The sequence below is a fragment of the Pempheris klunzingeri genome, chromosome 23 (genome assembly GCF_042242105.1).
Source record: "Pempheris klunzingeri isolate RE-2024b chromosome 23, fPemKlu1.hap1, whole genome shotgun sequence".
Taxonomy (NCBI): domain Eukaryota; kingdom Metazoa; phylum Chordata; class Actinopteri; order Acropomatiformes; family Pempheridae; genus Pempheris; species Pempheris klunzingeri.
In genome coordinates, this window is record NC_092034.1 from 17,532,353 (window position 1) to 17,668,610 (window position 136,258).

The 136,258-nt window shown below is 43.4% G+C and overlaps 8 protein-coding genes across 11 annotated transcripts; 4 read left to right on the top strand and 4 right to left on the bottom strand.

Annotated features, from left to right (window-relative positions):
• Window positions 1–5,451: 5,451 nt before the first annotated feature.
• cd99l2 (CD99 molecule-like 2) lies at window positions 5,452–15,175 on the bottom strand. The gene is made up of 10 exons (XM_070854328.1): window positions 15,049–15,175; window positions 12,340–12,402; window positions 11,892–11,945; window positions 11,541–11,681; window positions 10,330–10,410; window positions 8,036–8,104; window positions 7,872–7,925; window positions 7,541–7,660; window positions 6,780–6,845; window positions 5,452–5,535 (listed from the first exon to the last, which is right to left on the bottom strand). Exons 1-10 carry the CDS (start codon window positions 15,104–15,106, stop codon window positions 5,474–5,476), a joined length of 768 nt encoding a protein of 255 aa, XP_070710429.1. The 5' UTR covers window positions 15,107–15,175; the 3' UTR covers window positions 5,452–5,473.
• Window positions 15,176–24,536: 9,361 nt separating this feature from the next.
• Window positions 24,537–34,855, top strand: arrb2b (arrestin, beta 2b). 3 transcript variants are annotated; one of them, XM_070854327.1, is made up of 15 exons: window positions 24,537–24,581; window positions 28,722–28,752; window positions 28,834–28,894; window positions 29,441–29,485; window positions 29,581–29,777; window positions 30,293–30,420; window positions 31,057–31,192; window positions 31,275–31,359; window positions 31,476–31,548; window positions 31,996–32,133; window positions 32,256–32,339; window positions 32,571–32,647; window positions 32,743–32,797; window positions 33,516–34,233; window positions 34,778–34,855. In XM_070854327.1, exons 1-14 carry the CDS (start codon window positions 24,571–24,573, stop codon window positions 33,610–33,612), a joined length of 1,218 nt encoding a protein of 405 aa, XP_070710428.1. In that variant the 5' UTR covers window positions 24,537–24,570; the 3' UTR covers window positions 33,613–34,233; window positions 34,778–34,855. The 3 variants fall into 3 exon arrangements, with proteins under 3 accessions (XP_070710428.1, XP_070710425.1, XP_070710427.1); XM_070854324.1 differs by having other exon boundaries at window positions 28,722–28,894; XM_070854326.1 differs by having other exon boundaries at window positions 28,722–28,894; window positions 33,516–34,845.
• On the bottom strand, window positions 34,812–38,212 carry med11 (mediator complex subunit 11). Its single transcript, XM_070854329.1, has 3 exons — window positions 38,026–38,212; window positions 36,905–37,035; window positions 34,812–36,514 (listed from the first exon to the last, which is right to left on the bottom strand). Exons 1-3 carry the CDS (start codon window positions 38,093–38,095, stop codon window positions 36,335–36,337), a joined length of 381 nt encoding a protein of 126 aa, XP_070710430.1. The 5' UTR covers window positions 38,096–38,212; the 3' UTR covers window positions 34,812–36,334.
• A 74-nt stretch (window positions 38,213–38,286) lies between these two features.
• Window positions 38,287–54,933, top strand: pelp1 (proline, glutamate and leucine rich protein 1). The gene is made up of 19 exons (XM_070854322.1): window positions 38,287–38,433; window positions 38,630–38,694; window positions 39,773–39,878; window positions 40,024–40,173; window positions 40,718–40,789; window positions 40,969–41,028; window positions 41,200–41,356; window positions 42,882–43,014; window positions 43,756–43,843; window positions 44,061–44,149; window positions 44,319–44,432; window positions 44,749–44,899; window positions 45,108–45,261; window positions 45,367–45,422; window positions 45,716–45,849; window positions 46,313–46,415; window positions 49,287–50,930; window positions 52,777–53,091; window positions 54,403–54,933. The coding sequence occupies exons 1-19, from the start codon at window positions 38,293–38,295 to the stop codon at window positions 54,517–54,519; spliced, it is 3,849 nt and encodes a 1,282-aa protein (XP_070710423.1). The 5' UTR covers window positions 38,287–38,292; the 3' UTR covers window positions 54,520–54,933.
• Window positions 54,934–60,114: 5,181 nt separating this feature from the next.
• alox12 (arachidonate 12-lipoxygenase) lies at window positions 60,115–73,603 on the top strand. Its single transcript, XM_070854544.1, has 15 exons — window positions 60,115–60,217; window positions 63,065–63,211; window positions 63,469–63,670; window positions 64,354–64,435; window positions 64,517–64,639; window positions 64,759–64,865; window positions 66,098–66,270; window positions 66,355–66,498; window positions 66,813–67,016; window positions 67,435–67,521; window positions 67,993–68,162; window positions 69,883–70,004; window positions 72,115–72,215; window positions 72,390–72,560; window positions 73,358–73,603. Exons 2-15 carry the CDS (start codon window positions 63,065–63,067, stop codon window positions 73,535–73,537), a joined length of 2,013 nt encoding a protein of 670 aa, XP_070710645.1. The 5' UTR covers window positions 60,115–60,217; the 3' UTR covers window positions 73,538–73,603.
• A 4,315-nt stretch (window positions 73,604–77,918) lies between these two features.
• LOC139223185 (chromatin complexes subunit BAP18) lies at window positions 77,919–83,240 on the top strand. Of its 2 annotated transcripts, none has more exons than XM_070855156.1 (5): window positions 77,919–78,213; window positions 78,985–79,079; window positions 79,787–80,031; window positions 80,601–80,708; window positions 81,440–83,240. In XM_070855156.1, exons 1-5 carry the CDS (start codon window positions 78,193–78,195, stop codon window positions 81,502–81,504), a joined length of 534 nt encoding a protein of 177 aa, XP_070711257.1. In that variant the 5' UTR covers window positions 77,919–78,192; the 3' UTR covers window positions 81,505–83,240. The 2 variants fall into 2 exon arrangements, with proteins under 2 accessions (XP_070711257.1, XP_070711258.1); XM_070855157.1 differs by having other exon boundaries at window positions 79,805–80,031.
• A 14,944-nt stretch (window positions 83,241–98,184) lies between these two features.
• LOC139222939 (P2Y purinoceptor 3) lies at window positions 98,185–100,331 on the bottom strand. Its single transcript, XM_070854849.1, has one exon. It carries the CDS (start codon window positions 100,231–100,233, stop codon window positions 98,842–98,844), a length of 1,392 nt encoding a protein of 463 aa, XP_070710950.1. The 5' UTR covers window positions 100,234–100,331; the 3' UTR covers window positions 98,185–98,841.
• A 7,375-nt stretch (window positions 100,332–107,706) lies between these two features.
• LOC139223325 (schwannomin-interacting protein 1) lies at window positions 107,707–119,303 on the bottom strand. The gene is made up of 7 exons (XM_070855307.1): window positions 119,196–119,303; window positions 117,805–118,064; window positions 115,462–115,586; window positions 112,185–112,278; window positions 111,902–112,036; window positions 110,124–110,241; window positions 107,707–109,994 (listed from the first exon to the last, which is right to left on the bottom strand). The coding sequence occupies exons 2-7, from the start codon at window positions 118,060–118,062 to the stop codon at window positions 109,894–109,896; spliced, it is 831 nt and encodes a 276-aa protein (XP_070711408.1). The 5' UTR covers window positions 118,063–118,064; window positions 119,196–119,303; the 3' UTR covers window positions 107,707–109,893.
• Window positions 119,304–136,258: the final 16,955 nt, after the last annotated feature.

Here is a 136,258-nt window from a genome sequence, read left to right on the forward strand (position 1 = left end):
GCATCAAGTGCTTCCTCAGGTCGCCTCAAATCTGTCATTTCATATCTGTTCAAGTTATTTTTGGAAGAACTGCAGCTCTAAAGTCGGATGCATTGTTGTCCGGTACAGTTTGGATTTATTACAGTTATTTATTACAGTTAGGAATATTAGCTTTATTTATTATTTACCATTCTAAATATTCATACGTCAGGTTTCCACAAGTCAGGACGGCTGCTTTCATTTCCTCTTAGTCGTGTGTGATGACTGGACACATCTGGACTGTGTAGAAATCTCACTTTATGACCCCCCCCCCCAGCAGTCTGCAGCTATTCAGACACCTGACTATTTACAGGGGATGGACAACACGTCATACACTCCTCCCTCCGCGGTAACCTCACAATGTAAGCAGATCCCCCCCCCCCACACTGTCACCAGCTCCACACAGCCGTATGGGACGTGTTCCACACTGAGCCTTAAAGCAGCCAATAACCACTGCACCACGCACCCCTCCGTCTGAGCACCGTGTGTCCTAGTGAGCTGTACGGGTGCATTCGTCTTTTCGTGGATGTAAAAAAGTCGTCCCCCACTCTGTGAGGACGTGTGTGTCACATTCAGATTCAAGGCCAGATTCACTCATTACCATTATTTCCAAACTCAATTCTCACAAACACTCACAGTCCCAATACATAAAGGCAGAGTCCGTCTCCGTCAGCGCTACATCTTTGGTGACTTTGTGTTTTTGCTACAAGCCAAAAGGTTTTTTTTGCTACGTGTTCGATACATTCAGTAAACAGAAAGGTTTGTTAGTTTGGGTTTGATTTGTGTGATATTCAGCAGCCCCGAGCTCGACCGAGCACCCGCAGCCGTCAGCCCTCTGGGCACCATAACCGCCCCCCCGGCCCGCAGGAGCCGACAGCCGCGGGTGTTGCTCTCGCTCAGGTGCACTTACAGAGTGTTGGATGAATACTTTGGCGCGTCCCTGTGGGGCTGTGCAGGGTATAAGGCAAAGAGAGAAGCACCATTTGAACTACAGCTGACAGGGCTGAGATCAGTTCAGCGGGCGGCCGGGCTCACCGCTCCGTCCCTGAACACCAGGACGCTGGTCAGGTTCCAAGAGCAGCTCAAAGCTCCGCTGGACTGAGTTAAGAACATGTAGACGCCGACTTTACTTTGACTCTAGTTTCTCTAAACGGTCTCTTGTGTGGATGGTCGTTGTTGCTGCGACTAACAGAAGTCTGACTGGATGGAAGTCAATGAGAAAATGAGCCGACCTGATTTATCAGCTCGGAAAACATTTTCCTGATGAGTTCATGGTCTCAGTCGCTAGTTTACTTTTCCATTTAGTAGAATAAAATAGATAAAATGAATAGATAGAATCAAATAGAGCAGGAAGAGGGGAGGCTCTAGGGTGTGGCTACCCTCTGACTAACCAATCAGAGGTGGCTCACACCGAAGCCGACCCAATGAGAGGCAGGTCCTCGCAGAATATGTGGGGGGGAAAGAAAAATCAAGCACTCCTGCCGCCAAGAAACCAAAACAACAAGAGCCTGGAGGCTAAACTCAAGGCTTCACAATGGCAGTCCACAAACCGGAGGGGGGCCTCACGGTGGCTGCGTCCACTGCTTGGCACCAGTACCAGCCATGGGAGACTACAGATCGGCCCTGCTGCTGTCATCACTACAATCCCTTTAATCATATCGGTGACAGTTACATTGTTGTACAGTGCACAGGTTCTCCGCCGACACCGTGACCAACAGGCCACAGGTCGGACGTGGAACACTCCTTTTATAGGCCACCAACACTATTTACAGTTCACACAACACTTCCTCCCTCAGTATCTGAAGGGATATGCAATAGGAGAGTTGAAGCTCATTTAGGCTACCAGCCAGAATCCAAAATCCTTCATGCTTTCACCTCGCAGGTTTCTATTAGACACTGATCAGGTCATTAACCATGCATGATGGAAGGTGGTCATCAGTCACTGCTTTTGACAGTTTCATGTCCCGTGTTTGCCTCTACTGCCCTCTTTCTTCTTAACGTCTTAAAAACCCATCGCCTGTCTGCTCGGCAGTGTTTCCTTAGAGGCTCGGGGCACCACAGAGCGAAAAGCCAGTCATCAAGGAGCCAAGCGTGTAGTTAAAGCACGAGCTGAGACCACATACGTGTTACTGGGAGGGTTTCCAAAAGGGTGCATGGGAGTAAAGAACCATGCAAAGGTTCCAGAGAAGATCCCACACGACACACGTGAACATGTTTCTGGCAGCAGACTAAATACCAGACAGAAACAGCGGATGGTTCTAGACGCAGCTCAGGTCTCCCAGATAAAAGCCTTCTTGTTCAGGAACAGGAAGGCGTCCAGCGGTAATTCATCGGCAGTACACAACAAGCTCGCTCACCAGGAAGCTCCAACTATTTACAAAAAGTTAAGCCAAGTTATTAGGAAAAGTCAAGTCAGGTATAAAGTGTAAAAGGAGCAGGTGAGGAGTGTAAACACACACACACACACACACACACACACACACACACACACTAAAGAGTATAGTTTGATATGAAGCAGAATAATAGTAATAATAGTACAAAGACACAACTACTCACAGTAAAATGTACAATCACAACGTTCCAAAAGCACTCGTTCTGACACTATTCAGGATCCTACAGCTACCTACTGCGGCTAAAGTCGCCTACACAGCTAACGCAGACCTCTACTTTTTTTTTTTAAATGCAGTTATCTCACCCAGAGGAAGTCCTCCCTGACCTCAACATCTTTTCATCTCCCACAAATACAAGTCAAGTCCCACGCCTGCTCTGCCTCTGATGTCTTTCCCCTCACCTAAACCTAACCTTTCGCAGAGACCCTTTGTCCGCCGTGACCGGGCGAACATCACTTCGCGCCCGCCGGCCGTTTACGACTCGACTTCGACATCGTAGGAAAAAAAAAAAAAAAAGTCTCACAATGGTAGAAATTCAAAATGGCCGCGGTGGGCTAACTAACCTCAGAGACCTCACACGCCGGTGCCTCGACGCTAACACAATAAAACATACTTCAAACAATATTGGCTCATATTTAGCAATTAGAAATTCAACTATAGTCACATTTCACACGTTTTCTGCAGGTCCATCACGGCCTGCTTCTCCCACAAAGTGCCAAGCGTTCTCTTTTTGAAATAGCGTTCCCACCGACGAAGATCTCTCTCATATTAGCGGAGAAAGAGAAGGTCACGCTGCGACTGCAGTGGAACCGATTTAGCGAGCATCATCTTCATGCTACATCGTGGCGAGTCCTTCTGGACGCTTCACATTCAGCTACAGTGAAGTGAAGTGAATGGTTTTTTACTTCTTTTTCTTTGTTAACTTCACTTCTAGCTTTTCCTTTTCAACAGCTCAGTCATTCAGAAAGGAGCTGACGGATGCTTCACTGGCACCATCACCATTTTGGAAAAATCAAGCTTCGTCAGGCCTCCTTCATTCAGCATTGTCCTTAGAAACAGAATCGGTGTTTATCATTACTATTTACACAAGTAGACAGAAAGGTTTAGACGCCTGGGCTTTTTTTCGTCATTGCAAAAAGATCCAAATCTGATTAAGGCAACTTTGTACGTGAAGTGAGAGCACGAGGAGAGCAGCATGTAGCAACTAATGATGCAGCGGTCACATGATGGAAGCAGAGGAACCTCGCTCACTAATGAGCTTTATTAGCCCGTGACAGGTCAACATGATTCTTTATTATAGTAATAACTGATTGTGAAAATCTATTCAATCAAATAGGAACAAGAGAAATAAATATTGTTCATCGGCATCATTATTATATGGTGTTACTTCAGGTTTATGACTAAGTGCTTCAAACAGAAGCCCTGAGAGGAAGTGAGGAAAGTCAAATGTGCTGCTCCAAAAGGAGTATTACAACAAACAAACAAAACGTTCCCACTTATCCTTCAGTCACAATCACAGGAGAGAAAACTATTCAGATCAGACTTCTTCTTCACCACGTGCCTTTCAGGGCTTCTGTAGATTTGATTTCTCACCTGACTTTCCTTATAAAATAGTGGCTTCTTTGATAATGAATGTGTAAACGGTACATTATCACTTCACATCGTGGATTACAACAACTCAAAGTGATTACATCAGGGGTGTCAAACATACGGCCCGCGGGCCAAAACCGGCCAGCCAGAGGGTCCAAAAGTGTAGAAATGACACATTTCAGGTCGTTCATGATGTTTTGTGAGAAGATAATTCATTAAGTGTGAACATTGTCAGAATGTACTTTACGTTATTTAAAGGTGATTATTTACTGGTCCGGCCCGCTGGAGATCAAACCGGGCTGCATGTGGCCCCTGAACTGAAATGAGTTTGACACCCCTGGACTACATGATCAGTTGCTACAAGGCTTTGAAGAGAAATCGGGGGAACATGGTTAGATGCAGGGAGTCGGACCTCAGACCTGTGGGTTCTGCTGTGTTGGGATGTCCAGCATTAACTAAAGTAACATCTATGGTTATGCATCAGACGAAAGAGTCTGAGAACTGCTGAATTCCAGGTCATGAAATCATACATTGCTGATTACTATTACACAATTTTCATTCACTTAGAAATAAAAAAAAAAAAGAAAGAACCCCCCCTGGGCGTGTCTCAGGGGAACTCCCTGGTTCACTTCAAGTTCAGCTCCATTAAAATTAAATCCCCAAAATGTTCAGTGAGCATCTTTGCCATCATCAGGATCTGCTTCTAAAACCACCACTGACTCATCAGAGTCCCAAAATCCAACCAGTCTGCGATCTAATCCGCCTGAAGTCCTGAAGCTCATTCTGAGACACAGCCGGAGATGCCAAGAGGAGTTTCTTTCTCCAACACATCAGAACGTTAGCTGCTTTTGAATTTTTTTTCCAGTATTCCAGCATCACTGTGTGTCTGGGGCTCAGCAGCTAAAGCCCCGGCTCACAGCAGACAAAGCTCAGGCTACATGCTGAAGGCTGGATAACCGGAGAGTTCAAACAGTAATCAATAAATGATACGTACACAAACGTTTGGCAGGGCGTGAGTGACTGTTGGCCGTGTTTACAGCAGAGAATCAAAAATCTGTTTTCACATTCAGCATAGAAGGACTACAAATCCCAACGTCTGCAGTACAGAGCTGCAGCATCAACGAGGACGTGCTACACAATAGACAGTCTATCCTGTAGCGTGTGTGTGTGTGTGTGTGTGTGTGTGTGTGTGTGTGGAGGAGGGACTAAGTGCAGGGTGTTTGGAAAAGGCCACATCTAGGTGGGAGACCTTTGTGTGTGTGTGTGTGTGTGTGTGTGTGTGTGTGTGTGTGGAGGAGGGACTAAGTGCAGGGTGTTTGGAAAAGGCCACATCTAGGTGGGAGACCTCTGTGTGTGTGTGTGTGTGTGTGTGTGTGTGAGAGTTGTGTGTGTTTGTGTGTGCACACGTGTGCCAGGGTGGGGAGGTGGGGGTGGGGAGGTGGGGGTGGGGTGTTTGGGAAAGAGTGTCATGTGTGTTACACGGCGTTCTCTTCAGTGGGGGGTTCAGCGTTGGCCGGCTTCAGGAGAGTCTGTTGGGCTACAGAAGTGAGAAACAAGAGGGGGGTGAGTGTCCAGTGTCATCATTATAAGAGTGCCTCTCTTTTAAGAAGAGTCCAAGCTAAGATCTTTTCTTCTTCGCTGGTTATGGTCACATGAAGCTTGGAGGACCACAGTCTGACGTCACTGAGATCTAAAGTGTGTTTAAAATGATTTTTACATCGACAGGTTTATTGTGAGAAATGCTCCTTTTCTTCGGAGCCGCCAGAACGTAGGATCTCCTGACTGCCTCAGTCACTAGTGACAGTCAGGAGCTAGGGGCAGGGGCAGGGGCAGGGGCAGGGGCAGGGGCAGGGGCAGGGGCAGGGGCAGGGGCAGGGGCAGGGCTGTTTACTGGATGAGATGGAGGCTTTATGTGTTCAGTGTGGAGCTCTTGGGCTGTGTAGCAGGCTGCTGTCTGGCTCAGTGTGACGCACACTGGCTGTACTGAATTCAGACGGACAGCTAACAGCAGTGACTGAAAAACACGGGGCATACGATCAAGAAACCGAACGACGGTTTCTGATTTTTTTTCGTCCATGCTGAACGCAGGACGAGGGATTTGCAGAGCAGACACGTTGCTGCAGCAAAAGAAATTTGATTTCAGTTGATTTCATTTTAGCCCTTTAATAGCCACCACAGAACAAGCCAGAGCACATCTTTACATGTTTACAGGCTGGAGTGCCATTTTTTGGAGCATATTTATTTGCTATACATCAATACAACCCTTATATCCCAAGTTTTAATAATATGTATAGACTTATGTCCAGACTAACTAAATAAATTGCTAAAAAGTGCAATAAACCATAAACAACTGAAAATCTATAGTCAGTCTGGATTATAACGTTTTTGCTGTGTGCGCTTTATACTGGATCTCTGCAAACACATTAGTGGAAGGAAACGGCGCTCTGGGACACGCTGAATGCGTGATATGAAAGTGTAACTCCTCAGGTTTTATATGCAAAAAGAATTATTGCTCTGTCTTGTTTGGTTGCAGTTCTACCGGCCTTGAAAAACAGATACACAATGGGTTAACAGTTTTTGCCCCCCCATCACTGATACTGAAAGCGTGTTAGGAATTCATATCTATTCAAGGCAGAAGACTATCAAGAGCAAAACCAGTCCCAATCAACATTTTAGCATCTGAAATCTCAAAAATTGTGAAACTATGCATTAATTTTCTACAAGACACTGTTTTCTATTAGTCCTTTGACAGTGCAGAACAGAGAGTGTGGATGTGTTTACCTTGTGGTTCTGTGGCCACCACAGCCTCAGGGTTCTCTGCCTTCACCGTGTCAGCGTTCAGGCTCTCTGTCACAACACAACGACACATTCAGTGAGCTTCTGATAGCCGTTACCACCGACCCCGCCACCACCCCCACTGCCTGCAGCTGCTCCCAACACTTTTACTACAGGATACGCTCTCAGAAATAAGGGTTCCATCAGGGTTCTTTCTGAAGGCTTCCACCCAGAACCATCTCCTTCTGGAGGTTCACAGACAGGCTGGGAACAGCAGGAACACGAGACAAGCTGGAGTTCTTCTGTGATTCAGATCTCAGTGTTCTTCCCATCCACTGAGTCGTATGTACGACGGAACACTTTGAGAAGCAGATGAGAGAACGTCTGGAGATCCACATGAGACGTGAAGCAGTCATAATGCACATTAACCAATCCTGTGCCTGCCCCCCCCGCTCCTGAAAACATGCCAGGAACTGCTTAGAAAAAAGCTTCCTATGGGGCCCATCCCCCCAGAGAGGGTTCTGGGTGGAACAATTACACCATAAAAAGGTTCTCTGTGGATCCTCTCATAGGAGGAACCTTTCACAAATGGTTCTAGGTAGAACCCTTTTATTATTTATCGAATCCCCTGAAAGGATTCTAGGTGGAACTTTTAGAAAAGGTCTACGAGGAACCAAAAAGAGTTCTACAGGGACAAGCCAGAGATCTCTACATGGTTCTCCTGAGCATCTTGTCTAGAACACAGGCCTGGAGTGTGGAAGCCTTACGTTGTATACTGAAGCACAGCTTCTTCTTTTGGTAGGAGATGTAGCTGGTGACTGCACCCACCAACGCCATGGCAACCGCACTAACGATCCCTGCAATGGTGCCCACCTCTGCTGTGGTCTCTGTGAACACACACACACACACACACACACACACACACACACACACACACACACACACACACACACACACACACACACACACACACACACACACACACACACACACACACACACACACACACACACACACACACACACACACACACACACACACTGAGCACAGGCCCGGCCATGTATTTCTGAACAAACAGCACCAACAGAGAAAACCCACCACCAGCATCATCATACTGGTTGATCTGGTCGCTGTCGCCGCTCGGACGTCCACCTGTGGACACACACAGAAACACCCTTCACTGTGTGTCGGCTCTCACATGCAGCACGAACAACTCTGCAGCTACTGACTTCTACTTGTGAGGGTGCAGAAAGCTGGATTACCTTTGCCTTTGTCGGGTTTATAGGTGTCATCTTTACCAACATCCATCAGATCACTGTCAGAAAGTCCCCCTGCAAGAGGAGAAAGAGATCATCACCTCACCGGGGAGAAAGGAGGAGTCACCACATGATCAACTGTTACTCTGATGGAGCTGCTAAAAGGTGCAGTGACCTGATCATTGCTTCACTCGTCATTCAGTCATTTGGTGTTTGTGATACAGAAGCTGGTGAAAAGTCTTAATTCTGACTCAGAGCTCAGATCCATCTTTCACATGTGGCCCTTTTGCTTGTTCAGTCTCTCCACTTGGTCTGCAACGAGGCTGAACGAGGTGCAGCTGCTCATATCCAAGTCATCCATCTGGACTTTGATGAGTCTTCAGACTGAACTGTGGATGTTTTGTGTGTTTAAATGCTGTGCACAGTATATCTCATGTCCACCTGCATACTGTATGCATTACCATAGTCCTAAACCTGGGTTCCTATCAAAAGGTGTCTGTCTGCCTTCAGTGAAGAATTCATAGTCAATTTAGGCCGGGGGGTGCTGGACTTTTGAGGCCAATACTAATATTTTCCCTTTTATTACTAACAGGTTCGGAGAGTGAGGCAGTGGAGCATGAGACTCCGGTTCTAGATGAAGCACCTGTGGCACCAAGGCGAATACCACCAAGTCAGTATGAGGAGGTTAAGGTGCACAGCTCCTGCAGCAGGGCATAATTAGGGAAAGTATTCTAGTGTCTAGTGCGGAAAAAGGACGGTACTATAAGGCTCTGCGTTGTTTATCGGCAGTTCAATGCAAGAACTAGGAAAGATGTGTTTTCTCTTCCATGCATTGAGGAATCATTGGATGCTCTGCGTGGGGCCTGGTGGTTCTCCACCCTTGACCTGGCCAGTGGGTACCACCAGGTGGAAGAGGCTGAGAAAGACCGCTGGAGGACTGGCTTCTGTACACGAATGGCGCTCGGGCTCTGGAATGCCCAGAGTACTTTCCAGCAGCTGATGGAGCGGATTCTGGGAGATCAGAGGTTCCAGTCCTTCCTCCTGTATTTGGATGACATTGCCGTGTTTTCTTCCACTATTGATCAGCACATTGATCGTCTTGATTTGGTGCTTTCTCAGTTGCGACAGTTAACTCTTAAGGTTAAGTGTTCATTTTTTCCGTGCGGCAGAGTGGTGTAGACCACAGAATTAGGCGGAGTTAAAATTATTTTTAGGCTTTTGCAGTCCCTCTCTATGCTCTCTCTTCCCAACTGACCGTCAAAGGACATAACAAGCCTTCTCCTGCTCGATTTGGCCAGCTTTGGGACGCAACTTGTGATGATGCCTTTGAGGTTCATTTCTACTCTGGTGCTGGTGTGTGCTGGTGTAAGCCGTTCTTCCTGGAGATCGATGCCAGTCACTAGGGAGTGGGGGCTGTGCTGTCGAAAGAAGGCGATGGGCAACAGACGGCTGGTGGCCAGCCGTGGACTTGAGGCATCCAGCATGACAACTGACTACAAGGGCAAGTGCATTCCATAACAGTCCGGCACTCGTCCCCCACCCACTGTCCCCCTGCTCTCCAAGTGCCTCTAGGGGACGTATGCTGTACTACCCATCTCACTAGTCCTGCCCTCCTCCTCCTCCACCAAACATCCTCACCCACTTTTCTTCCTTTCCTCCCCCTGTGAGTGCCCCACCCATTTTTGTGTGAACATCACAGATAAAACTGTAAAGCTGCCTCATTAAAAAGTAACGTTATCTCAGGCACTGAATAAACAGGTCCTCATCTATTCTACAGGATCAGACTACCAGAGGAGTTCAAATTTAAACAGGACCGGTTAGTTCTCATTGAATCAAACACATTTTGAAAGAGAGGCAGCCCTAACACGATACATAATGTCCCTGGGAATAAAGGATCACTGTCTGCACCTCCACACTATACATTTTGGAGCTGTCTGGACAGAAATACATCCAGTTTCAAAAAGTAGTTGAGCTGAATTTTGTTGTGGGGGGGCTGGAGGACTTTAACGGAGACACAGGAGGCATGCAAGGAGTGGACAGGGTTAGGCGGCAGTATATTCATTATGAGGAGGAACGTGGCACCAACCATCACTGATAAACACATGTAATGACTCTATGACAGCCCCTGTGTGGACACAGCATTGACCTGCTGGGATGGGATGAGTGTTTGAAGTATCACTATTTGAAGCATTACTGTCTACCATCCATTCCACATGAACTCCTTATTAAGTCTTCTGACTTAATAAGTAATGAAACAAACAACTACGGGTGCTAATCCAGCGGGAGACACTCCCACCCACCTCCCTGCCCCTTGTTCTTATCCTTGCCACCAATGTCATTGTTGGGGTCCAAGGCATCAGCCAGGTCAAAGGCGTCACCGGCTGTAGAGGTCGCAAGGTCAGTGATCAATGTTCATGCAAAAGAAGAGCAAAGGCAGGAGTTAAAAAAACAGTGCAAACTGAGAGGGTAACAACAGGTGGAGAAAAACAAGGCAGCACAAAGCAAACAGGTCACTGACTGTCAACCCTGTGGCTGCCTGTGTAATCTGTCTCTGGCTAATCCCACAGATGCTCTATTTCCAGACCATCAACAGCCCGTTTTATTGTCCTATAATGTACATTTCCACTGCTTCTGCTTTGTCCGGTTGTCAGTGGCTGTTGAGCTACTGCCAGTAAAGCTCTGTTACTACAGAGACTGTGTGTGGAGCTCGCAGCCAAAACGTGTGCGACCCAAACTCAACACATCCTGTTTACACAGACGGCCACTAAAGCTGCTGCTGCTCTGCTGACACGCTGCTTTCGCCACATCGGCTGTGGGACCGTACTTGGAGCTGACATTAGCATTAGCAATCACAATGCGTTTGCACGGACTCTACTTTTCCAGCAGTAAATGGCAGTAAGAGCCCAATCAGAGTAAAAACACGTGACCAGAGGTGTAAACACCAGCTCTGGTCGTTTCTCTCTGGTTGGAGTAAATGTATTCTTTCTGTTTGTCTCTTCTTCTGTTACATTTCTAGCAGATTACATGTTTCATAGCGGGTGGATCCACTAATTCAGTGCTTTAGGGCGTGTAGACGAACAACACTTTATTCAGCGTCCACTTTCACAGTTCAGTCACACTGAAGAAATATTGACTGTGTAACCACAGCCAACGTCAAATCAACTCAACTTTGTTTCTATAGCCTAAAATCACTATTTGCCTCAAGGGAATCTTCAATCAGTACAGCGTGGGACGCCCTATCTAATCCTCCTTAGACCATCCATTTGGATCAGGACGGGGATGTCATACGTTTTGCCGATTCTGGATTTGGTCATAAAAGAGCTGGAAAAATAATATTCTGCCTCTGTTAAAGACCTGCTGCTGAGGAGCCGCCCTCAGGAGAGCTGCCTCTGTTAAAGACCTGCTGCTGAGGAGCCGCCCTCAGGAGAGCTGCCTCTGTTAAAGACCTGCTGCTGAGGAGCCGCCCTCAGGAGAGCTGCCTCTTCACACAGAGGACCATGTGTTCTCTCACCAGGCTTGGGTTTGGGCTTCACTGGGGCCTTGGTGCTTTTGGGGGCATCAGGCACAACCTTAGGTAGGGCTTTGGTGGTGGCGGCGGCGGTGGTGGTGGTGGTGGTGCCATCCACTTTAAAGAAATCCTCCAAATCCAGATCTGCAGAGAACATTGACGGCACGGATTCTGAGTACAGTTAGACAGACGGACTGACCTCGGGTTCAACGCGGGTCGATAAGGCCGGTCTAAAGCCACAGCAAACAACAATGTTCATTTATTTCTAACAGACATGTCAGTGTCTCTGAAGAGATGTGAAGACAGCTGACACTGGGAGACCAGCTGTACGACCAGATGCTGTGTGCTTCTTACCTCCTGCTCCATCTGCTGGAGCTGCTGGAGCTGCAGGCTTCGGTGGAGGGGTCGCTGTCGTGAAAGATGAATCGTGTGTTAGATTTCTAGAATCATGTGAAGGTAATTCAGGTACACGTTTGTACATCAGCACACTGCCCTCATCTAAAGTCTCTCAGTATTCTTTACAGCTGTCCAGAAGTCATGGGGGGGCAGGAAGAACTTCACTGACACATCATGTATACTTTACATTTTTGCTGCATGTTACACATATTTAGCTTTTCTATGATGATGTTTTCCACTCGTTTCCCTTTTCTATCATCAAGTAACACGGATGCAAATGAATTCTCACAATGTGGTTAATTGTAGGAAGGAACTCTTGGAATGACAGATTCAGATCTCATTATTTACAAGAATGATTTCTTCTCAGTACAAATGAGTTTCCACTGCAGAGTCTGAACATACTTACATGGTTTACTGTTATCATCATCACCCAGAGCATCGTTCAGGTCAAAGTCACCCTGAGTCAGGACTTCAGTCCGGAGAAGACAGAGGGACAGAGGGAGCAGACACGTTAGACTGGATCTGGTTCACGCCGCACAAAAGTCTCAAAGCACAAACTTTCCCTCTTTGATTTAAGCTTCCTGTACTGTGCAGAGGTTCGACTGTGTCAGGGACTACTTTTCCATGCTGCTGCTACCGTGTCACTCCGATACACACCCCCTTCTCTGCTGCCAAACCGGGCCTCCACGAGCACTAATTCTCTGCTTGTCATCTGCATTACAGGGCAGAGATCATTTACCAGGAAGGACACAAGAGCAGAAACAAACCAGCACAAGCTAACCTTAGTGGCCTCCACTCACTGACAAGCACATGGGGTGTGTGTGTGTGTGTGTGTGTGTGTGAGAGAGAGAGAGAAACATCCATATTTCACATTTCAAGGACGGGATTTAAACATTCGGATTGTTCTACCTACATATTTATCCTACAGCCTCTGCCTACAAATCAGAAGATGTGTTAGTATTTCCAGCAGCCATCCTCCCAGCTGGGTGTGGTCTGCTGGGCTTTTCTGCTCTATTGTGAAGTGCTGAGCTGCTCCGCGTGTGGACAGAACATTCTGTAACCACTAGGCGGCAGCGTACACTTTGTTAAACCTGGCTATAGTTGCTCTTCAGATGTAGACTTCAAAACTAAGAACCAAACCAGTTGCTATGTGTTGTCTGAGCAAGTGTACCAGATGAAAATGTGCCTGTTCCAAATGGGCAGAATTGCTGGTACGAACGGCGCACACCTTCCGACAGCGTCTCCTCGAAGGCCTTACAGATGTTGCCCTCAATTGTTCACAGAAAAAGTGGCAGCAGTAGTTGTGTGAAAAATGAGCACAGAGAGCCGGAGCGACTGCAGGTGGCCGAGCTGGTCAAACACCAATAAATGATCTATTTTACCCACTTGTGCTTTACATGGTCCTGTTCTGTTGCTATTGATTCATTTCATTTGCTTTGGGATACCATGTGTTAGCTGTGTGTGTGTGTGTGTCTGCAGCTAATCTCTCAAACTACTGGACCAACCAGCCTGAGATCTTCGGGCCACACTTCTGCCTGTGTGCTAAACGACCTCTTGTGGTTGATTCACTAATCTTGAACAACGTATTTTACTGACTGTTCTCTACGTCATCGCCACCTGACTCCTCATTCACTTCAAGCCTCACCTCGTCTGTTCAGACCACATCTGGGCCTTTGCTGTGGCTCAAACACTGACATGTCCAGAAAGCATGGAGCGTGTGCAGATTAATTCCTAACCCTATATGTTCTGATGATACAACATATAATAGAGGTTAAAAGAGGTTAACCGTAACCCCACTCTGCTCAAAGGGAAGCTCTTTTACAGAGGGAGATGGGGAGTACAGATGCATGCATGAAAAAAGTTGCATCAAGTGTCTCCAGAGGGAGCTGTGCTAAATCTGAAAAATAACCTCGAGTGGTGTCACTCGAGTCAGCGTCCGCTGGGGCCGAAGATAAAAGTTAGAAAAACTAAAGGATGCGTTTGTGTGGAGCACAGCCCTGCAGCATCTGGACAGCTGTTGCCGGTGAAGTTGGATTGTGGGTAATGTAGCCGCAAAGTTTTGACAAGGAAGAAGAATTAAATGAAATATATATATTTAAATATATATAGTACAATGTTAAATCAGTTGGGATCATTGCAGCTACACCTGGTGATTCCATTCAATAAAAATGCAGACATTAATTGTTGCTCTGTGACGGGAACTTCTACCTCTTTAGTCTTCTGATCCCCCCCCTCCCCACTCCACTCCACTCCACATTGCTGCATAATCATCATTTGTAGGCATACTGGGCTGTGGTCTGAATGCAGCCTTAGCAGAGCAATCCCTGGCCACAAGTCAGCTCCCAACATGTCCACTCTGATTTAAAATGTGGGGGGGGAAAGGGAGCACTGACAATGGATGTGCAGTCAGTACTGACAGACAGCAAGAGTCCAGTTGTCAGAAGCATTATCAGGAGAGAATCTGCATAATTTGCTGCTACACAGCCTTGATTTACAGCAGTCTGATAACTCATTTATTCAGTCAGTCCGCACTTTAAATCCAGAGGTTATAATCCAGAGCTCTGAAAGGAACAAATGGAAACCTGTTCACACAATAAAATGTGAGGAGGACGCCCCTGCACGTGGCAGGGTGGAGATCAGAGAGGTCTGAGGACAGGTGCAACAGTCAGACAGAATCAAACCATCTGCTTTTAAACCATCCACCTGCAAGTGACCACATTTCCATGTGCACCCCCACTGAGTGTGGCAGTGACATCATTGTGAGCCTGGCATGCACACAGACAGAGGTTACTGTGGGTGGTGCCACCCTTTCATCTGAAACAACTAGCACATCTCACTCTGCACAATCATTTAGATTACTCAGTCTGTTACAGCTGGTTAACATCGACATCAGGCACATCTGGACCCAGAGCAAAGGGGGCCACACTGACAGAATCCAGACCCAGCAGCAAAATCTCCACCATCAGCACAGCAGCTTGATTCTAACAGCTAGCCAGAGAGAGGACATGTGCTCTCTCTGCGCTCCTCGGCCTCGGCTCCCAGTGCGGCACAAAAGGCAGAACATGTGGATGCGCCGAGGTGTGCAGGACAAAGCCCGGCGCCGGGGGGGACCCACCTTCCAGCGGCAGCAGCAGCGCCAGCAGCAGGCACAGCGACCTCAGACGGTGGGCCATGGCTCCGGCCTCCACACACGCTCACACCCGGCACGACGAGCGAACACAGCGGGGAGATAAGGGGCCTGTCGCCGCTAGGTCGGTGCGAAGCCTGCCGTTCAGCTCCGGCTCTGGAAAGCCGCAGTCAGCAGAGGCGTTCACTACGGCACTCCCACACACCCCCACTTCCTGCCACGCCCTTCAAAATAAAATCCCCTACTCCCAAGTGACAGCTGCACTGAAAGTGACAACTTGAAGCTTCTGCTTTTTCAGAAACTTCAGCCTGATGTTCTGCATACAAGCATCCACCTGTGATGGACACAACCTGAACATGTAGCAGCCAGTAAGGTAATCAAATGTCTGAGCCAATAACGTAATAACATTTTGCCAATAATGTCATAAGTTATTACATTATAAGTTATTACGTTATTGGACTAGTATTAAAAAAAAATCCTTTGACAATGTAATAACTGCAGCCAATAATGTAATAATACATAAATAGGACTGCATTTCTTGGAAATAAAAGATTTTTGTTGCATCTTTTGTGCAGTTTGCTCATCAAAACTAAGTATAGTGGATGGCATAGTGGTCATATTCATACTCACTCACCTTTATCATGGTTGTAAGAGTCAATTTGAGAATTATTTGTTGTACAAAATCTTTATTTAGAGTTCTCCGTACCATCCCCAGAGCCAGGGTGAGGTGGCGAGAAGCTACCGTGTCCTAAGGGAACAAGTAATGCATGACTTAGTCCAATATCAAGAAGGAGGAGTGAACTGGGTTCAGCATTTGCCAGTTCACGCAAAGATAATGAATGAAGACCCAAAGGAAGTTTTGAGTTGATGTCTCCTTTTTGGATTTATTATGGAAGACAAAGTCATGCATTATCCAATCACTTAACTTGAAGAACACTGTCCACCAGGCAATAAAACACTGCCCACCCAAAAGCAGAGGCTTTTGTCTGAGGATGAACGAAATAGGAGCATACGCCGACTCAATGTGGGAATTTTAAAGTCCCTATGTATAGGTGATGATAATGATATGATAATGTGTTGGTCAGGGTCAAGAGTGGCCATCAGATAGTCTCACAGAAACAAGTTGTGATACCAGGTTTTGTTGTGGCAAGAAACCTTAAGTTGCACAAATACAAGGTTTCAAAATGTTTGAGTTTCAAATGCTAAATAGCCCCACTCTGTTCACACAGTTACATTTTTTACATTTGTAAATGAGTCTTCATGTTCTATGTTGTATTAGATGTATATCTATTGGAGTTAAGAGCCATTACAGTGCCAGTCCAGTTACTGAAATGCAGTTTTAAGTGAGGACTGAATCGTTTTAACAATTTCCTTGAGAAATGTTTGAAAAGGGTTTTAATAAAATGTTTTCCAAGAAAAAAATGCAACAATGTCAAATCCAACAGAGACACTGACATGAAATTATGAATTTACATATCTAAGCAAATGAACAATATTCTAAATAAAGATTTTGTACAACAAATAATTCTCAAATAATTACCATAAACCATAAGGAGAGTGAGCGCCACATGGCACGTATCCTTGAGGAATGAATATGACCACTATGCCATCCACTATAACTAGTTTTGATGAGCAAACTGCACAAAAACTGCAAAAAAATCTCTATATTATCCACAAATAGATATTATCCACAGCCAATCAGATTTCTCCCTCCATTTAGATTCAAAGATGGGATTTAATGTATCAGACTTTGAATTTGAATTTCTTTATTTACACAGTTACAATGTAGAAAGAGCATTAAAAAAAAGTACTATTTTCCTGCAGCAGTCCCTGGACAGATGTGTCAGATATTATCTGTTTAATGGGAACACATAGTTACACCTGTGCAGTGTGAAACTAAGGCCACGAGGATGGACTCAAACAGCCCTGAGGTCAGCCTCAACACACAGCGCCTGATTAAATGCAGGGTTAGTAACTTGTTTCAACAGTCCAGCAGCAGTTTAAGTGTGGATTCACAATTAAAGACACAAACTCTGGTGTCACAGAGCTGTACTGAGCCTGTGTAACCACTCAGCCTCTGCAGTCCTCAGCAGTGGTCAGGCTGCATGTGTTTGGGGGGAGTAGCTTTGGAGGGAGGCCTCAGGAGCATGGACTGTATATAAGAAGCAAGCCAGCCACCCAAACGCCCCCCACTGGTTTGTGGACTGCTGTATTCTAGCCTAGAGTTGGTAGCCTTGTTTTTTTTGGAGCCCGAAGTGACAATCACCTCTGATTGGTCGGTCAGCAAGTAGCCCCGCCCTAAAGCCCCCCTCTTCCTGGGGTATCTTCCTCTAAATGGACCATAATTGACTAAATGAACGTCCTGCTGTGCTGAAGAAGACTGTAAACTAGAGACTGAGAGCAGAAACTCATCAGGAAAATGTTCACTGAGCTGATAAATTAGGAGAGAAGTCGGCTAATTTTCTCATTGACTTCCATCCAATTAGACAACCACACTTGCTACCAGCAGAGGTGCTGGTTAATGCTTTATAAATGAAGCCAAATAAATACATTAAGGTGAAATAACACCTAAATGCTTTTCATTTCCTGTCAACAGTAAATAAATACACACTTTAAAGACGTCATAAACTACACAGGTCACAGACACCTGTTTTCCCTCACACTGGTAACAATACGAACATTTAAGTTAAGAAAATATGTTAACAAGTGTGATGTTTAAACACCAGCGAGCTCCCTCATGTGGCTCAAAAGTCTACTGCAGAAATAGACCTTTAAGACTGTGGGAGAAATTCTGGAAATGTATTTGCAGACACAAATAACATCTCCTGTGACCCACATGTGAGCCTCTGGGAATGAATAATAGATGACCTAGGATCAGTAGTCCACTCAGTTCACATCAATTGTCCAACAATTGGGACAGAATACAATCATGTGAACATCAATGGGACTTAAAAATGTATTTGTTAAGTATATAAGTATATATACACTATTTGTGTGTGTGTGTGTGTGTGTGTGTGTGTGTGTGTGTGTGTGTGTTGCTATGTTTTGGGCAGTAACATCTGACCCGTCTCTTTTTCTGGGGAGAGCTCAGCAAGCTCAAACACTCCTCCTGCCTAATGGCCTGGAGTTACACATACATAACTGTTATTGATGAATTATAAATGATCATTCATTAATACTCAGTCATTAGCATAGTCGTTGCATCAAAATGCAAAGTGAATCATTAACGAACATTGACTACTGATACACTGAACATGGAAACAGTGATTTTTTCCCGTATTGTGCAGTCAGTCTGATTCTGATCTTATTACCTGTCTTGTTGTCCAGGTATGTGTTTTGAAGCTTCACCCTTAAAACGAATCATTAGCCTAATGATTGTCCTTTAACTTTGTACCAAGATAACTAATGGATGGATTCACATGACGTCTTCTGTGGATACCCATGGTTCTTAGAAAATGAGCCCTGTTGTGGACTTTTGAATCTAATCCACTGCATTGTAGTTTTAACTCCATGTTTTGCAGCTTTATTTACAGTTTACTGTTCAGATAAGATTGATAGAAAAAAAGTTTCTAAAATACATTACTGAAGATTCAGCCAGTGATTCTGGACCTGCATCTGCATTGGGCTCATTGTCGTGTTTCACAAAGTCATGTTTCATGTGTGTTAGTTCTATCAGATAGTTTCTTTTAAACAGCTGGTAAACTGGTTATTTTACCAACCTGCTAGTTAGCATGTAAGCTCACAACAGGAACAAACTACCGGTTTACAGCCTCTACCGTGCAATAAGTCTGAAGAATATGAAACAGTAGCAGCAGTACTAACAGAACTAGTAACAGTACTAGTAATAACAGCACTAGTAGCAACAGTAGTAGTAGTAACAGTACTAGTAACATTGCTAGTAATAACAGTTGTAGTATTAATAGTATTAGTAACAGTAGTAGTAACAGTAATGATAACAGTACTAGTAACAGTAGTAGTAACAGTAATGATAACAGTACTAGTAACAGTAGTAGTAACAGTAATGATAACAGTACTAGTAACAGTAGTGGTAGTAACAGTAACAGTGACAGTAATGATAACAGTACTAGTAACAGTAGTAGTAACAGTAATGATAACAGTACTAGTAACAGTAGTAGTAGTAACAGTAGCAGTGACAGTAATGATAACAGTACTAGTAACAGTAGTAGTAACAGTAATGATAACAGTACTAGTAACAGTAGTAGTAGTAACAGTAGTAGTAACAGTAATGATAACAGTACTAGTAACAGTAGTAGTAGTAACAGTAGTAGTAACAGTAATGATAACAGTACTAGTAACAGTAGTAGTAGTAACAGTAGTAGTGACAGTAATGATAACAGTACTAGTAACAGTAGTAGTAGTAACAGTAGCAGTGACAGTAATGATAACAGTACTAATGGTAAATGGTAAATGGTCTGTATTTGTATAGCGCCTTTCTAGTTATTTCAACAGATAGAAAATACCTTTCTAGTTATTTCAACTACTCAAAGCGCTTTACATGACATCCTCATTCACCCATTCACACATCATTCATACAGGAGGAATGTAATTTGGAGGAGGCTATTCTTTCATACTCATTCACACACTGAAGCCATGCTTCAGGAGCAAGTTGGGGTTCAGTGTCTTGCCCAAGGACACTTCGACATGTTGACCCTTAGGAGCTGGGGATCGAACCCCCAACCTTCTGATTGAGGGACGACCCACTCTACCACTGAGCCACAGCCGCCCGCAGTAGTAGTAGTAGTAACAGTAGCAGTAACAGTAATGATAACAGTACTAGTAACAGTAGTGGTATTAACAGTAGCAGTAACATTAGTGGTATTAACAGTATTAGTAACAGTAATAGTAATAACAGCAGAAACAGTAATTGTAGCAGTAGCAGTAACAGTAACAGTACTAGTAACAGTAATGATAACAGAACTAGTAACAGTACTAGTAAGAGTAATGATTGGCTTCTCCCAGAGTGTAAATGAACCAACTCACTGTTTTAACCACACTCTTGACCTTGTTTTGGCTTATGGTGTTGAAACTGAACAGTTAACAGTCTTTCCACATAACTCTATTTTATCAGACCATTACCTGATAACATTTCCTGTTACTGGACTATGCTCTGTATGACAGGGAGGTCCTCACTAGATGCTTATCTGATAGTGCTGTTGCCAAATTTAAGGAGGTGATTCCTTCAGTATTTCAGCCAGTGTGTCCCTGTGCTGTGGATGACCCCCATGCTAATCTTAGCCCCTCCCAAATTGATTATCTGGTCGATAGTGCTGCAGGTTCACTGCGAATGACACTAGACTCTATTGCCCCTCTAAAAAAGAAGAGAATTAAAGAAAAGAGACAAGCTCCCTGGTATAACTCCCAGACACGTGAGCTTAAGCAACACTCACGAAGGCTAGAAAGGACATGGCGGGCCACCAAAGTGGAAGAATCCCGTTTAATCTGGCAAGATAGTCTTAAAACCTATATAAAGGCCCTCTGTAATGCCAGAGCAGACTACTACTCCTCATTAATAGATGAAAATAAAAGCAACCCTAGATTCCTTTTTAGCACAATAGCTAGGCTGACAAGGAGCCAGAACTCTATTGATCCTTGTGTTCCCTTAGAGCTCAGCAGTAACGACTTCATGAGCTTCTTTAATGATAAAATTCTAACTATTAGGGACAAAATTCAACACCTCCTGCCCTCAACAGGGTCTGGTCCAACCTCAAACCTAGGAACCATAGAAACAGCTGTTACACCTGATGTGTACTTGGACTGTTTTTCTCCAATTGATCTTGCTGAATTGACCTCAATAATGTCCTCATCTAGATCGTCAACATGTCTCCTAGACCCCATTCCTACTGGACTCCTTAAAGAGGTCCTGCCCCTAATTAACACGTCCTTACTGGATATGACAAATCAGTCTTTACTAACAGGCTATGTACCGCAGTCCTTTAAAGTAGCAGTAATTAAACCTCTCCTGAAAAAGCCTACTCTTGATTCAGGTGTATTAGCTAACTATAGACCTTTATCCAACCTTCCCTTTCTCTCCAAGATCCTGGAGAAAGTTGTAGCTAATCAGCTGTGTAATTTTCTAAATTCTAATAGTCTATTTGAGGATTTTCAGTCAGGTTTTAGAGAAAAACCATAGCACAGAGACAGCACTGGTGAAGGTTACAAACGACCTCCTTATGGCATCAGACAGAGGACTCCTCTCTGTCCTGGTCTTGCTAGACCTGAGTGCTGCTTTCGACACCATTGACCATCACATCCTGTTACAGAGACTGGAACAGTTCATTGGTATAAAAGGAACTGCATTAAGCTGGTTTAAGTCCTATTTATTAGATCGATTTCAGTTTGTACATATTAATAACGAATCCTCTGTCCACACTAAAGTTAGACATGGAGTTCCACAAGGTTCAGTGCTTGGACCAATACTCTTTATCTTATATATGCTTCCTCTTGGTAATATTATCAGGAAGCACTCCATTCATTTCCACTGTTATGCAGATGATACACAATTATATTTATCAATAAAGCCAGATGAACCCAATCAGTTGGTTAAACTTCAAATCTGCCTTAAGGACATAAAGTCCTGGATGAGCAGCAACTTTCTGCTGCTAAATTCAGATAAAACTGAAGTTATTCTGCTTGGCCCCAGACACCTCAGAGACAGCTTTTCCACTACCTTAACTGCTCTGGACGGCATTAATCTGGCCTCCAGCTCCACTGTGAGGAATCTGGGAGTCTTATTTGATCAGGATTTGTCCTTTAACTCCCACATTAAACAGATTTCTAGAACTGCCTTTTTCCATCTACGTAATATTGCCAAAATCAGGCCCATCATATCCACTGATGATGCAGAAAAATTGGTCCATGCATTTGTCACTTCTAGGTTGGACTATTGTAACTCTTTATTATCAGGCTGCCCCAATAAGTCGTTAAAGACTCTCCAGTTGGTCCAGAACGCTGCTGCTCGTGTTCTGACGAGAACTAAAAGAAGAGACCACATTTCTCCTGTACTGGCTTCTCTTCATTGGCTTCCAGTAAAATCTAGAATAGAGTTTAAAATCCTTCTCCTCACCTACAAGGCTCTTAAGGGTCAGGCCCCATCATATCTTAAAGAGCTTATAGTACCGTACTACCCCACTAGAGCACTGTGCTCCCAGAATGCAGGTCTACTGGTGGTTCCCAAAGTCTCCAAAAGTAGTTCAGGAGGCAGAGCCTTCAGCTATCAGGCTCCTCTCCTGTGGAATCTCCTTCCAGTTTGGGTTCGGGGGGCAGACACCCTCTCTACATTTAAGAGTAGACTAAAAACCTACCTTTTTGACAAAGCATATATTTAAGGGCTGGATCAGGCCTTAGACCAGCCCCTAGTTATGCTGCTATAGGCTCTGACTGCCGGGGGACTCCTATGGTGCACTGAGCTCCTCTGTTCTCTATCCTCCTCTTCCTCTCCATCGTTATGTCTCATATCAGCCAAATGTCTGCCTCTAACTTGCTATCTTCCCCGGAGCCTTTCTGTGCTCTCTCATCTCTCAGGTTCCTGTGGATCCTGTGGATCCTGGTCCTGGTCCTGCTGATGTGGTTCTCTGGTTCCTGTGGGTCCTGGTCCCGGTCCCGCTGATGTGGTTCTCTGGTTCCTGTGGATCCTGGTCCTGGCCCCGCTGATGTGGTTCTCCACCAGCCAATGGATGTGCGTCTGTCCAAGGCTACAGCCTGTCCGTCCTTGGGAGCTGGATCTCTCCTTCACTGTGGTGCTCCCGGAGGTTTCTCTTTTCCCACTGGGTTTTTTTGAGTTTTTCCTTCCCGAAGAAGGAGGGTCATAAAGGGCAAGTGATGCCTCGGACTGATCCATTGGCCTCATCGACTGCTGGACTCTTTATTAGATTGTTTGTTCACTTACACTTGTTTATTTCAGTGAACTCTGTAAAGCACTATGAGACACTCTGTTGTGATATTGGGCTATACAAATAAATTGAATTGAATTGAATTGAATTGAATTGAATTGAATTGAATTGAATTGAATTGAATTGAATTGAATTGAAAATTGAATTGAATTAATGATAACAGTACTAGTAACATTGCTAGTAATAACAGTTGTAGTATTAATAGTATTAGTAACAGTAGTAGTAATAACAGCAGTAGGTGTAACAGTACTAGTAACAGTAGTGGTATTAAGAGTATTAGTAACAGTAATGATAACAGAACTAGTAACAGTACTAGTAAGAGTACTAGTAACAGTAGCAGTAACAGTAATGGCAGCAGTAACTACTAGATAGATAGATAGATAGACAGATAGATAGACAGACAGACAGATAGACAGACAGACAGATAGATAGATAGACAGACAGCTAGATAGATAGATAGATAGACAGACAGACAGCTAGATAGATAGATAGATAGATAGATAGACAGACAGACAGACAGACAAACAGACAGATAGATAGATAGATGGATAGACAGACAGACAGACAGCTAGATAGATAGATAGACAGACAGACAGACAGACAGCTAGATAGATAGATAGATAGATAGATAGATAGATAGATAGATAGATAGACAGACAGACAGACAGCTAGATAGATAGATAGATAGATAGATAGATAGACAGACAGACAGACAGACAGACAGCTAGATAGATAGATAGATAGATAGATAGATAGATAGATAGATAGATAGATAGATAGACAGACAGACAGACAGCTAGATAGATAGATAGATAGATAGATAGATAGATAGATAGACAGACAGACAGCTAGATAGATAGATAGATAGATAGATAGATAGATAGATAGATAGATAGATAGATAGATAGACAGACAGACAGCTAGATAGATAGATAGATAGATAGATAGATAGATAGATAGACAGACAGACAGACAGACAGACAGACAGACAGACAGACAGATAGATAGATAGATAGATAGATAGATAGATAGATAGATAGATAGATAGATAGACAGACAGACAGACAGACAGACAGACAGACAGACAGCTAGATAGATAGATAGATAGATAGATAGATAGACAGACAGACAGACAGACAGACAGACAGATAGATAGATAGATAGATAGATAGATAGATAGATAGATAGATAGATAGATAACCTTTATTATCTGTCAGATGTGACAGAAATTCATGTTTGGCAGGCTCCGATATAAATAGATAAAAACCCAGAAGACACAGCACAAAGACAAACAGTATGTGATATATGATATATATATATGTCAGAGCAGTGTGTCTGGGCGGGAGTACTGGGGGGGAGAGTAACGGCACGGTGGGGCGGTGCTGGACTGTGCTGGACGGTGCTGTACTGTGCTGGACTGTGCTGGACTGTGCTGTACTGTGCTGTCCACTGGCCGGACACACGCTTCTTCTGCAGGCGGGGCTTTAGTCCGTAAAGTGCGGAAACAGGCTGAAGACTGAAGAGTCCCCGAGCTGGAGCAGCAGTACTGACCTCAGACCAGTCCGTCCGTCCGTCCGTCCGTCCACAGAGGGCTGGGAAGATGGGGACCAGGTAAGACAGTCGTCCCGGTGGTTCGGGTGTGTGTCAGAGAAAGAACAGGAGACTAACTGAACTTGTGGTGAGAACAGGGAGCCAGCTGTAGATGAGTTATCAGTAGTTCAGAACACACGGTCACTTCTTCTGGAAAGACCTGCTGACAGAGATGTGCTCAACTTTGGTCATGCTGCGTTCATTGACCTTCAAATGGACATTTTCCGACAGAAATCTGTTGTCTTAATCTACTTTGGCGTGGATGATGGTTAAACCAACACATGGAAGAGAAACTTTGTATCCTCTGTTTGGAGGAAAAGAATCTCCCCGATGTACTTTTTTCCGTTTTACCACCTGTACCTGAACTCAGCATCCCGATGACTGTACATCTAATGTGAGGAGGAGGATGGAGGAGAGGCAGAGAGAGGAGATGGAGGCGATATATATAGGTTTGGTGAAGGTGAACTGCTAAAGACAGACATCCTGAAATCACAGGGGCTTTAAAGGATAGTTCAACAATTCAGCAGTAGTATGAGTGGAATCAGACCAGACTGCAGGTTTGAAAACTCTGATATACTGTGTGTAAATATCCTGCACTTCAGCTTTAAAGTTGATCAAATGTGATTAAATATGAAGCAAACACAGACATCCTAAAACAGCCAAGGTTATTTTTGATCAAATTACAAAGTTGAAATGATCCACCATCTGCAGCGATTTCCCAGTCGACAAAAGCAGCAAATGAGAGTTGAGCCTTCATGAATTTGGCTAAATGTTTGGTGTCTCATCATAAAAAACAGGGTCAAGCCATCGATGGATAGATCTGTTAGATCTATTCAAAAAATGTAATACAGGAACTGCATGAGATCATCAGCAGTTACATGACAAACCAGATGGATGGTTTCTTTTGTAGACATCAAAACTGTCCCCACCCCACCAGGGGAAACTATACCCTGGGCCGTGTTTACATTCCCTGCAACTACCCAGCATGCCTTCTGGTCTATCAGACCACATTCCCCTGCTTCTCCTGCCAACATACACCCAGGTGACCAAACGGGTCAAAGCTCTCAGAAAAACAGTCGAACAGATGAAGCCACAGGAGCTCTACAGGACTGTGTGTTCAGAGGTGCTGCCACCCAGGAGAGCCGCAGCAGTCCTCACCAGTCAAGAAGACTTTGTGAAACAGTGACATCACACATCAGCCAATATGCTGATGATGTGGTTATCACCAAGACAATAAAATACTCTGCTGAGATGATGGAAGGAGTTTTCCTGTGATGAGATGTTGTTTCCCCCTGTAGGATAAAGGCCTGACAGGAAGGGGTCCACATGTCCTGTGCTAAGGAAGTAAAGGACTTTTTTTGTTGATAGTCAGGATGTGTATTTTGTTCTTGGGCTCTGTTATCTTTCCTCAGAGTGTAGAAGGCAGCACATTCCTGCACAGGGACATGCTAAATGTTCTCAAATGTGCAGCGGTGTGCATAAACTTGGCAAAGCTGACTCGGCCCAAATGTTCTCGATGACAGCTTTGTCTCTCTTCACTCTATTCTACATGAATGAATATGTCTTGTGCTGTTGTTGCCAAACGTGGACAGGGCTGATTAATCCCAGTACTTTACCAAATACTTACAGACAGATACACATTACTGGCACTCACTGGCCACATTTCCTGGAATACGCTTTCACTTTAACTTCCTGTTTAGCTGAGCTGCTTGTAATGGAACCACTGACGTTCACAGAGAGCCGTCACAAGTGTGAGAAGAGGATTTCATTGAGGTGGTGCTGGCAGACTGGAGTCTTTTGTCTCAGTACTCTACTCCGCACACTTCACTCTGACAGGGTCATCGGCGCTGCTTCTTAGTGACATATTTACGGTACTGAGACTGCTCTTGTCACGGCTTTAAATGATATTTCTTTAGATATTTAGTTTGCTGTAATCCCACTGCTGGTGTTCCAGGATCCTAGTGCCAGTGGTGGAAGAAGTATTCAGATTCTTTACTTCAGTATTAATACAGAAATGTACAGAATATAAAAATGCTGCATTCCAAGGGAAGTAAAAGTATTATCAAGGTGCCAAAGTCATTATCCAACTAAGATTCTAACTAAGATAAATATGAGGATGTAATAGAGTAGTTGAAATGACTAGAAAGGTGCTGTACAAACACAGAGCATTTACCATGTTATTTAATGAAGATATCTAGTTATTTATTAGTTATTAGAAAACTTAAATATTCTGTCAGTTGCATCTGCATGGATGAAAACACCAGCAAGATGGTGGTGATAATCTGGTCTTCATCTTCACATTAAAACATCTGGTAAACTAAACGGCTGTCATGCAGAGAAGGGGCCCCTATGTGTCTTCTATTATTACATAGGATAGTATTTAAGTACAAAGATCACCAGGATCAGTTCTCTGGAACTCCAGCACACATTTAGCTGCAGCTCGTGACCTTCCTGTCCCATAGTTCATTGCGCTGCCAGCCATCACAGCTACTTTCTAACTGCTCCCTTTTTGTTTACACCAAACTCGAGGATCGGTTTACTCCTGCAGTGTGTGTGTGTTTGTAAAAGACAGGAAATATGACGTGATTATACAGATTGGTGCGTATCGGCCTATAATCACATCCACACTTCCTACACTCCCAGTTTGCTGTCGTCTACCCTTGTTGCCTTGTTCCCTCTGAAACACAGGAAACACTACACAGTCAAATGTTTGTCCTAGTAATCATGTGACCAGCACGTTCAGATGAAGGCCTCAGGTCATCAGCATGAGTGAAGGGTTGGTAGTTTTTAGTGTAGGCTGTCGAGATGGCAATGTTAGTAGTGCTGATCAAATCGATATTGACTCAGGGCCATGTCTTTCTTTCTTTCAGCATCTGTAGGGTAAAAAGAAAAAGTTTTGTGGAAAGTTTGGTTCCAGCCTGACCAATTGTTGATTTTTTTGGCTGGAACAAATATCAGTAATGGAGAGTTAAAAATCAGTTGACATAGAAAATATTCTCACGTTGAATTCCTATAATGCAGTCAGACTCACGGTGGAAAGTTTTACAAAAACAAAAAAATCAGAATGGAAGCAGCAGTCTTTTTCTTCCCCACTGCAGCCCTGCACCTACATTACCCACAATGCAACATGACTGAGCAGAGGGTTACAGAGGTCTGGTGGGCTCACTTCTTTCTTACTCTCTGCATCCTGCATCCCACTCGAGGACATTTATCAGACAGCTCCCTCTGGAGACACTCTGTACTTTATGCCTGGCCCAGACCCAGACCGGTAGCGCTGACATTCATAGTGACCACTTGCATCGTGGTAGGAAACCTATGGAATGAGGTACAACATCTGTTAGATGCCAATTTCCACCTTAAAACACACTTTGATGTGTAGAATCCCCTTCAACATTTTTTCAACATGAGCACCCAATGTAGACATGTTTGCAAAGGATAACTTCAGTGTGGTTCTTAAAGAACTGTCATAAAGAACTGTACAGGGGGTAAAGAATAAACTCTCTGTGGGACAAACCCTGTAATGGAGACACCAATTACAGCAAACTTCTCTTTGACTTTTGTTACTGACTTTAATTGTTACGTGCTGTATTTGTAGGTGCAATACCACCAATACTCTTCTCATACTTCTTTAATTCTCCTTCTGTCTCAGCACATCCTGATTTAAGACATTAAAATATGTATTTCTCTCAGCTCCTGAGATAACAGTAAGACCCCAAAGAGACCTTGACTGGCTTCTAAATGAGCCTGCACACTGTCAGAAACTCAGATCAGGAGGAACAGGTCACAATTAAGTCATCTCCACACAAGAAAATCATTTACTTCTGATTAGAAAAAGAACATTATGAGCAGCAAAGTCTTCCCCTGGGGGGCTCAGTGACGTAACGTGAACACAGACAGGCCCAGTTAACATATGGCAAAGGTCTTTAATGCAGCTAAGGACTGCTCAGAGTAGGCTGCTGTGAGATCTGAAGATGGGATTCTGCGGTTGTGTGCAGCAGGATATTTCTCAGTGCGTCTGCATGAGAAGCTGCAGGCGCTGCTTGGATTGGTTGAATGTTGCCCAGGGATACTAACCTGATGCCAGGTTACTGGTACTGTATGAAGGCATTAATGTTCACATACATGCCTCCTGTTAACGACACATGCTCTCTTTCTCTATAGAGTCTTTAAGAAGTCCAGCCCCAACTGCAAGGTAGGATATGTTGGTGTGAGCAGGGGTTCATGTCACTGTTTCTTCCTTTCTCTAACATCTCCTGTCTCTTTCTTTCCACAGCTCACAGTTTATCTGGGGAAGCGTGACTTTGTTGATCACTTAGACCACGTAGATCCAGTAGGTGAGTCTAAACACACGGGCAGAGTCAGATCAGACTTGAGCTCAGAGACCATCTTTAGAAATACTTATTACACAAACGATAAAGATTCAAAGTCCTTGAATCCTTGAGTCACAGTCACAGTCACAGTCAAATCCAGGCCCAGACTGGCTATTTAGCGCAACATGGGTCACTACACAGTCCAGCTGGCCTCCAGTCAGGTGCTGAATCCCACACAGGCTGGGTCTTTATGGGATCTGGTGTCCTGGTTCAAACCTCAACGCTCTAGTAATCGAGGGAGTCTGACACACATTCAGGGTCCCTCTTTAAAAAATCTGAAACCTCAAAGGTTTCATGATTTAGAGTTTATATTAAGAGCTGTAACATTCCAACACACTGGGGAGCACTAGATTATGGGATGCTGAGGGCAGATAACCTAAAACCTAAAATAAGACCTTGTATGATGTGTTTGGTTGAAGAGTGTGACCTCTGAATTGGGGTGCAAGTATTACACACATTTCAGGAAATGTGTCATTTTCTCCAAACTGTGTGTGTGTGTGTGTCGTCTAGATGGAGTTCTCCTTGTAGATCCAGATTATCTGAAAGGTCGGAAAGGTAAGAAAACTTAAAGATAGACACAAAGTAAGAAGACAAAGAAGCCTGATTTGCTGACTGAATGAGTAACCGTCCGTGTCTTCGTCTGTCCTCAGTGTTTGTGACTCTGACCTGTGCGTTTCGTTATGGTCGGGAGGACCTGGACGTCCTGGGCCTTTCCTTCCGGAAGGATCTACACGTGAGCACAGTCCAGGCGTTCCCTGCTCTGCTGGAGGGAAAGAAGCCTCTGAGCCACCTGCAGGAGAGGCTGCTGAAGAAGCTGGGTCAGCACGCGTTCCCCTTCAGCTTCACTGTAAGACTGCTTCCCCCTGAAACTACCACCGCCCAGCATACCCAGCCCCCCCATCTCACAGGAATGTCATTAACTCCTCTGTAAGATGATGTTAGCCACTTAAGCTGTGTTCATACTAAACGCCTTGCATTACTTGGGCAAATAGAGCTGCTGGAGTGTTTTTTGTAGTAATATATAGCACCTCTAAAACAGAGATTACAAAGTAGTTTGACGGACAAACTGAAGACTCGGGGACCAATGTAACCTCAGAGAGCTGAACAATGAAGCCAAACAGGAGCAAGGATTAACATTAGAAGAATATAAATAGAAATTAATAGAAATTAACGAATAAGAGCAATAATAAAAACAATAGAAAAACAATAGAAAAAAGTTAGAAAACAATAAGTGAATAAGAGAATGCATGTGGGCTGTTTGCTATAAATATACACACATATATAGTGTATGGTATGCTCTGTAAGACGATGCACATCGAGCCAACTTTTAGATTTCCCCTTGCTTGTGTTTGGATGTGTCAGATCCCCCAGAACCTGCCTTGCTCAGTGACCCTCCAGCCAGGCCCAGAGGAGACTGGGAAGGCGTGCGGGGTGGACTTTGAGCTCCAAGCGTTCTGTGCCAAGACTGTGGAGGAGAGGATCCACCAAAGGTTCAACACAGCTAGACACCCAAGACTTACAACCAAACCAGTTCTCCTAGAGAGACAACGCCGTGTGCTTCTCTGCACTGGAGACACCGAGCAGCTTCTGCTTTTGCAGAAATATATAATGACATGATATAATAATAATTCTTTGAAGCTTATATTTTGTACCAGTTTGCCCTGAAGGCCTACTGAAGGCTTGTGGAGGGTGTAGACATACAGTACCAGTACATCTTCTCATTCAGTGGTTTGTCTTGATTTCTTCTTATTTTCTACATTGTTCATATTGAACATCAGAACTATGAAGGAACACATGTCGCTCTTGGCGTTCTCTCAGTCAGCTTCATGAGGTCACCTGGATGGTTTTCAGTTAACACATGTGCCTTGTCAAGAGTTTGTCAAGAATTTCTTGCCTTTTGAATGTCTTGCCTTTTGTTCAGTTGGTTTGTGCAGAGGTGATAAAACATTTTTTTATTGTTTGGTTTATAACACTTTTTGTTTACAACATAATTCCATGTGTTCCTTCATAGTTTTGATGTCTTTAATATTGATCTACAATGTAGAAAATGGTAAGAATAAAGAAAAACCACTGACTGGTTCTATATTACCCCATAATGAGCATGTATGAACCTCCTGTGTATGCAGGAACTCTGTGCATCTGGTAATAAGGAAGGTTCAGTATGCCCCAGAGAAACCAGGTCCACAGCCAATGGTGGAGACCAGTCGCAGCTTCCTGATGTCCGGTAGATCTCTGCACCTCGAGGCCTCACTGGATAAGGAGGTAACACACACACTTCCATGATGTGTTTGACTGGAGTGGACTTGATGACTGGAGTGTATGCTAAGTGTCTGCCTCTCTGTAGCTGTACTATCACGGGGAACCCATCGGTGTTAATGTGCAGGTCACCAACAACTCCACTAAGACTGTCAAGAGTGTGAAGATATCTGGTAATGCCACCTGCCCCCAACACACTCACATTCTGACTGAAATAAAAACATGTAGGACAACAATTAGAAGGAAGACAGATGAAGTAAGCACTAAGAGGATCCTTGTCTCCTTTCAGTTCGTCAGTATGCTGACATGTGTCTGTTCTCCACGGCTCAGTACAAGTGTTCAGTCGCTCAGGTTGAAACAGAGTGAGTTCTTCTGTACTGTTGTCCTCCTTTTCCTGCATGCCTAATTCCATTGCCAATTTCCTTGAAACTGTGTTTTTAGGCGAGGGAACCATGTAGATATATCATGAGAAGATGTCTAGCCATGGATTTTTGATGCAGATCCAGACATCAGTGTTTTAGAACTTAAGATAATGGTCATGTTCTCTTTACAACCAGCATTGATTAGGCCAATTGTCAACTGCATATCAATGCAGATGATATAGTTTTGTATGCAAATGCAGGCACTAGTAAACAGTGATTTAAGAACCATCGACATATCTTACCAACCTCCTGAAGTATCAAAAAGGATTAAATCCCATGTGTGCAGTCAAGAATGAACTTTCAAATCTCATTGCAAGCACTCAGTGTGTAGCAACAGAGAGAACTGATGGATCAATCTTAATCTGTCTCCTTTACGCCCACCTCCAGTCACCAGGTTTCTCCCAGCTCCACCTCCTGCCAGATCTACACTCTGACCCCCATACTGGGTCCCAACAGGGAAAAGAGAGGCCTGGCCCTGGACGGACAGCTAAAGCACGAAGACACCAATCTGGCCTCCAGCACTATGTACTCACAGATATATGCAAACATCTGCCAGAAAAGGCTTTTTTAAGCAAATAAGCACACACGTGCATGGATATGTATACTGACAAGCCTCTTGTCATACCTGCGTCCTGTGTGTGTTGCAGAATAAAAGAAGGGACCAACAAGGACATGATTGGCATCTTGGTTTCCTACAGGGTCAAAGTTAAACTGGTGGTGTGTCGTGGAGGGTAGGTGAACACAGCTGAGTGAATGTGCATGTGTGTCCGAGACTGTGTGGGTGAAATATGTTCTGTTCCTGAGTTTCTTTCTTAGATGGTGTTTCACTAAGTAAGATGTGGATAGAGAAACACTAGTTTTATTTGTAGGTTTCTGTGATTGATTTGCAAGATGGTGACAATGGTGATAAATACATTCTGTTTTCTTGACACTGATAAACAATTGTGTGTGTGTGTGTGTAGGGATGTAGCAGTGGAACTTCCTTTTGTCCTGATGCATCCCAAACCCACAGACCAGCCTAGCTCCCAACCACACTCAGGTAGGACACACACACACACACACACACACACACACACACACACACACACACACGCTTGAGTGTAATGTCATTACTTAACTGGTTCTTGTTTGTAGTTGCTGCAGAGGTTGACGTTCCTGTGGATGGAAACCTGATAGAGTTTGCCACGAAGTAAGTGTGTGAATGGAGAGAGATGATGTTAAACCATTTCTTCATCGTATTTCTCACCCTGTGTGTGTGGTTTGAGTCCTCTGATCGTATGTAGCAACATAATCAAACGACACATAGCGAACACAGAGAGCTGCTAGGGGAACCAGGTGATGCTATTTTAGGATCCATGGTTACATATTTTCTACAGTTTAACACAAAGTTAGATCTACTAGAAATGGCTTTTTTAGAAATCCATCTAGTTAACATGTATAGGTTAGGAGTTCATGGTCCAGCCACTGATTGGAAGTTGGTCACAAAGAAGCTGAAACCTATTGCCTAAAAGGTTAACTTTGGTTTTAAACCTGGACCCAAATTTTTTTAATACATATTTTGGATTCAAAATGACAGGTAGGTACAAAACGTTTTGGAACTGGTCCAATGGAAACTAGAAACAGGCTGAGATCAGGCTACAATGGCTCTAATGCACCTCATCAAAGTACTTCCACTAAAAGTGCTTGTTTTAGTCTCTGTAGGGATCCTTCCCTTACTGCTGTCACACAATTAGAATAACACTCTACAAGCTCTTTTAGTGGACCTACTGTGATCAGGTGCAGTTGTCCCAAAGGATCACGTTGCAGCCCGTTTGGTGGCTGCTGGCTGAGGTGATCTACTGGACCAGTTCCAACACTTTTACTACCTTTTGAAGCCATGTAGATGATACCATTCTCTCTCCTTTCAGCACTTCCTCTCAGGTTGACTTTGTCTTTGAAGACTTCGCTCGGCTGCAGTTAACAGGGATACAGGAAGATAAGGATGACAACCAACCCTTCTGTTAGCTCCTCCGAAGCATACTCTCATGGTTCCACTCCCCAACGTGTCTCTTATTAACAAGCTAAGAAAGGTGCTGGTTGTATGTTCGTGTGGAAACAGAAGCGATGGCCAGTGAATCAGGCAGCTAGACTGGAACTTAAGCTGGAGTTTAGCCAAGTGAGCTGATAGTAGGATGTTTGTGGTGGAAGTGATGCTGCTTGACTCTCAGTTTTCATTCTGCTGACATCAGTATTATGCATACTACTACAAATTATATGTTTATATTGATGAAAGGTCTTCAGGTCTCAGTAAAACTGTTAGCAGCAATAACAGAGGAACCGCTGTAGACAGGAATGATCTTATTTTTGTAGTTACTTTTTTTGCTAAATGATATTTTTCCTTCTCTTGGGGTTGATGGAACACACACCAGTGGGTTGAACTAACAGTGAACAAATTCCCCATCATACATGCTGATGAATCATTTCTTTGAGTTGTTTGGATGGCCAGAGTGCACCTATAAGAAATAAATCATTATTTAGTGGCAGCACTACATAGCTAGTGTGTTATCTCAGGTCCAAAGTGGACTTCATATGCAGTATACAGTCTAAAATGACTTACATTTTTACATTTTGAAGAGTGGTGTTACTGTACACTGTGAAAATAAATTGGTGGCAGAGGATCAACTAAGTGATACAATCAATACTGGTGTGACCAATGATACGTGTTGGCATTTTACAGTGTAAAAAGCAAAGTCAAATGTAACATTTCCTGACTTTTCCATGACCCTTGAATGTCACATGACATGCAGGAAACACTCCTAAGATTGGGGACTCATACCTGCACCACCTGATGTCATTAAGAAGTTAGAGGTTAGGTGACATATTTCAGGTGTTGTGTGCATGTTGGAACATAACCCAAAAATATTGGCTTGGTGAATTAACATGACACATTTTTTTCATAATGATGCATAAAATTCCCTGATTCTCCATGACTTGCCCACTAATGTATGAAATTCTGTTCCTGTCTGAAGTAGACTTTTCCTGAACCCTGGGCACCGTGGAACACAATAATGAAATGACTTCAAGGTTGCATTTAATTGCTTGTTACTTAATGGCCACTATATAAACCAGCAGTGACATGTCTGTATGTCTGTCCAGCCTGAGATTTATACACTTCTTAGAATATTACAAGGTGATATGAAGACTTGACAGCAGAAGAAAACATATTACAAGGTGATCTATGTTATTTTAATCAATAAAATGTACAAATAATCATCAAACGTTGTAAATCAAATGTTTTTTTGTGGCTCGAAACAGGAGGGCGACGGCTTTCACAGGCTTCTTGTTTCCACCTGTCAAAATGGAGGGTGATGGAAAACATGACCAAGGCTTTTGGAGCTGTGGAACAGCTGCACGGTGCATCGCTGAGCAAAGTATCGCAAATGAAGTGCAGCCTTTAGAGCACACAGGACACATAAAACAATGTTTTGAGTGGGAACCGTTTTAAGAATCGAACTGAGGTTTAGAAGACCCAGGAGACTTCAGAAGATGTGGGCATCCAACATGCCTTCACTCACTGCCCACTAAACATGAAGTCAGACCCCGTCCTCTGAGTAAAATTAGGCTTCTTCACTCAGCCCTGATCCAAGACGGTCACACAGGGTGTCAGGGTCCAGCATTTCCTGGAATATTAGTCACTCAGCAGCTCATAAAAATCATTACAGGAAGAATGTAAGAGGAGGCCACCAGATACATGACAGCTAAACATGAGAATAAAACTGGCCTGGTCTCCCTCCTGATCAGACAGATCTCCAGCAGACCTGACTCAGATCAGGCCAACCACAACTGTTTATCTCATACGGGGCGGGTTTGAATAAATACCATACACGGTTGAGGGATTTTCATGAACAACCAAGTTGGCTGCCTGTGATTTAGAGCGTTCTGCTGAATCTGCCGTCATGTCGGTATTAAACACTGGACAGTAGAATCTCTCTAAAAGAATCTGCACTGAACGCTTTTGTTGATGAGAAATATGTGTTAGATGTACTTCTGACAGGAGTGGCTGTAGGTCTGTCCCATTGGACAGAGGCTGGACTAAAACGTGTGTCACTGTAATATATCTCTAGCCCTGTCTGGGTCCACACTGACATCGCTGCCTTGTCTCCAAGTTTTTCTTTAATTCGAGCAAAGTAATGAATAAACAGAAGGAGGCAAACAGAATGCAGCAGGCCCTTTTCTGGCCACCTGTCAGCGGTGTGCCTGAGGGCAAAGCAGAACTCATTCGCTTGTGCCACGTCATGTCATTCAGCATTGCTGTCACTGATAATATTCCGAACAGCCGAGGTTCTACCAGTGGAGTAAACGGCTCCTCTGCTTCTGTTGCGTTGGATTTCTCCTTGTATAGTCGTCAGAGAGACGGAGCCGACAAGTGCTGATTGAGCTGAAACATTTAGCATCACCGCAGTTGTATTCGAGTATCTTAACAGCTGCTCTGCTCAGAAATAGGAAAAATGGGCCAAATAACAAAAAATATCCAGAAATGCAACACGTTGCTTACTAGAGAAAATCAGAGTTGTTGTATTGAACCAGAAACAGTGTTTGTAATAACAGTAATGAGGATCTATGGTAAGATTTTAAGGCTGTTGGTGGAGGTGGAGGTGGAGGTGGAGGATGAGGGCGGATTGAGTCCCGTCAGGCATCAGTGAGACGCTGCTGTGAGCCCAGCGACCACTGTTTCACCTCTGTGCTCTCATGTCGTCGTCTGCTGCTGCTGCTGCTGCTGCTGCTGCTGCTGCTGCTCCAGCATGACCTCACAGGTCCGTCCCAGTTCTCCCAGTTTGACCTTAGCGTACTCGGCTCTGTTCAGTGCCATCTGACAGTCTTTCCTGGCTGAATAAGTGGAACCCTCGTGTGGCTGACCGGTAGCTACCTGAGGAAAAGACAGAATAAGTGCTTTATTCTGCCACTCACAACAAGATGCACGTTGAATGATTAGATATTTATTGCAGTATTGGACAATAATGTGTTTTAGTACTGTATGATTTCTTTTAATTAGCAATAAAAGTTAATTAAGAGAAAATGAGAATAAATGAATACAAGAACTAGAAAACACTTGACGTTTAATTGTCAAGCAGTGCAAAGGTTTTGTTACCTTGAACCTACTGAGATGTTTCATATCAGCTTTCACACCAATATGGAAGGATGGATTTAGCAGTGAAAACTCATTACACTGCACTACATGTACAAGCTCTGTTGTTGCAGCAGCGGTCTTTGCGGTTCACAAAAAGTGAAACAAATATTCTGCCACTGTGTGCCTGACCTGTGTGAGGTAGCGGATCTGGGCACTCAGTTCGCTCTCCACTCGGTTGACGGAGCTCTGGAACTGGACCAGCTGTCTATCCAGGAGGCTGGCGTTGTGTTTGTCTTTGGAGAGTTCCAGAACTATGTTACCTGCCAGGGAAGCATTAAACATGTCAGCTTCAGGACCAGACATGACTAACCATGTCAAAAACTGGTTCCACACTAATATACAATTACGTTAAGCAAACCCACGGTATTTTTAACCCTATGCCCTGTATGTTCATATTTTGGTTTAGACGCCTTAGGCACACAACAACACCAACACACTGACTGATGGAGGCAGCAGCAGAGCAGCAGCTCCTGTGTGCTGTTCTCTAAAATCCCTGTTTTAGTGAATGTAGTCTGGTGTGTGTGCAGAAAGCGATAGAACGGCTGTTTGTGGTTAAACCAAAAGGATCTTCCAGGTCTCTCTCTGTAGGGATCCTTTCCATGATGCTGTCACACACTTAGAATAACACTCTGAGCCTGTCAGTGGATCAAACAAGCTCTTTTAGTGGACCTACTGTGATCAGGTGCAGGTGCATAACAATTATGATGTAACCCATCTCACAGCTGTAGGTTGAAGGGACCAACCCAACCAAACTACCACCCACTAGTCACTCTGAACCCAAAGTATATAAAAGTAAGGCCCAGATTTAAGTTAACCTTTAAATGTGCATTAGTTGTGTTTTTCTGCAAAACAAGCTCTGAACACAAAAAAAGACAAAGAGCAACATTAACATCCATCTCCGTCTCTCTCATTAATCAAATGCTCACTATTGTTTTAGCTCTGTTTGGCTCTCCACCAACTCCAGAGAAAAGTACCTGGCTCTCCAGCTGTTAGTGCTCCAGTAAATGCCTCACTAGCTAGTCTCCACCTTTGACCTCACATAGAGTCATTTGATCCACTGGTGATGTAAAGGACTGACCAGTCTGGAGCCCAGGTGTGATCCTGACTGGTGTAACATACAAGCAATGATTAAGCGAGATCAGTGAAGTCCTGCTACTGATGCAGGGCAGAGAGTCCACTGGGTGGGCCCGACCTGCAGAGTGTTGGCTGTTAGGGAGAAACCACGGCACGGCGGTGAAAGGTGTCCTCACCGGCACACTGCAGGATCATCGCTATCTCCTTCTCCACCTCCTCCAGAGCTCGGAGCCGCTCATTAGCCATGAGCGCGCGGGAGCAGAGCCAGTCCGGATCACGCGGGCGTACGCAGGCAGGAGGGAATCTGAATCTGCTCGACCCGATCCAGCTCTACGAGGCTGCGGGGTGAAGCGCGAGCGGCCGGAGCTCAGACAACAAAGAGCCCACGAAGACGACGTCACGCGCGTCGCACACTGGTGACGTTCGCTCGGCGGAGAGGCAAGATGGCTACATCAGCTTGGCTGCGTGCTCCGTCTGCTATGCGACTAACGGAGGGCTTGGTGTCGGTTCTAAAAGAACAGCGTCCAGAGTATCTGCCCGCTCTGTTGGCGAGCTACAGGGAACATGGCGTGTTCCCGACACAGGTAGAGTCCGGCCCAGAGAGGCACGTTAGCTTGGAGGCTAGTTACCTGTGCGGCTGTAGCCGCCGCAGCAGCTCCTGCCGCAGGCTTTGTCGTGGGCAGAGCTGACATGTGGAGATGCGGGACGGGCTGGTAGCGTCACTGTGGCTGGTAGAACTGTTCCACCTCCACTGTGTGTTAACGCTGTGCTTCTTTGTAGGGCGTCAGCGCCGTCGCGGGTCTCGTGGGGTTCAGCAATGCCAAACTGGCCGCGAGCAAGACCAGGTAAGAGGAGGCTGTGTGTCCGCAGCGAGCACCGGCAGCATGTCATTGTCCCCCCCGGTGCTGCCTGCCCGTCTCTATCCAGCTCTCCTTTGGGCCAAAGGGCTAAAGTATTTAATGTCAAGGACCCTGACAGGAGCATGTGTGGCCTCTGGAGGAGACACAGGTGAAGAACGAACCACTGCAGTCCTCCCACTGTCACGGTCCACACAGCAGGGTGTTCAGGAGCATGTAGTGTCTGTCATCATGTTTCCACAGGCTTTAATGTTCTGCTCAGGTAGAGCTGCTAGTTTTTCACCAGGACTAGGCAACTAGTTTGACAATCAACTAATGTTTTCAAGCTAAAACTACCAAAATGGGATTGTTCCAGATTATCACATGCTCTTTTCTTGGTCTTGCATCTTAATATAAAGAGTATTTGGGGTTTTGGACTATTTTCCAGGACATCTGATGAGGGCACCTTGGGCTCTAGGATATAGTGTGTTTTCCCACTGTTTTGTAATATTTCATAGACCAAACAATTCATTAATTACTCTTCACAGGTAAAATAGCAGATTAACCGTTGACAAAAGCGATCATGAGATGCAGCCCTACTTAGCGGTATCCCGTTTATGCATCTGGATCCTGCGGCATGTAAAGAGCTCATCTAGGTTGCTCATCACTAACCGCCACGGCGCCTGAATGTTCTCAATGTCCTGCAAAATCTTGACACTGACATACCAGAGACAAATTGTTAGTTTCGTCAGTGTCATGAACATTAATATATTATCAGGTGACTAAAAGATGTATAAGATATTATTAGAATCATCTCTCTTGAATATGACCAGACAAGGTTACACGGTTCATTTATTTGTCATTCTATAACACGGGTTATGAGGTGTGAGTGCTTCACACTCATATCCTGACTACCGTTTACAGCTTCAGACTAAACTCTGGTTCTTAATCACCATTTTAAAACCTGTGTTGTATCTTTAATACCATAGTGAGTTAGGCTAGTCCAAGCCTGGCTGTAGTCGACAGGACATTTCGGACTACTGCATGTACTGCAGTATAGTGTGTGTGTGTGTGTGTTTTTGCCCAGGTTTGAGGGGCTCTGCCTGCTCTCCATGCTGGTTAAGGACAGCTCCAGTGAGTTGTTCCAGCAGCACTGCCTCTCCTGGCTGCGCTCCCTGCAGCAGGTCATACAGGTATGATGCACACACACACATTCACACGCATACACACTGTTGTCTCAGCGTGCCACTTCTATAAAACCTGAATAATGACTAACTGGAAGAGCCCAGTGCCCTCCTTTTTATTCTCTCTCTCCTGTGTGTTGATGCCGTGCTGTAGTCTCAGGCTCCAGTTCAGACCGTCCAGCTGGCGGTGAACATTCTGAAGGACCTGCTGCAGTACTCGTCCCAGCTAGCAGAGCTGGCCAGGGAGGTGGGCCTCAACTCCATCCTGGGCATCCTTACGTCTCTGCTGGGCCTTAAGATAGAGGTGAGCAGACAGGACAGGACCTTTTAGGTAGCCAGGGCCACTTTATAAAATGACACACCAGGAATGCATTTAAAGCAATGTCTCCTGCCCCATGTGGGTTCTTGAAGCCATTTCAAGCCATTATTTGTGGTGTTCCTGCATTGGACTGTTGATGGAGGGGGCGGCAGTTGTCTGCTACAGGGTCTACAGGATGTTTTCACTGGGAGTGCCAACGTCAATCATTTTTAGTGACCTTAATTGATGACACTATTGACAACTGATCATGTAAATCACTTCTTGTATATCACAGTAATGTATAACAGTAATTGTGGGGTTCAGACAGTTCATCAGACAGATTCAGCATTCTAAAGAAAAGCGTCTTTGTTTTCTTTGTCTGACATTTAAATGACTAAATGATCAGTTGATTAAACAAAAGTCAAGGGATTGATTGACTCCAAAGAAAATGATCCGTTGTTGCAGGACTAATGCTAACCCGCTGAACCGCTGCTAACAGCCACCTTCTCTGTGTGTGTCTCCCCCCCCCCAACCCCCCGTGTGGTCTCAGTGTGAGCTGGCAGCCATGGAGGGGATGACCGCCTGTATGACTTACTACCCCCGAGCCTGTGGATCGCTCAGGGTACGGTACACTGATGGACAGATGAGACAAAGAAGACAGGAGTCAGAGAGTTGTTTCTCCATGTAGAACTTTGGCTTATGTTGGTTGTAAATAACTTTTGGATTATACATATTTCACTTCACTTCAGTTGTTTGAGTAGAAAACAACTGAAAAACCTGAGCTTTTTTTTTCCCTTACAGGACAAACTAGGGGCCTATTTCCTCTCCAAAATGGACAGCACAAACAAGAAAACGCAAGAGGTTTGTAATTTACTAAATTATCTCGAAATTATTTCAGAATATTTAGGGATGTCACTTTGGAGCCTGTTATGTTTTTTTTACTGGACCTGGTTTATGTGCAGAGCAAACATCAAATGTCAAGCTCCTGTTTTAACAGTCTTTATCCCACTCTGTCTCGTGTCATCCTGTCAGATGGCTTGTCAGTGTTATGGTCGCCTGCCCTGCCTGGGTGGCCTGTTGGACCGAGGGGTGGGTGCTGGCAGAGCTGAAGGCTGGACCAATCAGATTCACTGCCTACTGGCCTCAGCCAATGGCCTGCTGGCTCAAATCTACCAGGGCTCAGAAACAGGTACACTTTTCTGTCTGTGATGGTTCAATGTTTCTGTAGAGCTAGGGTTCAGTTTGTCCCAGAACTGGACTCAGAGGTGATCTCTTTCTCTCTCTACATATATTTTCAGAGAGGTGGAGTGGGTAAGCTGTGGTCCGCACAAACTGAAACTTAAGTTGTTGCTAAAACTAAACTAAACTTGCCATTTATTCCATTGTGGTTGTTTGCTAAATAAAAACGGCACACAGAACACTTGTCGGGCAGCAGGCACACTCAGAATCCATAGCACACACTAGTGACATTTGAATCCTCCAGTGGGACACACTCAACAGTGCGTCACAGATATCGAGCATGTATGATATGACGGGGACATGTGTTGTTAGTAATAGTAGACAGCCTTAATATTCCACCTAAGCCCAGGAGTAGTTTGGATTGTCAGATTTGGCTGTATGAGGTAACACGTTAGTTCAGGTCCGAAGTCGCACAAAAACACCAACAAACTAACCGACTGTGGCAATGGACCAGCTCCTGCCTGCTTCTCCAAACTGGGGGTGTGCCAAACGCCATCCACTCTAGGTAATACACTGACTATGGATAACTACTTCATACAATCTTGCTTCAAAAGAAATCCAAACTATCCCTTTAAGCCCGTCTGAGATCAGTCACCCGATGACATATTAGTTTAAATGGTCCAGTGATTAAGCATTGTACATCTGCAAAGTTGAGGGACTTCAAGAGAAAGATGAATAAAAGAGTGATTAAAACGGAAGCAGCAGAGGTAGAGATGGGTTCCATAGTGTGAGAGGAAATCCACTAACACTGCACACCAGTCTGAGCCCAAGCTGAGATAACAGCACTATGGCATCATCCCACACTTACCTAAGCTCCTGCAGAGCAAACAAAGAATAGGTTTTCACAGGTTTACATGACCTAACATTGACTTTTATGGATAAATTGATGGAGTGCCCCTTTTAACTTTGATTTACTAAGCCTGGTCCTAACAGCTAAGTTAGGACCACTGATCCACTGCCCTGTGGACAGCCTACAGACGGTGGCAACGCTGTGCTGTGTTGAAATAGATCTCTCATGCAGGTTTGAAATCTGCCGTCACTGTAAATGTCTAATTCGTTGCTTCTCTCTCTCATTGCTCTCTCCCATCTAAATCCCTGCTCCTTGTCTATATATGAGGCCTAAGACTTATGACTGGTCGTAGTTAGGGGGCGGGTTACGCCTGGATGATGCAACCAGCACCACTATTAGGTCAGACTTAGAACACCAAGACACAACGGGCTAGTTTAGGACCAGGCATTAGCCCTGCTGGTGTGACCGGCATACAGAGCAGCCTCATTAGCTACAAAGACAATGTTTGCTCCCTGAATAGGTTAGCCCATTCACTCAGCTGGCATGAATATGAGATGCTTTACTATTTGAAGATGCTGTCTGTAGTTATCAGCATCGCCTCAACATGTTGGCTTGGTTGAGCGTGATTGTACATGTGTATTGTACTCTGATGACGCAGTTTGTTAAGAAGCTCTTATTGTGACAGATGGAACGGTGCAATATGAAGGTCCAGGGGTGGAGCTGGCCTTTCCTCATCTCGACCAATCAGATCCTCTGCTGCTGCTGCAGCTCCAGCACAGATACACAGCTGTCTGCCTGGCACTCAAACACACACTCAGGTACAACTCTCACACACGACTTCAAAGGAAAATCCATCTTTTAAAGGGTTTACCCAAATCACACAAAAGTCCTTATCTCCTTAAAGTGGTCAGAGATGGACAGTATTTTAATGAAATGTATGTAAATGCATATTGTAAGTGACAGAAAAAATATCATTCGTAACAAAATATTTGAAGAGCTTATACTTGAGTATTTGAAACACTGAAAATATATTAAATTAAATATTGAATGTCATTTTCAAATAAGGCACATTTTTATCCCCAGGGTTAAACTGTAGCCTAATCAGTCTTTGGCTGAAGTGAATCAGGTGACCTGTCCTGTTGGGTCCAACATTGCTGTCCAAATACAGCTAAAAATCTATGTTGGTGAATAAGGTAAATGAGCCATGACGGCTCCAGACAGTGCCCCTCCCTGCAGTACTCCATAGTGGGGGCAGCCTTGCGCTGTGCAGTGTCAATTTAGGAATTGCACTGGAGTCTAAACAAGACGAAATATTGATGACATATTATTTCTTGTTCTCTTTACTTTTACAAGAGCTCACATTCCTTCAAGTCGTCTTAAGGACACTTTCTGAACCAAAGTACTGTATTTAGTTACAGTACATTTAATGACTTTTCCCCTTTGTAGCAAGCTCCGAAGGATCTAAACCAAAAATCCCCAAACAGAAGTGATAGCAGGTTTGTTCAGAAGACAGTTCCAGGATGACATTTATGTATTTAAACTGCCTCTCTGTTCATCAGGGTGGATCCCGCCTCAGCTGTCCGGCTGCCCGTCAGGCCAGTACTTAACCTCGTGTGCCGAGCCCTCGCTGTCAGCGCCAAGAGCATAGTGAGCACACACACACACACACACACTCACTCACTCACTCTCTCTCTCTCTCGGATGCGTTTTTTTTTTTTCCAAATCACATTTTGGACATACAGATGTTAAGAAGATGGAGGCGGTGCCACTAGTCAAGCAGCAAAATCCACCATGTAAGCTCCACTTTTTTCACATTAAAACAAACAATATTGATTGTGTGTGTATCTGTGTGTGTGTGTGTCAGAATTTAACAGGAGATGGAAGTGTGAGGTTGCTGGTCTTGCCCATCATACATACCAATACACTGGAGGTCTTATCAGCTGTCATCACAGCGTGAGTACTGACGTGCATGCATCACACAGGCATACTGACGGTGTTTTGAGTCCATGGACATGTGCAGTATATTATATTATCTATATATAATAGTTGAATGATACTGGAGACTACATGACATTACAGTTTAAACATGTTGATGGCTGTGTGGACACCGTGTGTGTTACAGTGTACGTAGCAGCATGGTTCAGTATGCTGCTGTGCTACAAAGGCTGTTCTCTCAAACCCTGTGCGCCTGGACGCCTCCTCCTGAAGTCGGCGTGGGACAACAGAGAGCTTACAGGTAACTGCAGGACTATCAACCTGCTCGGAGCACAGCTTTAAAGGCTGACAAGTCAAGCAGTAACATTCCTCTTATTAGCTGTTTAATAATTAGGTGACACCGAGATACAGTTCCTCATTAGGGTGTTTTTTAATTTTGTATGTATTTTTTGATACAGAGAATACAAACTCAGTTGTTAAGGGTCTGGAAGAAGGTTAAAGGTCTTTCTATGTCTATGGCCCAGCTTGTTTGAGAAATAAGCAGAGTATGGGAGGGAGCAGCAGCACTGTGGATGATGTGGTTAATGATTTTGACTTGTCTCTCCCTCCTCCCACAGCTCGGTGCGGGTATCGGTGTACAGAGCCTTAGAACTGTGGGTCCAGGTTGCTGGAGCCTCTGCTAGCATACTTCAGGGAAGCCCGGGCCACTCTGAGCTCCTATTTAGCCACCTGCTGGGTGACCTCACACCAGGGGCGGAGTCTGTCAAGGTTAGTTTGAGTTGCAGTCAGATTGAATGTACGTAAGCACCATGTATTCTTCTGTAAAAATGCCTAGTTTTATATTTGAAGCTCACAGGAACCCGTAGTTTGCAGGAGCAAGTGTCTTTAGTTTGTGCTTTCATCCTATGTCAATGCAGCAGCACATATGCATTGTCTCAAGCCCCCCTCTGTCCTTCTGTGTTGTCCTGTCCTCCAGCTCCGGGCGGGTCTGTCAGCAGATGTGGTTCCTGGAGGGAAGCCTGGCCCGAGGAGGACAAAGTCATTGATCATAGCAGACACAGTTGGGCCGTCACTCCAAAGAAAAGGAGATCTCCTGGCTAATCAGGACACTTGCCTTTCAGCCCTCAGGGGTGAGACACTGCTTCAGCTGGACTGTATCCTGTAGAACAGCCTTGTGGTTTTTTACTGGTCAGCTGGTCTTCTATAAGTTTGACAGATATTTTTCTTCTTCACAGCAATGAGACAGATCATACTAACCAGTGGGACACTGCTAAAGGATGACATACACAAGGTAAATGCAGCTGAAAACATGCAGTACCATAACATGGTACAGCATAGTACAGCAGCAGATGTCAGTGAACACACAGCAGAGAGTAGAACTAACCAGTTCAATTGGCCGCTGCAGTAACTGACTGGAATCAAAGCCTGTACACTGACTGGGATCATGTTGTTAGTTTCAAAGGTTTCCCATTGACAAAGTGTTCTTAGACAGAATGTTGAGACAAGATGATATCGCAGAATGGACATGTTCGTTGTCTTTTTTCAGTCACTGTGGCTTTCTGTTCTGTCCTGATTGTCTCACAGCGTCTCCACGATGTGGTGCTGCCGCTCTGCGTGCGTCTACAGCAGCAACAGTCCAGCAGCAGCATCTCATGTGAGCCTGCAGGGGGCATCAGTGGGCAGTACAGCAGTGCCCTCACCAGACGGGAACTGTACAGGTAGGGCTGCTCTCACGTCAAAGCTTTGTGGGTATTACTTTTAAAGCAATCAAAATAGTGTTTATTAAATCAGTTAGTTAGTTGATATGGTTAATAAAGTAAGGAAATTAAGTTTGTTTACATAATTAAGTTATTAACATACCAACCCTCATGTTTGTTTTCCAGTGCATTTGAGTGTATCTCTGCCATAGGTGAAACTTGTTCCAGCAAAACACAACAGAATGAAATCGTAATTGTTATTTCTCTAATTAAGTCACTGCTGACATCGTGCCAGAATTCAGCCGTTCCTTTCACATGATATGATTTTACTGTGCGCCGGTCTGCCAGCTGTGCATTAGATAATGTTTAGTGTGTAGTGTCATGTTTGACTTCAATGTTGAAGCAAAGATGAGAAAAATGAAGGCTGCTGTTTAGTGCTGTGCAAATGGCTTCATATTGGTGTTGTGTTTATGTGGATTTTCAGGACATTGCTGGCTCTGGTCCTGGTCCCGTCACCCTGCTGGCCTCCACCTCTGACCTGTGCCGTGTCCATCCTCAGCAACGGCCGCTCTGACCGCAACCTCAAGGTGACTGCTGTGGGAGGGAGGGATTGTGGAAAAGTGTAGGAGGGAGACGTTGCTGAGTGGTCCAGGTGTAGAATCCTGTCTATTAGAGGCTGCTGTGCAGAGTCTTGGTGTCTGATTCAGTTGCGATATCGTGATAAAAGATAAAGTAAGGTAAACATTACAGTTTTGCCGTTCACGTTACATTATGGGTCTTTGGGTCTTTTTCCCTTAATTTGCCAGCTATGAGATGTAACAAAGGTCCCTGGCTGTGACACTGAAGGTGTGGTCATGTGGTATGTGCCTTAACCATCAAGCTGCTAAGGTGCCAATGTGGTAGTAAAAGGCTGAGCCCTTTGTGTTTCCATCCCTATTGAGTCATTGTAGTGGTCTCAGTGAAATATATGATCAGGCAGGGTTTCTCCCACAGTGCTGTTTTCATGAGACATATTAAACTGCTGGTAACCATAGCAACAGCACTTCTCCTTCATTCTAAGGTTAACTGACGTAACCATGAGTTCAATTGACTACAACTAAAAATGGATGATGACTTTAACATAGTTGTGTTATAGTAGCAAGGGCTGAACAATTACTGGAAATATTGAAATCAGAATATGGTGCAATGTCATATAATAACTGTCAGGAGCTGCAGTGTTTTGATAAAGGTAAACTGTGACGACATACCTTTTATGAACAAAGCATTGTGGGGCTGCAGGGATGCCCCAGGCCCCACATTTTATTCTCCAGAAGTAAGGAACCACATTTGTGGGGTACAGACACATTATCATTGATTTTATATTTATATCAGTGAAAAATTATTGAAATGCAAAACTTAATATTCCTACTAAAATTGGAACTCATTATTAAAATATCTGTCACTGTTACAATAGTGTGCAAAATCTAATTATGGTTAATTTTTCCTTTATTCAAAATTAAGGATTGGAGAGAGACAGACAGACAATATGGTAACAGTGAAAAACATGACAATAGTTAATATATGAATAATAGCACGACTAATACTGGTAAAAAGTGGCGGTGGCTGATGAACTGAAAAGCACAGAAAGGTTCCGGGGAAGATACCAAGTTAGTCAGAAGCCAGTGAAGAGAAGCCAGTACAGGAGAAATATGGTCTCTTCTCTTAGTTCTCGTCAGAACAGGAGCAGCAGCATTCTGGTCCAGCTGGAGAGTCTTTAAGGACTTATTAAGGAGTTACAATAGTCCAACCTAGAAGTGACAAATGCATGGACTAATTTTTCTGTATCATCTATAGACAGGATGGGCCTGATTTTAGTAATATTACATAGATGGAAAAAGGCAGTTCTAGAAATCTGTTTAATGTGGGAGTTAAAGGACAAATCTTGATCTATGGTAACTCCCAGATTCCTCACAGTGGAGCTGGAGGCCAGAGTAATGCCATCCAGGGTATATATGTTGTTAGAAAAGGGGTGTTTGGGGCAGAGCAGAATAACTTCAGTTTTGTCTGAGTTTAGCAGCAGAAAGTTGCTGCTCATCCAGGACTTTATGTCCTTAAGGCAGACTTGGAGTTTAGTCAACTGATTGGATTCATCTGGCTTTATTGATAAGAATAATTGGGTATCATCTGCATAACAGTGGAAATTAATGGAGTGCTTCCTGATAATATTACCCAGAGGAAGCATATATAAGATAACTTCAGTTATGGACAGAGGATTCATTGTTAACGTGTACAAACTGAAATCGATCTGATAAATAGGACTTAAACCAGCTTAATGCAGTTCCTTTTATACCAATGAACTGTTCCAGTCTCTGTAACAGGATGTGATGGTCAATGGTGTCGAAAGCAGCACCAGGACAGAGAGAAGTCCTCTGTCTGATGCCATAAGGAGGTGGTTTGTAACCTTCACCAGTGCTGTCTCTGTGCTATGGTTCGCTCTAAAACCTGACTGAAAATCCTCAAATAGACTATTGGAATTTAGAAAATTACACAGCTGATTAGCTACGACTTTCTCCAGGATCTTGGAGAGAAAGGGAAGGTTGGATAAAGGCCTATAGTTAGCTAATACATCAAGAGTAGGTCGTTGCTACTGAGCTCTAAAGGATCACAAGGATCAGTGGAGTTCTGGCTCTTTGTCAGCCTGGCTAACGTGCTAGAAATCTAGGGCTGTTTTTAATTTTCTTCTGTTAATAAGGAGTAATAGGCTGCTCTGGCATTACAGAGGGCCTTTCTATAGGTTTTCAGACTGTCTTGCCAGATTAAGTGTGATTCTTCTAATTTGGTGGCATGCCAAGTTCTCATGAATTTTGCTTAAGTTTGCAGGTCTGGAAATTATACCAAGGAGCTTGTCTCTTTCCTTTAATTACACGATAAGCCAGAACAAGGTCAAGAATGTGGTTATAACAATGAGTGGGTTCATTTACACTCTGGGAGAAGCCAATTGAGTCCAAAAGCAGAGCTCAGACCATCATTATCATCGTCCACATGAATATTAAAGTCACCTACTATAATCACTTTGTCCACACTAAGGACTAAGTCTGACAGAAACTCTGAGAATTCAGTTAGGAACCCAGAGTACGGACCAGGAGGGCGGTACACTGTAACTAATAAGACTTTCAAATGAATTATAGTTGAGTTTAGGTCTGGGCTTGATTAATAAGCTAGAGTTGAAAACGGCTGCAGCTCCACCTCCTCGTCCAGAGTCTGGAGGAATATGAGTATTAATATAATATGGGAGGAGTGGCCTCATTAAGGCTAACATACTCCTCAGGACGTAGCCAGGTTTCAGTCAGACACAATGAATCAATATGATGCTCTGATATCAGATCATTTACTAAAACACCTTTGGATGGCAGAGAGCTGATGTTTGAAAGCTTTGGGACTAAAACTAGCCAACTGTCTGTGCTGTTCTTCCCCCTCAGGTCTCTACATTCTGCACTGAGGCTCTGACTATGTGTAACTCCTTACTCCACCCCCGCACTCCCTCCATCGCCCTACCCTTACCACCCCTCTCCCTGAAACCCACCTCCACTGCACCAGTCCTCCCCTCCTCCCAGGGACCTAACCCTGGACTCACTTTGCCAACCCTCCTAGGAGGCCCTGCTCCTGGCCCCCCCTTTTCCACCCGCCACTCCCTCGGCCTGGGCCCAGCTTCCCTTCTGGGTTCTCTGGAGAACCATCTCTCCCTGGTTCCAGGACTTCCGGGCCAGGCCCCCACCCCTGGAGACATGATCCTGTCTCCGCACACACACCACCAGCAGGACCCTGCTGGGCTGGGCCCCCCAGAGGGGCAGAGACCTGTGTTTGTCCGCTATGACAGAGAGGAAGCTGAGGATGTGGAGATCTCTTTGGCCAGCGACTCGGACGATAGCGTGGTTATTGTCCCCCCCGGGATGCTTAACATGGAGAACCCGCAAGATGAGACGGCAGCAGCAAACTCTCAGAATATGGCCTCTGCTACACCAGGGGGCACAGCAGCCACACTACCGGGGGGAGAGGCCGTCACCCTGGTTCCCACCACAGCGACAACCACTGCTTTAGATGGGGTCTCGCTCCCTAACGACCTCGCCACCTCCTCCCCCCTACTCACCACCTCCACCACTCCTATCAACTCCTTCCCTCCTTCCAGCGCCTCTGTGGTCTCCCTGGTTCCACCTCTGAACTCCAGCACACTCACAGCTCCATCTGGTGGTCTGGGGGACTCGATGCCAGGAAGGCCCCAGCTCCAGCAGATGCTGATGCAGCCCTCCACGCCGGGCCAGCCCAGCTCCATGGGTCTACCACTCCAGATGCATCAGCTGCAGAATCAGCTGAACCAGCAGGGACGGCACCTCCACCAGCACCAACCACCGCCTGCCAGCAACGAAGACTCTGGCGTCATCAACATCAACAGCACCGACGATGAGGAGGAAGAGGAGGAGGACATAGAGGATGATGAAGACCTGGAGGAGGAGGAGGAGGAAGGGATGGATGAGGAGGATGAGGAGGAGGAAGTCAGTGATTTTGCTGATGAAGAGTTTTATGATGGGGAGGAGTATGAGGATTATGATGAAGAGGAGGGGGAAGAGCTGGAGGAAGAGGAGGAGGAAGAAGAGGAGGAGGACGGGGATATACCTCCACTGGAGGGAGCGGAGGACAAGGCTGGGGAGGTAGGGATAGAGGAAGGGAAGGTGGTCCGAGCAACGGTGGATGAAGGCGGGATGGCTGGATTCAGTGTGGAGGGTGAAGCAGAAGGAGGGATAGAGGAGATCCAGACCAACAGAGCGCTGTTCGGAGAGGACAGGATGAAGGTTCAAGAAGTGGAGAGCATCGGAGTCCTGGAGGAGGCACGGCAGGGGCAGGGGGAGGAGGAGGAAAGCGAAAGGATGGATGACCCTACCATGCCACAGATCCTATGTGTCACCGGAGGAGCACTGGAAGAGAGGGAAGAGACTGAGGAGGAGGTGGAGGCGGGAGGAGGAGAGGCAGCAGGAGGGCTGCAGGAGGAGGCGAGCTTGTGGGAGCAAGGAGCCAATGAGATTGAACCGACGGCTGCCTCAGAAGAGTGCACCATCAAGAATCAACAGGTAGTTATCACAGCTTTAAAATGACTTCAGCTCAGGTTTCTGTTTTCTATGTCAGCAAACTTTACCACTCCAAACTAAAAAGAGTTGAAATGGTAGTTGGTATGAGTTCAGAACTGAGCTAAAAGTGCACTGAAAGAAGGTTTCAGTTTCAGTGTAAGCATTAACAAGGAGTCAGTGGATCAAATTTGAAATCTAAAATCTAAATCTGTATCTCTGTCTGTACGTTGACCATAAGGCCACTGTCAGCGTAGACGGCTGTCAGCACGTCCAACAGTGACAAAGCCCACTGTGCAACACCTCTGAGGCTCACTGGTTAACATGGTATATCCAGTTTGGTTCATATGTACAAGAACGGACGTGTCAGAAACAGCTGACTTTTCTAATGGAGGTTATGTGTGTGACTAATTCTTGGCCCTGAGCAGTTGACAGGCAACCAGAGCAGACTCCAGGAAGTGAAGTGCCAGTCTGGCACATAACACCCAATGTTCTGTTAAAAACTCTCCAGAGAGCACATTAGTGCATTTCTCAGGTTCTGGTGTACATTGAGTTTAGTGAAAAGGAGATGAAGCTTTAGTTGATGTCCGAGCAACTAAAAGGTGCTGGGGTGGGGGGGTTATATGAGCTGAAATAACAGTTCAGGTATAAACATGGAACGTGAAAGGAGCTGAACCTTGATATGACTGACTGGAGGATGAGTGTAAGCTGATCTGTAATCAGTGAATGGGGTGAAATGTGAGCAGTGGAAGCAGCTGGAACAAGCGTCTTCCAACAGGAATCTTGTTGTAGCTGAAATTAGTTGAAGGTTCACTTAGTAGAAGTAGATTTGTTACAAGTAGTTTGACAGGTAAGAAGTGAATAGGGGATGAAAATGGGATGGGAACAGAAGAGGGGGAAGAATGGAAGAAAGAAAGGAAAACAAAAGGATGGCATGAGGGAAAGAGAGGAAACGATGGAGGGTGGGCAGAAGGTCATCAGAATGATCAAGGACTCCTGTATCCATGGTTTAATGGAAATGGCCCAACCTGAAGGAAGTGGAAGCTTGATGAAGTCAGTCCCATCAGTCCCATTACTGCTCTGTGAAGGGTTGTGACTGGCTGACACACTGAGCCACAGGTTGGCAGGCACTTGTCATTCTTTCCTCCACATTCCTCACATTCCTGCTTCCACCACGGTCCATTTTCACCGCTGGACCTAACAGATGGTCTCTGTAGCGGCGCTGACGGACGCACTCTGTGTTCTCAGCACAGCTTTACCCTTTACAATGTTCAATTCTGCCCTCGCAGTTTGTATTAGAGGCACACCAGCATGTACAGCCGTCTGCAGATAGAAAATCTGACCTTCACAGGAAACTTGAGACTATTTTATCATCATACCAATCAATACTCGGGCTCCATAATAATTCTCCAGCTTTAAGAACAAGTATGTACAAGTGTAACTCTGCATTTTTGACATGTCAGATTTGTCGTCTGACTTTGCTGTGATAAAGATAAAGATGAAACTTTTTATTGATCCCTCAGTGAGGAAAGTTTGCGGAACAGAAGTAAACATGGAGACGATGCAGATGTAAACAGCAGTTGTGTTCAACAAATTGTGTTAGAATATAAACACAGCTGTCCGTTTACAGGAAAACTCCAGGATGTAGACAGTTTCTGGATTCCTCAGAAACCCTTCTGGGAGGACAGAGGAGTAAACAGCTTAATGTTCTCTAGCACCTAGAACGTCAGGAACAGTTCTTTATGTAACAGGGTGTGCAGCACCCCCCTCCAGGTTCTGTTTTTTTGTGACGCTGGTCGTCAGTATGAAAACTTGTCTCTCTGCCTAAAGAGGACTCTCTTCAACTCAACAGGACTCAGGAGCTGAACCTGCACAGGAAGCCAGTGTGAGTGACAGCCGGCCGTCCAGTTATCAGGAGGAGCAGCCGGCAGCTGTTGAAGAGGGAGACGCAGCAGCAGCAGATCATCCCGAGACGACACCGGGCTCAAACACAGAGGAGCAGGAGGAGACGGACACTGAGACAAAAGAACACGTGAAAGCGGTGCAGGAGGAGACGGAAGGAGGAGGAGGGGGAGAGAGTGATGGTGAGGAGGGGAAAGGAGTGAAGAGGAAGAGGGAGGAGGCGCACACAGAGGAAGAGGCGGGGCAAAGCACTGAGAAGAAAAAGGTAAGAATTCATTCTCTTGTTTCATAGTTCCAAAGCATTTAGGATTTAACCTGCAGTTACACACTAAACACTGAATAACAGCTCACATTCAGACTTATCTCATCCACCATAAAGTGCATGTGTGCTGCATGAGCTCTCCAGGCAGCGCTTACACCACAGGTCTGTCATTTCATTTAGTCAATTCGTAGGAGGGAAGACTTCCCAACAGGATGGGGACTCAACCAACCAGCTCGCTGGATGTGTAGCGCTGCTGAGATTCAGGAGATGGCTACTCTGAGCCCGTGGTCACCTGGAACACCCTTTCTTATCGCATTTCCTCAGATATAAACAAGAGGTCAAATGAACACGGTTCCAAATACAGTACTAAATATCAACTAAGCATCGTGTACCTTTTCATCATCTTAATAAGTTCTACAATAGAATGAATATATTTTCAGTAGGTTTCAACAAGTCCCAGGGCGTCAGTGCTGCAGCTGTATCATTCCTAACATTCCCAGGTCTTCAAACACTTACGCCCCAGGGTGCTTGTTGTGATGCAGTGTCCCCTGACCACTGGTTGTCATGGTTACAATAATAAACATGTGGTCAATGTTCTGAAACAGTCCCGCTTTGGTCAGGCACCTAACTAAACTCTGTGCTTATGGTCAGGAACGTGATAGTTTGCTTTAATATAAGAATGTCGCTCAGAGAAGTAACGTTTGAGTGAGGGGTCCACACAGGCCCCCGTCCCCAGGCCCCCGTCCACAGGCCCCCGTCCACAGGCCCCCGTCCACAGGCCCCCGTCCACAGGCCCCCGTCCACAGGCCCCCGTCCACATGCCCCCGTCCACAGGCCCCCGTCCACAGGCCCCCGTCCACAGGCCCCCGTCCACAGGCCCCTGTCCCCAGGCCCCCGTCCCCAGGCTCCAGGGTGAGAAAGAAAGACCTGCCTCAGATAAAGGCTGCTCTCTGAGAGTTTCTTTACAGAAGCAGAACTCCAGCTGACATGGGAGCAGGAAATACCTACTGATGCAGAGCAACACATCCAACAGATTCACAATTTTTAGTTTGGGGTTGTTAAAGCCATTAGGTGGTGAAATTGAAATGCTGTGACGTCAGTGTCAGTTAGAATAGGACCTAAAACATAAAGCAACAGAATAACATGACCGATGACATAATCAGATACAGACATGACACCGTGTGTTGGAGGAACCAGTTTTCAGTCTGAATACATTTTCCCTCCATTAGCATGAGACAGGACAGATCACAGCATGTCTCACCTCTGTCTCTGTCTCTCTCCCTCTCCCCCTCCCTCCCTCCCTCCCTCCCTCAGCTGGATGATGAATCCATGGCTTCCATGCTGGCTGATTTCGTGGCGTGTCCACCTGATGATGAAGACGGCGCCTCTGGATCAAACTGCTCAAACGTTTGCCAACCTGAACTGATGTGATTGAAGCTCCCGTGGATATAATGGATACAATCAGCAGCTCTGTTCATCCTGTCCATCGTACAGTGGTTCTCCAGTGATCACATCATACTGGTTCTTCACTGTGTGGGCCGTGGGGATATTTGTGGGAATGGAGGTCCGACTTTTTACTGTCACATCACCTATTTGTTATTGGCAAGACCTAGTTTTACATTAACGAAAAGCAGCAGTTTATTTTCTACAGTCCCAGGTACAGCTACCCAGTGGGAAGTGAAGCTCTTCATGTATTATTACCCTCGGCGCTAGCGGTTTCCTCGTATACAGGGCAGTAGTATCCTACAGTTAACATACACAGTGGTTTTCTTGGATTTACCTTTGGCTGTATCTCATGCTCTTCATGTTTTGTCATCACTGTCATGCTTTGTTATAATAATAAAAAAAAAAAAAGAAATCTAACAAGTTGCATATGACTTTTTTTTGTCTGAGATTTCAAGGGTTGATTCAGCCAATATTAGCATATGGATTATAAATTATTTTTGGAAAAACATTTTGCTGTTAAGTCTGTTGTGTTTTGAGCATCCACATCCACGGTGTTGTGGTGGCAGAAATCTCCCGGATATCAGAGAACATGCAGAAATAACAGCAACAATATCTGACTATTTGAATCTTTGTACTTGATCTGATGTGATCAAGTATGTCTAAGTTCTGCACTACACACCAACTCAATAGAGGAAGTTCTATTTACTAATTGCTTTGCAGTCAGTATAAAAAATATCCGCAAACTTGCTCCAACAATTTTAAGAAAATTGAAGCTATTCCCGATATTCAGATGTTCTAATTCAATAAGCTCAGTTCAGTCAAATGCAGGTTGTAGAGTTGAAGATGTGAAAGTTAGATCTGAACATCCAGGATACCGAGGACAAGCAGCTGAGCCTGGATCGAAGTGATCATAACCTGATGACTTTATTACCGCAGTAAGAAATGGTGCTGGAAGATTAGCACTCATTTAGAACTGCTCTTCCATAAAGTTGGAGGACTCAAAAGGTCTTTGCAGCAGAGGTCCAGATATTCTCGCGTTCCCTGGGGGGTCAAGCTTCAAAGACACAAGGTGCTGCTTTCCCCAAACTTCAACCAGCAGCATTTTTTTGTTCAGCTCTCATTTGCTGGTTAACACCAACATCCTTCCAACATCGCACCCCCAGTTTGGAACTCTTTTAAAGTTCTAGAGGTAACCCTACTGTGTCAATGTGACTTACTGCTTGCTGTTTTCGCACTAACTAGTACTAACCATGACTAATAAACCACCCTTTTGAGAAAGCAGAGTGATCATTTTCTTTTAGTTCCCTGTAAAATTGGTTTGTAGAAATAAAGTTTGTTTAGATGGATCCTTTGTTCAAACTTTCACACACCAACACAATGTTCAAAACTGTCCCACAGACCTGAACATCCTGTGCATCAGTTTATCTGTGTTTCTGGGCTCAATACTTCCTCATTATGAGTAAGAGATGATGTAACTCATCTCCAGACCTGATGACAGATGGCTCATGCTGTTTTGAGTTCAACCTGACATCCATTTATGATGGCTAGACATTTTTCTAATAGTTATACAGTTTACATATGAAGATGCTCCCACCAATTCCTAAAGAAAAGTCAAAAGTAGCTTATTTTCAGTTTTGGAAATGCTGTTGAGCTAATAAATGTAGAAGCTTAGTCTTTGCACATTATTTCCCTTCAGGTGTTTTACTACTCAAGTGAAAAATACACTTCACAATAATCTCCAATCTGATTTGATGAGAAGTCAGAACAACCCACTACTCAGAACAAGGAGTTGAGCATTGATTTTAGGAAAAAGGAGGTCAGAATGATCCAGAACAGCATTTCAGCAACTTAGTGTTGAATTGGTCTCTCCGGTTGTCCGGTTGTCCGGTTGTCCAGGATCATCCCAGGGATCATCCCGACATGCCTGCAGAGCTGGTCATATTATGGAGTTCCACAAGGTTCAGTGCTTGGACCGATACTATTTACCTTATATATGCTTCCTCTGGGTAATGGTAAATGGTCTGTATTTGTATGGTCTTTCTAGTTATTTCAACTACTCAAAGCGCTTTACATGACATCCTCATTCACCCATTCACACATCATTCATACAGGAGAAATGTAATTTGGAGCTGGGAGCTGGGGATCGAACCCCCGACCTTCTGATTGAGGGACGACCCACTCTACCACTGAGCCACAGCCGCCCCTATAATATATATAATATTATCAGGAAACACTCCATTAATTTCCACTGTTATGTAGATGATACCCAATTATACTTATAAATAAAGCCAGATGAATCCAATCAGTTGAGTAAACTCCAACTCTGCCTTAAGGACATAAAGTCCTGGATGAGCAGCAACTTTCTGCTGCTAAACTCAGACAAAACTGAAGTTATTGTGCTCTGCCCTAAACATCTTAGAGACACCTTTTCTAACAATATAGCTCCTCTGGATGGCATTACTCTGGCCTCCAGCTCCACTGTGAGGAATCTTTGTCCTTTAACTCCCGCATTAAACAGATTTCTTTAATATTGCTAAAATCAGGCCCATCCTGTCTATAGATGATGCAGAAAAATTAGTCCACACATTTGTCACTTCTAGGTTGGACTATTGCAACTCCTTATTATCAGGCTGCCCCAATAAGTCGTTAAAGACTCTCCAGCTGGTCCAGAATGCTGCTGCTCGTGTTCTGATGAGAACTAAGAGAAGAGACCATATTTCTCCTGTACTGGCTTCTCTTCATTGGCATCCAGTAAAATCTAGAAAAGAGTTTAAAATCCTTCTCCTCACCTACAAGGCTCTTAATGTTCAGGCTCCATCATATCTTAAAGAGCTCATAGTACCGTACTACCCCACTAGAGCACTGCGCTCCCAGACTGCAGGTCTACTGGTGGTTCCTAAAGTCCTCTAAAGTAGTGATGGAGCCAGAGCTTTCAGCTATCAGGCTCCTCTCCTGTGGAACCTCCTTCCAGTTTGGGTTCTGGGGGGGGGCAGACACCCTCTCTACATTTAAGAGTAGACTAAAAACTTTCCTTAGTGATAAAGCCTATAGTTTATAGAGCCTGGGTCTGTTCCAGGTTCCTTCCCGTTAAAGGGGAGTTCTTCCTCCACTGTTTCCTAATATAATATCTGATGCTGCTCATGTGGAGATTCTTGAATCCTTAATGTTGAATTCCTGAATCGTTGGGTCTCTCTCTAATTAAAGAGTTTGGTCTAGACCTGCTCTTTATGGAAAGAGTCTTGAGATGAATTGGCGCTCTATAAATACAGATTGATTGATGAGTTCATGTGAGCTAAACTGAAAGCATCTGTCTGTTTTTACATCATGTTTGATCCCTAGTAGGTCTAGTAGGGTTCCATCTGTTCCTTCCTTGTCAGAGGTTGTCCAGCTGTATGGAACTCAAATAGAACCATGAGCATCATTTTCATTCTCACCAACTATGAGCCAACAAGGCCTATACAGAACCATCTGCACTCATTACGTTTCTCCACTTCATCTTCAGATGTTTCCTTTTACTGCTACCTGTTTGTACTGGGGTTCATGCCAGCCTAACTGACACCTGCTATATCGTCCCCATATCTTCAGTAACCCTCTGGACTCACACTGCTGCTGCCAAAATTAAAAGACAAAAATGACCAGCAAAGTTCTATTTTTGCTTTACTTCATCCATCACACAACATCAAATGCAACAGAGGTGATGTCCGTCCCCTTCACAGTGATGGTTGTTGCATCAGTGGCACACATGGATGCAGACTGCCAGTCAAACAAAAAGAGGAACTTTCCTCAACAAATGCCATCAATAGGAGTCTAGACTGTGACTTTATTTTAAGTTGCTCAACTAATTTTCTGAATAATCATCAGAATATATCTGGACAGTTCTTATATTGACATTTTCATAACGAAACAAACTTTTTGTTGGAGGAGTGAGGGCATCTTCATATTTTCCAAACTCATTTTATAAAGGCTGTGTGTTACATAGAAGATTGTCTACTGCAACAATGTGTTCTACAAATTCCACTCTGCTTTCTCAAAAGGGTGGGTCTGAGGTTTAGTAGTCATGGTTAGTACTAGTTAGTGTGAAAACAGTAAGCAGTAAGTCACATTGACACATTAGGGTTACCGCTAGAACTTTAAAGAGTTCCAAACTTAACATCCAGCAAAACCCAAACACCTGACCGTACTCCTGCCCACCCCCCCACTCCTGTTTCTGACTCTTGCCTCACCCTGATCCCTGTGCCTTTTCCCTTGTATTTGCCTTGTATGGGACAAGTTGTGCACAAGCAAGGAGCAGCAAAACTGAATGACATTGTGAGAGAATAGAGAATACTTAGTTCAGTCAGTTTTCATCATGATTTCTTTATTTTTGTAAATCTTATAAAGTGCTTCATATTAGAAGTGTGTCTTATGTGTTATGTTATGGGATCATGAACAAGGGAACATAGTACCCTGGGAACATACATAGGGCTCTTTGTCATGTTCCCATTATGTGCTATATACATATGGGGAACATAGAACCTCGGGATTATAGAATTTGGGGAACATGGGACACTGGGATCATAGGACTCTTGGATCATAGGACCCTAGAAGCACAGGACCCTGGGAAGACAGGACCTTGGGATCATGGTACCATATAAACCTGGGGAACATAGAACCCTGGGAACATAGGTCTGTGGGAATATAGGACACTGGGGTCACAGGAACCTAGGATCATAGGACCCTAGGATAATAGGACCCTAGGATCATAGGACCCTGGGATCATAGGACCTTAAGATCATAGGACCCTAGGATCATAGGACCTTAAGATCATAGGACCTTAAGATCATAGGACCCTGGGATCATAGGACCCTGGGATCATAGGACCTTAAGATCATAGGACCCTCGGATCATAGGACCTTAAGATCATAGGACCCTGGGAACATATTAATGGAACAAACCACGAAATGGGGTCCTGGATATGGACCCATCTGCAATGACTGCACAAGGATGAAACTGGTAATGATGACAGGTTGCAAACTAATTTATTTCCCAAAATGTTATAGTGTTTCTTTCCATTTGTTTGACCAATGAGGACTTGAACCAGTAATGTACCATCAGTCAGTGGCTACTTCACACTCTCTCCGTTAAGCATTGTGTATTATGTTACTTCTTTATATTCTCTTTTTGAATCTGAAGCTTTTACAGCTGCTGCTGGTATGCTTCTCCTGTAGCACTAGTGTTATCTAACAATGTCCAGCCCAGACATTGACCCAACCTCCCTTTTGCAACTCCCCCCACCCCCCCATCCCCTGTTTCACTTCCTCAGTGTGTTTGTGTGTGTGTGTGTGTGTGTGTGTGTGTGAGTGTGTGAGTGTGTGAGCAAGGTGAGGTTACACAAAGGACTGAATTGAGGGCAGTGTAGGAGAGAAAGTCAGCCGAGCGGTGAAGTAAGCAGTGAGTGTTAGAGAAACCCCTGCTGGATGCAGCATGGTCGCAGAGACACAGAGGGGGGGGTTGTATTTTGAGATGCCACAATAATGAGGTCACTTACAGATCTGTGAGGACTTTTAAAAGAAAGAAGAAATCAGACACGAAGGAGAGACAACAAAGGAAGGACGTGTCAGAATACAAATACAGCCAAAAGAGATCTTCAGGAAGAGGAGGGGAGGGAAGTCGTTCTCAGCTGAGAACACAGTTCTGGACTAAGGTGAGTGGTTTTCTGTTGTTTGATGATGACAATGCAAGTTAATCAATAAAATTAAATACAAAAAGTGTGTTCTAATTGAACAGATACTTTGTTGGTTGGTCTTATCTCTAAAGCTCTGAAATTTCTCCCGTCATATTTATGCTCTGTTCGGTGTCCTGAAAAATTCCAGTGTGCTACATTTTCTGCAGAGCTTAACATTTGTACACTTCCTGTCAGAGCTGATGTAATGAAGATGATTCCTGAAAGTGCAAAGTGTGAGGACGTCGTTGTGAACAAGTGAATGAGAGAGACATTTTGGACACAGCCTCTTACTGTTTAAATGTAGATAAAGTGTGTTTCCATCCACCTATCTTTAATGCATTTTCAACTTGTTTGCACAAAAACACGTAAAAACCGTTTTTTATGAAAACCTGAGCAGAAATTCTGGAAGTCCAAAGAAAGAATTTCTAAATATCGCAAAAATTGTTCCTCACATCAAAGCTGGGCTAAGTAGTTTATTCATCAGAATATTGTAAATCGAGTGGCCTGAGAGAAAACCAGACTTCTGCACCTCCTCTTGGCTGCACTCAGGCTTTAGTGAGTCTGGCCTGTGACGGGAGGCTTTGGCCAATCACAGGTCTTCTCACAGATAGAGAGCGTTCCTATTGGCTGCTCTACAAACACAGACTCACATACACGTCCCTCCAGTCAAACAAAGGAAGATGGACTCATCAGACAGAGTCCAACAGAGAGGACAGTCCTTATTATCATCATTATTATCAGACCTCATTTAATACATCCCGATACATCCAGATGTTGTGGAAGCAGATGTTCCTAATATTTAATATATAATATTTAACCATAACATCAGTCAAAGGCCTGTGGCTGTATGTTGATTTAACGTTTATAACAATCCAAACTGGGGTGACTGAAGCTGCTAACTTCACTTTTCTGCATGTGTGAAGAGCGTGCAAGCCCATGCAGCCGGCCCATGCTCTTCAGGTGGAAGAGAACATTTCAAATCCATCTGCAGAGTGCAGTAGAGGGCTAATAGTTGAAATGAAAGGGAGAGATTTGAAGTACTGACCATACAAAGGGCAAAAATTAAATGTGACGTGGATAGATAAATAAATCAAACGACGTGTGTTTGAGTGCTTTATTGTTTTAGGAAAGTTAATGCCATAATAAAAATCCTCGGCCACATATTCTAAATATAAAACTGAGTGAGCAGCTTCACATTTTACAATCGTAGGCTATGAAAAGACTTGTATGTATCAGTGTCTAAAGAGAATTAATGGAGAATAAGTCCATGATTTACAGTCTTTGGGACATTGTGTGATGTCCATCTTGCAGAGGAGAAGTGATGTGTGTGATGTGTGTCTCAGGTCTCAGTGTGTGCTTGATTGTATCAACTTTTGTACCCAACAAAGTGTGCTGCAGTGTTCTCAGTGGTTCTTTGCAGCATTCATTTGATTAAACAGTGTGTCAGTGTCGCGGTTACTTGTTGGTTCAAAGGACACAAACAAAGAGGACACAGTAAAATATGGAAATGTCTGTCCAGGTGTTTTGAATGAATGTTTCTATGGGAATGTTCCATGTTTTTATGGGACAAATGGCATCACATTAACACCACTGCTTTTATTGTGAAGGACAGAGGCCCACTCATATTGTTTCCATGAATGCATGATGACTGAGTGCTCCTCCCATGTTTTTCCCTCTTACAGTTTATATCATTTATAAATGATATATTAATTCTATGCACTTTTCAACATGTTCACAAACATGTATTATTTTTCTCTGTTCTCATGAAATCAGAGAGTTAATGAAGCAGTTCTTAAATAATAACAAAGGGTACCATATCCTGTATGAGTACAAGGATAATAGTCCACCACCCACTTATATGTCATGACAAAATGTTCTATATGTGCTACAGTAATGAAATGACATCAGCGTGTCCTGTGTGGGCTGTTTCACACGACCTGTCTGCTGCTTCATCAGCTCATTTGCATCCGTGTGATTTACATATTTGGTTATTCTTGAAATGATATGCAAATTATTACCAGGAAATAATACTTACATAAGCATGTCAGCGCCTCACAGGACCTGTGACAACAACAGTTTATTCTTTTTTACTGAAGAGCTCGATTCCAACGTACAATGACAACGTAGTAACGAGCAGCAGCAGCTTAACGTGTAGATCATGAACGGTGTTTCTGACTAAAGAGTAGCAGACTATCATCCAAACTGAGCATTTCCTGCAGAAATATGTGACCCTCCTTAGATACATCAACATGATGAGCTTATCTCAACACTAATGCTTGACTGCTGACAGTCTTGTTGTGGTTGTGGTGGTTTCTAAAGTATCTCAGTTATGTGAACCCACTGAGCAGAGTAAACCTAGAGTCAGAGCACACACAGTCAGCTGATAACCATCGTTGTCTCAGGGTGAAAAGACTGGGCTCCCAGTTCATCCCAAACGTGTTGGATGGGGTTTAGGGCAGGCGGGATGATACACAGCAAACCTCCACACCAAACTGGGAAAACAATGTCCTTATGAAAGTGGCTTTGTGGATGGAGGCATTACTGTGTTGACAGAGGAAAGACACAAACCAAACTGACACAGAACTGTACCATCTCAGATTGCACTGTATGCTAACCAGATCAGAATTCCACCTCCACAAACGTTGCAGTTGGCAAGATGTATACAGGCAAGAATTGGGATGGGATTTTTCACTGCAATACCACAACACTGTGGACTGGCAAGGCTGAAATGATCAATGTCTCATCTGTAAGGCCTTTAAGTAGCCACATGCTGTCAGCTGAACCCTTGGTTTTCACCGTGTTCTGTGTGTGTGTCCCTGTCCCTAGATGGAAGTCTACACTGTAACAGTAGCAACTGGTACGTCAGAGTATTCAGGCACCAACAACTACATCTTTGTGACCCTGGTGGGGGAAAAAGGGGAGAGTGAACGCACCCTGCTGGACAACCCTGGACTGGACTTCTGCCGAGGAGCAGTAAGTGTGTGTTTAGAATGGTGGTGTGATCACTTACTGATAAGAAAGAGCAAGAACATCATCTTTGAACTGACTGAATGGAAGGAAATGCTGAATATAGCTTCTATGCAGTAGAGTAGTAGACTATCATCCAAACTGACCTTCCTTCATCATACATCAACATGATGAGCTCATCTCAACACTAATGCTTGACTGCTGACAGTCTTGTTGTGGTTTTTGTTTTTCTTTCTCTTTCTCCATCGATGCATGTCTGTCAGGTGGATCAGTACAAGGTAACCAGCCCCTCACCTTTAGGTGCCCTGCTACTGGTCCGACTGGAAAAGCAGAAGTACTGGGTGGAGGATAACTGGTTCTGTAGCTACATCAAAGTGGAGCCTCCAGGCGGAGACAAAGTGCTAACTTTCCCCTGTTACCGCTGGCTTATAGGAGACATCGGGCTGGAGATAAGAGAGGGAACAGGTGGGAGTCATCAACATTCAGAACTAGTTGTAAATTAATTGTTGAAGTGCCTTTGAGCAAGACAGCCGACTCCAAACTGATCCAGTGGAGCTGCTCAGTTGCAGACTAGTTATCTTGAGTAGCAGTTCTTGTACTGCACCCATAGGAAGCAGGAAGCAAATTTCAAATTTCTCTTGATAGCCAAGCATCAAAAACTGTGTTCTATTTTTGTGACATGCAAATTGAGTTTCTATGAGTCAGCATGTTGAAGTGTTCTGCAGTGCAAGACACTTGCTGCTGAGGCATGTGTGTGAAAGGACAGTCTCCTCCAACTTAGATTCCTCCTGAATGAATGCTGTGTGGGTGAGGATGTCATGGAAAAGAGCTTTGAGTGGTCGAAATGACTGACTGACTGAGATATAGTACAGTAAATATAAGTATCCACTTCAGCATGAGGTTGTCATTGATTGTAATCTTGGAACAAGGTAGGGATAAAGTTTTATAATGTCCAGTGCAAAAATCTGTGTATTTCATCCATGCCATGGGTGGGTGGGTGAAAGATGATGCTTGTGGTCACTAAACAAGGCTTCAGATTAGGCTTCCTAATATCTTTGAATCGAACATGCTCCTATTGGGGCACTAGCCGTGAGTCCGTGCAGGTTGCTAAGGGTGCCCTCCGGTGTCTCTCTCCTCTACCTCTGTAGCAAAGACACTGAAGGACGACTCCTTACCTCAGCTGTTGGCGCACAGGAAGACAGAGCTGCAGGAGAGACAGACAACTTACAGGTCCAAGGCAACACTACAACACCAACACCTGGCTGTGGTAGATTAACATCTGTAATCACACTGTGTGTTTCTGCCTTTCAGATGGGTCACATGGGCTCCGGGGATTCCCAGATGTATTGATGCTGAAACCGAAGCAGATTTACCCCAAGATGTCCGCTTTGATAATGAAAAGAGGAGCGACTTTGAACACTCCTTACACTATGCGTAGGTTGTGCGCGTGCACCCACTCACACACTGGCTTTGTCCTCCCGATGAGTTCTGACAATATACTGTATAATCAGCTTTCTATCCCTCACGTACACATGCCCCCTCCTTCTCATCAGCTTGCTGGAGTTGTCTCTGAAGAAGCTGGCCATCAGGTTTGGGAAATCCTGGAATGACCTGGACGACTTCAAACGGATCTTCTGGAAGCTGCGAAGCCCCATAGCTGGTAGGTGGAAACACACCCACTGACTCTAGCGGTCCAGTTTGACAAATATGACCTCCTTATGCACCAACTGACCAGGATCATGGAGGTGTGACATGGAGGGGGGGTTTGCACTCCTCACACACAGCTATAAACAACTGATGACAAGAGCATGAATGCCTTTGAGGAGACACTACCCAAGAGTGTATCCTGCTATCCTTACGTTGCTTTAAGATGTGTTCAGAGCAGGTCTTTGACTAGCTCGTCTGAAGCATACTGAAGCCTTTAGACCTGCTTTCTGAGACCAAAAGGCCTATGCTGACTCTAAAGTCAAAGCCAGGCTTTATCATCACACCAGGTTACAGCCAGGTGTATAGAACACATTCATCATAAGAAAAAACACACATCATGTAGTGCATCAGTTTAGACAGTACGTACAGTGTCTAGATGCAGAGATCACATGTGCAATTCAGGCTACTCATTTCTGTACAAACAAAAGGGACATTACATTTTTCTCCTCTGAGCAGGAACTCAGAATCTCCAGCCTGAAGGTAGGAGCTCAGACTCCCTCTGCAGGGGCTCATCAGGACTCAGGAATTCAGAGTTATAGAGTCCTGATAACATTACTTTAGACCACAATACAGACTCAATGAAACATCTATAGAACAAAGTTCTTACTGGAATGGACATCTTCTCTTTAGAAACTGCTTCCACATTTGGTTGGAAGCTCAGCCTGTTAACACATGGTACCAAAATATGTGATTTCCACCAGGCAGGAGTAAGGCAACACAGGGATTTAACCGAAGGGTTCAGGCAGAGTAGAGTGCAGTCTGTTTCAGAAGCCCAAACCAAAAAACAAGGCAGAGATATAAGTCAGGTAAACAGGCACAGGTCAAACCAGCAACAGGTGAGTGGCAGACTGAGCAGGCTGGCAGCTGATTGGTTGATAGACACGGGGAGTGGCAGTGGGTGTGGATGGTGTGTTGGTGGGGAGAGCTGGCAGGTGCTGACTGATGCATGAACAGAGGAGTGTGTGCAGGAAAAGCATAATGATAATATGTCCTTAATATGTGCTTGATTGCTGTTAATCCCTGTAGATTCACTGATAATTGATTGGTTGAGAGGATAAAACAAGAACAAGAACAGGAGTGTTTAAGAGGCATCTCTGCAATCAAACCCAGTACAGAGTACAGCTATCTTAACAATGACACAAGCCTCATCCAGTGTGTGTGTGTGTGTGTGTGTGTTTGCCTCAGAGTACTGTATGGAGCATTGGAGGGAGGACTGGTTCTTTGGCTACCAGTGTATGAATGGCTCTAACCCGAGGATGATTCAGAGGTGCAAGAAGCTGCCAGAGAACTTCCCGGTCGCTCCTGACATGGTGCAGAGCTCCATGGTTCCCACCACCAACCTGGACAAAGAGCTGGAGGTTTGCGAAATGCTCCACATCTGCCACGTCTGCTCCTTCCCCCGTCAACGTCCTTCTTAATGTTTGCACTTCTCTCCCGTCCAGGCAGGGAATATCTATCTGTTAGACTATGCCATCATGGACGGGATTCCCACCAACACGATCAGGGGTAAACCTCAGTACATCACCGCTCCGCTCTGTCTGCTGTACCAGCACCCAGATGAAGGACTCATACCTATTGCTATACAGGTATACATGTCGCTGATGCATCCTGAGGATACTGAACATGAGAATATTAAACTTGAAACTACTGAGTGTAAATCTGGAACAAGAGGAAATATAAAAGTGGAGAATAATAGTGCAAACCTGAGAAAACTTCATGAGAGTTTGTGAAAAGACCCACAAATACTGAACTAAACTTTTTTTTTAAATCTTAGAAGACAGCTAGAGGGGCTGATGGCTGAGCTTCATGTAGTCTGGGATGTTGTAGATATATGAAATTCAAGTCTGCTCTGTGTAATGGAAGAGGACCGCCTGTGACAGTTTCCCCTCCTTGTCTTCAGCTAGAGCAGACTCCAGGCCTTGACACGCCTATATTCCTTCCCAGAGACCCCCCCCTGGCCTGGCTACTGGCTAAGATGTGGGTGCGTCACTCTGAGTTCCAGGTGTTCCAGCTGCTGTCTCACCTGCTCAGGACTCACCTGGTGATAGAAGTGTTTTGTGTGGCTACTCTGAGACAGCTGCCTGCTGTGCACCCTGTATATAAGGTAACCACGCAGTATTCACAACTTTGGTTTTCAGTTGGACGATTTAATGTCAGCATTGTTGTACTGATGTAATTATTGCTGAGGAATTGTGCATTATACTGAATCTACCATGTGATCTACTAGAGGTAAGGATACCTGAGTAAGTTGTATTGACCAGTCACGCTGGAGCAAAAGGGACAGAACGCATTGACCAAATTTGCAATTTGGTCAATTCGTATGCAGATAACTGTTAACAGAGATTAGCAGAAGAATTCTCCCTAATGATCTGTCATCCACATATCTGCACAGGAAGCACCAAGATACTGGCTCTTGTCCCCAGAGGCTAACTCTCACTGATGGGTACAGTCTGGTAGAGAGACAAGCTGCAGGAAACAGTCATGTTGTACCCTGAACACTTTTCTATGTCTTCCTGCTGCAGCTCCTCACCCCCCACCTGCGCTACACTCTAGAGATCAACTGTAGGGGGCGCACTCAGCTCATCTCCCCCAATGGCATCTTCAAACGGGTGTGTCACTCTGAAACTGAACTTTTGATTGAGATGATCAGTGTTTGAACTTATTTATGACTTGATATATTTTGGGGGGCTGTTGTAGACCACAGACATAACGGACACATACATGATGACAGTGGCTTCTGGGGTGAAAGTCCTGTGTTTTATCCACCCAACCACCCCGACCTCCTCCCTATGCACACTTTTCTTGCTCGTGATACTATGTCTCCTGACTCTGATGGCACATAAAAACATTATGCTAGTGGGGCATGTCCAGAAATAATGCTAGGAGGGGTACCTCCTAGGAGTCTGAAGCTCTCAAGCTGTCTTACCTCACATGTTCTCAGTGAGAATGGGTTGGCACTTATTAATCTTTGATGTCTTGAATGAGAGAAATGAAAAACAAAGTCACTTGCTGTGCTGAACAATCTAACAATGACTGATGGTGGTGCTCGTCATGGCGCTGGTGGCTGTGTGTGGGTGTAGGTTGTGTCCACAGGTGGTGACGGCCTTTTGATTCTATCTCAGAGGGAGTACAAGCTACTGACCTACCGCTCCCTCCAGCCTCACTACGACTTCACTGACAGAGGAGTTTCCCAGCTCCCAAACTATTTCTACCGAGAACATGGCCTGATGCTGTGGGAGGCCATTCACAGGTACATCACACACACCGGGCTCCCACCAGCAGCTGGAAGGACACTACTGTTGGGTCTGCAGTATTCTGAAAAAGATCAGGGAATGTGGGATTCAAAGTAACAGTGAGAACATATTTTGCTGCATTCCAAATGACACACTTAAGACTAGAACCCAGAGTGAATCATACCCATTTTGCTACAAGCTTCAAATCCCACCAGAAGTGTAGCGGCGTGTTTCAGAAGCATCCCAGAAGCTGCTCAGCGCTCCGCTCTGCTAAGGACGTGTCTGGTCTATTTCTGACAGAAGCCACAGCCAAGCAGCATAGATGCTCATAGATATGAGCGGGTTAACTAATCAAGCAGACAAAGTGGAATTTAAAGCTTCGTAGAGGACGGAGCAAAACCAGATGGAGCACGACGGAGACGAGCCCAGTGGGTTTTTGGGGGGTTACACAATACTGTTGCACGCATTATGCATTCAATTGGGACGCACTACTTTGTCATACCATTGGGCCTTAACCTTCCACCCTCTTGCTCATCCGCTTCTTAAGTATTACTTAGTAGTACTGTGGGGCTCATAGAGCAAGTGCACTTAGTGTCTCGGGCAGCTCTTCTAGACTTTCAAAATGTTCCTGGACCAAATGGCCACGCTCTAAAATGAAACATGTTTATCTGTACATCATACGAGGACGGCGTGATACTTAATGAAAATATCTAAAACAAATGGCCACATTCCGTCATCTCTCAGGGTTTTATGACACGTCCCTGCGGCTTGGTCTGTGCTTTCTTGGCAGCTCAGTCAATGTGACGCATCTTCCACTGCGCAGAGGATTGTGGGTCATGATATCCAGAGAATCAAGCTGGCTCCCATACAGTAAAATGCAGCTGGATGTCGTAGGTCATCCTGGTATCCTAATACATCAGAGACCGTCCTGAAGGGTGTCTTGAAAGATGGGAAACTGACCTTTAGAAATGATAATGGTGTGTAATTCTAACCAAGTGCTAAATCTCTATTTGGTTTAGGTGGCATTGTATTAATAGATGAGTTATGTTTTTACGAAACAAACATCTGTTGAATATGGCTTGTCCAGTAGGCCCCCACATATAGACACAATTTCTGAAGTCTCCCATGAGTATTTTCTGACTTCCTCCTTTGCTCCTTTCATAATTACATAACTAAAGCCACTAGACTGCCTATAACACACCCTGGTTATTTGTTATTTGCCAATTCCACCTTTAACTTAATATAGTTGGACCATTTAGAGTCTTGGATTCTGCATTTCGATCCTAGGGGTCAATAAACACACAGAGAGAGGTTAGCCTCATCGCAGGGTGTCTGAAGTGTTAAGATCCCCCACAGAAGTTCACTTAATGCCACTGATAATGAAGTCTGTAATTTGAGGACACCACTGAGGGACAAATGTATTTGTGCCACTTGAGTTACAACCCCCGTTAACTCTCTTGGCGGCTGTGGTTCGGAGGTAGAGTGGGTCGACCATCAATCTGGAAGTCGGTGACTCGATCCCCGGCTCCTCTGAGTCAGCATGTCCAAGTGTCCTTGGGCAAGACACTGAACCCCAACTTGCTCCTGAAGCAGCTTCAGTGTGTGAAAGAACAGTCTCCTCCAGTTTAGATTGCTCCCGAGTGAATGATGTGTGAATGGGTGGATGAGGATGTGATGGAAAATGACTAGAAAGGTGCTGTACAGATACAGACCAGTTACCATTTACCATTCCCTCAGCTTTGTCTCAGGTATGGTGAGCCTGTACTACCAGTCAGACCGTGATGTGCAAGAGGACCTGGAGCTCCAATGCTGGATCAGAGACATATCACAGGAAGGCTTCACAGAGCTCCCCAACTTTGGTAAGTTAGTGATGTCCTGCATGTTCATCTGTGATACTTCTGTAAATACAACCAGGTTAAAAAGGACATTTCCAGACTTTATTTTACAGCTGGGGGAAAATGAAGGCCTCCATACAGCTGTGTTAAAGCTGCATTAAATTCAAATATTGGCTTTTACCAGATTTACTTTATAACTACATGTATAATTGATGTCTCTATATGTACAGTTTATACTTCGTACTTTACATCTCATAGTGTTGGGGTTGTTAGCTTAGCACCCTTTTGGTACAGTTGGGAATTTTTTGTCTTCATTTCCAAACACATAAATACTGAACAGTGGCTCATGGTCCATTATTCTTGCTGAGAAAATGAAGACACTCAAACGTTTGCATTTGAGATCAGAAGTTGTAGAGAATATGAATTAACATATCAATGAAGGGGTGAATATTATTCCAACTGCAGTCATTACAAACCCATACATACCTGGATAGTATGATCTCTGCCATAATGTCACGTGACTCAGGTTGAACAATGTGGACACAAAGTGTTCTGTCTAATCCAGTGTTGCTATAATTTACTGGAAAACCCATTTAATCCACTGTAAATAATCTGTCTGCTTGGTGCAAAGAAAAAGAGAAGGACCGGTTTGGAATGACTTGCATTTATATGAATTTGTATTAAAATACGTCCTGATCCTCTTCTGAGTTACAGTGAACAATCTGTTTGAACTAAAAACTAGACTCAATCTCTAAGTTTTTAAACTTTAGGGAGGCACTTTTAAAAACCATGGAGGTATTTTGAGACACCTCAGCTGATAATAACCACTCCTCGAAGGAAAGACCTCTCAGATCAACAATAATTCATAGAAAAGTTGAAAGGGTTACACAGTCATCTCCAAGACTTAAGATATTCATCCAACCACAGTCACACAAGATGTCTACGCATGGAGAGAACTATGGACTGCAAGCCTCCCTCGAAGTGGCCATAAGCCAAGATGACTGGGGGGGGGGGGCATGATGAAGAATGGAAGAATGTCATTGGAACAAAGTAACATCTCCGTTCATGAGTCCACCACTCTGACTTTGAGCAGGCGTGGTGTTCATGGCAGGACAACACGGTAGAAACCATTACATTGCTGCACACCTGAACTTTGCCAAAGAGCATCTGGACACTCCACAATACTACTGTGTTTGAGGACAGACGAGACTACGGTCAAGTTGTTTGGGAAGAAAACACAGCATATGGAGGTGGAGTGTAGAGCTTCATGATTCGGGGCTTCTTTGCTGCCTCAGGGTCTCGACACCTCGCAATCATTTAGGGGAGGATGTTCACCAAGACTTAGAAATAGATCTCATAAGAAAATGTCGGGGTAAATGGTAAATGCTCTGTATTTGTACAGCACCTTTGACTACTCAAAGCAGTTTTACATCACATCCTCATCCACCCATTCACACATCATTCATTCAGGAGGAATCTAAATTATCTAAGTGTGGGTTAGGGTCCAGCAGCTGAAGCTCTCTAGAGGTTTGGTGGTGCAGCAGTACAATGGAGCACCAAAGTAACTCATCCTCCAGCATTGGAGTGGCCCAGCGGTGAGCTCAACCAAATATCTGAGTCACTTCCTTTTCCGACCAGCAAAGTGACAGTTTATTGGATGTGCTCAATGAAGAATTATGAAAAATTATAATTGTGTCTGTTTTATTAATATAGGTCTATTGTAAGCAAGTCAGATAATACTTCCAAAGGGTTCACTCTCTTTTTTGGCACTGTATTTGTCTTCATCACACCCATGAGCTACGTAAGCTCTGCAAAACTGAGGAGCCTAATCTACAGTAGCTAACTAACACAAATCTCTCATCTGAATTTACATCCTGCGTGTGCAGAGATCCTGCCTGACAGAAGCTCAGCTTTTAGAAATCAGTGAAAAACTCAAGCTAGAGAGATGATGAGCAATTAGCATAAACATACTTCTACGTTGTTGAGAGCTCTTGTTTCAGATAGATGGAATCAGACTGCAATATTTGACAGTATTTCACAAACTGCAGAGGATTTATTCATATAGAGTGCTGTGAGAGGCAGAGGAATGACACATTATTTGCCTCCTAACACTTGATGGTGGGTGTGTGTTCAGGTCTGGCCGGTAAGCTCAGCACCAGAGAGGAAATGTCCACCCTGCTGACAGTGGCCATCTTCACCAGTACAGCCCAGCACGCTGCTACTAACAACGGACAGGTGCCCAGCACTCACACACAGACACACTGTGATGTTCATGCTGCTAAAGATCTCTCCGGCGAAGAGTTGAAGGGAAGACCTTTCAGCGCTGCCCCCGTTTTTTAACAGCACCACGAGGAGTCGGACCTCCTCCACAGAGTGGCTTTAACTCCCTCTCTGTTGATGTTTTTCCAGTTTGACTGGTGTGCCTGGGTCCCCAACACCCCCTGCACAATGAGACACCCACCACCAAAAGACAAGGATGCCGTTACCATGGAGATGATCATGGCCACCCTTCCCGATGTCAGTCAGTCCTGTGTGCAGATGGCCATCACATGGCATCTGGGGCGAGCACAACCAGATGCAGTGAGTCCGAACTGTCTATGAACTGTCTGGTTCATAGATTAAACCTCTAATGACTGTCCACGTTCTAATTTTAATAAGCTGAGTCTCACTTAAAAAGTTGAACTGCTTGATGTGAGCCGTCATCAACGTCATTAAACAGTCTGTTCTCTGTGTGCGTTAGCTGCAGGCTTCACGGATCACATCACGCCACATCACACTTGATTTGCTTCCAAACTGCTTGTGTCATCTTTAACACGTGAAATCGAATGTGCAGTAGATGAATGTGTGAGCAGTCTGCTAGTGTTAAATTCTGCACAGCTCATTCTAAACAGTGATGGTCAAACGTCCACATGAAGTAACAAAGAGCTAAATAAGTATTAGTGGACAAAGACTTGAAGGAAATGAAATAGATGGCGTGGAGAACGGTACAGGTTACCCTCAGTCTGACTCCTTTGGTTCATCAACCAGAGGTTTAATGGTACCAGTTGGCAGACAGACTCCACCCAGCATACCGACGTTAGAGCGAGAAACGTTTGTTTAAATGAGAATCATCAGAGAAAGAGACATTTCCTGTAATCTATGTCAGAATAACAGGAAAAATATCTTCCTACCAACATATCTAATATACAAAGACTACTGACGGGGGTCCACGGGGCGACAAAAACTGTAAGAGACAACCATCATAGCAAAATGTTAACTTCCTGCTCCAAACATGAATAGTCATGTAATTAAATGAACCTGACTGGCGACAGTGATCACGTAACATCACAGACATGAATTCCTGTCTCTTCAGCAGCTTTTTGTTTTCTCCTGCCCAGATTCCTTTGGGCAAATACACAGAGGAGCACTTCACTGAGGGGCGGGCCCGGGAGCTGATTGACGGATTCAGAACAGAGCTGAAAGAGATCGAAGGCCACATCCTAAAGCAGAATGAAGGACTGGAGCTTCAGTATCTTTTCCTCCTGCCCAGCCGCGTAGAAAACAGTATCACTATCTGACAGACGGCTGGACTGGTCCATGCAAACATTTCTCACATTTACTTTCACTTTGACATTAACTGATGTTTTTTCTGCTGATCACATAAAAAAAACATTATATACCTTTAATACCTTCTGTGTTATCCAAAAAAAGATCCAAAAAAGAAGAGAAAGACTTAGAAGAAGAAGAGAAATCTTGTTTGTCATCGGTGAGCTGATTAGTGATTTGAATGTTTTGATTGGACAGTTGAAGTCTGTGCTGCATAAAGAATGTCCACAGAAACAGTCTGGCTGTGCCACATCAACACTGTGTTTCAGCAGGTTTTTAGATATGCACAAATATCACAGCACCAACCCTCTAGACACAATTATTAGTGGTATATTCATTTTCATTAGCCATGTAAACAGCTTGTAGGACTGGGGACAAACGCAGAATGTTTTGTGCGTATAAATGTAGTCAATGGTAGTCAAGCACAGCTGTCTAACACTTTTCTGTACCAAACAGAAGCATAACGAAGCGTGACATGTACCTGTGAGCGGCATGCTGCAGGAATAGAATTGCTTCAGTCTCTGAAAGTGTGACAGCAGGTGATCGGCTGAGATGTGTTAAAGGTCATCAACTAGGAGGCGTTGGAAAGCTGGAGGACACCACAGATGATCCACCTTCCCAACTGTGGGACGCACTATTTTCACGTCGAGGTATTTAACACTTTGAAATGTAAGGAAGCTCTTATGTGCACACTGAAATATTTGAAATGCTTAAAGTGCAACAACTGGTGACACTGTTGCTGATTTATTTCAAATTAAAGGCACAGTGAACCAGCAGGGCTGCCACATGCCATCCCATCTGCTCTGAGCTTAGTGGTACTGTGTCTCAAACTGAAGATACTGAACCGATTCAATCAAATTCATCTTTTGCATGAAACTGAAACAAGGAATCGCCTTCGACAAATGTTTTTACTAATCTTATGTCAAAGTTGTTAGTTTTTGTATGTGGTTTTCAAAGATGTGAGCCTTGTGCGCTCAGACCATCAAAACCTTTGCAACAATAATTTTCTTTACACACAGACAGGTCTTACCAGAAAGCAGTCAGTAACTTATTTTATTCTTTTTCTTGTTTTAAAAATGGTGGAACCAAGTAGGCGTCAAACAAGTGACACATTTATTCTTAAATACTAATCCAAACTAGGATTGTATGACAATCTAGATTTGATTACATTAACCCTTTGAGGGTCTTCAGCACTTTCTAGTGTGTTATGATTTTTATTTTTAGCATATTTTATCAGTTTTTCATGCATATTGCTTATAATTTTGCAAGATGGTGAATTTTTCAGAGTTCTCAATTTTTTTCATGTATTTTTTGTGTATTTTAGACCATAAAATGATGCGCATCATGACAAAAACATGGCAATTTAAGGGTTAATTTTTTAAAAAACTAATTAAAATTTGATATGTATGATTAGGGCTGATGCTGGTCTAAAAAACTATTTTAAAAAAAAAAAAAGAAAGAAAGATTTTTAACATTTTTATGGCTTGTTTTTATGCATACACATTTATGTGTGTAAATGGTAAATGGTCTGTATTTGTATTAGAGCCTTTCTAGTTATTTCAACTACTCAAAGCGCTTTACATGACATCCTCATTCACCCATTCACACATCAATCATACAGGAGAAATGTAATTTGGAGGAGACTATTCTTTCATACTCATTCACACTCTGAAGCCATGCTTCAGGAGCAAGTTGGGGTTCAGTGTCTTGCTCAAGGACACTTCAACATGTTGACCCATAGGAGCTGGGGATCGAACCCCCGACCTTCTGATTGAGGGACGACCCACTCTACCACTGAGCCACAGCCACAGTAAGGATCTTTAACGTGATTATTTCTGAGGACCTTCAAGGGGTTAAATTGATTGGAACCTCGTTAAATGCAACATTTAAGAGGAACATACAGGCAGTGTACGGTTGCACTCCAAATGATTCAACCCCCATTTCAAATGAAGTGTATTGGCAAAATGTACAAACTTCCAGCTGTGTTCACTGAACAACTCAAACAAGAATAATTGAAACACAGCTAATATTCCAGGTGGTTTCTCCAAATTCATCACAATATGCCACTTTTACTGACTCCTGCAGTCTCTAAATGATTCAGCCCCTTCTTGACAAGCATCTCTAGTAGTTAGTAGAGCACCTGTAGCTGTTATGACCTGCTGCATGGCCAGACACCAGGTTCTGACAGTGTTCCTGAGGAATCAGCCCATTCCTCATGGACAACAGCCTCCAGCTCTCTAAAATTCTTGGCTTTGCTTGTTTCAAATGCTTTGCAAGTGTTTCAAGTATTTTTTTTTTACTTTTTGTGTCTTTGAGTTTCAAGAAAAGCTTTCTATAAATAAAATGTATCTAAAGATGAATCATGTTATTGGTGCTGCACATAGCATAGATACAGCCCTGTCTGTCCGGGGGGTCCACAGGTGGGGTACTGATTTCAGACTGGATCCTGACTGGGGTCATTTTAAGCTCAGACTGGATCAACAGCTTTTCATCATGGAGTCTTGAGTGATCTTGTTCTTCTAATGTTGTTTTCTTGTCTCATGGTTGGTGCTTTGTATGGTTCTGTCTGTATTTTCTTTTTGAGTTGTGAATTTAGTGTCTAATTATTGTCGGCTTTGTCTTTTGTACTGTCTCTTGTGCATTTATTGTTAAGTGTTTCCTATTTTAAAGGCACTGAAAATTAGCTAAGGCCCCACACAAATAAACAGATAAATCCCGTTTAGTTTACATCATATTTGCATCATTTTATGGCATTTTGTCTGTTCAGCAGCCTGCATTTATCAATCAGCTCACCAGTTTGAGACAGTTTGCAATGCTGTTGAATTCTTCTGTGATCTTTGTCAGAGGAAGCAGAAACTAAAGTGAAAAAGTCATTTGTTGGAACCTTGTTGCCTTTTCGGTTTAAGTAGAACTGAGCCATGAAAATATGTGACGGCCCAGAATAAGAAGGAAAAGATCAAACTCACTTAACGCTTTAGGTCCACAGACCAAACACAGCATGATTCAAGTGTTTTATTTGAAATCGGAGAGGAAAGGGAGCAGGAAGCTGGCCTGGGATCAGACTTCTGTCAGTCTGTCAGGTGACTGCTTACAGAAAGTAGGTTTCTGGGATGTTCATGGAGTTTGTTAGCTTTGAAAAGTTATATTACGGACTTAAACATCAAGTACTTCATTTAAATATGCCCATTCATGTATGATGGCTTTGAGCTGGACTAGTTTTCTGACCTGTGGTGGACTGAGAGCCTCTACAATCAGGAAACATAATGGCTTCTGTCACGTGACCTTCCTCGGTGGCCTTGCTGATGCTGCATTCAAGTACAGTCAACGAGTGTTCGTTGAGATAGATAGAGAGAGAGAGAGAGAGAGAGAGAGAGAGAGAGAGAGAGAGGACTGTCTGGATTGAGGGGCCCAGCTGTCTCAAAAAGAATCTTAACTCTTATGTAGAATTAGTTTTGATGTAATGCTGTCTACCATGTTTATCAGCTATTTATTATTTTTGGAACACTCCACACTCATAAGAAAACTGCAAGTTATTAAAGAATTCAAACAATATGGTACAATTTTATTTGACGTTGGAAACAAAAAAAGTTATTAACCAAATATACTGTGCTGTATTTAAGACAGACTTTGTGTATGAGCACGTGTACAATGGATTAATAAGAATAATAAACACCTTATGTTGTGGTGAGCGACACAACGGCCACCCGGGGGACAGTCCCGTCACCCTCTCTGGTCTCCAGCGGCTCCATCAGCAGGGGCAAGGAGGATGAGCTGCAACATCTAAGCCAGCCTGAAGCCTCACCAGTTTACACTGAGAGCCAACAGATGGTCATCCATCCTCGCTGCCCTCCACTCAGCCCCCACACACCTGCAAAATAACAGCTCCTACATCAGTTGGCTGGTTTCAGCTCAGTACAGCTCAGAAACTGGTTTACTGACCATCACTTTATTGTCTGTTACAAAGTCACACAAGGCTCAAAAATACACATCTAAAACTAAAACTGAGAAGAACGGTGTTACAGCAGAGGACAGTGCTCTTTTGTAGAATGACAGAATAATGAACCTTGATAAAAAGGTGAAATGCCTAATAAATGAAGACTCAAATAAGCCCCCAAAGCCTATTTAAAACCTACATGAATATAACTCAGCATGCATGCTGTGCAGAATAACACTTTCATTCTTTCTCACTGTGTTTCCTGTTTTTCTTACTCCTGGATGAATGTCACTGTTTTTTTAGTTAGTGTGGAATTACATTTGACCGTAATGTCAATCCCTCATAGACGGGGCATGATGAGATCGGAGATTACGAGGGGACATTGAAGGCAGCAGCAGCGCTCTTGTGTTCGTTGGTCTGGTCCGTCTGTCTATCTGTCTCTCTGTCTGTCTGTCTGTCCCGGTGCTCTGTTGTTCCCCGGAGGTCAAACTAAGAGCACTATGCAGCGGCAGGTGTCCATGGCGGACTTTTCCAGGCACTAAAGGTGCTGAAAGAGCGGCTGCTGTGCTCTGCCACACCAGGAAGCGCTCCGGAGGCTAGCTAGCTAACTGTTAGCATCTCCGCTGCTGTCCGGCCCCTTGCAGGCATCACTTGGTGCTGCACACAGTCCGTGGTGCTACAGAGAGCAGCAGAATGACCTCAGCCTCAACTAAAGTAAGTGATTTGCACAGGAACTACATGAACGCGCAGTTTGTTGCATCAGGATAAAGCTGTTCCGGTCTGAACGGCGTCCTGTTGTTTGGATACGCGCGCGAGCCTCACGTCTCCCGCTGCTGCTCGCGAGGTCAGCTGGGGGCTCCCGTCCTCCGGGGGCTCCTGTCCTCCCGGGGCTCCCGTCCTCCGGAGCTAACCCCGATCTGCCCCTCAGACCCCCAGTCCACATGTCCTTCTTAGATTTGTTCAAGGGAAGCTGCTCCAGGGAAAACAAAGCACTGATCTCCTGCACACACCGACATGAGACAGCAGTGCTTCTAGCTCTGAGACACACTAGTGCCCAACACCTTTGGGACAGAGCTGAGGGCAGCTGTGAGCCAGCCCTGATCGGTCCTGATCGGTCCTGATCAGCCCTGATCGGCCCTGATCAGCCAGTATCGGTGCCCTGATGCTCCACTGGTTGATTCAGAGCGGATCCCTGCAGGCAGGATCCAACATCTGGTGGGAAGAAAGCACAAGAGTGGAGGCAGCTCCAGCATCGGTGCCCCATGTCAGCCATGTCACAGGGCTGCACCTGTCAGTGTCTACATACTTTAGAACATGTTGTGAAAGTCTTACACTGCATAACTGTGCCCACGGTGTGGTGACTGACACTGTACTCTGTTATGTTCCATGGAATGAGGATTTCCTGTGTCTTTTATTTGAGTTTTAGTGTGTGTGAAGGTGAAACTGGCACCAGGTGCTGTTTTAATGACCGTTTGTGCTCCACAGGTAGGTGAGATCTTCTCTGCAGCCGGAGCTGCCTTCACCAAACTAGGAGAGCTCACCATGCAGCTTCACCCAGTGGCAGACTCCAGTCCTGCAGGGTAACACACACACACAAATACTCATACACATGAATACAGAGTGACATTTGAACAGAGAAATTTGAAGTTTGGCGACATTCCATGAGGTGAATTCTGCTTGAGCAGCTGCTGATGCTGCTGGTCAAACACCTTCACCAGCCGGTCAGCCGGTCAGCCCAACACGCTGACTGTATCTCTGGCAGCTGGTATCATGGTACCAAGTGTGTGGAAGTTTTTTGGAGCTCGCTGATTCACTGTTGGTCAGTTAGGCCTCTGCTCCATCAAGCACACGGCTCAGTGGAGCTCAGATACCTTGTTGGTTTTTATGTTATTTCCACAAAAAAGTACTTTCAGGAGCTGAAGGAGTGACGCTGTTTCTTATCTGTCATGTGCACATGAAATGGCATCATGTAAATGTGGCAGATTTAGCATCACAGGCTAATTCTATGTTCTACACAAGCATGAACAGAAAAACACTTAACAAATAGTAATCCAATGACCCGCTCACTGCTCCAGATTCTGAAGGCGTGTTTGATTCCAGGGGATGCAGCTGTTGGCCGTCGTAGCTCGGGTCAGACACACAGATTGGTATCAGTGTTGTGGTTGTGCCTGCAGCACAGATGGGCTGTGAATGTGTGTGTTAGTTTGGCACGTAGACTAGAAGTGATTCACTCTTCACAAGTGTCTTTGCTGCTGTTGAGCTGGTCTGAATACTAAAGTCAGTTCAGTTCCCATCTTCCCCCCAGCGGTCAGACCAAGAGCACAGTGAAGAGGAAGCTGTATGAAGACGGAGCTCTGCCCGCCCCCTCTGACGGCTCCAAGAAGGTCGTCAAGAAAGCTACCGCTGCTGTTGCCGTGGCAACGCAGAGCACTCCGACCGCCATCTCCGTGCCCGCGACTCATGTTGTTGTGGCATCGGGACTACAGGGTTCCCCCTCCATCCAGCCCCCCCTGAAGAAACAGAAGACTGCAGGCGAGTCAGACAGCTAAACCTGATGAAGAATATTATTCATGTCCACGCTATAATGAAACAGGACTACTGAGGGAATTTAATGTGGCGCCAGGTTTGGACATGTTTTGAACATTTGAACTGAGCTGAGAAGATGGACAGGTTCTGGATGTTCTCTCTCTCTCTCTCTCTCTCTCTCTCTTACTGCTGTAGTGTTTTTTATTGACTGCAGCAGAACAATGTTTTAATCAGTAATTTCTCTCCATCGGGCTCAAAATAATCCCACAAGCATCATACAAAGCACCGACATGTCTCAGCGACAGGTTTGGGCTTGTTTAACTGCCAGCTTGTGCTCTGGCCCAGATGTGTAAAATGTAAGATGCCATGCAAAGATAATTCCCTCCATTAAAGGAGAACGTACAACCATCCGTCATAACTGCTTGTCTTTCTTTTTCCTTTTGAAGCAATGCATGTGTTCAAATTCCTTGTCTCTGTAATCATTTCAGCTGAACTGTAACAGTAAGCTTAGTTTCTTAACAGTACTACTTGTTGTCATCTTTTTGGGTTGTGTGTGTGTGTGTGTGTGTGTGTAGATGTGACCCTCAGTGCTCTCAATGACTCAGATGTCAACAGTGATCTTGTGGACATCGAGGGATTGGGTGAAGGATCCAACTCCAAAAAACTCAACAACTTTGATCAAGGTGAAGCACACAGAGGGCTGGTATGTCTGTGTCTGGACTGAAACACAGGCGTCGCATCACCTCTAGTATTTAAACACCTTGAAAGATGCCCAGGTCGATGCTACTTAGCTGGTGACATTTGTTCAGATTTCCTGTCCTGTGTGTGAATGATTAGTTTCCCGATGGACGATGGTATGGATGAGGGTGAGTGGTTTTTGTAGCTGAAAGCACTTGAAGTGACTGAAAAAGGACTAGAAAGGTGCCATAAGAGGACAGTCCACTTGTTATACATCTCCCAGTGATGTGTTAAAGGAAAACGTGATCGCAACACTATCACTTTACTTTTTGTTTTACTTCCAGACAGATGATGTGTATATCACACACACACACACACACACACACTGTAGCTTATTTGGATTCAATGTTGCTGCTACAAATACTAACTTGAGGACCAAATGTGGCTGAAAATAGTCCCCAACAAAAGCACTACTTCCTCCTGTTTGAGTAATGTTCGGTAAGAACTACAGTGGGCGTCTGTTTTAGGAAATGACCGAGTCGTTTTAAAAAGCCAGGCGAGGAGCTTGGAGCCACAGGTAGAGCAGGGAAGGCAGGGAGTGTTGGTAGAGGGTTAGGGTTAGCCTTTATTAGCTTTGGTCTTTTAATTGGATTTGCTGACAATAACAAATATGTGGAATAAATCCCCACTTGTCCTTAAATGGAGCTGTACAAATGCTGTTCTTGTGTCTCCTTAGATAACCTGAACCTGGACTCGAGCCTTATCATGAATCCCAGTGACCTTCCTCTGCTCTCCCGCTGACCTTTACCTTCCTGCGGACTTCATAGAAACGATGGACAAACAATGGACAAGCCAGATGATGCTGACCACCCGCATTAGAGTTAATATAGTAGGACTGAATATTGTGTGGTGTCATGCAGGCCTCCCATCCGATCCAACAGATCCCACATGTCTATCAGACCGTTTCAAGTTTTTTTTATTTTTCAGTTAAAGACATTTTTATTTTTTCTCTTCCTCATTGACTTTTGCTTCGTAGGAACAATGGAATCCTAAAATGTAAAAGCCAGATGACAGCACTGAGGAATCTGTTCTAAGATTCATACTTCCTGTGTTTCTTTATAGAGAAGCCAGGAAAACAAACAATGCGGCACAGAAACTGGTCTGCAAGACAAGATGACACTGCCAGCCATCTTTGTTTCCCCATCCAGATGCCCCCGGACTGCAAAGGACAAGGATTCAATCTGCCACCATTTAGTCATTTACATTTATTTATAGATATTAACACAAGCCTTTTTTAGAACAACAAAGTCATTTTGGACTCATGTCTGACTAAATGGTTCCTGTTTTTTTTACGGAGTCCCAAAAGGTGACTTTTTTTTATTGTGTGTGAAAGTTAGTTATGATTATTGTCGCTGTCACATTACCATGAAAGCAGCATTCTAATGTAACTGTCAAGATGGAGCTCATTAGAACTAGTTTATATACTACACCCACCCACCCCCCTCCAGTGCGAGATCAATATTCATATTTTTCATATCGATGCATAATTATAAGTTAGAGTTACTTTTCAAAAGAATAGCTTGTCTGCACAAGAAACACCATCTTTTGGCCCTTTAGGGGTTCTATAGGTTTTCAGTGTGGATGGTCTAAATCTCTTTTTGCTCATCTTTTCTCTCCAGTTAAGGTGAAACTAAATAATAACAAGAGTAGAAAACAAGAGTAAAATAATAAGAGTAGTTCTAAGGATATCTTGAGTTAACATAATAATCATTTCCTTTTGCTGAAATAAAATATATTGTGGTGATAGCACATTCATTCAACACTGAGACATCAAAATGGCAGAACAACAGTGGGGAGTAAGCGTGGAAGCCAGTCATTTTGAAGTACATACTTCATTTAGAAAACAATATAAATATTAAAATAGTTAGCCTAACTTAGCACAAGGACTGGAATAGGGGAAAACAGCTGCCTTGGGCCAACACTGGTTAACAAACAAAAATGTAACAGAAATGTAAGAATTAGTGGTTTCAGTGGGAAATGTGTGCTGGAGCCATTTCTTTGTAAACTACAGCAGTGACTTCCAGGAGTCTTATTGTCAGGATCCTTCACAGAGGTGGTGTGCAGACTGATGAACTGTTGTCTGGTGTCTTTTTCCCACCCAAGTACATTTCTACTTCAGCTCTGGACTGTACACACAGACAGGAGACTCTTCTCAAAGCAGATTTCCTAAAATGTTGTAGTATTTCTGTACTAATTTGGAGATGATTATTGTGATTACAATTCATTTATCTCACTGTAAGGAGCCTAAGAAGTGCATTTGAGCACCAACAGTGTCAGCATTCAAGCTAAAGGTCTGCTTTTGGCTTCTGTATTTAAGAAATAAGCATATTCCTAAATACTTGCTGGTTATGAATCATGACATCAGTCAGTTAGATTGAACATCTCTCTGGTTGTGACTGTACTAGAGCTCCATGTGGAGGCTCTATAACAATAACCCATCTGTATGCCACGTGTGTATATAAAACGTCACTATGGAAGTTGGAAAATGCTATTAGTTTTTATTTCCTCTGTCAAAGCAATGTCTCTGGATAGGTCTAGATACTCACTATGGTTTCAGAAGCACCCCGTATATATGACTCATATCCAGCTCATCCAGGGAAATACTTCTGTGTTTTGCCAACAGGAAGTATCCCCAAGAGCTCAGTGACAACTGGGCAAATGACTATATCTAATGTGTGCTGGTGAAAGCCTTGAGATGTATGTGGAAGCCTTGGTAAAGCTAGTAAGCAACTATGAACTCTTATTTTATTAAGAAAAATGATACTGGTGAACCTCATTTGATGGGAATCTACAGAGCCCATCTCAAACAGGTGTTTAGCCTCGATTCATTTTCACTCGACTGAAATGAAGTAAGACCAGTGACTGTGGACAGTAGTAATAACCTACAGTGCTATGCTGTCTGCTATAGGAAGAGTTTTAAACAATAAAAACAGTGGTGTTGTCCTTTACAGGTGCACACTGCAGGAGGGAGGGACTGGAACAGATCAACATGCTTACTGAGGGGTTTGTAGATGGGACTGATGAATGAGCCCCCACTTTCCTATCAGACTACACTACTACTGGAGACCAAAATAACAACCATCCTTACTGGCATTTTGAAATCAAGTGGAGTTACCTCCTCCATGCCCCACATTTCCAAAGATAAGAAAAGTAATGTGGAAATCTAAGTGTTGGCAGCTAAACACTGCTGGCTCCGTGCCATGCACCTTTATTAAGTCTAACAGCTATAGTCTAAGGCTCTAAGGTAGAACATGAAAGGAGGACACGTTTGGGTTTTCAAACACCAGCCTTTTATTAATAGTGCAACAGCCAATATCCACACGTGTCAACATGATGAAGTAAGAGGTCGTCTTTAAGAAATGACACTGTACAGATTTGTTTTTTTTTTGTTTGGGTAAGAAGAAAAGTTATGTGTGGGAGGAAGATGATGCTGGAGGGGTGTGTGTGTCTGACGGGAGCAGCACATATCATACTGGCAATGCATAGAGAACTACCAGTAATGATGTGCTGCTACAGCCCGACACACTGCTTTCAAAAACACACACACACACACACACACACACACACACACACACACACACACACACACAAGAAAAATCAAATCATATCCAGACAAATGGACTTCCAGTGTTGTTGGCTTAAGGTGTCAACAACACCTCAGAGGCGTCACACTGTCTCTGACTGTCCAACGGCAATGAATTCTCAAATCATATCCAGTGAAAAGTGATGAGAAAATGATTTTGTTATTCTTACCTTCAAGATCAACGCATAGATTCATACATTGTCAAGAAAAGAATTTAGTTAATAACCAAATGTTCTCAGAAGAATGAATTTAAATGAAATTATGTGTTTTTTTACAATGAATGTGATGCATGAATGTATTATATTCATAATTCACAAACTGCAGTGTGTGTGTGTGTGTGTGTGTGTGTGTGTGTGAGAGGGAACAAGCTGAACTGTCAGTGAGAAGTACAAAGTAACACACGTCACACTTCCACTCAGTGAAAGTTCAGGAGATCAAACCTTTGACACTCACTTGTTTTCATAATATAATAGATATTCCATTTTTCAATGATATATATAGAGATAGATAGAAATACTTTATTGATCCCTGGGTGGAAATTCTGGTGCTACAGCAGTAAAGGAGTAAAAGTGACCACCACCATGAATACAGGCAAATAAAAAGATAAAAATGTGCAGATTAAAACCAAAGTGTGTGTGTATATATATATATATATATGTATATACATACATATGTGTATATATATATCTATATATCTATATACACACACACACACACACACACACACGTATATATATATACACGTGTGTGTGTGTGTGTGTGTGTGTGCGTATATATATATACACACACACACACACACACACACACACACACAGAATCAAATCAGGTTTTGAACTGTGCTCTCACTTTATCAATCCATGCTTACAGTTCAATCCATTCACAGACTTGTTCTCCAGGTCCACATGCCCTGCTGCATCATGATTGACTGATTGTCGGACAGGGAAAGTCCATTGATGAAAACTAGACACATTAAAGCAATAAACACTAACATCAGTGTCATTAAAAATGACCTTGGGCATGTTGGGTGATTTGATATCTGCAACCATTTGATTGTAGTGTGTCCCTACAGCAGGGAGTGATGTTCCAGGTCGGTGTGTGTTCTGGTCAGTTAGGGAGAATGTTAGCAACTGACCACCAGCAGTGCACCGTCACTGACTTACCTACAAATACTATAAATCCTATTAATATTGGTAGTTTGTCACATTTATTACATGTTCTGTTTTTAATCAGTCACGATACAGGACTTAGAGTACTGGCCAGCTTTGGCAGTGACATAACTGTGCAGAGTTTCCTTCTGATTTTGACAGATATATGTGGACATACTTTGCTTCATTATTTAAACAAGGGAGAACAAAGAAAAAATGATTTCATGACCAGCATTCTTTCAGCATGTTCAAATGGAACAATACTAAATTCATATTTGTGTGCAAATGATTCATTCTAGACCACAATGTAAGAAATTCACTAAGACTCATTCATTTGACGGATAAAACGGACCTCTGACCATGAGGATAAATGGGGTGGGGTGAACCCTGTCCTGTGTGCTGTGTGGCCCAGCTGAGCGGACTGTAAAGTCCTGTTCAGTAGGTACGGTATCATTTCTACTAGGAGAGGTACTCTGAGACCAGCTTTCATGTGATTCATTTGTTTTCCAGTTCACTGAAATCAACTTGGTTCATGAAGGCAGTAATATACAGGAGAGTCAGCTGAGCAGCATTTTAAATCAACTCACTAATTACAAACCAGTCAGAAATGTTTCAGGTTCCTCTGGCCTAACACTGAGTGAGGTGAAAAAGAGGCTTTCTTTTTTTTGTGATTCTAAATTATTATTATTTATTTACTTTTTTTACAATGATTTTTTTACACTCCATAAAAATGCCTGCCTTAACAAGAATTGTATGCTTCCAATACAAATGTACAATCTAATAATCTCAATGTAATGTGGCAAATTCTTATTAAAACGGCCCTACACCTGGGAGCTGTGGCACTGGGAATGCTGCACAAAGGATCACAGCTTGACCAGTTTGTCCAGTTTTCTCACTCACATACTCACAGTCCTGATGTTTCTGATGTGTCAGAACACACAGATGGAGCTGCCCCCCCCCACCCACACTCACATGGACAGAGGACATGTATCACCTCTGACCTTTAAGAGGACGAACCGTAGTGAGAGGAGTTACTGCAGTCACAAGTGGGAGACACGTGAGGCCTGGCTGGGAGCTGTTCCCAGGGTGCTTTGGGGAATCCAGGGCTCACGGTGGCAGCACATAATGATTTGGAGTGATTCAGCACATATCTGCAAAACATGATGTGCTGCTAGAGCGCACCCTGGACACACTGAGGCTGCCAGTCCAGCAGACTTAGTGCCTCAGACACTAAGAAAAACACATCAGTTTAACACCCAAAGTAATAATAGGGAATAACAGGGAAATTCACATGTCTAGCTTTTTTAATTATTTCATTAAATTAATTGATTAATTTAGCTCCCTATTACTAATGTGTTTCATTAATTAATCCAATTCATGTAAATGTAGAACACATGCATAGCATAAGTACACTGCTTTAAAAGGGGTTCTCTTTTAGCAGCACCGTGACAGAAGGAATCTAGTTTCTGAAAGGAAATCTGACACAAACAAAATGGATGAAAAAGACAAAATGGAGGGAAAAAAAGACGAAGGGTAAAAGTGAAGAGTACCTGAGAAACACTGCTTATTTGCTTTGGGAAAACTTTATAAAATCTGCATTTCTGTTCAGGTGTGTAAGAACACCGAGGTTGTGGAATACCATCATCTCACCGTCTCTTCCATGTTGTCTTGTTTTTTCATCACTTAGTGAGTAAAAAAATGTTTTGGTGTAGATTAACCTGCTCCTGTATTTTTTCAGAAACCATTTCACATATTACAAAATTCCTGTTAATTGCTTTTCAGAAGACACTGATTTACACTGATAACTGTGGAATGACATGAAACTACACAAATGTAGCTACATTTAGTGTGAAATCTCAGTTCTGCCTGAGATAAAGCAGCTGAACAGCATCTTACCTGCACGCCTGCAGAGGGTCACACATTAGCACTGGAAAAGGAAAAGATGCGTTAGTGGGAGGGGTGGGGGCCGTTGGCAGGTCATGTGTTGCTGATGTGGCCCTTGAGAAATAATGAAGACTCATGCCACATGCAGTAGTATAAAAAAGGATGGTTTAGCTCATTCTATCACTTGTCAGACTAAGCACATGCAGAGTGCTACTGGAGAAGGATACAACATGACAGACTAAAGGAACCATCCTAACCTGCTTGTGTCACGTTTTATTTAAGAATATGCAATAAATATGCACAGAAAGCTACAGCTGCACCTGACCATTATATTAATCATTGATTGATTAGTGCTTTATTAATGGTTAACTTTTAGTCTGCAAGAATTCAACTGTTTCCCACAGTGAGGTCTTTAAGCTGCTTATTTATTTTGATGAGAGATATTCAATTAACAGGTACATGAAACAGAGATAAAGCACCAAAACCTCCCACTAGACAAACTGACACCAGTTCAGAGCAATTGCAAATTATCAGAATTAACTAAATACAAGAAAAGCCTATTTAATATATAATTATATAATTGATTGGTTTTACAAGTGTTGTTGATAGTTCTGAAGCTAACTGATTCCATACCCATATCCAAGGCAGCCATATTAATGCCACATAACCAAAGGAAAGCAGCCAAAACAGCCAGATTTGAGCCCTGTGAGCAGCATGAAGCTAGTCCACAACATGGAGCGGGTTCTAACAGGAGCAGTGTCACAGCACAGACTCAGTGACTACACTTCAGTTAGTAGCAGTGTGTGAGCCGTTTTACACTGCCATCATCTGTTCAGCTCCCTGTTAGTACTCTCACTGTATCATCCTGTTTCTCCAGTGGAGCTGCTACATTAAAGCTCCCATATATTAGTGGAAATGAGTGATAAAGCTGCTGTCTTTGAAATGTAGAATGCACTGTATTATTCCCTGTTAGGGCTGGGTTACATGGGCAAAATCCTGTATCAGGGAATTTGTTATTTTTAGGCAATACCAACATATCGTGATAAGGTACATTTTCTGGAAGATCAATTGTTGTTAATGGATAAAATATCCCGAGGACTGTGTCCGTTTTGGGCTAATTTAGTGAATTAAACACCTGACAAATCAAGTCACTCTATTCCAATGACTATTGTTAATAACACTGTTATCATCAATCTGCCCTGAAAAAAATCAAAAGTCTGATTTTAAGGGTGGACACCTCAGTATAGACAATATGATGGTTTGTTTTATTTTTATATGGTTGACAAATGTCTCAAACTACAAACTACAGGCAAGGGTACTGCCGAGTGATAACTACAATGGAGCTACAATTATTAATAAAACATCTATCAATTTCTGAGTAATCATTTATTTGACAAAGTGTCAGAAAAAAAGTGTCCATCTTCAGATGGCTGTTTTAACCAACAGTCACAGGTGTGTTTCATATTTTGGACGTCAATAAATAATTGATGATCAACATTGTTGGCAGTGTATTTTCTGTTCGACAATCCCTCAATGAAATCATCATTTCAGCATTAAACTACACCATCAATAACAAGTACCTGCTAACTGTGAGTTGTACTGGATTGGGTTGCAACTAACAATTGCTTACATTTTTTCTTACTTATTCAATTAATTGTTTGGTTTCTTAAATGTCAGGAAATAATGAAAATTGTCAATTCCAGGTTCCCAAAGCCACATTTTCACATTTGTGTTTCAGGGAGGGAAAGTAGCACCAGCCACCAGCCAAATGCTGGTCAAAGTGGCTGCTAGACTTCAGATACAAATGAGTGATTTACTATTGGCTGCTGAATTTTCATTTGTTATCCAAACAGCAGTCCAAAACCCAGTCCTATTCCCCTTCTAATCATAAAAAACAGTGACAAGGCAACAAATCCTCACATCTGAGAAGCTGGAACCAGAGATTAATTTTGCCATTTTCCCTAAAATATGACTAATCAATTATCACAATTTTTTTCTGATTCATTTTCTGTCAATTAAATTACTATTGTTTCTCCTCTAAAATACAATATATACAGTATAAATATGGTGTAACTGCAAACCAATAATTATGCTGTCACTTTCTTTCTGTAAAGCTGAAAAAAGTCTGAGGGCAGGCAAGAGGAGGAAATCGTGGCCTGTAAGCACCACACCCAACTTCTAAGACTTTCACTTTTGGATTTCTATGATTTTAAAATGCCAATATTCATCAAATATTCTGCCATAAATGAAATATTGAAAAATCAAATACAACTTGCCCCCCCCTTCAAAAAATAAAAAAGGGGACAATTTTGAATGTAATGAGGTGGGAAAACAGTACAGGTCATGCTGAGCCTCCAGGACTGCTCACATGAAGCCTGACAGAGCCACACAGACACACAGTCCATCAGACAGAGCTCTGCTGATGGAAGGTGATTGGATTTGAAACAAGAGGTCATGTCAGCACGGGGAGCAGCAATAGACAAGCATTCAGCCCCAAACTCCCAACCTCATTCGAAGAAAAAAAAAAAAAAAAAAAATGAAACAGAGAGGGTGAGAGAGAGAGAGAGAGAGAGAGAGGTGGACAGAGGAGGGGGGTGAGAGAGGAGGGAAAAGGAGCGCAACTAAAATTGTGGTGGAGGGAAAGGAAAAAAGAGAGAAGCAACTTGGAGCTGAGAAAAGCTCCTCTCTGTGGCCTGCTGCTCTCTCCATTCACAGCTGCAGAGGCCATTTTAAATGCTTCAGAGAAAAAAAAAGATTCACTTACCGTCTGCTGCTGAGCTCATAACCCAGATGATGGAAGGACTAACTAGCCCTAACTACTGACTAACAACACTGCTAGTTTTCACTACATGGGCCCCCTTATTTTCTCTCCCTCAGTTTGTGTGGATGCTCTTACCAAAAGGCCAGTGTCACGAACCAGACACAGACTAGTCCAGAGTTAGAACTAGTCCAGAAAAAAAAGAAATAAATAATTAATAAAAAATAACAACAAAACAACCACACACAGCCACGCACACACACGAGCTGCATTTAGGCTACAGTATAACAAAGATGTTCAAATAACAATGAAAACGGGAAAAATGGCAGGCCTAAAAGCATCACAACAGCACACACACGCGCTCCACACAAACACATATAAATGGGAATATACCCAGTCTACTACAGTGACATGGAGAGAGCAGAAAAAAGGCCTGTTAGGGGTTTCTGGTTGCTCCTGCTTCTGTTCCTAGTAAGAGGGGGAGTGTCAGGGGGGTAGGGGGGGGTTTCTGGTCCCAGTCCAAAAAAATTGGCCCCCCAAAAAACTGGGTGTCCCCCCCTCATCCTTCCTTCCTGGCCCTTCACATCTTCACCTCCTAGCTATGTGAGTGTGTGTGTCCCAGTCCTCCTCAGTGCTGCCTGCTGCCTCGCTGGAGCCCCAGCTACGCACACTGAGACAGTGAGAAGGCTCAGTAGGCATAAAAACCTACAGGGCTGCAGCCTTTTTCCCTGGCCATCACTTTCTACAATACAAATCAACATTTTCAGGGGTGCCAAAAAATCTGAAAAAAAATAAGGTTGCCCCCGAGGGTGTGTGTGAGACAGATGTGAAAGAAGGGGTCTGGAGGAACTACCGTTCACAAGTAAAAAATTAATTTGTGGGAGGCGAGGGGGCTGCTGCGCTGTGCTGAGCGCTGAGCTGTAAGCCTGCCAAGCTGCTCGGCAGTCACACTGAAAGAAAAAGACTGAGGAGACAGGGAGGGAGGAGAGGGAGGGAAATAAAATGAAGAAAGTGTGGCTCAGAGAGGAAACTGTCTATGCTTTCATACACATACTCGAAGAAGTCTGCTTTCCAAGGTATAGTTGCAAAATAAAAACCATAAACCACAGCAAAGACATAAGGGAAGCGAGTGCGACTTTAGCACACCGAGGCACAGAAGGACAGGGCTGAACAGAGGCGCAGGTAGACCAGCATTAATGTGGAAATATGCTGTTAATTGCGGTGATGGCTAGGCTCAGTGTTTGCTTCACTCTCCTGTATTTTCATGTGTAATTTGGTCATGAGATGGGAGTCGTCGGGAAGGAGGCTGGCCCTCAGACTGCTGAAAGTGCTGCTCTCAAACTACACTGCTTTACCAGGAGGGCGGTGAGGCCCTGCCCATCCCCTGTCTGTTACGCGTGCATGCGTACACACACATTCACACACACAGAACAAGAAAACTCAGTGCACATTAAAAAAAAAAGACTAAGGCTCTGCTCTCAGTGTGTTGGTTGAATTCTGACTAAAGAAAAAAATCCATAACCAACCACAAAGGGGACTGAATCCTCTCAGTTTAACGTTCGGTACCACAGTGACATTTCCAGGGAGGCCCTAGCATTCTGATTTTCCTCTCATTCCGTTCATTAGAAATGACCTCAGGTACAGTTTGAAATAATGAACAGCAGGCCCCATCATTCCTGGGTGATAACAATTTAAGGCATGTCAATAAAACTGGTACTACACATGGTTACCTAAAATATCCATGTGGGACCTTAGAACTTTTTGAGCAACTCCTGAATTTTGACCATAAATTTGTACTAATAATAAACTGTCAACCTAAACGTTGCACTGAACTCCCTGGTCAAAGTCTCATCTTTTAATCAAATATTTCCTGATCTGAGACATTTGGTAATTATATTATATTTAGGTAAGCATCATGTATGTTGTGTTAACACAACATTAATAACTGGTGCAGTGGAAAGTTGGGTCTATCTGTAAAACAAAAAAGAAATAATAGGATGGGCAGAAAAACAGGTGTTTAATCAACGAAGTAAGTGACTTAAAAAAGTATGATTCTGTCACTGGTGTCTCAGTGTATCCAGCTCTAGTTTGGAGCCTGTAAAGATTAGAATTTGTTGATTAACCTTTTTAAAACTGATTAATTGATTGTGATAAGTAATTAATGATGCAAAAAAAAAAAAAGTCACCATCATCATCAGGTAGAAATGTGAGGATTTGTTTTAAATAAACATCAATCTGGGCTCTGGGAATCTGGGGTGGGAATTTTTCATTATTTACTGGAATTTCAGTGACTAGTAAATTTAACTGATAATGGAAAATTTTGGTAGTCAGATCTTAACTGCTCAGAATATTTCTTTGCTTAAAATGAAAAAGGCAGATTCATTTTATTACAAAGGCTCTGAAAGTTCTGCTCAGTTTATATTGAAACATGTTAGTACATTTAGGGAACATTCAGGGTCATAAATATGTTTAAAGTAGACAGTGTTTTAGGCGGCCTCTGGGACAGAGGAGTTCTGGACTATTTGAATGTCATATTTATTATGTTCAGTTCTCTATAGTCTAACGTTCAGTGCAGACTGTTTCCTCTGAGTCTAGTAAAAAAAAGAAATTGAGAATCCTCTCAGTGCTTTTGTTGTTAATTAATTTTATAGCCCACTCTTTATCACCTCATTATTCATTCATTTATTTCAGTGATTCGTTATATTCAGTTAGTTAATCAGTTGACATGAAGGAGACAATGTTTAACAATGTGCTGTAAAAATCCCACAAATTCAAATGTGACAAGTTTCTGCTTTTTCCGAATTTATCTCATTGTAAATTGCAGTTTGAGGGTTTTGGATTGTTATTTGAAGACATCACATTTGGCTTCTGTAAGTTGTGAAGGGCATTTGTGCTACCTTTTATTGATCAAATCTATCAAACAATAGTTATTTGTATAAATCTGATAATATCGGATAATAAAGATAATTAATAGGTGGCCCTTGAAAAGACACTTCACTTTATTTTTATGTCGAGGTAGAGCTGACTAGCTGACACACACTCTACATCTCATTAAATAATTCACAAAAAAGGGTTTAAACAATAAACCATAACTATTTAACTTGTAATTTCAACATTTTTCAAGACAGACTGGAGACACTGGTTCGCTACACTGTATGAGTGAAAACAAATGTAGGCTGAGCTATTAGTACAGTTTATCCAAAGCGGGGAGAAGCTCACAGAGCCTGTCTTAAAATAATTTCTCAACATAGGGAGGAATATGCGGGCTGCTTGAAGCACACACACATATCAGAGGCACATATTACTCCACTGGCACTATTATCCAGACGGAGGGGCATTGACTGTCTGCATTACTTTTAGACCTGCCTGCATGCTTAGGCTATTTTATGCATTATGTTGTTCGATTAGGTTGTACTAAATGCTGGTTGACTTAAACTATTAACTATTTTACATTTTGCTGAAAACCCCCACTAACCTTAACCTAACTAGCTCCTGTTTGGCTCAGTTTATATTCTAGCATGTTTGTAATGACCAAGTGTGGATCTATTTTTTCTTTAAAAACTAAATTCATGCAAGGGCCAGTTTTATTAGTAGAGCACTATTTTATTAGTAGAGCCCTGTCTGCTGTGCCAACCCTGGCAGAAACATCTGATTATAACACTTTAGTTACATTCAATAATTAATACGGGACGCTGAGTGCTTCAGAGGCACGAGCCTCCACGCAGATAGGTGCACCTGTAACTTGTCTGTGGGAGCGGGGCAGAATGTCGCCTGTCTGCTAGCAGTCCTGGCAGGATGACAGACAGACAGACAGACAGACAGGCAGGCAGACTGCTGACTCAGCAGCTTCACCGAACCAAGCCGAACAGCTCGTCTGAGCTCGTCTTTCAACAGAATCTAAAATGGATTAAGTTAGTTTGGCCTCAAGACTCAATAATAAAGTGGTCGCTTTTTTGGTTTTATACAGCTACGGTGGTTTTCCGAAGCGTGTTTGGTCGCAGCGGACGGCCGGGGTGGGCTGGGGTCTTTGGGGAGGAGGCTGTGACTGGGGGAGTGTCCGCTTCCCCAACATACTCAGTTATCTCCGAAAAGTCTTTTGTACTGAAATTTAAAACAATTTCTCCAATGTAAACGTTAGCCTATGTAGAGAAACGGTTTAGCTTCTTTTTTTTCTACCTGCCTCAGTGTAGAAAAGAATAAAGCAGCCGCTGTCCGACAGGCAGCCGGAGCGTTAGCTGAGTGTGGAACAGCAGCCTTTGTCTCAAACAGCACTTCATTACAGCCGAGCTAATCAGGAGGGAAGCCACACAATAGTAACGAGCAGTTCACCCAGAAGCAGCTCGCTTTGTTTCCCTGGAACTGTAACACGCCAAGAAGTATAAAACCTAACCACTGATAGAGATAAAAACATAAATGACTACGTATCTCACCTATAAAAGTGGATAAATCTGGAAGGACCAATTTGCTTACCTTCCGGAGAAAAAAACGGTCCAAAAGAGATATGGTGTAAAGATATTCCTCGACTTACAGTGATTATGAAAAAGACAAATGAAGTGGTGTGTAAATGTATTTGAAGCCGGACTCTCATTCTGTGTCAGTGGAGGATTTGAAAGTGGCGCCAACCGCTGCGCTCCCCGGCTCCCCACACACACCGCCGTCACACACACAAAAAATAAATAGAAAATCAAAGGCGCCCGCAGCAATATTTCACCGGTACCAAAATGTGCCTGTGGACCGACCTGACCGACCCCCGGCGGAATGTCTGAATAATATCACTCCTGTGATTTTTATTTATTTTTTATGTGAAATTAAAATAACCGTCAGAGGTTTCCCCAGGCCGCGGTGCAGGACGGGAGATTGCGCAGGGCGGTTGTGTTTTGAATTTCTAACCGGTGAGGGAGGGAAGGGGAGAGGGAGGGGGAGGGGGGGGGCACTGCATCCTCCTGCAGGGCTCCCTGTATACAGCTCTAAGTCACAGTCAGTCAGTGGTGGAAAGTAAGAGCACATTCTTGGGTATTTTTGATTTTCTCCACTCTACATCTCTTTGCTCCACCACATTTAACTGACAACACAAGTTACTTTGCACATTCAGATCAACAATACAGATAGAATCAATAGATCAGGCGTGTGTTATTATATGACAGCCACGTTTCAAAGTAGAAGTAACTACTTGAGAAAATATTCGCAGGCCTTTTTTACACTAAAAACATACATTTACGCAGGTTTCTGAATCTCCCACATCACCCAGAAGACCTGACCTCACAACGGATACCTATAGTCCTGACCGCAAAGTGCTAACTGTATGAACTGCCGATATACCAAAAAGACTAGTAGTATATTAATTACCTTGTGTTAACATCAAGGTTTCCATTACATGAATCAAACAAATACTTTACTGTATATTGGTGAGACATCTTGAATGTGATCTGGCGTAACCAACCTGCATCTGTGTTTTGAAATAATTGAAGTATGATCATCATCTCAGTCAAAGAGGGGTAATGTGAAAATGTCAAGAAAAGACACAGACCAAGAATGTCCCAGTTGATGAGGTTTTATAGTGTCGTGTACGGTGTCTTGTTATGTCAGTAAGGTGGTGGTTGAGGGTGCATTTGACTAAAATCTTTGACCAGAGAATGACCTCAAAACTAGAAGCATACTCTAAATATGCCCAGTGACAGCACGTGATGATATGTAGTGCAGAAGTAGTGACTGAGGAAGGCCTCACATCTGTTTGTGTAGTATACACATATGCTGGTTTAAGGGCTTGTTGCTCATTTTCTGATGCATTTTAAAGTAAGATTTGTGCTCCTGTACTGACAGATAAAGAGAGAATACAGGTTCCATTTTCACAGTCTGCCACAGTGACCTTTTTAACCTACCACCAGGTGGTGCCAAAAATAGAAACCACTGACAACAAACAAAGTGGCAAATTCAGTTTTCGGCAATGATCGAACTGGTTCCAGTAAGAGAAGATTTATCTTCAGCAGAATGTACATGTCTTGTAATTATTTCTGTCACAGCCGGTGGCTGCTAACGTGTGCAGAGAACAAGCAAGAAGGTTCTTGAGGGACCTGTTTTATTCTTGTGCATTAGAGAATATGTACATCCAACTTTCCCAAAAGGCTTCCTAAAGTCAGTGTTTAGTTTGAGTTACACAGAAGAGTATTAGGGCCAGGCAAAGGAAAAAAATTGTGGAGCATAGTGAACAGAATAGTGGCAAAATTTTGAGAATGTCAATATTAGCTCCTGACATTAGAAAAATCAAGGAGGGAGATATCAGGAGTAAAGTTGTAAAATCAAGAATAAAGTTGAGCATTTGAGAATAAACCAAACTACTAGTGTTAGTGCATATAAGTTTGACTTTCATTTAGTCTGGAAATGCAAAATGTTTCTCACATTTTAACTCATTTTCCCTCTCATGCCTAGCCCTAATAGAGGTATCAGGTCGAGGGGAGTTCAGTTCATAATGCAAACTGAACACAAATCTGCTCCGTCTGTAGACTGAAATCACGTCACACATTACACTATACTTACTGCAGATGTTCCCGATTTTGAGGTTGAATCCTCAATCCTATTAACAGGTCAAATTTAAATTTTCAATGCATCTGTTTAAATCAAGACAAGATTTATTTAAGTGCATTATCACACTGAGGTGTATCACATTCACCAAAAAATATTAGCACAAGTACTAACAATGTAAGCTGCATTAATAGAAAATTATGAGAAAATAAGCGCATGTGGAATTAGAGAGAGATGCAATAATAACATTGTAACAATGAAACCAATGCAGATTAACAATGGTTAGGTGCAGGGTGAAGGTTACAAACATGTCTCGAATCAGCCAAGTAGGAATATGTGTGTTGTGATGTTTTACAATTTATGTGGACTTTTTATTATTTTTCGAGTCTCTCCTTTAAAGTTTCCAAGGAAGAGTCCTCTGACATGGGATTATTTTTATGCCATCTGAAAAGTCATCCTGACAACTATGTACAGCTTTACATAGTGTAGAGACATCTGAGAGGCAGTCAGGTGAGTATTTTAACGTCAATAGATCAAGGTTAGCGCGATAGGATCAAATGTTCTGTATTGTGAGCAAGTTGCAGTTTTTTGACAGATGACCGGACAAGGCTGGACAAGAGAAAAAACTCTGATGATTAAAAAACAAAAGATGCATACTGGCTATGGTGCACAGGTGGTGAAGTTATAGGAAGTTACAATAACTGTGTGACACAGCCTAATTTTCACAGAAAGGTGTGAGAGAAAGGGATTTCTGAGGCAGTATGATGAACAGCCGTGCACTTTGTTTGACGCATGTATGGATCAAATGTCCATCCTGTATCATCATCTGGTCATGCCATCAAGGTGAAGAAACATCCGTGAGGAAATCTTTGGGTTTGACTGGTCCTATATGAATAGTTTGGTCTCTCAAAATAAATGGGGGAGTCTTTATTTTCAAGGTGAAAGTACCTTCAACAGTCTATTCTGTCTCTTACTACTAACTTCTAAATTGTTGGGCCGCTTGCTTGTTAAACACAATCTAATTTTACTTATAGACATATTTAATAGAAAAGATGCATTGTGTGGGTGTGTATGAATTTGAGCTGTTTAAAGGCACATTTGATGAACTTGGGTTGAGTAACAAAAGTAAAGTAACAAGTAATGCAAGACATTACTTTTGCTGCTGAGTATTTAGTAATGATATTACTTTTCCAGTATTTAATGGGTTATTGATGCAGTTACACTGCTGGTCAGATTGTCTAACAGCATCTGAGACGCCCTCCCCCAACTCCTTTTCGACAACCAGTCCACTAGAGGATATGGTGGGGGACACACGAGAGGATCGTTGTAACGATTTGCCTTCCCTATGTGGTCACAAGTAGGTATTAATTAATAAACATTACACTTTACACTCTTAAAGTTATGCATCAAAAGTACACATTGTAGTGGGTTACAATAAGTATATAAGTAACAGAATCACTTATGTCACATAAGTTACGTTAAAAGTAACGCTACATACATGGTCTAAGTTACATCACTCAAAATGACTCAACGTTGACTTTTCGTTTCACACAGGAAATGAACCCCAGTTTCCTGTTATCCTTTTATCCTTTGCTGCAGTCATTATCACCCCCTGCTGGTGCTGCACCTTCATACGTGTGTGTGCTTTACATGCTTCAGTGAGGCAAAACATGATAGTGACACGGTATCCTCTAGTGGATCAGTAGGTCTGTTTGGTCTTTGGCGTGATACTGAACCGTGACAATATTTCTGTCTTCCATAGAGAGACTGTCTGAAAGCATGTGTTAATATTACCATTTGAATGATTATTATATCTTGCCTTTAGATGGTGTTGGATGACATGTTGTCTGAACAACTTAATCTCAAGCATAACTGAACTTAAAATGAAATCTGTAACCCCAATGTAGAACTTTTAATCTATAACACATTATGAAAAAAATGTACACCCCATGAAACAAAGTAACAGATTATTACCATACTGAGGCATTCACATTGCATTTAACTCTTCAGGAAACATTTGAAGTATAACTTGTAGCAGACCAGTAATTAGAAATAATAGGCATATTAGGATTCATGCTTGGGTTTTCTTCAATCATTGCTTTTGCTACAGTGCTCATATTATATATTATATCATTTTTTTCACAAAAAAACAACCTACAGTGCATCTAAAATTCATTTAGTCACTCATTTCATTCAACTATATATCTGACTTTTGCTCTGTTCATGTATGATGGACTGTTTTGAAATGGTTTTTTTTCTTTATTGTCAATACCATCTTCAATTCCTCCCTCCTCTGCGCCCTCTTCTTTAGCCATCATCCTCAGTGGCAATAGAAGCCCACCATGTTGTTGGGTGGTGGTGTTAACTGCCTGGCAGCAGTGAGCTCCCCCCTTGTCTTTAGTCAGGAAGTATAGGAGGGCGTTGAGCCATGCATTGAATGACGCCAAAGGCCTCGTGACCTTATAGCACATGGAGACCATGGTCATGGTGTGACAGGGGACGCCCTTGGTCACTTTCAGCAGGAGGAAGATGGTTCGAGTGACATGAAAGGGGAAGAAACAAAGAGCAAACAGAAGGGTGATGGTGATGATGGTCTTGATAGATTTACGTCTGCGATTGGCGTAAGGGGAGTGCGCGCCAAGAAAAATGGAAATGCCTTCATCTCTTCTCAGAACCCTTGACATCCCATTGCTTCTCTGTCTTCCTTCATGTCCTCCCACTCTCTGACCTCTGTGGGATGAGGGTTGAGAATGCAGCGTCCTAAATATGGTCAGAACAACGTGAGAGTAACACCAGGCAATTATTGAAAAAGGCACAAAAAAGCCCAGCAAATGGAGTATGATGCCATAGGGTACGTAATCAGGAAACTCCTTATCAATGGCATCGTCCCAACAGTTCTGGTACGCTTCAATGACCCCTCCCAAGTTACCATAGCTGGGATATCCATTCATCAATGATACCTCATGGCTTGGGTTGTCAACACTGCTTGCATTGCCATCAAGCCCTGCCAGTCTTGTCACGTGACCAGTCTGAGCAAACCGGAATATGGGGCAGGTCAAAGCAAACACTACAATCCAAACTAAAACACAAGTGCACTTGACAGCCTTCTTAGTCTCCAGTGTGATGACTTTCATCGGGTGGCAGATACCGAGGTACCTGTGGACAGAGATGCAAGTGAGGAAGAAGATGGAGCAGTAGAGGTTAAAGTAGAAGAGAAAACGGACCAGACGGCACATGAAGTCCCCAAAAACCCAGCGGTCACGCATGACATAACTAGCCACAAGGAATGGCAGTGACAGGCCATACATGAAGTCTGTAGAGGCAAGGTTGACCATGTAGATCAGCGAAGCATTCCAGCGCTTGGTCCGGCGGAAGGAGCGATAGAGGATGACAGAATTGAGGGAAATGCTAAAGATGAACGTGAAAGAGTAACAGATGGGAAGGAAGATGTACTTGTAGGACTCGTCTATGCTGCAAGAAGGAGATGGAAGTGTGGTGGAGGGAGAAGGTGAGAAGGATCTGAGAAGGTCATGGAGTACCGAGGCACTGATGTTGGGTGGAACTCCACCTTTGGATGGCATTGTGTCGGATTACGGGATTTTCATGTGAGTGACAACTTAAACCAGGTTGTGGCTTGTGCGTTTAGGATCCTGTCAAGCTTATTCTCTGTCATCCTCACTGTACTGTTAAATGGTTTGATTTTGTACGATCCTGGACAGTGGATTTCCAGATGATTTCAGATGGTCACATCCAGGACTGGGAGTTCACCTAGAGATAAAAAGACAAATAAGTTATCCATTTGAAGTCATTTAGGATTTGTCTTCATCTTATACAGTAAATCTCATCTCAACAGTGTAATCAGTAATATTTTACTGGCTTTCTGGTAGTTTAATTTTTGTTTCAAATCAAGTCTAGAATGGATTATTTTAGCCCAATGCCTTTATTCATCTGAACTGTAAAGACAGCCAAACATTTATTAAACAGGGTTATATCAGAGACAGACCTTCATTCCACATTTTAGAATATTTCAAGAGGCCTGTGATTTTTATTTGCCAAATCAAAATTTAGTTACTAATCCCATGGGGAACATGGGAATGGCACGAATGACTTCGGTGGCCCAGGTCAAAGTTTCAGTTGTCCAGTACTTTGGTTTCTGATGATCAGCATCAGCTGTAAAGACTTTGTGTTCAGTGCTACATAGCTAGTATGTTAGCATGCTGATGTTAGCATTTGTTTAAAGCACCAATCAAAATAAAGCCTCTGTCCTCATGAAAAAATGTGCTGTATTTTGGCTCATATTGAGGGGGAGGAATGGAAAGAGGTAGTATCCCCCGCCACACCCCCCACCCCTTTCCTCTTTGACTGTTGACAAGGGCCTTTGCGCAATCTGTTTGACCTCCTGCTGTATGCTGCTGATTCTTAGTGCTTGTTTGCCTTCCTGTGTACAAGGGTATGCTGCTGATTCAGTTCTTCGTCTCACCCCATTAACTCAGCAATAAGTAACCACACTTCCCCTGGGCGTCTCCATGCACCCCTCTGTACAATGGTCTCCCACTCTACTGACTATATACTATAACTCTTCAGTGTGTCTTCATAATTCTAAAATGTCACATGTAGATCAGATCAGAAAAATCAACTCTGAGTCCAAAGCCTCCCCATCAGGTGCACCCCTGCATATGAGGATCAGCACACTGGCAGGTGCAACTGTGTGTGTTCGTGTAGGTGTTAAGTGAACCATCCACAGGTTATAGCACCACTTCACTATAGAGCTCAGGTAAATAAGGGTAATGTGTCAACCAGTAACATGATATATTAACAGTACAACACAAATAAGGTGTAAAAGGTCTCCACCCTATAACCTAAAGCAGTCTCATCAACATGCTGAAGTTTTCAGAACTAAAAACAAGAAAAATGTATTACATTTTAGAGCAGCTCCCTGGTGTGTTACTGATTTCATTGTTAATGAATCAACCTCCTATTAATGTAGTAAACCATTCAGATAATCGGGTTGATCGTTTAAATGACCATTTAAGTGTGTGTTTGCAAGCTTTTGTTCTTTCACTGTAAAAGCTGATTATTTATGAATACATGATACACATTTTTAGATTTTGGGTTGAACTTCAACTAGGAGACTCTTAAAAGTGGCTTGAGTTGTAGAACCCATTGCAGTGAACATTCTGCATCCGTTTTTCAACCATCGCATGCTGTGTTAGCTCTTCAAAATAATGTTACTTCGACAAAAATGTATGCGCAAATGATTTGATGTTCACTTGATGAGTTATGCAACTCAATTTTCAAGAGTCTGCGGACAGATTTTTATATTGTAGAAAAATGAAGGCAAATAAATGATTTGCATGTCTTAGCCCATTAACAATTAAGAAATTATCAACAAATAACGTCTCCTTTACCTTTGAGCTAACCATTTGGCAAACAGCAGTGCAGCGTCTTAGAATTGTGAATAAATGTTTTCTTCCATTCAAGGCCTCCATTCATTTTGATACGATATGAAAAACTGTTAGGACAGGCCCCAAAGTTTTGTGATTAGAGCATGAATATGTCTGAATTTTACTCATACATTCAGCAATGGGAACAATTATTGTTTAGACTGATGGAGACAACTTGACGCGTTTATCTGACCTTGAATAAAAGTATTTGGAAGACAAATATGCATTGCTGTGTTTAACGATATTTGCCGCTCTGCTGTCACACTGATGTATTCCCAGTATCAAATCTTTGTCACACACACTCACACAAGCAGATCAGAAACCTGGTTACATCTACACATGTATGAGCGTTCTCCTGGAGAAATCCATACATGACGTTTCAGAAAACATGCTAGTTAGTGAGGTGCATGAACGCAGTGATTGTCACTGTGATGGATGGTTTATACCACATAAAGATAAATGGAAATCAGTGGCTGCCTGAAAAGGTTAGGACACATTTACATCACCTCACAGTTGTGAGCCTGGTAAAAACATGATTCATGGTTCAGGAGCTAAAACTTGACACACTTGAACAGTAAAGGTCTAACATACAGACACAATACACATTTGCCATTCAGTGTGATAGGTTGGTCAGTATGAGAGTGAGAAAGTGTAGCTTGTATCAGATTCAACATCAAGTTTAGCATGAGGGTGGCTTTTATTTTCTAGGTGATCAAACCCTTCAGCTGCTGAGGTAATGCCAAAGGTGACCAAAAGGAATAAATATATATATGACATAGAACCTTATTGTTAAAATGAAGTCTTAAAGTCACTGCCATAGTTACTGTTTTGTTAAAAATCACTAGAATTGCACGTTTTTCTTTTCTGGACTGGATAGAGGCCAAATCAAAAGAGGCTGTTTTTTCAGGAGCAGCTAATAGTTTCTGAGAAAACCCAGGATACACACACTCCAGCCTGACGTATCATCTGCCACTGAATTCATATTCAGTCTCATTAGGAAATGTTCCAGGGCGCCTTCTTTTTGTCCTAAAAGAATTTCTTAAATCTGTGTTTAAAAACAAAACTGTTTTAGTGCTTAAGCAGAAAATAACCAAAAATAACCGCCGTGAAGTCTTGAGAGACGCATTAGGAGTTCAGTGTTTATGAAAACGGAACTGCATCAAACTCATAAATACCTGCATCACCACAATCTGCTGTTCGACAAAGAGCTTACCTGTGCCAGCAATGACTTTTACTCCATATGGCTCCTGTTCTGTCTGGCGCCCATCAGAATCTTCACAACAAAATCAGAAAATATCCAAAAGGCTTCAACTGCAGTGCAGCTAAACACCAGCAGCTTGAAAATACATCTTCTTTTGGTTGTCTGAAAAGTTCAGCAAACATCAGCTGGGAGCAGCGTTCAGTTGGCTGATCTTGACAGTTAGACCACTTCAGCTTTCACCTTTTTCTGCTGCTTCTCTGAACAGCCTGAGCAGTTTCTATGGTAATTCAGTCCCTCCCTCTGTCCCTCACTGTGTGTCATCCAATTCTTCTTCCCCGCTTCACCTTTGTGTGTGTGTGTGTGTGTGTGTGTGTGTGTGTGTGTGTGTTACTTCTGCTTTTCTCACCTGTTGAGCTGATGTTTTGCAGTGGAAGTTGATCATCCAAAGAACACACTAACAGATGAATGCACCCCACACACTAACTAGCAGGATATTTCATCTAACTATTGGGGCACGTGGTTCCTGAAAACACAAAACGTCAGTATAGAAGTAGTCAGTATATAAAAACAGCCCAGAGGTCTCCACCACTATTCATTTAACCATTTGTTAGAAAAACTAAATAGCATGTGTTTAACTGTGTTGTGGTGGGAGAGTAGCAGGGGTACACTGATATACAGTTGCACTCAAAATCATTCAACCCCTATTGCAAATTAGCTGTATTGGCAAAATGTACAAACTTTCAGCTCAACTCAAACAAGAACAATTGAAATAGCTCAACACAACTAATATTACAGGTGGTTTCTCCAAATTCAACACAAAATGCCACTTTTAATGACTACTGCTGTCTCTAAATGATTCAAGAGCACTCGTTTGCAAATCAGGTTTTGTTTCTAGCACAGCTGATACACCTAACCAAGGGCCTCATTAGTTGTAGTGATGTTTGGTTGCACGTTAGAAATATGGATAAGTCAAGAGAATTGTCCAAAAAGTTAAGAGAGGCGATCACTGCAGGAAAACAAGGAAAAGGGTACAGAAAGATAGCAAAAGCACTGAATGTTCCTGGATATACTGTTGGAAGCATAGCTCACAAGTTCAGAGCTAAAAGAACACTACGCTACCTGGACGTGGCAGAAAGAGCAAGCTATCAACAGCTGCCACCAGATTTCTGACTGCAAAAGACCTGCAGTAAGATTTGGTGGCAGCAGTGACTGAGGTTTCAGCTTCTACAGTGAGGAGCATACTAAACACTGAAGGCCTCCATGACCGAACTCCATGATGTTTACCACTGCTGAACCACAAGGACAAGACAAGCTGGCTCCAATATGCTTGAAACCATAGAAATAAGCCTCAGAAGTTTTGGGATTCTGTTCTGTGGAGCAGTGAAACAAAACTTTAAGGGGCGTAGGATCAGCGGAAGAATGAGGCATACGCTGAAAAGAACACCCTGCCTACAGTGAAGCATGGTGGTGATGCTCTGGGGCTGCTTTTCTTCTTCTGGCCCTGGAAACCTGCAGCGTTTGGAGGACAAGATGGATTCAATCAAGTATCAGGAAATCCAGGAGAAAACGTCATGCTGTCTGTGAGGAAGCTGAAGCTTTGGCGTCACTGGACCTTCCAACAGGACAATGATCCCAAACATACCTCACAGTCCACCAAGGCTTCAGAAAAAGTCCTGGAAGATACTAGAGTGGTCGTCACAGTCACCTGACCTGAATCCCATAGAAGATATCTGGTGGGATTTGAAGAAAGCTGTCGCAGCAAGCAAACCCAAGAATATTAGAGAACTGGAGGCTGTTGTCCATGAGGTATTCCTCTGGAACACTGTAAGAACTTGGTGTCTGGTTATGCTCTACTGAGTACTAAAGATGCTTTTCAAGAAGGGGCTGAATCATTTAGAGACTACAGTAGTCATTAAAAGTAGTGTGCTGAATTTGGAGAAACCACCTTTAATGTAAGTCGTGATGAGGGACTGAATACTTTTGGGCTCATTTTGAACTGTAGCTGCACATGGTTGGATAAATGAATCTCAAAATCTAGAATGGACTTCATGGTGTCATAGTACAGATAGAGGGCCCAATTTCTTTTCTTTTTTCTCCTACCTAACCAACTGTGGCCCCTGGACATGAGGCTTTCCTGTACATGAATCTATACCAGGCAGGGTACAGTCACCAGCTGTGGCTCCTGAGCAGCTTCAGCATTGTAATATTTTTGCCCCACTCCCAGATTCCAAATATTTAAACAGAACATGAATTAGATCTGATGGTGTTGCCTGAGACTAGTTGTCTAAATGTCATACAGATGGAGATTTCTCCACCTCAGTGATTTGTGGGCGCAGGAGTGCACAGACGGCCTTTCAGAAGAGCCACATCTAGTCAGAGGCCACGAGCCCCCCTGCTTGAACACCACCTGGGGTCTACATGTGCACGTGCCTGACAGTGAATAACCTGGTTACGACTGTCTCTCCTGTCTCATCCTGGGTCTCAGATCACCCTTGTTTTAAATCTGAAGTGACACTAACCTGTTCTCTGTGATGTTGGTGCTGATGTATTTACCACTTGCCACACCGCAGCCACACTGAGCCTGTCGTACCCTTTCTCGCCTCACCTCAGTCACGCCTCTCTCTACCAGAACAAGGCATCAAGAAGTCTTCAGCAGGCCTGCAGGAGACTGGAAAATGGTGTAAATCAAAGCTGCATGTATTCCACCTCTCATGGCATGAGTGTTAGCATATTTCTGACATTTATTACAATTAGTAACAGTTAACACAAGCCAAGATTTCTTTTGGACACTACCGCCAAGAGAAGAACAGCCGTCTGTTAGCTGCTCATCTGTTACAGCTCAGAATTCTTCCTGTGGTAAACAGGAACTGGCTACTACCTGCTTCCTCAGGACCCTTCCAGCTAAACATTTTAAGGCCATCTCTGGGTCCCACAAGACTGAATATTGTAAACTTATCAGTTAGGACTAGCACTGTCCTCACTAGCTTTAAAACTGCTGTGCTTAAAGCTCTATAGAAGAAACCACACCTTGATCCAGGGTCTCTGAATAACGACAGACCGGTGTCTAATCTTCCATTCTCTATAAATATACGAGAACAAACTGTCTCAGCATCTGCCCACATAATTAACATGTAGTTTCAATAGTTTCAATGCCAATCTGCTTATCGTTCCAGTGAAACTGCACTTACTAACCTGAATGATCCTCTAACTGTTGATTCAGATTCCAAACTCAGTTCTTCTGTTACTGGATCTTAGTGCAACACTTGACAACTTCTATAATAATAACTACAGATTAATATTCACCTATGTGAAATATTCAGTACCTCTGGGCTCTATTGTCCCACTTCTTTTCATTCTACACATTTCACCTCACCGCCAAATGAATTCATGTCTGCTTTTATGCTGATAACACTCAGCTGTTGGTGTTTGTAAAGGCAGACAATCATTCCCAAATTATGAATGCTTGTCTGCTGTGAAAAACCGGATGTCATGTCACCTCCTGCTCTGATGAAACAGAGTTGCTGGTCCTTGACCCTGCTCAACATAGACGCCAGTTTGATGAAGTCAGGTGAGTCATTTCTCAGATCGTTGCCCCTTCATATCAGCCTGATCTCTTTTTACTTCATTTACCATCCCCTGCTCTCTGAACAGAGCCTGTGTCTGTCCCCAGAGTTAAAAGGAAGTCAGTCTAAGGCCCTGCTTGCCCTACTGCTCTGTTTTTCTCTGGACTAGCCTCCCTGTCTGGCTCTGTCAAGGCCTTTACATTCACACTTAAAACTCATCATGTTGCCATTACTTCAGACCTCGCACCTGTTGCCATTATCCTCCTGGTGGGTTGATCTCAGTCTCAAACAATCGTTTAACCTGAGCACTTTTAGCCCAAATTGTGTTTTTTGTCCTCAGTAAAAGTGTAATGTTCAGATGTTGTCCTGTGTAAGGAGGCAGCCAACTTAACAATACAGCAACTGTATGTTTTTCATCAATGAGTAGCTTTGTTTGGGCAGCCAGAGAGCAGGAGCCAGACCTTCTTATGTTATTAAAGCAAGAACGGGAATGGGTTTTAAAACCTAAATGTAGCCCAAGTTAGCAAAAATAATATCAACTCTTCCCCTAAATCTAAATTTAGCTGCAATTATGATGAAATAAAGAACATATGAACAATTTAGCTAAACAGAAACATAACGTGTCCAGCCAGGGGGGCATTTAAGAATGAGATTATGCAAACAGAAGGGTCACTCCCTAGATATCAAAATATTTCTGAATTACTCTCTATTAGCATCATGAACTTCGGTCAACAGCAACTGATAGGACACAAAATCAAAACACACACACTAGTAACCCTGGTCAGAGACACAGACACACACACAGACAGTAGATCCGTGTGCAGGTCACACAGAGGGACTTCAGTGTGAGTTACAGGCAGATGACCATTTATTCATCCACTGACAAGTGCACTGCCACCAAACTGCTCACACAAGTTCTTCACAAAGGCACAATCTGTTGTCGAACGTAGAGAACATTGTCGACCCATCACCAAAATCAAAAACACATGATTGGAGTGTGAAATTAATCTCATATTTACTGACAGTTGTTTTCAGTACTCAGATAAATACCAGACAACTAAATCCAAATGACTGTTTTCTTCCCATCAGTTTGGAAATAAATCAAGGCATTTGACAGGGTAACGTGCTTATACATATATTTTAGCTAATCCAGATTAACAGGATGTTAGCCAGATGAAATGATTTCACATCCAGCTAAATTGGTTCTTTGATCGCAGGTTTGTTTAAACTTGTCAGACGATAACAGCACACATCAGTAGAAACCATGATCAGTACATATGTTAAAAAAGTGGGAATGTGGAGGCACTACTGGGTGCGACAACAAAATGAAGGTGTTAGGCTTCAGGGTTAGGGACTGTGGTCACAGCTCAGTTCAGAGCTGATAAATGCTGAACAACAGTTGTTTTTAATGCAACGTTGGAGGAAATGGTGAGTAAGACCATGAACTGACGAGGCAGACAGACGGGGAATTTTCCCTGCTCGTCAGACAGGGACCATCTGCTTACTAACTAAAATGTGCTTAATTTGTTGTACATATGATCACATTTAGTTCTTTACCACCTAAAAGACCTACACAGACACGTTATATCAAAAATCATGTTTTCAAAAGAGATCAGAGAAAATAACTACATTAAACCAAGTAGAAAACAAAGATCACAGATTGTTCAGTTGGCAGAATCAGCAGCTTCTATACAGGATGGTTAGAAATTGCGGGTTTTACTTTAAAAACGTTTCTGAACAACTCGTTTTAAGGCATATTAAGGCCTCCGTTTCTAGCTACCATTCTTCTTTTCTCTGCCTTTGCTGGCAGTGGAACCTGTGGAACAGCGTGACACTTCATCCTGCTGCCCTCATGCTCTGGTGCATCGATACAAACAGCTGCTCCACAGCACTAGTAGTGGTCAAAAACCCTTTCAGGAAGAGAGGCCGATCTGGAAAATGAATGGAATTTTCATCAACACCGGATGAATCCTTTCAGTGAACATTTGACCAATGAAACTAGTGTCTGTCTGAGATCGCTACTGCATAAGATTGTCTCTCCACATTTCTTGTCCATATCTTGCAGTGAATGATGCGAATCTAAAGCACAGGCTGACGTCAGTGCTGCCATGGCTGTAGAGTAATGCTAAGGGGCAGCCACACCATAGTAGGTCTGCTAAAAACACTGTTTTGTAAAGATCTTCCAGGTCTCTCTCTGTCGGGATCCTTTCCATAATGCTGTCACACACTTAGAATAACACTCTGAGCCTGTCAGTGGATCAAACAAGCTCTTTTAGTGGACCTACTGTGATCAGGTGCAGTTGTCCCAAAGGATCACGTTGCAGCCCGTTTGGTGGCTGCTGGCTGAGGTGATCTACTGGACCAGTTCCAACACTTTTACTGCCTACCAGTCATTTAGAATCCAAAATACACAAAATTGGGCCCAGCTTTAATAATACTGAAGTAAACTTTGGAGAAGAAACAAAAAAGAAAAGTACGTCTACAGCCGAAGCTTGGAGACTCCAATGCTGAGCAGATGTTCAAGGAGACACTTAAACAGAACAAACTGCACAAGTGTACATGTTTGACTTGGACTTGATGTGCAGCATTTCACAAAAATGTTTCGGTTTGTTTTGCATCGGATGGAACTTGCACTGATCCTCTAATGTGAATCAGAGTAAGAAGGTGAAACAGCACCAGCCACCACCCTCTGATGTGTCCAGCTCTGAACTGAATGGCTTTGACGCTCTGTCGGCTCTGTCACATGCAAGATTCAAACCACTGCTGGTGGACACCGTCCCTTAGTGAGACAAAGCTTCCCTTCTAAATATATAACACAGATAACAACATTAAAGATATGAAGCATCTGAATGAAAGTCCTTTGAGGGAGTGGCGCTCATCGTAGTGATTGGCTGTCAGACCAACAGCAGGAGGGGCCGACTGAGATGTTTCTGAAAGCCACTGTGCAGCATCCACAGACTGTGACACATGTTCAGAGGTTGACCCCTCCCGACTGCTTGACGGGTGAACTCCAGCTGGGAGTGACTGGCTGGCTCATAGTGATGTCAGGTCCTGGACCTCCAGCAGCATGGCATCCTGCTCCGTCCTCAGCTGGTCTCGGACCTGGAGGCGACCCACCAGTTCTGAGCTCAGGTCTGACGTGGACACATGGAAAATAAGTTCAACATTCAGTTTGGAGTTAGTTCTCAGAGAAATAGTGAGAAGGGTTGCAGTTAAGCTTGTTGCAGCTCCATGCAGTGTGCTGTCTGTGTGCAGGCGAGCACCTTGTATGGCCTGGCTGAGAGACGTGGACAGAGCGTTCAGCTCCTTAATACTGAAGTTCTCTAAATCAGGGCGCTCCACATGTCTTCTCTGGACCACAGGACCACTGCATGCTGCAGTCTGAAAGGAGAGAGGAGAGGAGAGGATGACGATCATGATAATGGTGATGATTAAGTCAGTGGAATTTCTTTCTTGCATCACAGCAGCAATTGTAACATCACAGAAACAAGAAGACAACAGACACAGTGATGTGCATGAATACACTAAAAGATCACAGTGAGTGAAGGTGCTCCTGTTTTTGGCAAATGCTAAACTGAACTCATTCGTTCACCAGGGTGGACATTAGTCTTCACCAGACACAAGCAACAACAGCATAAAACTGAGCACGTGGCCAAGTCGCATTACATATTTAAAAAACAGTTCATGTCAATTTCCGTGGCTTAGATCTCATCAGCCACCTGTTGAATTGAGGATATTCACACGTGGAATAAAGGACTTCTTAAATAGATTTTTATTCACCAGAGGGACTCTATAGCGCCTCCCGGAGAGCAACAGCTCAAACTGGCCAAAGAGCAGAAGAGAGCTGTCTGCCAGGATACTTTCTTCTTCGACCTCAGCTGAGTCAACGGCTTTTTTGACACAATCCTAGATAATGTATTCTTAGATCTACAGTTTAGGTGGCACCAGGCAGGAAGAGCACATAAGATACTCGGAACAGTAGTTTAATACACTATTTCTGAAGGCTGCTGACTATCACCAAGGCCACTGAGTTTCCTGAGAAGATTAAGTCAGAATGTCGACCACACAGGCAACAAATTTGAAAGAACTCATTGAGTTGTAGCGTCCAACCAGTCTTGGGAAATATCAGCGAGTGAGAAATCATTAACAAAGGGCGAGACCACAACAGCCTCAAGTATGAACATGAGCCAGTTCATTTATATCTGAGTGAGCTGAACTTGCTCTTGTGAAACGTGTACCTGCCCACAATCCTAAATATACACAGTCCTGTGCAAAGGTCTTAGGCTGCTGTGAAGAAATACTGTAAAGTAGGAACACTTTCAAAACTCTGCTACCAAGGTAAGGCTGTGGAAGACAGTTTGATGTCACAGGTCATGGCCACGGCCACCATGGCCAGACTGAAGTGGTCTTCATGGGAGAATAGCAGCCTAAAGCCAAACCTCCGACGTGGAAACATGGCTAAACTCAACTAAAACAGCCAATGTCATTAGGAACTATCTTCGGTGTACAGAAGAACAAAGAGTCCTGGAAGTGATGGTGTGCCCTCCCCCCCCCACAGAGCACTGATCTCACCATCATCCAGTCCGTCTGGGATCACATGAAGAGACAGAAGGATCTGAGGCAGCCTTCACCCTCAGAAGATCTGTGGTTAGTTCTCCAACATGTTTGGAACAACCTGCCTGCTGAGTTCCTTCAGAAACTGTGTGTAAGTGTTCCTGAAGAACTGATGCTGTTCTGAAGGCAAAGAGTGGTCGCACCAGATACTGATCCGATTTAGATTTTCCTTCTGTTCACTCACTTTGCATTTTGTAAATTGATAAGAATAAAAAATGAAGTTTTGTATTTTTGAGAGCATCTTTACTTTACAGCAGTTCTTCACACCTGCCTAAAACGTTTGCACAGTACTGTGTGTATTTAACATGACAGTATAATCACTTTGACCCTGTTGCATGGTGGAGTCACAGACCATATTGTTGGAGAGGAGAGGAGAGGAGAGGAGAGGAGAGGAGAGGAGAGGAGAGGAGGACATGTTTGCTTTCACCAGAGCTTTGTGGTCTGTCCTCAGCCGGTCTCGCAGGTTCCTCAGAGTGTTCCTGAAACCTCTGGATTTTGGTTTCTCTGGCTTGGCAGGGGGCTGAGGATTCTTTTGGACCTGAACTGTCCCTTTCTTCATCAGCTGGGACAGACAACAGTGTGGGAAGAACATGGAGAAGACATACATGAAATAAAATAACACCACTGTTTGCTGCTGCCAGAGATAATCCACTGTAACCTGTTCGATTCTATCTATTCTAACAGCAGGAGCTTGTGTTAGGGGGAGTTACCTGTGTGTTGCTGCTCTCTCCCTCCTTCTCCTCCTCCTCTTCACTTTCACTGTTGTTGATGAAGCACAGCTGAAGATTCATCTGAGTCTGCAGGCTGGAGGATAAACGCCAGTCAAACAGACTTCATGTGGTGGTTTCATGTCGGTCTGGTGCATGAGCTATCCACACAAACATTAGCTCACACAAACGGCATCGTTGTGTATGTGCACTGGGGACGTGAACCAGGCTACAAAGTGTTCACCAATGTGAGGATTAAAGCCCAGTACTCTCTAGAGACGAGCAAACTGTTTTAATGTGCAGTGAGCCGTCAGCTTTAAAGATGATTCATTTGTAGTGGTGGGTGGATCAAGCTTTCTTTCTGTTTGTGCCAAAAATGATTCAGAGGTTTGGGGCTTCAAACGCAGCACAGTGAGACTCACAGCAGCCCTTCTAGCCTGGAATGCATTTGTTCAGACCTACTGCATTTAATGTAGATGCTATTGATGCAATATGTTACAGTAAAATGAATATGAATCAAACTATCAATCTTTATTTATGTAGCGCCAATTCACAACACACTCTTTCCATAAAGAGCAGGTCTAGACCAAACTCTTTAATTAGAGAGAGACCCAACGATTCAGGAATTCAACATTAAGGATTCAAGAATCCCCACATGAGCAGCATCAGATATTATATTAGGACACAGAATGCATTGTCTCAGAAGTCTAGATCCAAATATTCTTGCTGTGAAATGTGAATGCATCTCGCTGGTGTAGTTCAGGCCCTGTGTCACTGTGGGGTCACGAACTTAAACTTCTAAACTATTTAACATTTCATGAGGTGCAATGTGATGAGGAAGATTAAATTAGCCTGTAACTGTAACACACTACTTGGTATCAAGTGGAAATGTTCTAGTACTTGATGATCTTTCTAGTGGGCGTGGCCATGCTTCTCAGTTAGGCTGGTTCTCTTCATTCAGACAACTTTAAGACCATTATGAATGCAATTCAAGGACCATAAGAAAGGTTCAGAGCACCTCAACTTCAATGTTGATGAATCCAAACACTGTCTGGAGGTGGGATGTTAGCATCACTAGCTGTGTGTGCTCCCAGCTGCCCAGCGTGCTTCAGCGGTTATTGGTTCCGTTTCCTTGTTTTGTCAGTGTGATCATTACAGGTTTTTCAAGTTATCGCAACTCTATGAAACCAACATTAACTTCATAATCTAATCAGTTTCCCAGATCAGCGTGTTGAAACTTCACAGGTGTGACACAATCGTTAAAGCGTGGCTGTCATCAGCCCATCTCTACTTCTTTATCCAAAAAATTTCCATTTTCCACTGATGTCGTTCAAAGGTTAGTCTCCCACAGCAACACTAGAGGGCCTACTCCACTGAGCCTCCACATCAATGTGCAGTTCATCCTCAACAGTTGAATCCACAGAGAGAAGCAGGGCTGGCTGCACCAAGACTATGCAACTCATTTTTTATGGTCCTTGAATTGCAAGCGACACAGCAGTGCTTACTGTAATCTGAATATAAAGATGATAAATGTGGAGAAAGAGAAAAAAAATGAGAGAAATGAGAATTGTGAATGTACTTAGTTACTTCCCCTAGCTTCGACCTTTGAACCGATCTTTGAAATAAAGAATTGTATTCTACTATTGGGACATGAATAGCAGGGGTTTTGCATGGTAGAGCATACAGCACACAGAACAAGCTAGCTGACTCACTTCAACTAAACTCAGCTCAGCTCGCTAGTTAGTACCTGACCTAATCTGAAAGTTAGTAGTTATGTTTAGTAGTTGTTCTCTTCTAGAAGATACTGTACTGTGCAAACGTTTTAGGCAGGTGTGAAGAAATGCTGTAAAGTAAAGATGCTCTCAAAAATACAAAACTTCATTTTTTATTCTTATCAATTTACAAAATGCAAAGTGAGTGAACAGCAGAAAAATCTAAATCAGATCAGTATCTGGTGCGACCACTCTTTGCCTTCAGAACAGCATCAGTTGTTCAGGAACACTTACACACAGTTTCTGAAGGAACTCAGCAGGCAGGTTGTTCCAAACATGTTGGAGAAGTAACCACAGATCTTCTGTGGATGAAGGCTGCCTCAGATCCTTCTGTCTCTTCATGTGGATGGACTCCAGATGGACTGGATGATGGTGAGATCAGTGCTCTGTGTGTGTGTGTGTGTGTGTGTGTGTGGAGGGGGGGGGCACACCATCACTTCCAGGACTCCTTGTTCTTCTGTACACTGAAGAAAGATCCTAATGACATTGGCTGTATGTTCTTCACCCTGGTTCCTATGTTTCTGTGCATAGTTGAGTCGGTTGGCCATGTTTGACTTCTCCGGACAGTAGATGGTGGACCTGGTCCCACTGGTTTCTTCTATTTCTGAGCTGATGGCTCTGCTGGACATCTTCAGATTTTGAAGGGAAGTGAGCATAATGTGTCTTTAATCTGCAGCACTACATTTCCTTGGCCGACCACTGCATTACAGTCCTCAACGTTGTCTGTTTCTTTGTTTTTCTTCAAAAGAGCTTGAACAGCACATGTTGAAACCCCAGTCTGCTCTGAAATGTTTGCCTGGAAGAGACCTTGCTGATGCAGTAGAACCACCTTGTTGCTGTGCTCAGTCTGAACATGATGACCTGTGACCTGGCTGTCTTCCACAGCCTCACCTTGGTAGCAGAGTTTGGCTGTTCCTCCCCCAGTTTTAATCCTGCTACAGCCGTTTCTGTTTCAGTTCATGACTGTGTTTCAACCTTCATATGAAACTGAGGATCATCAGCACCTGTTTGGTATAACTGGTGAATCACACACCTGAATATGATCCTACAAAGTCCCTGAAGTGTTCCTGAAGAACTGATGCTGTTTTAGGGCTAAGGGTGGTCACACCAGATACTGATTTGATTTAGACTTTTCTTCTGTTCGCTCACTTTGCATTTTGTAAATCAACAAAAATTAAATTCTATATTTTTGAAAGCATTCTTACTTTTTTTCATACATTCCTTCACTCCTGCCTAAGACTTTTGCACAGTACTGTACATCTTAACATGTTGCTATAGCTGATGAGAAAATACAGTTAGCGAAAGCTGTTGCCATGGTCACCACGCACACAGCGCCTGGCGTTTACTTGCAGAACGCTCGTCACTTAGCATCTAAAAAAACCTTTAGGCTGCGAGATGATGCACACCAAATCCAAAACATGACACCATGCTCATGAGTAACAGCACTCCTAGAGGAGGAGAGGTGTGTGTGTGTGTGTGTGTGTGTGTGTGTGTGTGTGTGTGTGTACCGGGAGGTGAGTGTCAGCATGTGGCTGTTACAGGAGTCGTCTCTGTCCTCCCAGCTCTCAGCTCTCCTCCCTCTGTCCTCCCTCCAGCTCACCGGAGCTCTGCCTCTCTCCAGAGAAACTCCACTCTGAAAAACACACCAGATGTGTGTCACATGAGAAATCCACAAACAGCCCACTGGGACAGTAAGAGCTTTTTTCCCCCCAATTGGTGTGACTGCAATTTGCTTATGTTCACAAAGTATACTTAGGTTAAACGAACCAGAACATGTTTTAGATTTTAGATTCTCTAACTTCTGCCTTGATGACACCTTTTCTCGCTCTATAATTCTCTCCATCAGCTTCATGAGGTCACCTGGATGGTTTGAAATGAACACGTGTGCCTTGTCAAGAGTTAAGTTGTGGAGTTTCTTACCTTCTTATTGTGTCTTAATACTGAACTAAGTAAAGAGAAGCAACAGTCCATCATTCCTTTAGGACACAGAAATGCTTCACAGAGTTCAAGAAACAGACACACCTCAACATCAGCTGAGGAAGAAGAGAATTGTTTGGGCCAAGAAACTCAAAGAATGGACTTTAGAACAGTGGACATCTGTACTTTGGTCTGATGAGTCCAAATTTGAAATTGAGTTTGGTTCCACCCCCCATGTCTCTGTGAGACACAGAAAAGGTGAGCGGATGCTTTCTACATGTGTGGTTCTCACTGTGAAGCATGGAGGAGGAGGTGTGATGGGGTGGGGGGGCTTTGCTGCTGATTTATTTCAGATTAAAGGCACACTGAACCAGCAGGGCTACCACAGCATTCTGCAGACACATGCCGTCCCATCTGGTCTGAGCTTAGTGGGACCATCATTTGTTTCCCAACAGGACAATGAGCCCAAACACTCCTCCAGGCTGTGTGACCAGGAAGGAGAGTGATGGAGGGCTGCGTCACATGACCTGGCCTCCACAACCACCTGACCTAAACCCAGCTGAGATGGTTTGGGAGGAGTTGGAACAGAGTGAAGGAGAAGCAGCCAACAAGTGCTCAGCACCTCTGGGAACTCTTTGTAGACTGTTGGAAAACCATGCAGGTGATCTCATGAAGCTGACTGAGAGAACGCCAAGAGCGAGCAAAGCTGTCATCAAAGCAGAAGTTAGAGAATCTAAAATATCAAACATGTTCTGGTTTCCTTCATAGTTTTAACGTCTTCAATATTATGCTCCAATGGTAAAAATGACACAATACAAATAAAGAAAAACCATTGAATGAGAAGGTGTGTCCAGACTTCTGACTGGTACTGTACTGTGTAGCCGTTAGCCGCCACAGCCAGTTAACAGAGCGTTTGCAGCAGCCAGTTCAGGCGATCTACTGGGACAACTCCTCTCAGGACCAACTCTCAAACAAGACGAGTCATTTCAAACCCAAAATATGTAAAAAATAGGGCTCAGGTTAAAAACCACAGAAGTTATCCGTTCAGAACTTTGTTATAAAGTGATCCATGTATCATACATGCAGTCTGGCGTACTGCATGTGCAACATGACTGTAAACTTTCCTGTCATTAATTGACCAACTCACACAGATCTGCATGAAAATCAGCTGATTTCTGATCATCTGATTTGTAAAGTGACATATGTGCACATTTCCAATAATGTATTGGAGGCTATTACATGTTTTCTGGTAACTTTTTCTAAATATTTGATTTTAAAATACAGCCAATGATACACACAGGCTCTTCCTCAATGTTTACCTCTGTGTTGTTGTAATAACTGTCGACTGTTTGTTGGACGTTCCAAGGCTACCACACTTTAAAAGACAAGCTTTTGCTTTGTCTTTTAAAACAGTGAATTGCAAAACAGCACTGATAGCTGGATTCATGAACCATGTCAGGTCCTGCATGGAGTTAAAAATTAACTGATGCATCCTCGCCCTCTAAGTCACACTGGGTTCAGACAGGTCAGCGTTGTGAAAGAAGTGCTGGTACATCATATGTTACATATGATAATGACCTGATGCTGATTAGCGACAAAGTATGCACCCTATGCGTTAAAGATCTGCCCTTCCACTGTATTTACTGTTTTTTAAATGATGTACTTGTGTAAGCATACTAACAAATGGCGGCGCCTTGGGGCACTTCCTCATCCTGTCTGATCCCACCATTAATTGTTCCATAGATCCTGTGAGGTCACCCCCAAGTGGGAGGCCCACTTAAGTTAGTAAGTGGGCTGGAGTTGAAGTGATCTCTGCTTCTGGACCAGAGACTCAGAGTAGCAGAACACACCCATGGAGTCCTGTGAGGTTCTGTTAGTGACACAACAAGCCCCAGACCCCCCCCCCCCCCCCCTCCCAGACTATGACTTCTGACCTTTGCCTTCTTCTCTTTCTTCTCCTCTTCTTGCTTCTCCAGCTCAGCGATGCGCAGGCTCAGCGCCTCCCAGTGCATGATGGGAAGGCCCAGGTTGTCCTCACCGTAGCCTTCCTGCCACACCAGCGCGGCACCCTCCGAACCTTCATCCTCCTCTTCTTCGATATCAGCATCGTCGTCACTCCTCCTCTCATCCTCTGCCTCGTTGCTTTCCTTCTCCTCTCGCTGCTGCCTCTGCCTCTCCTTCTCTCCCTCCATCTCTGGGGGGGGGGCAGAGAGCTCATTATACAACATGTTGTCCAAGCTAGATGCCTGGTCACATTTAGAATTCTTTGATCAGAGATTTCTCCTGTAATATCTACATTTGACCAGTTTTAGACAATATTTCATTTAAATAAAGTTCTTGCAGCTGCTTGTGATTAACATTTGAGAACGAGTTCTGTTAAATAACAACACAACTTAAAAGAAACACTCATTATTAAGGTTGGCTATCAAATAAAGTACTGCATCAGCCACAGAACAATATGTGACGCATTTCATTTCATTTAATATCCAGTCCTAAACAGAGCAATTAAAGGGATAGTTGGGATTTTCTAAAGTGCTGTTTGTATGAAATACTTATCCACAGTCAGTGGGCATGCCCCCCAGTGTGGAGTCCTGGCACAGACACTCAGCAAAGTGCTGCTGTGGATGCAGGCGGCAAGAAAATGGATTTCATCCACCTAAAAGAATCAGCATCGGTTGGAGTCCACGCTTCATTTAGCATATATTCATCGCTTTGCATTGGTGGCAGGCGGTTCTTCTCACCGGGGAGCTGAAGCTGCTGGTTCTCTCATCAAAGCCGACAGACTCCATTGACTAAAACAGCAGTTTCCAGGAGTACAGTCGTAGTCGCTGGACTAACACTGCCTCGACCTGCTGCTTTGTTTGAGCCGCTGTGTGACTTTGGTGTTTTAAAGGCTTCCTCCTGATCATTAACAACCTGCTAGTTGGATGAGCGGGTGGTGGCAGTGTGCCAGGTAAGATGTCAGTGGAGTCTGGCTGCTTTAAGAGAGCACACAGTGATAAAAGGGTTGAACTCCCAGGACAGTGAAAAGCGTCTGATGACACTTCAACTGATGCTGATGTTTTTTTTTAGGTGGATAAAATCCAAGTGTGCAGCAGCCTGAGCTGGGCCTGTGTGCTCCTCCACCTGCTGGGGGCACCCTCACTGTGGAGAAGGAGCTCACAGACCCACAGCCCAAGGTGGGGCTGCTGGCTGGGACTCTGGACCCGTGCCCTCCCCAGTCCGGCCCTGCCGAAACTCAACAGTTGGGGCAGCCAGCGGAGCTCAGAAAGCGCTGGAGCCCCCACACAGAGCGCCCCCCCCCCCCCCCCCCCCCCGGACTCACCGCCTGCCGCCTGCGGACCTCCGGTCAGAGAAGCAGCTCAGAGTTGTGCCACATACTTGTGAGAGCTCCTTCCTCCGCAGCTCCTCCCAGTTATCTTCCCTTCCTTCCCATCAGGACTTTCTCCCCCTCTGCCTTCTCTCCCCCCGACAGCCGAAACCAGCAGAAAATAAGTCCGCGAGAGCCTCTCACCCCTCTCCGCCTGTCTCCCCGCCGGCCTGTCTCCCTGACTCACGGCTCTGTCTCGCTGCGTGTCTCGGGCTGCTGTCCTGTCACACTTCCACTCACTTCTCTTCGGACCCACTCACGAACAAAAGAGTCCAGCCGGAGGAATTTCACCAGAGGAACAAGTTACAAAGTCCGCTGGGTCAACTTCCTGTCGGCGCCTTCAGAATAAAGGCAGAGAGAGACAGGCAGATAGACAGAGAGACAGGCAGACAGACTGTCAGATAGACAGAGAGACAGGCAGACAGACTGTCAGATAGACAGAGAGAGAGAGAGAGACAGGCAGGTAAGACAGACAGACAGATAGACAGACATGGAGACAGACAAAGAGACAGACAGGCAGACAGAGAGAGAAAGAGGCAGACAGACAGACTGACAGACAGACAGAGAGAGAGACAGATAGATAGACTGACAGACAGACAGACAGACAGACAGACAGACAGACTCAAATTGCCAAAAGCAAAGTTTCTGTGTCGACATTTTTCTGGTGCACAGAATATATTAGTGCTAAAATAGGTCGTGTGCTTATTGGTTTGGAAAGTAGTGACCAAATACAAACTGGTCATGTTTGATTGCTTAAGGTGGAATTAATGACATCTGTGGGCATCTTGTCAGGCTCCACTGTGTCTCGTACACTTTCTGTTAACTGTTGCTGCGCCTCAAAGTAAGACAACGTTTCCAAATCGGTATGTGTGCAAATGAGGAATAAAACAAAGATATAGAAGCCACATATTCATGACTGCACTGTTTTATTTCATTGTAAACAATGCCTTCATACTCCGTTTCTGCTCCTCCAGTCCTCTGTGGCTTCCAGTGAGAGCAGGCCTGAGCTGAGTCAGCTTGACACCGTCAGGAGAGGAGGCGGAGGTGGAGGTGTCTTATTTCACTCCCTTCTTCTACTCTCTCCACTTAAAAATGCGTTGATGCAACAGAAAGAACAGAAACGGTAGGAGGGCTGATCTGCAGGGAATGATGACAACCCTCCCCCCCCAATGTAAACACTGCTGTAGGCTGACAACCATTTAATACAGATATTCCAGAGCGTACCTGTCTAAGACAGAAGAGAGGGAAAGTGGGAACATTTCCACACTATTATCATGTTTCTTTTCCTCTTGAGTGAAGTGGTGTGGTATGTGACCAACAAGTTCTCACAGGCAAGAGAAATGTGCCCCCACCCCTAACCCAACACTCCACCCCTCCAGCGCCTGCCCTGTCTGTGTTGATCTGGTTTCACATAGATGAAGTAGAATCGTCAGTTAATCCAATAAAACACTGAGCTCGACTCTAAACGGCTGCATGTGGTCAGATTTAGTTTACAGGTGCAATTCATTCTCACACACATTTACATCACAGGGGTCCAAAGTGGGTGGCTGATGAGGTGGTGGTGGGGGTTCTACGTTTTCCTTCTCAATTCTACCTCCAAACCACTGGGCGCTTGGTCACAGCAGATTAGAATTTGTCCTTCTTTTAAACAAACTGGAAATGTTTTAGCACATCAGTGCAAATGAGTAAGTCTAATTATTGTTTGTTAGCACAATAAATGTGCAGGATAATGTGAGCTTCCACCATGGAAAAGTCAAAAGATGCCGATGGTGTTCCTGCCACCATATTCTCCATATCTGAATCCAGTGGAGGAACTCTTCTCTGCATAGCAATGGAAGTGGCAATTTATTTATTTAGCACAATTCATTACAGGTAAATTCAAAGTGCTTTACATTATGAGGCAAAAATGTTCAAATCTTAACAAAACCGTAAGCTATTAAATGTGGATGTGGTTGTGATGGACCTCAGCTCATCTCCAGAGAACAGGCCCACAGTAGCTAAAGGCTCCCTGGATCCTGGATCTAATTCTAGGTACAGCTCACACGAGGGGCCGTATCGGAAAATTACTGAGGAGCCAAACCACTGAGTGCTTTATAAAGTATTAGCTGAATTTTGAGGGTGATTTTGAGTCAGTGAAGTGATTTCAGTACCAGAGTAATATGTTGAGATTTGCGTGTACATGTAAGGACTCTGGCTGCTGCATTCTGGACGAGCTGGAGTTTGACAGTGACCAGTTTGACATCTAAGTTTTGATGTGTTTTTTTTAACTGACAACATGCTGCTCTGGTGAGATTGATGATATCAAAACTGAGATAAGTATCCAAAATGATTCCAAGGTTTCTGACTTGCTCACTGTATTTCAGAGGTAGTGATGCCAAGTGTGAACACGTTCTCTCTGTGACTTTGTGTTTCTATTGTGTTTCTTTATGACAATACCAAGCAGGAGCACGTATAAATTGAAGAGCAGTGGACCGAAGACTGACCCATGTGGAACCCCAGAGAAAAGTTTTGGCTCTGCAGATTTAAAACTACCCAAAGCTCCTGACTGTTAAGTAGGATGAAAGTCAGTTAAGAACTGGGCCAACTAGACCGACTGAAACCTGGAGCCTGGGAATTAAGATGCCGTGATCAACTGTGTCAAAGGCAGCAGTGAGATCAAGTGAGACTCATCAGTGAGACTTTGAGAAAGAAAGAAGAAAGAAAGAAAGACTTGAAATTGGTCTATAATTATTATAGACAGAAGGGTGTAGATACTCCGACAGAGGTGTGATTACAGCACATTTGAGAGGAGCAGGGGAAATGCTGGCCTGCAGGGAGCTGTTAATAATATTTTCTATGTGATTTATGAAACACTGAAAGACAGATTTGAGTTTGGTGGAGATGGAATGCCCTCCCAGACCACCTGAGGGCGCCTCAGACTGTGGACTCTTTCAAAAGACACTTAAAAACACATCTCTTTAAGAGGGCTTACCCCTAATTGAAGTGTTTCCCTGAAAACTGTACTCTGCTTTTATGTTAGTTTTTAGGCCGTGCTCTTAAATGTTGTTGCTTTTAAATGTCTTGTGTTTTCTTTTATCTGTAGATTTGTTTTCCAAATGTAAAATGCATTATAAATAAAATGTATGTGACAGTAAATCAGTACATGGGTGAGGTAGGGCTACATGTGTGAGATTGATATATTATTATATTATTATAATAGGAGGTAATTTTTCCTGATAAATTGCATGTGGTCATGGAGATAAATGATTTGTTAGTTGGAGTGAACAGAAATTCAGAATTATTCTGATTACTGTTGATCAAATGAGAAATGTTGGTCTGTGTAATAGATTTAGATTTTTTTTGTTGTAACAGTAAAAGTGCATTTTTATAGATCTAAAAATCAACTTGTAATTAGTTTTTTCTCCATTTCCGTTCAGTGCTCCGGCAATTTCATTTTGACATCCTTAGTTTTTCACTGCTCCTCCAAGGTGCTTTTGGTGGTCCACATATTTTTACAGTGTTGGTAGGAGCAACATGATAAATGATCTGAGAACGAACACTCAGAAAACTCAACTTTTCCACCGTGGCGTCACATGATGGCAGAGTGGGCAATGTAAACTTTGAAAATTCTTTAATAAATGCATCAGCTGTGTTGGCATTAATGCAACATTTCTTAATGGATCTGTTAGTTTTCTTAGCATCCGAATTGTTTTATCGAAGCTTGTGACCTCTGGTATGAGTGGACCAACTGACATATGGTTTGAAATCAAATGATTCTAGTACAGTAACAAATTGCTTTGTATCTGAGTATTGTATCTATCTTGTTTCTGTTATCAACATGAATATTGAGATCACCTGAGACCACAATGCTGTCAGAGTCAATTCTGATTTTTGATGAACAGACAGTAAGAGGAAGTACAGCAGGAGATATGGATTTAATAACTAGACCTAAATATTCAAAACTCAGGAAGTTGCCAAAAGATTTAGAGCGAAACAACAGCACCCCCTCCTTCTGTTCTACAGTGTACAGTGAACTGGAGTTAGCAGATGATTTTTCAGTCAGCTCCTTTTTACCAGTTTGATTGAGCCAGGTTTCTGTCAGCGAGGTATAGTCCAGTATGTGTGAGCAGTAATGATGTCATTAACAATGACAGTCTGACATTAAGCAGTGCTAGTTTCAGAGGATTTAGCAGGGTCAGGTTTTGATGGCTTGATTCGTACAACACAACTGGTAGATCTCTGGGATTTTCTTATGTGCTTGCTCCTAGGCTTTGGTCTATTGTTAATTACTACTTTAATATTAGATGTTAGTGTGGGACACAGGGTGAAGGCTTTGCAGGCATGCAGTGTGAGTTTGATGTTCATCGATAAAAGACAAGATCCTGCATGATTGGGGGGCAATCCTGTTTAAAAGGATCAGCTCTGTTGTAGAAGGCGGTATAGTTGTTGCCGTAGGGGATGTTTCTGGTGCAGCAGTAGTCCTTAAGCCAGATGTGCAATTGCCTTAGTCAGCTAAACTTTATATCACCAAAACAGCTAACAATGTGGGCTTCATAGACAATTGGAAGTCTTTCTGGGGAAAACCTGGTCTCATTAGAAGAGACGGCATCCATCCCACTTTGGACGGAGCTGCGCTCTTATCTAGAAATATGGCGAAGTTTATTAGTCCTAAAACTTGACAATCCAGAGTCGAGACCAGGAGGCAGAGCTGCAGTCTTACACACTTCTCTGCTCCTCCATTAGTACAGTCACCCACCCAACATCCCATAGAGACTGTGTCTGTCCCCCGACCACTCAGATCTTTTAGATCTATTAAGTCCAACAGGAGAGGAGTTCAGCATCAACATTTAATCAGTGCCATTGGCCCTATGAAACAGGACAGGAGAGTGAAATGTGGACTTTTAAACATCAGATCTCTGCCATCCAAAGCTGTAAATGATCTGATATCTGACCATGAAATTGATTTATTGTGTCTGACTGAAACCTGGCTACGTCCTGAGGAATATGTTAGCCTTAATGAGGCCACTCCTCCCAGTCATACTAATACTCATATTTCCCAGAGATTCTGGACGAGGAGGTGGAGTTGCAGCAATCTTTAACTCTAGTTTAATAGTCCAACCTAGACCCAAACTTAATTATAACTCCTTTGAAAGTCTTACTCTTAGTTTTTCACACCCAACCTGGAAAACTCTAAAACCAGTGTTGGTTGTCACAGTGTACCGCCCTCCTGGTCCGTACTCTGAATTCTTAACTGAGTTTTCAGAGTTTTTATCAGATTTGGTCCTCAGTGTGGACAAAGTGATTATAGTAGGTGACTTTAATATTCATGTGGATAATGATAATGATGGTCTTAGCACTGCTTTTGTCTCACTACTGGACTCAATTGGCTTCTCCCAGAGTGTAAATGAACCAACTCACTGTTTTAACCACACTCTTGACCTTGTTTTGGCTTATGGTGTTGAAATTGAACAGTTAACAGTCTTTCCACATAACTCTATTTTATCAGACCATTACCTGTTAACATTTGATTTCCTGTTACTGGACTATGCTCTATATGACAGAGAGGTCCTCACTAGATCCTTATCTGATAGCGCTGTTGCCAAATTTAAGGAGGTGATTCCTTCAGTATTTCAGCCAGTGTGTCCCTGTGCTGTGGATGACCCCCATGCTAATCTTAGCCCCTCCCAAATTGATTATGTGGTCGATAGTGCTGCAGGTTCACTGCGAATGACACTAGACTCTATTGCCCCTCTAAAAAAGAAGAGAATTAAAGAAAAGAGACAAGCTCCCTGGTATAACTCCCAGACACGTGAGCTTAAGCAACACTCACGAAGGCTAGAAAGGACATGGCGGGCCACCAAAGTGGAAGAATCCCGTTTAATCTGGCAAGATAGTCTTAAAACCTATAGAAAGGCCCTCTGTAATGCCAGAGCCGCCTACTACTCCTCATTAATAGAAGAAAATAAAAGCAACCCTAGATTCCTTTTTAGCACAATAGCTAGGCTGACAAGGAGCCAGAACTCTATTGATCCTTGTGTTCCCTTAGAGCTCAGCAGTAACGACTTCATGAGCTTCTTTAATGATAAAATCCTAACTATTAGGGACAAAATTCAACACCTCCTGCCCTTAACAGGGTCTGGTCCAACCTCAAACCTAGGAACCATAGAAACAGCTGTTAGACCTGATGTGTACTTGGACTGTTTTTCTCCAATTGATCTTGCTGAATTGACCTCAATAATCTCCTCATCTAGATCGTCAACATGTCTCCTAGACCCCATTCCTACTGGACTCCTTAAAGAGGTCCTGCCCCTAATTAACACGTCCTTACTGGATATGACAAATCAGTCTTTACTAACAGGCTATGTACCGCAGTCCTTTAAAGTAGCAGTAATTAAACCTCTCCTGAAAAAGCCTACTCTTGATTCAGGTGTGTTAGCTAACTATAGACCTATATCCAACCTTCCCTTTCTCTCCAAGATCCTGGAGAAAGTTGTAGCTAATCAGCTGTGTAATTTTTTAAACTGTAATAGTCTATTTGAGGATTTTCAGTCAGGTTTTAGAACGAACCATAGCACAGAGACAGCACTGGTGAAGGTTACAAACGACCTCCTTATGGCATCAGACACCATCGACCATCACATCCTGTTACAGAGACTGGAACAGTTCATTGGCATAAAAGGAACTGCATTAAGCTGGTTTAAGTCTTATTTATTAGATCGATTTCAGTTTGTACATATTAATAACAAATCCTCTGTCCACACTAAGGTTAGACATGGAGTTCCACAAGGCTCAGTGCTTGGACCAATACTCTTTATCTTATATATGCTTCCTCTTGGTAATATTATCAGGAAGCACTCCATTAATTTCCACTGTTATGCAGATGATACACAATTATATTTATCAATAAAGCCAGATGAACCCAATCAGTTGGTTAAACTTCAAATCTGCCTTAAGGACATAAAGTCCTGGATGAGCAGCAACTTTCTGCTGCTAAATTCAGATAAAACTGAAGTTATTTTGCTTGGCCCCAGACACCTCAGAGACAGCTTTTCCACTACCTTAACTGCTCTGGACGGCATTACTCTGGCCTCCAGCTCCACTGTGAGGAATCTGGGAGTCTTATTTGATCAGGATTTGTCCTTTAACTCCCACATTAAACAGATTTCTAGAACTGCCTTTTTCCATCTACGTAATATTGCCAAAATCAGGCCCATCATATCCACTGATGATGCAGAAAAATTGGTCCATGCATTTGTCACTTCTAGGTTGGACTATTGTAACTCTTTATTATCAGGCTGCCCCAATAAGTTGTTAAAGACTCTCCAGTTGGTCCAGAACGCTGCTGCTCGTGTTCTGATGAGAACTAAAAGAAGAGACCATATTTCTCCTGTATTGGCTTCTCTTCATTGGCTTCCAGTAAAATCTAGAATAGAGTTTAAAATCCTTCTCCTCACCTACAAGGCTCTTAAGGGTCAGGCCCCATCATATCTTAAAGAGCTTATAGTACCGTACTACCCCACTAGAGCACTGCGCTCCCAGAATGCAGGCCTACTGGTGGTTCCCAAAGTCTCCAAAAGTAGTTCAGGAGGCAGAGCTTTCAGCTATCAGGCTCCTCTCCTGTGGAATCTCCTTCCAGTTTGGGTTCGGGGGGCAGACACCCTCTCTACATTTAAGAGTAGACTAAAAACCTTCCTTTTTGACAAAGCATATATTTAAGGGCTGGATCAGGCCTTAGACCAGCCCCTAGTTATGCTGCTATAGGCTCAGACTGCCGGGGGACTCCTATGGTGCACTGAGCTCCTCTATTCTCTATCCTCCTCTTCCTCTCCATCGTTATGTCTCATGTCAGTCAAATGTCTGCCTCTAACTTGCTATCTTCCCTGGAGCGTTTCTGTGCTTTCTCATCTCTCAGGTTCCTGTGGATCCTGTGGATCCTGGTCCTGGTTCTGCTGATGTGGTTCTCTGGTTCCTATGGATCCTGGTCCTGGTTCTGCTGATGTGGTTCCCTGGTTCCTATGGATCCTGGTCCTGGCCCCGCTGATGTGGTTCTCCACCAGCCAATGGATGTGCGTCTGTCCAAGGCTACAGCCTGTCCGTCCTTGGGAGCTGGATCTCTCCTTCACTGTGGTGCTCCCGGAGGTTTCTCTTTTCCCACTGGGTTTTTTGAGTTTTTCCTTCCCGAAGAAGGAGGGTCATAAAGGGCAGGTGATGCCTCGGACTGATCCACCGGACTGATCCATTGGCCTCATCGACTGCTGGACTCTTACACTTGTTTATTTCAGTGAACTTTGTAAAGCACTATGAGACACTCTGTTGTGATATTGGGCTATACAAATAAAATTGAATTGAATTGAATTGAATTGAACAGGGGGAGGAGCGGTGCAGAAAGATGGGTGATAACGTAGCAGCTACAGGACAGAGGTGTTAATGTCCTTACCGGGGCACCTGGGTGGCAGGAAGTGTGGCACATATGAATCTGGACATGACAGATAATGGAGGAACCAACAAGAAGCACAGGCAGATAGTTGGTATGATTTCCTCAACATCTGCTGAGGTGAACGTCCCAGGGCGAACACTGACCCCCTGTATACTGAAGACTGTCTGCACACGCTGTATTCAAACCAAATTACAATTTAGTAATTATCAAATAAGTGGATATTGGGGAAAGAATGGCAGCTTAGTGTCTAAATGAGCGGTGACTCCACTGTTTCACACTGCTGGGCTTCTGACTAACACATAGTGAGGGTGGATGTGTTCAAGAGACTAAAGAGTCATCAGTGGATCTGCAGAGGGAATTTAAAAGGACTTTCAATTTAAAGTGCCTAAAACACCATTATGCAAACATGTAGATGCTTCTGCACTCCAGAATGAGCAGCATGGTCAGAATGTTGTTGTGGGTGGCAGTAGCTCATATAGGATGGAAGAGGGAAGATCACTGTGGCTCAATAGTTACATTTTAAACCACACATCTTTTGTTGTAACCAAAGGATTTAAATAAATGCATTTTTGTTTTAAACAATATTGGGTTCTTTGACTCTTCTTCTTCTTCTCATATTTCTACAACATTTACCTTTTACAGTAAGAGTTGCATTCACTGCTGTCTTTGTAGTATGATGCAATGTTATAGGATTATACCTGACACTATAAATGAGCTATGAACTATTTCTGCTTTTGACATGTCAGCACATCCTTCAGTGTTGTCAGTGCCCTGAAAACACTTGTTAGTAGCACAGTGAATAAAATGAGTGAAGTAAAAATGAACCTCACTCACTGCCGCTAAATTAGACCATGTGCATGAAAAACTGACTGCACCTTTGGACCTTTGGACAGAGGAAAGTTGACTGAAAGTCACATTTACTGAAAGGTTTAAAGTCATCCCACCTTTATTCCACTGATGCCCTGTGAATTTCTGATTAAATAAATAGTATTTCAGCAGTAAATCTTCAGTCCGGTCCATCATTTCATTCCTGTGTGCAGGTCTCTGCCTGGCTTCAAACAGTCTGTATTCTCTTGTTGCAGACAAGACTTTAATTAAACAAATCATGAAAAGATGATGATTTCCTTTGTAACTGATTTTCGTGCTTTGATTATTCTCAGTTCTTATAATGTATACTGATAGTGAAGTTGTACTAATAGATTTATGGAAAGTGATAACATGAGTACCAGTTATATTAGTATTATGATCAGTATTGTTGTCATTGTTAGTTTTTCTGCAGACAAAGTCCATTTGTCCATTTAATAATTTATTGCAGTACAAACATTAGTAGCAGCAATACTATATCTGTAAATACTTTAATAATATGTCTAATATGTCTAAACGTTACGTTGAGCTTTCAACTACGTTTCACTGTCTGCACTGCAAAACTGTACTCGCTGTGGAAGAGCATCAGAATCAGAATCAGAATTCCTTTAATAATCCCCAGGGGGAAATTGCTTTTTGTTACACACAGCTCCAAAAGAATAAGAATAAACTTAAAACACAAAAGTAATAATAATGATAATACAAATAATACCACTACTACTAATAATAATATATTGGCAGATAACGTGGACGAAGACCAACAGCAGACAGTTCAATGTCCGGGCTGCAGGTGTGCTCCTTGATAGTAATATGAGCAGGATTGCACCACCTGTTGTTCACTAGAGCCCCCCTCCTTTCCGCTTACCGCTCCTGGTGCAGTCCCTGTCAGCCCGAACAGTTTGGAAGCCACCGATGGAAACATTGTCGTCGGGAATGTCCTGATGCAGCCATGTCTCCAAAAAGCACACCAGACTACACTCCCGGTGCTCCATCTGACTCCAGGCTAACGCTGTTAGCTCCTCCATCTTGTTTACCAGCGATCTCACGTTGCCCATAGTAACGATGGAGAGACAGGGTTTAGATTTCTTTTCCTCCATACTCCTCCTGGTTCTTCTTTCCTCCGCAACCTCGGTGTGTTTTCCTCCACAATTCTTCTGGAATTTGTGAAGATCTCGTGGTCAAGGTGCCAGCAGGTTTCTTCAGAGTGATCAGCTGATCACTCTGAAGGCTACCAACGGCTACCAACGGCTACCAACGGCCATATGTTTACTGCACCTGGCAGAGTTAAAGTAGTACTTTCACAGCAAAAAGATGACAAGAGCTCTCTCCACCAGCATGTATTGGAGAGGGAACATATTACCAGCAAAAAAAGTAAAACAAATAGTTAAAAAGATAGTTAGAAGTAAGAAAAAATAAGAAAACAAGCAGGAGCAATCGTAACAGGCAGCATATACTTCCGCACATGCGCACTGGAACTAACTGACATGACTGGGAAACAAGCATGTGTAGTATGTGGGCATTGATTAAAGATTATTTTGTCAAAGGACTAGTTTTGTGTTGAAGATGCAAAGTGCTATGTGGAGCAGTGACCAGAGAAACACGAGTGTCTTTGCTCCTGTGTGCTCTATGAAAAAGTCTAACCATGACTAACAGATCATGTAATGGTCATTTGCATTTGTCCCCACAGATGAACAATGCTGTTACAAGTACCTGTGATTGCAAATCAACCTGTCTCGCATCTGGTAGGAGTTAAAGAATTGGGAGAGACCTCACACACTCCCTAACAAGTGGGAAGGCTTCAGACGCTTTCCTCAAGGAACCATCCTCTTCTGGGAGGAGTTGCGGAGGTTTGAGAGATCTCCATGTCCTCGACAAACTGCTCTCTTTAACCCCAGGAAGCTGTGGAAGTGAGAGAGACCTCGGTTTCCAGGACAAACTGCTCCTTCAAACAATTTGGACGAGTTGTGGAGGTGTGAGAGATCTTCAGCAAACCACTCCTTCTAACATCTGGGAGCACTGGCAGAGGACGAGAGATCTTCATTTCCTCGACAAATTGCACCTTCTAACATCTTGGAGGGGTTGCAGATTACTGAGAGACCTCTGTACCGTGGACAAACCACCACCTCTGAGATCTGGGTGGAATTAAAAGTGGGTGACAAACTGCCATCATCTGGACAAATCAACTCTTTCATGGTCTGGAAAAACTTGCACAGCATTAGGAGCCCTTGGTCTTGTGGACAGGACTCTTCTTCTGTGAACTGGGAGGAGCTGTGGAAGAGTAAAAGACCTCAGTCTCGAACAGAATCAGCTCCTCCTGTTTGGGAGGAGTTGAGGAGGAGTGAGGGACCTCAGTCACATGGTGAATGGAGTACTCAATGTGCAATCTTGGAGGAGTTACAGGGGGCTGACATGCCTCGGTCTGATGGAGCAATGGACCCCTGCATGGTCTGGAAGCAGTTAGCCAGGAGTGAGAGTCCTCGGCCTCCTGGAGAAACAGCTCCCTCTGTGGGATCAGCCTGTGAGGAGTTAAAGAGGAGTGTGAGACCCCAGCCTGAAAAAGCTGCCCCTGCAGCGGTGAAGGAGGAGGTGAGGAAGAGTGAGCGATGTCGGCTGAGGAGAAAGATAAAGTTACCTTTTGAAGCTTCTTTAGTTTGGCAGGAAATGAGAAGAAGGGTCCTCGACAGCATGAGCATGTTCTTCATGTGAGAACACAGGTCAGCACAAAGGACTGCAGGATACATTAAGGTCATGCAGTCAAGGTACGTTTGAATTTAACTCTTGTATGGTGTTCGGGTCTGTGGGACCCGTTTTCATTTTTTTATCGAGCAAAATGATACGATTAATTCTTTTTTCAAACTCAGACTCATTGGCCTTGGCTCATATTGATGAGTCTGAGTTTGAAAAAATGATTAATCGTATAGTTTTTCTTTTGATAAAGAACATGAAAACGGATGAAATCGGGTTCACAAACCCAAACACCATACAAGGGTTAAAGGAGAAGAGAAGAAAACAGACAGAAAGGAACGATGCAGAGAATTAGTGGCAACCGTCACAACTTTAATAGCCAAATAACTCAATGACAGTATGAATGTTTAGACTTTCTCTTCCATGTCATCAACCTAATATGAGCTATGCACCAACACAACCTAAATGACGGCATGTTTTCTGAAAATCTAAAAAGAATGGCCTTCATTTTTAAATTTTTTTTATTTTCCTTTAACACAATTTTCCTTAAACGAAGACAAATGAAGAAATAAACTGCCTTTTATTTGTAAATTCACGTGTTACTGTGACATTTGGCCACAACTGGCCAAGAACTGTTAAAAACAACATTATGATCCTCACAATGATAAGGTATCTTTCAAGTCATTCCTACAAACAAGCATATTTTTAAGTTTACCACCTCCACATCTGTATATTTCTATATTGTATCTTTGTTTTATTTCTCATTGTTTTCCTCTCTGCAGGCTGGAGCTGAAGCCCACTGAGTGGTCCTGCTGTGATCCATGTATATAATACCAGAGTTTCTTCCTGTTGTTTTATCTTTAGACAAACGTCTTTCTTTTTAACTTGTTGTAAATAAATGTGATTTACTATTATTGTACCTGGTGTGTGTCCTGTTCTTGTGTCTTTCTTGTCTGCTCTCCTGTTTTTCTTCATCGTCTTCTGATTAATATTGTTATTTTCATGGCTTTATTTTATTACAACCAAAGAACAGCAAGCATAGGTCTGCACCCGCCATAAGGTCCCACAAGGCAGTTTATCAGTCATCAAGCTTGTCTTCTTATATTCTATCACAAGATTCACAGTGAGGAACTCATTAATTATGTCCAGCTTCAGTCCTGTGAAAGTCTACAAGCAGCTCTACATATTGTAATCTTTTAAAAACACACTTTATTATTAGTCACAGCAGTGTTGCCATCCAGCTGCTGACAGAGCAGGCACACTATGTATATAATATGTATACTATATTATTGTATTATAATTGATTGATTTCCAATTGATTGGACTGATACATATATGTGTATGTGGATAGCTTGTGTATTTCCCCCTGGTGACCAGTTAAGCCTTATTGATATAACAATATAATGTAATTATTGATTGTGCAAACAAACATAAGTTGGCCGATAAATGTAGTGCAGTAAAAAGCACAATATCCATCCAATATGGAGGATGGAGGGGGGCTGAGGTCAATCCCAGCTGACAAAAGCACAATATTTGCCTCTGAAATGTAGTGGAGTCGAAGCGTAAGGTAGCAGAAAGTCTAATTTGTATTTAAGTACAGCACTGGAGTAAATGTACTTAGTGCTTTCCAGCCCTGGCAATAATAATCTGTGCAATAACGTAATACACCCAGTATTTTCATGACATCCAGTCAGTCTGAGTACTCAGAAGAGACTCTAGGTGGCAGCATGAAACCGCTGTCAGTGACTGAACGACTCTTCTTACAGGAGCTGAAACATGAGCTGGTCACTCTGTTTCCTCTCTTCCTTTCATGTGTGCCCCGTGGAACCTACAAAACTAAGAATAAAAATAGTTTCCAAATCACCACTTGTAATGTTGATGTTAATGATGATCATTTCATCTTTGTTTTTCATCTGTTACTTTTCTTTTCACGGCAAGAGTGGACTTACCAGTAAGTATGGTGATACTAACAATGATCATTTAGTGGTTTGTATGAATGTAGTAAGTATTTTATTGTAAAGTCAGTCTTGGATCTTCACCCTCAAAGTGTTTGGATGCATGCTGGGACTCAATAAAAGCTGGAGGTGGACAGAAGCAGCAGGATGTCTTTATTTCTGTTGCTATAGCTTAACCAAGTCAGCATTCATGATACACAGAGACATACTGGGAAGCTACAGAAGCCTTAACACTCACAGTACTAGTGACTGGAACAAACAACGATGAGGCAGAGGAGTGAAACAAAGTCAAACAAACAGAAAAATACAAGAAAGAAGATTTATGGCACTCATTTTCAGTTTATACTCAGAATAATATTGCTTAAAACACAACCTCTATCCATCATCATTATTGGTGGATCACGTTATATTTTCACTGCATTTAAATATCAAATATATTCCTTTACTGGTGTATTTACGTTATTGCTAACATTAAACGTACCTAACATTAGAGATATATTACTTACATTGATGATAGGTTTGTTCAAAAGTACAAACTTTACAGAAAATAACAGTCCAAGTTTGGTTTGGATATACTGGGTATGAGTCGACTTCAGGACATGCACAAGGATTTGATAGGAGGACAACGAAGGAGGTGAGGCTTTAGCGGGGGCTGCCATTGGATGGGAGGAGCTGGAGGAGCTGTCACTCACACAGCCAGACACACATGCATTCTTCACTGGTATTTTAGACGTCAGGTACAACCCTTATTCATATTTAGTTCTTTTAAAGCTAGACTACAGTACTCTGATCCATAAATAGGAGCTTTACATGCCAACAGAGATGCTTTGCTGGGACAGCCATCAGCCAATCAGAGCGCTGACTCACGTCCCTCCCAGTGTTCAAATAAAAAGGGCAAAGAGGTCGACAGACAGGTACAGTGATTACATTGCACACACACACGCAAACACACACACAAATACAGTGATGTTACGGGTGGTAGACACAGACAGACAAATAATACACAGCTACACACTCAGGTAGAGTGAGAAGGCAGCCAAAGTCAGAAGTCCTGTTCAGCAAATGATAATGTACATTTTCTATGTATTTTCATTGACCTTGAATGCTCTAGATACAGGTACAAGTATCATGGTCGTCAATTAATGAGCAAATCAATGAGTAAAGTGGAGAGGACAACTGTAACCAATGCGCCCCCATGCATTCATTTTCCATCATCTCAACTATGAAGAACCACCAGGACCTGAGCTGCATTTCAAAGCTACATTATGTTGTTAGCCAGTTATCGTGGTAGCTTTGTTCACACACACATTATTACACATCTGACATTGAGCCAAAAGGCATCGATAGAACAACCATGGCAGCCGTGGTAGGCTTAAGGAGTGTGTGTGACCAAATCCATCAGCGGCTTTGTGGCACAGATCCCTGACAATCACTTTCTGGCTAAAAATAAAACAGAGAGGCTGCTGTCAGTCAGTGCAGAGACTTTGTGATCAAATATGAACATTTAGAGAAGTGCCAAACTTTGATTTTCTGTCAGTAATCAATTTGCTGAACATTTTGTGGTAACAGTGTGACCCACTTTAATTCAGCCATCTGGCCATCACTGACTGTTAGAGGCGTGCTGCGTGCAAGTCAGGGTTTTTAATACCTGCACCCCCCCCCGTTATTATATAACATGCAACCGCAAAAATATCAGCCAATCACCTGAACCGGTCACACAACCACCAACTTTATGAATTATAGTAGTAGAATTGTCAGGACTGAGGATGGAAACAAAGACAGAGACGAGGACTGAGCTTCAAGGTGTGTGTGTTTGAGAGAGAGAGAGAGACAGAGAGAGAGACTTGGGGGAGGGGGGTGGACTATTGCACAATGTCCAAAGTAAATAATTTGAAAAAGTCCCACCCTGATATTAAGTACTATTAATCAATAATTATGAATAATAATTATTTTCAGTGTGAACAACATATGGGTCCTGCTCTTACAAGAACACGATCTCTGTGTGGTTCTCTCCCGTGAGGTGAACTGTCTTGTTCCCAAAAAGACAGCAGTGTCACAATGAGTGGAAGTTTTGCTCAGTTATTTTTCATTACTCATTACTTCTGTGCACAAGATTTATTTGCGAACCACCAAATAACTTGAAGTTGAACTTGAAAATGAAGCGCACTCTTTTGTCCTCACAAGATAATAACTCGTGCTCTAGGTGTTATTACAAGTTATTGTGGAGCTCATAACACATGCACGTAAAACATCATCTTTAAGGATGTTCAGTGCACCGTTATTAGCACACGTTTGGCACGATTTAATGTTTTTCTGGAGTTTTCTGTTTTCAAATGTGAGTGACTGCTGCTACATAAAGGTTTTCACAGTAAACATCAAAATAAATAAAGACACTGACAGACAGGCCGTCTGCACATGAACGTCTCTGTGTGTAAAGGATGTCACCTTTGGACAATGGGGTAAAAAAATATAATTGTATGTTGGTGTGTTCTTTTTCAGTAAACCACACTATTTCAGCCAACATTAATTGGTGTTGTGAGCCAACATCACATTCTGTAATGCTGTATACTAAACATTTTGAGGTGGGCTTGGGGCAATCAAATGTTTAGTGGGCCCCATAAAGCCTAATCTGGCTCCGAAAGCCAAATATAAGCAGGATTTTTATTAAATCAGCTGGTAACAACTGATCATTTGTATCATTTTGAGTGTGAGCTTTTCTCTGTTTATTCCATTCTAATAACTTGTTACGTTATCGGTGCCTCATGTATAAAGCTGCAACTCACATCTGCAGTTTTTCTAAGGACAAGAGTTATGTAATGATGCATTTCCCTCTTTTCATCTCCCCACCACATCTCCACCTCTCCTTCTGCCTCACCCAGCTCCCCCCTCTCTCCTCCTCATGTCCCTTTCTCCTTGCCTCATCTCTCTACATTTCCACCTCCATTTTCCATCCATCCATCCATCCATCCATCCATCCATCCATCCATCCATCCATCCATCCGAGTCTTGTTGGCTGGCAGGCCACGGGCTGAGCCAGCGCTCTGTCACATTATCTTGCTGCTGAGTGAATTACTCTGCCTCCATTAGACTAACAAGAA

Coding starts and splice junctions, on each gene's coding strand:
- cd99l2 (XM_070854328.1), bottom strand. CDS start 15,106: ATGGCCCACCGTCTGAGGTCGCTGTGCCTGCTGCTGGCGCTGCTGCTG. Junction 7,661..7,871: donor CCAGTATGATGATGCTGGTG/GTGGGTTTTCTC, acceptor GTGTGTTCACAG/AGACCACAGCAGAGGTGGGC. Junction 6,846..7,540: donor GCTGTGCTTCAGTATACAAC/GTAAGGCTTCCA, acceptor GTGTTGTGACAG/AGAGCCTGAACGCTGACACG.
- arrb2b (XM_070854324.1), top strand. Junction 30,421..31,056: donor GAGGAGAGGATCCACCAAAG/GTTCAACACAGC, acceptor CTGTGTATGCAG/GAACTCTGTGCATCTGGTAA. Junction 32,134..32,255: donor AATCTGGCCTCCAGCACTAT/GTACTCACAGAT, acceptor TGTGTGTTGCAG/AATAAAAGAAGGGACCAACA.
- med11 (XM_070854329.1), bottom strand. CDS start 38,095: ATGGCTAATGAGCGGCTCCGAGCTCTGGAGGAGGTGGAGAAGGAGATA. Junction 37,036..38,025: donor GATGATCCTGCAGTGTGCCG/GTGAGGACACCT, acceptor CTTCCCTGGCAG/GTAACATAGTTCTGGAACTC. Junction 36,515..36,904: donor AGATCCGCTACCTCACACAG/GTCAGGCACACA, acceptor TCTTTTCCTCAG/GTAGCTACCGGTCAGCCACA.
- pelp1 (XM_070854322.1), top strand. CDS start 38,293: ATGGCTACATCAGCTTGGCTGCGTGCTCCGTCTGCTATGCGACTAACG. Junction 43,015..43,755: donor GCACTCAAACACACACTCAG/GTACAACTCTCA, acceptor TCTGTTCATCAG/GGTGGATCCCGCCTCAGCTG. Junction 44,900..45,107: donor CAGGGGCGGAGTCTGTCAAG/GTTAGTTTGAGT, acceptor CCTGTCCTCCAG/CTCCGGGCGGGTCTGTCAGC.
- alox12 (XM_070854544.1), top strand. CDS start 63,065: ATGGAAGTCTACACTGTAACAGTAGCAACTGGTACGTCAGAGTATTCA. Junction 64,640..64,758: donor GAACACTCCTTACACTATGC/GTAGGTTGTGCG, acceptor CCTTCTCATCAG/CTTGCTGGAGTTGTCTCTGA. Junction 67,522..67,992: donor CCAATGGCATCTTCAAACGG/GTGTGTCACTCT, acceptor GTGTGGGTGTAG/GTTGTGTCCACAGGTGGTGA.
- LOC139223185 (XM_070855156.1), top strand. CDS start 78,193: ATGACCTCAGCCTCAACTAAA. Junction 80,032..80,600: donor GAAGAAACAGAAGACTGCAG/GCGAGTCAGACA, acceptor GTGTGTGTGTAG/ATGTGACCCTCAGTGCTCTC. Junction 80,709..81,439: donor ACTCAACAACTTTGATCAAG/GTGAAGCACACA, acceptor GTGTCTCCTTAG/ATAACCTGAACCTGGACTCG.
- LOC139222939 (XM_070854849.1), bottom strand. CDS start 100,233: ATGCCATCCAAAGGTGGAGTTCCACCCAACATCAGTGCCTCGGTACTC.
- LOC139223325 (XM_070855307.1), bottom strand. CDS start 118,062: ATGGAGGGAGAGAAGGAGAGGCAGAGGCAGCAGCGAGAGGAGAAGGAA. Junction 115,587..117,804: donor AGAAAGAGAAGAAGGCAAAG/GTCAGAAGTCAT, acceptor TGTGTTTTTCAG/AGTGGAGTTTCTCTGGAGAG. Junction 109,995..110,123: donor TCTCAGCCAGGCCATACAAG/GTGCTCGCCTGC, acceptor TGTCCACGTCAG/ACCTGAGCTCAGAACTGGTG.